Source organism: Lontra canadensis, unplaced genomic scaffold (genome assembly GCF_010015895.1).
Source record: "Lontra canadensis isolate GAN:19392208 unplaced genomic scaffold, GSC_riverotter_1.0 scaffold1, whole genome shotgun sequence".
Lineage (NCBI taxonomy): Eukaryota > Metazoa > Chordata > Mammalia > Carnivora > Mustelidae > Lontra > Lontra canadensis.
In genome coordinates this window covers 7,119,304-7,263,482 of record NW_022630995.1, presented here as the reverse complement: position 1 = coordinate 7,263,482, position 144,179 = coordinate 7,119,304, and the positions used below count along the sequence as shown (strand labels likewise).

Here is a 144,179-nt window from a genome sequence, read left to right as displayed (position 1 = left end):
ACCAACTTCTTACCAATTCCTGTTTTAGAATCTTTAATTTTCATCTTTACAGTCATATTCCATCCCTTCATCGTGTTTACCCTTATTTTTGTATATATATGTTTTTCTTTCTTTAATATTTTAGGAGATAGTTTCTTCTAACAGACCAAAATACACCAAAAATCAAGTGTGTGGCTCTGCTCTATTCGCCAGTTGAATATATATACATTTTTTTTTCCTTTTTTTGCCCCCTTCTTCTCTCCCTGGTTTCAGGTCTCTTCTGATTTGGTTAATGTATATTTTTCTGGGGTCACTGCTACCCTTTTAGTATTTTGTCCTCTTATTCATCTATTCTTACCTGGATAAAATGATAAGGTGGAAAAACTCACCACAAAAAAAAGAACAAGAGGGAGTACTGACAGCTAAGGACCTAATCAATACTGACATTAGGGAACTAGAGTTCAGAATGACAATAATCAAGATGCTACCTGGGCTCAAAAAAGCATAGAAGATGTTAGAGAATCCCTTTCTGGAGAAATAAAAGAACTAAAATCTAAACAAGTTGAAATCAAAAAACCATTAATGAGGTACAATAAAAAATGGAGGCTCTTACTGCTAGGATAAATGAGGCAGAAGAGAGAAGTAGTGATACAGAAGAACAAATGATAGAGAATAAAGAAGCTGAGCAAAAGAGAGACAAACCACTACTTGACCGTGAGGGGAGAATTTGAGAGATAAATGATACCATAAGACAAAACAATATTAGAATAATTGGGATCTCAGAAGAAGAGGAAAGAGTGGGGCAGAGAGTATATTAAATTATAGCAGAGAATTTCCCTAACTTGGCAAAGGGAACAAGCATCAAAATCCAGGAGGCACAGAGAACCCCCTCAAAAACCAATAAAAACAGGTCCACACCCCATCATCTAAGAGTAAAACTTACTAGTCTCAGTGGCAAAAAGAAAATCCTGAAAGCAGCTCGGAACAAGAGGTCTGTAACATACAACAGTAAAAATATGAGATTGGCAACAGACCTATCCACAGAGACCTGGCAGGCCACAAAGGACTGGCATGATATATTCAGAGCACTAAATGAGAAAAATATGCAGCCAAGAATACTATATCCAGTAGGCTGTCATTGAAAACAGAAGGACAGATAAAAAGCTTCAAGGACGGGGCGCCTGGATGGCTCAGTTGTTAGGCGTCTGCCTCAGCTTGGGTCATGATCCTGCGGTCCTGGGATCGAGCCCCACATTTGGCTCTCTGTTCAGCAGGAAGCCTGCTTCTCTCTCTCCCACTCCCCCTGCTTGTGTTCCCTCTCTAGCTCGCTCTCTCTCTCTCTCTCTCTCTCTGTCAAATAAATAAATAAATAAATAAATAATCTTTAAAAAAAAAAAAAAAGGCTTCAAGGACAAACAAAAATTAAAAGAATCTGCAAACACCAAACCAACCCTACAGGAAATTTTGAAAGGGGTCCTCTAAGCAAAGAGAAAGCCTCAAAGTAACAGACCAGAAAGGAACAGAAAAAATATACAGCAACAGCCACTTTACAGGCAATACAATGGCACTAAATTCATATCTCTCAATAGTTACCCTGAATGTAAATGCGCTAAATGCCCCAATCAAAAGACACAGGGTAGCAGAATGAATAAAAAACAAGACCCATCGATAGGCTGTCAACAAGAAACTCATTTTAGACCCAAAGACACCTCCAGATTTAAAGTGAGGGTGTGGAAAACAATTTACCATACTAATGGACATCAAAAGAAAGCTGGGGTGGCAATCCTTATATCAGATAAATTAGATTTTAAGCCAAAGACTCTAAGAAGAGATGAGGAAGGACACTATATCATACTTAAAGTGTCTGTCCAACAAGAAGATCTAACAATTGTAATTATCTATGTCCCTAACATGGGAGCAGCCAATTATATAAGCCAAGTAATAACAAAATCAAAGAAACATATCAACAATAACACAATAATAGTAGGGGACTTTGACACCCCCCTCACTGAAATGGACAGAGCATCTAAGCAAAAGACCAACAAGGAAATAAAGGCTTTCAATGACACACTGGACCAAAGGACATCACAGATATATTCAGAATATTCCATCCCAAAGCAACAGAATGCACATTCTTCTCTAGTACACATGGAACATTCTCGAGAATAGATCACAACCAGGGTAACAAATCAGTTCTCAACCGATACCTAAAGATTGGGATCATTCCCTGCATATTTCTAGACCACAACGCTTTGAAACTAGAACTCAATAACAAGAGGAAAGTTGGAAAGAACTCAAATACATAGAGGCTAAAGAGAATCCTAGTAAAAAATGAATGGGTCAACCATTAAAAAAATTAATGGAAACAAATGAAAATGAAAACACAACAGCTCTAAATCTTTGTGACACAGTGAAGGCGATCCTGAGAGGAACATATATAGCAAGACAAACCATTCTCAAGAAACAAGAAAGGCTTCAAGTACACAGCCTAACCCTACACCTAAAGGAGCTGGAGAAAGAACAGAAAGGAAGGCTAAACTCGGCAGGAGAAGAGAAATCATAAAGATCAGAGCAGGAAATCAATGAAATAGAAACCAAAAGAACAGTAGAACAAATCAACAAAACTAGGAGCTAGTGCTTTGAAAGAATTAATAGATTGATAAAACCCTGGCCAGACTTATCAAAAAGAAAAGAGAAAGGACCCAAATAAATAAAATCATGAATGAAAGAGGAGAAACCACAACCAACACCAAAGAAATACAAACAATTATAAGAACATATTATGAACAACTGTACACCAGCAATTTGACAATCTGGAAAAAAATGGATGCATTCCTAGAGACATATAAACTACCAAAACTGAAGGAGGAAGAAATAGAAAACCTGAACAGACCCATAACCAGTAAAGAGATTGAAGCAGTAATTGAAAATCTCCCAACAAACAAGAGCCCAAGGCCAGACACCTTCCCAGGGGAATTACACCAAACTTTTTGTTTTGTCCTTTATTTTTTTTAAATCATTTTTTAATTTATTTTCAGCATAACAGTATTGTTTTTGTACCACACCCAGTGCTCCATGTAATCCGTGCCCTCTCTAATACCCACCACCTGGTTCCCCCAACCTTCCACCCCACCCCCACCTCTTCAAACCCTTCAGATTGTTTTTCAGAGTCCATCGTCTCTCATTGTTCACCTCCCCTTCCAATTTCCCCCAACTCCCTTCTCCTAACTCCCCATGTCCTCCATGCTATTTGTTATGCTCCACAAATAAGTGAAACCATATGATAATTGACTCTCTCTGCTTGACTTATTTCACTCAGCATAATCTCTTCCAGTCCCGTCCATGTTGCTACAAAAGTTGGGTATTCATCCTTTCTGATGGAGGCATAAGATTCCATAGTGTATATGAACCACATCTTCCTTATCCATTTGTCCGTTGAAGGGCATCTTGGTTCTTCCCACAGTTTGGCGACCGTGGCCATTGCTGCTATAAACATTGGGGTACAGATGGCCCTTCTTTTCACTACATCTGTATCTTTGGGGTAAACTTTTAAAGAAGACTTAATACCATTCTCCTGAAACTGTTCCAAAAAATAGAAATGGAAGGAAAACTTCCAAACTCATTTTATGAGGCCAGCATTACCTTGATCCCAAAACCATACAAAGACCCCATGAAAAAGATGAATTATAGACCAATATCCCTGATGAACACAGATGCAAAAATTCTTACCAAAATACTAGCCAATAGGATCCAACAGTACATTAAAAGGATTATTCACCACAAGCAAGTGGGATTTATTCCTGGGCTGCAAAGTTGGTTCAACACCTGCAAATCAATGTGATACAATACATTAATAAAAGAAAGAACAAGAATGATATGATACTCTCAACCGATACTGAAAAAACATTTGACAAATTACAGCATCCTTTTTTGATCAAAACTCTTCACAGTGTAGGGATAGAGGGTACATACCTCAATATCATCAAAGCCATCTATGAAAAACCCACAGTGAGTATCATTCTCAATGGGGAAAAACTGAGAGCTTTTCCCCTAAGGTCAGGAACACGGTAGGGATGTCCATTATCACCACTGCTATTCAACATAGTACTAGAAGTCCTAGCCTGGGCAATTAGACAACAAAAAGAAATAAAAGGCATCCAAATCAGAAAAGAAGTCAAGCTCTCACTATTTCAGATGATATTGATACTTTATGTGGAAAACCCAAAAGACCCCACTCAAAAATGCTAGGAATTCAGTAAAGTGTCGGGATATAAAATCAATGCACAGAAATCAGTTGCATTTCTATATACCAAGAGCAAGACAGAAGAATGAGAAATTAAGGAGTCTATCCCATTTACAACTGCACCCAAAACCTTAAGATACCTAGGAATAAACCTAACCAAAAAGGCAAAGAATCTATACTCAAAAAACTACAGAATACTCATGAAAGAAATTAAGAAAGACACAAAGAAATGGAAAAACGTTCCATGCTCACGGATTGGAAGAACAAATATTGTGAAAATGTCTACGCTACCTAAAGCAATCTACATATTTAATGCAATCCCTATCAAAATGCCATCAATTTTTTTAAAAGAAATGGAACAAATAATCCTAAAATGTATATAGAACCAGAAAAGACCTAGAATAGCCACAGCAATGTTGAAAAAGATAACCAAAGTTGATGGCATCATAATTTCAGACTTCAGGCTCTATTACAAAGCTGTAATCAACAAGACAGTATGGTATTGGCACAAAATCAGAGACATAGATCAATGGAACAGAATAGAGAGCCCAGAAATGGACCCTTAACTCTACGGTCAACAATTCTTCAACAAAGCAGGAAAGAATGTCCAATGGAAAAAAAGACAGTCTCTTCAACAAATGGTGTTGGGAAAATTGGACAGCCACATGCAGAAGAATGAAACTCCTCATATCACACACAAGAATAGACTCAAAATGGATGAAAGACCTCAAAGTGAGACAGGAATCCATCAAAATCCTTGAGGAGAACACAGGCAGCAACCTCTTTGACCTCACCCGCAGCAACTTCTTCCTGGGAACATCGCCAAAGGCAATGGAAGCAAGGGCAAAAATGAACTATTGGGACTTCATCAAGATCAAAAGCTTTTGCACAGCAAAGGAAACAGTTAACAAAACCAAAGACAACTGACAGAATGGGAGAAGATATTTGCAAATGACATATCAGATAAAGGGTTAGTACCCAAAATCTATAAAGAACTTATCAAACTCAACACCCAAAGAATAATCCAATCAAGAAATGGGCAGAAGGCATGAACAGACATTTCTGCAATGAAGACATCCAAATGGCCAACAGACACATGTAAAAAAGCTTAACATCACTCGCATCAGGGAAATACAAATCAAAACCACAATGAGATACCATCCCACAACAGTCAGAATGGCTAAAATTAACCAGTCAGGAAACAACAAGGTCTTAGTGAGGAGAGAAAGGGGAGAAAGGGGAACCCTCCTATACTGTTGGTGGGAATGCAAACTGGTGCAGCCACACTGCAAAACAGTATGGAGGTTCCTCAGAAAGTTGAAAATACAGCTGCCTTCGACCCAGCAATCATACTACTGGGTATTTTTTTTTTTTAAGATTTTATTTATTTATTTGACAGAGAGAAATCACAAGTAGTAGGCAGAGAGGCAGGCAGAGAGAGAGGAAGGGAAGCAGGCTCCCTGCTGAGCAGAGAGCCCGATGCGGGACTCGATCCCAGGACCCTGAGATCATGACCTGAGCCGAAGGCAGTGGCCTAACCCACTGAGCCACCCAGGCGCCCCATACTACTGGGTATTTATCCTAAAGATAAAAATGTATTTATCTGAAGAGGCACATGCACCTGAATGTTTATAGCAGCAATGTCAAACAAGAGCCAAACTATAGAAAGAAACTTGATATCCATCAACAGATGAATGGATAAAGAAGATGTAGTAAATATATACAATGGAATACTATGCAGCCATCAAAAAATGAAACCTTGCCATTTGCAACAAGGTGGATGGAACTAAAAGTATTATGCTAAGTGAAAGTCAGTCAGAGAAAGACAATTATCATATGATCTCTCTGATATGAGGAATTTGAGAGGCAGGGCGGGGAGCTGTGGGGGGGTAGGAAGAGAAAAAAATGGAACAAGATGGGACCAAGGAGGGAGACAAACCATAAGAGACTCTTAATCTCACGAAACAAACTGAAGGTTACTGGGGGGTGCGGGGGGGCGGGGTATGTGCTATGGCAAGTGCTGTGAAATGTGTAAGCCTGATTATTCACAGACCTGTACACTATAATACATTATATGTTAATACATTATATGTTAATACAATACAAATAATACATTATATGTTAATAAAGAAATAATACATTATATGTTAATAAAGAAAAAAGAAACAAGCCCACTTAGTAAGAAATAAATTCAGTGAATATAAGGCAAATAGCAAAAAGTTTTAAGGGAATTTAAGCAGAGATGATTAAAGAAATGGAATAAAGAATGAACATCCAGGCACCTGGGTGGCTCAGTGGGTTAAGCCTCTGCCTTCGGCTCAGGTCGTGATCTCAGGGTCCTGGGATCAAGTCCCACATCGGGCTCTCTGCTTGGCAGGGAGCCTGATTCCTCCTCTCTCTCTGCCTGCCTCTCTGCCTACTTGTGATCTCTCTGTCAAATAAATAAATAAATAAAATCTTTTAAAAAAAGAATGAACAACCATTATTTCAAATTAATTAATTGATTTCAATTTAATTTATTCACTGTTGACCATCTATTAAGTGCCAGGCACTTAAAAAACAGGATCTTGGCTCCACAGTACTCACATTCATTTTTATTCATGACTAAAACTTGAAAGAAATTAAAACTAAACATGTATACATTATAAAAAATGTTTTAGTGGAAAAAAGTTTGGTTTTAAAATCTATGATGCCATAAACATACTTCAAATATGCCCTCATTAGTACCATACAGAGCCCCCCGTACTAGTTAAGACGACTCTAAAAGCTACAAGAGATAAAAACAACTTCATATACACTCTTGAAAGATAAAAGGAACCAAATGAGTTTCTGTACACCAAGAAATTCATAAACATATTGAATTATGGCTTTTAAAATAAGTACACACTAGATACAAATTCTGTGGCAGGGCAACCTTATTTCAGAGACAAGTCTGCTATACCTTATTTCACGGATAATTCTACCATACTTCAAATCAGAGTAAGGGTTTAACATTTCTCTATGCTTTTCTAAAGTCTCTAAATAGAAAAAGAAAAAACAATGAAGTTAAACGTTAAAATGTTAACAGTATTTACCTCTGGAAGATGAGATTGTGAGGTTTTTCACCTTTTTTAACGTACTTCCTACAATAGATATTTCTGAAATCAGAAAAAGCCAAAAAATATTAAGATTACCCATCTGAAAACTGCTCCAAGCGCATGACTGGATGTAAACAAGCAATTACATATAAATTCTCCATTATTTTAGACCAACTTGGATCCTGAGTTGAAGAGCTAAGTAATTAGATTTCAAATTAAAGTATCTAAAAATGGACAGTCTATCAAATCATGAGCTCCTCTATGTAGAGGACTTAGTTATTACACAGGTAGTTGAACAAAATGGTAGTCTGAGTGAAAGGTGGTGTGCTACAGTGTTCAGGGTCACAGACCTAATGTGATTCCCAGCTCCCAACATTTAATAACTATCACTTACTCAAGCAGGTCATGTAACCTGTGAACCTCAGTTTTCTCATCTATAAACTGAAGACAACACTTACCCTACAAAATTATCATGATGCTCAATACTAATGCATAAGCCTGGCACACAGTAGATTCTCAAAACATGAAGCTTTGTTACTTTTATACACTCACTCCTACTCAAGATCCAGTGATTCTGTGATTAAAAGTAACAGGATTTAAAATAGTTTAACATGGTGAGATAATGGAAATAAGAAGTCGTACAACTAGAAAATTAGTCTTTCCTTAACTGTATACAGATTGGTACCACCTGGCAAGATAAGAACATTCCTTCCCCAAATCAAGATCAGCACTGCTGCTCTGCTTAGGCCGAGGAAACCAACACAGGGAGAGAACACAAGAAGAGGAGAAGACAGAATACAGGAAGGCAGAAGAGAATAAACATCTGGGCCCAAAACTGTAAATCAATACTATTGCCTTTATCCAGGTAAAGAGACTTCAAAAGAAGAAATAAATGTACCAGAAATGTTAGGATTTCTAGTTCTAAGACTAACTTTCTTCCTAGCAGGAAAATCAACTAGCTCAAAATTAGAAAAATGGTATTCAGTAAATACCCATCAACTGGTATCTACACATTTTACTTCCTTACCTAAAGCTCTTTATAAAACAGGCTTAGTTGGATGCTGGATTACTACTGTAAAAGCTGTAGCACCATCCAAGTATTTTTGTGTATTTAGTTCCTGAATTAAGAGGTGTATTTAACTCCATTACATGAACCCCAAAAAAGTGTTACAAAATCAGAGATCTTACCAGGAATATTCCATGCCCCTTCCACTCACCCATGCCTACTCTCAAGCACTTTGGAAAAAGAATCCACCCACTTACACCAAAGACAACCACTTCGTGCATACAAAAGGCAAGGAAAAGGCTAGTCATGAGGCATATGAGGAATGAGGCAAGCCCATGAGGGCAGGGACTTTTATCTATACTGTTCACTGTTGTCTCCACAGCTATCTAGAACCTTACCCAGCACATAGTAGTTACTCACTAAATACTTGCTGACTGAATGAATTATTCCTTCAAGGAATAATTTTGGGAATAACTTTGGGAAACCAAAACAAAATTATTTTCAGTGTTGATGGTTTTTCCTAAGGCTTGGAAAAGTTCTATTATTTTATTTCCCAACTACTCTAATGGAAGAATACCTCAAAAGAAAAAAAAAAAAAAAGAGATTTCTCCATAGAAATATACACACATATCTATGTATGCGTATTTGTATTTACAGAGAGAAATAGGTATATGACTATATTGCCCAGGTTGAGCCAAAAATAGATAACCTTGGAAAAAACTTTCCATAAAACAGTTTCAATATAATTTTATTAGCAGTTATTACATCAAAATTCACATTTACAGGATCCAAAGGACTGCCTTAGAAAATTCTAAAGTATATGTAATAAGATTTCAACAGTAAGACAGAACATCTTCTCATTATAGCACAGCCCTTAAAAAGTCAAGAATAATACTGAGAAATAAGTGCAGTTCTATGAAGAACTAGAAATGAACTCTTCGTGCATAGTGTCACTTAAAGCAAAGTTCCATGGAAGTATGATATACTTCTATGGATGTAAATTTCAGTGGCAAACATCACTGGCTTGCAAACAACTGACACTAAAGGAATCTCCAATCAAAAGACAAGCACAGTGGCTTTCATCCAATATAAAGCTATGATAATTCTATAAAGAGACCCTGAATCCTTAAGTACATGTAATATGATTTTATGCTGTGACACTGGTACAAAACACATCAACTCTAATGCATAGATCCTGACACATTATGACAACAGAATACTAAAGATAGCCTTTTTCTAATCAGAAAATGCTGAGTTTTCCAATGCAGCATACACCGGTCATTGCTGATCTAGTGAAATTCTACATCCTCCCGCTTGAGCAGTATTGTAGGATTCACAAATATTACATTTCATGCCTAATATATGGAACTGGACTGTAGATCTCCCATTGCAATCATTGCAGAGAATCTGAAAAGTGAAGAAATGAATTCAAATTAAGCGTATTAAACCTTACAGATAGAAAATGGCCCTGTCTGCTCAAAACAATTCCTCAAAAATCATACCAAAGAACTGAAACATATATAGCTAAGTCTAAACATTTCCCTAAATAGAAATGCCTTTTATTTGTTTTCTGAAAACTCTAAGAGGCTATTAAGGTAGCTCTGAATTCAGAAATGGAAGTGTAGGTTTGAGTCAAGAAGCCTTATTTTGAAACTGTTCCCAAACAGTCTAAATTTGGGAACAGTTAGTCTAAAAAATCTAACATAGGAATCATCTGACTGACACCTACACTTAGAATTCAAAATAACATACATGATTTATTTTTCCTTGACACTGTAAAATTACCTTTGTTAATAAAACAAATCTTTAAAAAATTTGAGTATTTTTGCTTATTCTTTAGGTTTAATATACTAAGTTCTTAATGCCTCAAGAATGAATTAAAGTCCAAAAAAATCGTTCCTAATTTAATAAAAAGAAGCTTTTGACATATCCCTAAAATGACAATAAGATGTCACCTGGGAATTAATCTCTTCTACTACTGAGATCCCAAAAAGTAAAAAAGGTGTTAACCTGAGAATACATCACTGCATTACTCTGTGAGAAAAGCATTAGCTTTAGAATAGTCATACCACAGTAAATAGAAAACTTCCAAATTTGCTCAAAATTGTAACCTGGAAAATAATTAAGAATACAATCTGAATGTAGAAAGATTAGTGATGCCTTAGAACTAGGGGACTGGGGACTGGCTGCTAATGGGTATGGGATTTCTTCTGGGGGTAATAAAAAGATCCTAAAACTGATGATGATGATGCTTGCACAACTCCAAGAATATACTAAATAGTGCTAAATTGTAGGGCGCCTGGGTGGCTCAGTGGGTTAAAGCCTCTGCCTTCGGCTCAGATCATGATCCCAGGATCCTGGGATCGAGCCCCGCATCGGGCTCCCTGCTTAGCAGGGAGCCTGCTTCCTCCTCTCTCTCTACCTGCTTCTCTGCCTACTTGTGATCTCTGTCAAATAAATAAATAAAATCTTTAAAAAAAAAATAGTGCTAAATTGCACACTTTAAATGGATGAGTTATATGGCACGTATATCTCAATAAAGCTGTTATTTGAAAAAATGATCTACATGGAACATAGCACTCTGAAACCTGCATAAAACATCACATAATTTATTAGTATTTTAAATGATCCTTCACTGACTTTACTAGCAATTCAATTATCCACATGAATAAAAAGGGTAATGAACATTAAAAAACAAAAGTAATCTTCAAAAATCAACAGATATGTATGCCTGAAATAAAATTTAAAATAATTACAAATAAAACATCATTAAAATAAAACCTAAGACCAGTAATTCACCTCTACTCAGTTACATTACTGACTGGTTCTGACGAGTAAGATGTAAATAATTCAGAATAAAGTTTTTGTCTGCCATCTAGTGTCGGGAAGAATTGCATAAAGGTATTCTTAGTATTTTTTTGGTCTGGTCTTTTGAATTCAAAGGAACTAAAATCTATTATTTGGTCCTTTCATCACATTGGTGTCTATGCCAAAGCAGTATTTTTGAGACAGATTTGAGCAAAACGGCAAAAAAAAACAAGAACATCAACCAGGAATCTCAAAAGTTCTAAGCACTGATTCGACTCACATCCACAGTCATGTTCTGGTATTCTGCTGGCATGGGAGTCTGTGCCACCTCATCATCCAGCTGTCTCCAATACCGAGTCATATCTAAAGCAGAGTGCATACATAATGGACATCTGTAGCCTCTAGAAGAGACAGAAAGGTTATTTTCCAAACATTAAACAAGGACTGTATCAACTCGGCTATACAAGTAGACGCATGCTAACCGGTACACAAACCAACCAGACAGAGCATTATTCTGTATTTCAAGATCACCTGTTACAAACCTGGGAACTTTTCACTGTAGTTTTTAATTAAATCCTGTAACCTATGGCATTTTTTAGACCTTCTTTATCCTCAGTTCTCTAAAGTGGGAAGGAATTAGTCCGTATTCTCTGTAGAATATATTTAATACATTTTTTATATAAAGCTTTTTATTTAAGTAATCTCTGCACTCAACATGGGGCTCGATCTCACAACCCAAGACCAAGAGTCATATGCTCTTCCAAATGAGTGAACCAGGCACTCCTATATTTAACACATTTTAAAAAACCTGTTCAGCTGCTTTTTTTGGCTAAATAACCTCCATTTCTTAATATATTCAGACTGTATCATATTCTTTCTAAAAATTCCAAAGAATTCACTTCCACCTGGCTCTTAAATTATAAGTTCTGCTTATGAATTTGCAGGACCAAAATACATTCACACAGTCTCTTCTCTCCTAACTGTTCTCACTTCATTTTAACATCCTTCCCCCACAATAAAGTCTCTGCTTTAGATAATCTTGTTACCAGCTTTCTTTGCAGATGATTATCCTGGGCCAATATAATGACTTAATAGAATTTTGAACGACATGCCTCAGCATTTTTACAGTTCTATGGATTGCCTTTGGCAGAGCCTGTGCCCCCTCAGAAAAGAGTAAGTAGCTCTTGCAAGTTGCAGGATGAGGTAAGACATAACACAAGCATGGGGACAAAGATGTACTCCGATATCCACAAGATGCTTTGTCCAATTTAACACTATTGATTTACCCTGTCCGTCTCAAGATATCTCCCACGCCAATAAGGCGTAAGTATCAGCAACATTTGCCTACTTCCACATCCCAGCACAAGTTAAAAAAAAAAAAAAAAAATCAGACATCTTACAATTACAACTTCTAAAAATTCCATCAAACACTCACTCTTTCAACATTTCTTCATAACACGTTCTGAAAAAAAAATGACACTATTTTAGTAAAGCAAAAAGCATCTCCACTATTTTCAAACATTTTCTGAGGGAAAAAAAATGATTTTACCTATGTAAAAGATGTCCACATGGCAAGACATGAGCAACAACACGGGATGTGTGAATGTCCTATAAAGGAAATAAATGTTAGTGTTTGCATGAAGACAGCATAAACATCCCACTACTTTAAATTCAAGAGGGACTATTTCCAAAAAAATAAAACCTTGCCATGTGCAATGATGTGGATGGAATTAGAGGGTATTATACTAAGCGAAGTAAGTCAACCAGAAGAAGACAACTATCATATGATCTCATTGATATGTGAAATTTAAGAAACAAGGCAGAGGATCATAGGGGAAAAGATGAAAAAAATGAAACAAGATGAAACCAGAGAGGGATAAGAAATTCAATCATAGGAAACAAACTGAGGGTTGGTGGAGGGCAGAAGGGTGGAGAGACAGGTAACTGGGTGATGGACACTGTGGAGGGTATGTGATGTAACGAGCACCAGGTATTATATAAGACTGGGTATTATATAAGATGAATCACAGACCTGTACCCCAAAACAAATAATACACTATATGTTAATTAACTGAATTTAAATTTTTAAAAATTTAATCTTAAAAGATGGAGTATCTTTTAAAGTTAATAACACCTCACAAATTTGCTACTCCTGAATTTACTATAATTTTTTTATGTAGGCTCCACGCCCAACATGGGGCTTAAACTCGTGACCCTGATATCAAGACTTGCATCTCCACAGACTGAGCCAGCCAGGCACCCCTTTATTACAAATTCAACGTGACATTTGTTAAGAGAATATTATTTCTCTCTCTTTAGATGTCCTCAGGTTTTCTGGAGAGTAAATTGAATGTAATTAAAAAAAAAAAAAAGAAAAGAGGGAATATTTCCAAAGCAAGTAATATTTTAAGCTTACCTCCAAACATATTGGACAATTCTGCCTGGAAACATTTTCAATACACTGTTTAAAAGAGAAACTCAAATTACTAAAAGCTTAACTAGATGGAAATAACAAGTGTACATATTAATAAAAACTAATGATAAAGAAAACAATGATACTAACTTACTCAAGCTAATAATTAATATTAACGCGTGTCTCTTCTATGTCAGACAAGAACTGAACAGTTAACTCATACAGCTAATTCAGGCTTTGCATATTACCTAAAACAATGAAACTACTCAATACATCTTAATTGTTCAAATTATCTTCATTTTACAAATAAGGAAAATCAGTGAATCAAGATTTACCAAAAATACAGAGATAATGTTTGGAATCTACATGTATATCCAAAGCTACTTAAGGGTACTGACAATGATAACAGTTCACATTACTGAAATTTACTACACGCCATATATTAAGTGCACTAACTGTATTAGCTCAACCATGTCTCACAGTGTACCTGCTATAAATGCAGGCACAATTATTACCCTCACATACCAATTATTATGAGGTATGTGAGGCGTAGAGAAGGCTCAGTAACTTCCAAAGTCACATACTAATAAGAGGTAGAACTGCATTTGAGCTCCAATAGGCTTGGCCAGTACCAGAACTCTTCACTTGGTAAGACAGGATAAATAAAGGCGAGAAGGTAAGGGGAAGAACCACACGATGGAAGATGCCCAGGTTTTTTAAGTGAGCACTTGAGTACATGATAGGACCATTTACTAAAATACAGACACTAAAAAAATAACTGACAAATAAAGATACCATAAGAGAAAACATACATATAGTTTTGGAAGACCACACAGCTACCATCCCCCAACTCAAGTCTATAAAACCAAACTAAATCTTTTAATTCCAGCAAATTCAGTCTATTAATCAAATACATTAAAACAAGGGCTTAAAAACCTTACGAGTCATCTTTACTCAGCCCCATTCTTTTTCCCTTATACCTTGTCACCATATCTCAAATACTCATTATTCATTTCAATTTCTCTTAACACCTGACAATTTGAGGCCTGCATCTATTTAAAAATCCTCATTAATGTTAACTATATCGCATTAAAATCAAAACCTTCATTGAAAAAAATCCTCATTAGTCTCTCTAATCTCTGATTTTTTTAAGATTTTTTCTAAATAATGAAAAATAATTTTCTGGTATCATGGTATAATTAATAGATCCAAAGTTAAAAATATTTCTAACTACAAAAGGAAATATAAAAATATTTTCTGAATTTTCTTGAAATGCTGTTACATTGTTATTGCTTCTTTACTGTGCAATTTTAGTTATTCTTTTTTTTTTTTAAGATTTCTTATTTATTTATTTGACAGAGAGCAAAAGAGCACAAGCAGGGGGAGTGGCAGAAGGAGAGGGAGAAGCCGTCTCCCGGCTGAGCAAGGAGCCCAATGCAGTGCTCGATCACAGGACCCTGGGATGATGACCTGAGCTGAAGGCGGATGCTTAACCAAATGAGCCACCCAGGCGCCTCTCATTTTTAGTTATTCTTAACACCAGTACGAATGTATGAGTATGAGATGAATCCATAAACTTACTTAGAAGTAAGTGATAAAAGTATCCTTACACACTATAGGGAGCCTGGGTGGCTCACTTAAGCATCCAACTCCTGATTTTGGTTCAGGTCATGCTCTCAGGGTTCTGGGATCAAGCCTGGAATTGAGCCCCATGTCGAGCCCTGTGCTTAGCACAGTCTACTTGAGATTCTTCCCCCTCCCTCTACCCCTCCCTCTGCTCGTGTGCTCTCTTAAAATAAATAAATATATCTTAAATACACACACACACACACACACACACAATACAGAAGAAAAAGAATTGTAGATCAGATATTCTGAGGCACAGGTCTTAGAACACCTACTTCATAGTGCTCAAAAATAAAAAGCAACATAGTTGTACTTGGTAATATCTGAAAATTAGCATGCTTCCAAACATACCAGGATTTAAGCTGGTTTTCAAACACAATATAATGCTTTTTAAATTATGCAAACTTAAGTATATACCTTGTGCTTTCCTTGGAGATTCATAGCTAGGCATAAGTTACATTTCAAACAGTGGAAAAAGTCTTCCTTTGGACCAATCCTAAAAATTATGCAAAAGCCAAAAAAATTAGGTTCATTTTTACTACAGTAGTAATTTACTCATTTTTTCGTAAGTTTAATTTCACTATAAAGTTAGTTCAATTCACAATGAAGGACATGGGGTAAACCCCCACCTCCCCAACACCTGTAATGTTAACTCCCCAACTCCCCAAATGTAAGCACTATAAACAGAATGGTATCTACCCAGGTTTTTTCTATAAAAGTGTATACACAACACACACACAGACACACACACCCTTTGGGTTTTATTTTTTATATAAATGGATTCTTTCTATACATTCTGTTCTGCGACTTTTTTTCCACTGAACATATCCTAAAGATTATTCTGTCTAGACCACTTCATTCCTCTTCAGAATTACATAGTATTACATGGTATGGATAAATCATAATTTGTGAAAGTATTCCCATATATGATTTACTACCTTGAATTAATATAATGACATAAAATAAATGTGCTTATACAGGGATGCCTGGGTGGCTCACTCAGTTAAGTCTGCCTTCAGCTCAGGTCAAGATCCCAGCGTTCTGGGATTGAGTCCCACATCGGGCTCCCTGCCCAGTAGGGAGCCTGCTTCTCCCTCTCCCTCTGCCCCTGCTTGTGCTCTCTCTCTGACAAATAAAAATAAAACCAAGCAAGCAAGCAATATGCTTACACAGACATCACTTAGTCATCTGTTGAAAATTTGTGTAAGATTTCTAAAACTGAAACTATGGGATCAGAGGGTATTACACATCACTGGTTTTGATACTGACAAACTGACCTCCAAAAAGAATACTAAAGTGTGCTCCCACTAACAATGTGTGACAACACCTGTGCTCCCCACACCCTAGTGAACACTGCTTACCTAGATGATAGACAAATAAAAGACATCATTTTAATTTGCACTTCTTAGGTTATGAGACAGGAAATACATTTTATTTTTTTTAAGATTTTATTTATTTATTTGACAGAGATACAGTGAGAGAGAGAAATCACAGGCAGGGGGAGTGAGAGAAGGAGAGGCAAGCTCCCTGCATTCATTATTTTAAGTGCGTAAAACCAGGGCCCCTGGGTGACTCAGTTAAGTGCCTTCAGCATAGCCATGATCCCAGGGTCCTGGGATCAAGCTCCACATGGAGCTCCCTGCTCAGAAGAGAATCTCCTTCTCCTTCTCACCACTCGTACATGCACGCACGCACTCTCTCTCTCTCAAATAAAATCTTAAAAAAAAAAAAATGTGTAAAACCCAGAAGAACATGAACCAACAAATATACCAAAAAATAACAAACATCAATTATGATACCGCCACTCATGGGTAACTACAGCTAATATTTTGGTATGTATGATATCCTGACAGACATTTTGTACAAATCATTCTCCCAATCCCTAAATATTATTCAAGAACTTACTTTTAATATGAGCTTGCAAATTTTACAATCTTCCAACATACAGGTTGGTTCTCAATTTTCATTATTATATTTTTGTTATATATTTATCGGTACAAGACATATTCTACACATAATTCTTGGTACATAACTCTATTTCCTTGGGATAATCTAAAAATGGAATTATACAGTCAAAGGGCTGAAACATTTTTTAAGAGCAGAAATCAGAACACCAAAACCACATTTGCCATATCATACTCTCATGGTAAGTATCCTGGCGCTTATTTAATAACAATAAGAAATTATTATTTCCCCATTTAAAAAAAAAAAAAAAAAAAAAAAAAAAAACAAGCTCATTCTAGCACACTTCAGTAAGGATATATGCACCCATTGCCAAAAAATTCAGTGTTGGATATCCGCCTCTAATTAAGGAAAAAGTGAAACCCTGTTTTTAGGGCATGTCACTCTTTGAGAGAATAACTGCCACAGTCAAAAGATTATCTAACTATCATGGAGCTATTTTAAAATATAAAATCAGGATTAATATTCTTACTAAACTCTGTAAGAAACACTGATTTCCTTACAGTGATTATTGCATTAAGACAATAATTTTCAAGCCCAGAGACCAGAGTCAAGCTTAGCAGTATTGTAAGTACCAAGCACCAGCAGGAGAAATCTGATCACCTTTACTTTGCAGATTTCTTAAATGGACTAAAAGCAATAACTAAGTTTCATAATATACTTAAGACAAAAAAGTTGTCGTTAATATCCAAAAGGGGACTCGTTGTAAAAGAATATCAAAGAAGGTTCAACTACAAAATAAAAAGACTGATATTTAAGCAAAAATTTAATGATTCATACACTCAAATGACATTTTTTTAAATGTCATCATGAAAGGGTAAAGAGTTTCCTATGACACTGCTATTGCAGAAACATTTTTGAATTGTCTTTTGATATTTTATTGTTTAAAAAATTAACATTTTCTAATGGCTATGGCATTTCTGACTAAACAGTGTTTGCCAATCTTATTTAACAGATTTTGCTCCCAATATCTTTTTCACAGAGAGGGAGAAGGAACGGGGGAGTGGCAGAAGGAGAAAGAGAATTTTAAGCAGGTTCCACACCCAGCAGGGAGTCTGACACAGGGCTTGATCTCATAGCTCTGACAGCACGACCTGAGCTGAAATCGAGAGGTGGATGCTTAACCGACTGAGCCACCCAGGCACCCCTACCCCCAGTATCTTTTAGCAAGCTTTAAAAAAATAATAATAAATGAATACCTCTGAAAACCCCCAAGGGGAGTGAATTTTCAGTGTGCCATAGGCACTCTGAAAGAACTGTAAAAAGACGTTCCAAGGATTTCTGAACAATGACAACAGACACAATGCCACCTAAAATACCTACCTGAAGTGATCATAATCATCTGTCTGCAACACACACTAGATGAACGGCCTCACAAGAAAATGAATGAACAATGTTTGTTGGTTTGTTTTTAAGATTTATTTTCATTCTAGAGAGAGAGTGGGAAGTGACTGAGTATGGGGGGAGAGGCAAAGGAAGAGGGAGAGAAAGACTCTCCAGCAGACTCCTGCTGAGCATGGAGCCTGACGGAGGACTCAATCTCACGACCCCGAAATCATGACCTGAGCCAAAATCAAGAGTTGGATGTTCAACCAACTGAGCCAACCAGGTGCCCCTGAACAATGTACTTCTAAGGGGAAAAAAAAAAAAAAATGGATTCCTCACCTGGTCATTCACTAGGAGGGACTTCAATTCACAGTATTTTGTTACATGAAACTAGACCATCCCATTTTGCTAAAAGGTTGTAACAGCACTCTTCCATCTTTTATAAAGTTTATATACCAAAATTTACGTGGTATGGCTCCTAAATGGAGAAATGTTGAAAGGGAAGGATGTGTATAAAGTATGTGGAAGGGAGGTGCCTGGGTGGCTCAGTCCTTTAAGCTCCTGCCTTCAGCTCAGGTCATGGTCCTAGGATCCTTCGATCAAGCCCCTCAGTGGGCTCTGGGCTCATCTAGGAATCAGCTTCTCCCTCTCCCGTTGCCCCTCCCCCCATGTGTGCACGCACTCTCTCTCTCTCTTGCTCACTCTCCCTCTCAAATAAAAATCTTAAAAAAAAAAAAGTATCTTGAAGAAAACAGATGATGTAAAAAGTGAAAAAATTTACAAGATTGATCATCCTAAATAAGGTGTTTATAAATCTAAAAGTAAATAAAATTTTGTTATATTGAAATTAAAAAGATAGTCACCTTTTTTTTTTAAATTCAGGAGCATTTTATTTAATGTGATGAGTATGCTATCTTTATGAGTTCATTCCAGTCTGGATAGTAACCTTTAGATACAATTATGAGCTCTCAAAGGCTTCAAAAACACTGAATTTGACAATGCATAAACAGAAGTAATGATAAGCCAGAACCTATTAGTAGTGTACTTGAGATCTGCAATCAATATCTTTTGATGGTATGAGTGCAGGACGTGAAAAAATTTATAGGCCTATAAATTAAAGTAATTACAAACTAGAGCCTACTAGAATTGTATCTAAAACCTAGAATCAGTTATTAGGAGAAGGACATTGTGTCAGATTTATGCATGACAAATGACCAGGAAATAGCTACATTCAAAGGATATTGCCAAATTTAGTACATATCCCTTCAGAACTAGAAAAATATGGAATCAAAATTTAGATTTGCAACATTTAAATTCTTACTAAAATTTCTAATGAAGCTGTTTTTCACTACCTTCATTGTCATTCATAATAAATATATAAATTATACAAACAATAAAAAATATTCTGTTATTTGTAAAAAGGATTTAAAAATATACTTAGATGCTAAATGTTGATGACAAATTTTCCTCATAAACAGACTGAAATCGTAACACTAAAAATATTTTGCCGAAGATACACAACCTACACATTACTAAGCACCTACTATATACATGGCACTCCCAGGTATACAAATTTAAAATCTGAAAATACCTTGATCTCATGAATCTCAATATTTACCAGGTATAAGAATTTAGAATTTGAAAACATCTTAATTTCATAAAGCTTAATATATATAGGGTAAGAAGAGATGTCTACCTATTCTGCAGTCTCAACTACTTGAAGGTCAATAAATTAACCATAAAATGTGTTGATTCCTTTGTTTTAATAGTGGTAATTAAAAACTGTGCAGATCTGACATACAAAATAACTCAATATAACAGCAAAAATGAACTGGAGCTCATGAATCAAACAGGATGAACCCTAGAAACAAGGTTTTGTTAAAAAAAAAAAAAAAAAAGCCACAGAAGAATAAATAGAATGTGAGTTTAAAAATAAGCAAACCTAAACATATATTGTAAACTTCCACTCCACAAAGATAAAAGTAGCCTGTATAGGACCAAAGCTCCCACTGACAACTACAGAGGCTAGATGCAAAGAAAACAAACAAGCCCTTTAATAGCGGTAAAGAACAACTAAGGGCTTAAAGAGTCAACATACCAGAGAGAAGGGAAATACCCTGAGGCAAAGCCTGCTTCTTCCTTGGGGAACTTGGGAGTCCACACTAGTTTATTAGAAGCTAAGGAGCCAAGCAGCAAGCAGTAGGTAAAGGGGTAGGAAACCAAGTAAACCCTCTGGCAATCACTCTCCTAGGGAGGCAAAAAACTGGAGACCAGGTCCCACCCACCACCAGAGAAGCCTTGGTAACCAACCCTGGCTTTAAGTCAAGTCCTGTGAGGAACCATGTGCTAGGAGCCTGAGTGTTAGGGAAAACAAAATAGAACAGGACTAATCATCTCAATCTTTAATTGGATAAATGGAATCTGTCTCTAATTAACTGCTTGCCAAAAGAAAATTCTCTTTGGAAAAAAAGCATACGGAGCTTATACAATTTTGTCCAACAACCAACTAAAAAAAGTGTCAAGCATGCCAAAAGGCAGGACTAAAGAACCAAACACCAGAGGAAGAAAAACAGAAATCAGAACTGACCCACAGGTAATCAAGACAGTGGATTTCTCAGACAACTGCCATTCAATTACCAGTGAGTAATATGTTGAAGGGAAAAAAAGGTGAAGAATTTCATCTGAAAAATGGAAGGTACAGAGGATGGGGGAGAATTAAATGTAAATTCTATAATTTTAAGAAGAAAAATAAAGCCTAAAATGAAAAACTCAAGAGGTTCCATATTAGATTCAACACAATACAACAGAGACCTGGAATATAAATTAGTAGGAACTATGCAATTTAAGCATGAAAGGAAAGAAAAGGATAAATACAGGAAAAGAATTTTAAGAGACGTATGGGACATAGTGAAAAGGTCTAAACCTAGAGTCTCAGGAGAGGCAAGAGCAGGGGGCAGAAATATTATCTGAAGAGACACTGGCCAAGAATATTTCAAAACTGACAGAAGACATCAAGCCACAGATTCAAGAAACTACAAACTGCAAGCCGGATAAATATTTTACAAACCTGGACACATCATGGAAAAACTGCTAAAAACCAATGACTTGAAAACATCGAGAGAGGGATAAAGGACAGATTATCCTCAAAGAAGCAATAATAATCCTGTTAGGTGACTCTAAAACAGAAACCATGGCACCCGAGTATCTTTAACAGGCTGAAAGAAAGTAATTCTACAACCCCCCCAAAAATCTTACAAATGAAGGCAAAACAAAGACAAAAAACTGACAGTATGTCACCACCATAGCCTCACTAAAAGTAATAATGAAAACAATTCTTGAAACTGAAGGAAAATAATCCTGAAGACAAAGGAGATGCAGGAAGGCAAGAAGAGCAAAAGTAATGGTAAATATGTAGGTAAACCTAAGAAAATATCAGCTGTTCAAAACAATGTCTATAGAGTTTTAAATATACACACTAAAAACATGACAACTGCATGTAAATCCTCTTAGTTAAGGTTCTTGCACTGCCCAGAAATGATAAATGCATTTCGCTAGTAAAACACGGATGTAACTTAAAATTTCTAAAAAAACTGCTAAGAGAATAATAGAAGAATGTATCTCTAACAAATTTACATTGCTGATTAATCCAAGAGAAGGCAAACAAGGAGGGAAAAAAAGGACAAACAAATACTAAGGGAATAAAAAAATACTAAAATTGTAGACTGAATTGGAAAATTGTACATTGTAGATTTATATGTACATTTAAACAATTATATTAATAAGTAGAATCAATGTCCTAATTAAAAGAGTTTTCATCAAACTCCATAAAAAAATAAAATTCAACTATATTCTGCTTACAAGATACATGCCTTAAATATAAGTATACAGAATGTTTGGAATAAAAAAAGAAAAGGAATGGATACACATGTAAAAACCAATCAATGAAAGGTGATCTAGATATAGTAGCTCTTAAGGCACGAAATATTGCTAAAGATAAAAAGAGACACTATATAAGGGCAAATGGGTCAATCATAAAGGAAAATAGAACAAATCTATGTAAACACTGAATGATATTGCCTTAAAATATATAAAAATGCAAAAAAGCAAATACCACATGATTCCATTTACAAAATTCAGTAGAGTGGTTACCTTTGGACGAGTATATTGACTTGAAGGGGGCATAAGAGAGGCTGCTACATTGCTATGAACATACCACTTTTTGATCTGGGTGGTGATTAAAAAAACGTTTTCCTAAATAAACTCCTAAGGTTGCTTGTTTATGATTTCTGCATCTTTTGGTATGTTTGTTATACATCCTTAAAAACAAACTACATAAAAGCTAGAAAGTGATTTAAAATATTCAAGACAGTGGTTATCTCCAATGGGAAAGAGGAGAAAAGACTAACGTGGAACACTTGGAGCTTCAACAGTATTGGTAACATTCCATTTCTTAAAATGAGTGACTTACTGTATCAGTATACTTTATAACATATGTTATGTATGTGCTTTTGTATGTATCTAATATTTCAGGGTTTTTAGAAAGAAAAACTCCTACATACGGCATGTCAATAGTAGCTTATCAGTGAGAGACTGGACTCTAGGTTTCTTTTGTTCTTTCCACTTTTTCATGTTTTCCAAATTTTATAAAATCAGCCTATACTTTGAAAATGCTTTTAAAACCTGATTTTTAAAAAAGTCCACCCTAATTTTCTACTTCAGTTGCCTACAAAACACTTCATATAAAAGCATGTTTTATATCCAAAAGTTAAATTTTTAAATAGCCACACAATAACTGGTGGGCTAATTAAATTATTACTACACAAGAGGCATGAAAAATTTTTTTAGAATACCAGAAATGTTTTTAATGTTCACCGTGTTGGTAGTAACATGGTTATATATATTTGTCATACTTACTGAACTGAAAACTTAAAATGAATGCATTTTATTAGATGCAAATTATACACCAACAAAACAGATTTTAAAAACTATTATTGCTCAGGTACATTAAAAATAATCAGAGAAGAACATTTTACATACAGTACCTACAAATTCCACAGTTTTCACAATGATACTGTTTCTTGTCTTTATCAAAGAGATGGCATATACTGCAATAATATTCCCCAAACAATGTGCTACATTCTTCGCAATTCTGTTGGGCCTAAAACAGACACATGTAATTAAAAATTAAATTAAATTTACAAAAACATTTTCTATTATTATTTGAATATCCACAATTTGTTACAATATACACAGATTCTTACAAGGTCTTAAACATTTAAACCAACGATACTGCTTAGAGTTAAAGAAGTCTTATTTGCATACTCTTGATCAATTTTGTAAATCACCTTAACATTTTTTAAAAAGAAAACAAATATGATAAAATCTTACGTGCTGAATTTTTTCACAGTTTATGCACTGCACTTCCTTTACTTTAAAGCGATCTAGCTGATGATCTTCATTGCTATCATGACACAACCGACAAGTATAAAGTTTGTCACAGCAAGGTGCCTAATGCCCAGGGGGAAAAAGAGGTATAAGAAAAGATAAGTTTACAATGCAAAAAAAATTTTTCTTCCTCCTCCTGGAATAAAGTCAAAGAATACAACCAATCAATCGGTTTGTAAACTGATCCTAAACATAACTTTTCATTATTTCTTAGCTTCTTTTAACTATTCCCCCTCAACATCTATGTCTATCTACCTCAAGTTTAACATAATCTGGTCCTTAAATACTAAAGAATTATGAAGAATGGACACCCACAGATAGAACTAATCACATAACACCCTAAACTCATCCTCAGCCTAAACGGCAGGCAGGCAACTTCTTCTGAGACATTTCCAGATAAAGTCATTTACCTACTTCAACCTTTAAACATTAACTATAATAAAGATTATATTTTAATTCACTTGTGTTTATTAATCATCAACTATATCCTTGATATTTTAGAAGGCAGAATAAATTTAAGAGATAGGCCTTGTTTTCAAGAGTGGCAGACTGCCAAAATCTTTTCTCTCCTTCTTCCTGGACACATGATTGCCCAGCTATACTACAGCTCCCAGACTTCTTTGATTTCAGCTGTGGCCAAATGACTAAGTTCTTACCAAAAGGAAATGAGCAGAAGAAATCAGTGCCACTCCTGGGCCTGAGTATTAAGAAACTGGGCATGCCTCCTCCTCCATGCTCCCTTTCCCTTTTCCATCAGATGAAACATGGACATGACAGCAACCCAGCTGATGACTGTATGCCCTAAAACATGGCAAAATAATACAATGGGAAAAACTTGTCCCTGGAGTGATGATGTGGATCAGTCTCATCGCCAAACTGGATAATTCACCTTGAAACTGTTAGGTTACCCTTAGTAGCTTAGCTTTATTCTAACTAGTACCTCAAGAAGTTTCTAAGCCAGTAAGTTAACCCAGTACTTTCCAGTATACTGTGACCTTCCAAATTCACTCATTTCTGAAGATTTCTTATGATGATTTACCACAACAGAGTTCATTCCTTAAAGATTTTAACACTCAACTGGTACCCTTTCTCTACCAACACTACTCTCATCCTAAATCTTAATGATCTGCACAACCACCCTCAATTCCTTGACTTTCTCACTTCCAATGGCCTCGTCCTTCAACCCTACTCAGCCAAATATTCTCACAGTCATACCACAGAATAGGGGTTCCCAAATGTTTTGGTCTCAGGACCCTTTTACACTCTTAAACATTGTTGAGGAGGTGGCCTGGGTGGCTCAGTGGGTTAAGCCTCTGCCTTCAGCTCAGGTCATGATCTCAGGGTCCTGGGATAGAGCCCCGTGTCGGGCTCTCTGCTCAGTAGGGAGCCTGCTTCCTCCTCTCTCTCTCTGCCTGCCTCTCTGCCTACTTGTGATCTCTGTCTGTCAAATAAATTTAAAAAAAAAAATTGTTGAGGATCTCAAAGAGCTTCTGATTATGTGAATTATCTCTGACACCATAATATAAAATAAAACTGAAAAGGTTTTTAAAATATTACTTCTTTTAAAAATAGTAACAAACCGGGGCACCTGGGTGGCTCAGTGGGTTGAAGCCTCTGCCTTCGGCTCAGGTCGTGATCCCAGGGTCCTGGGATCAAGCCCCGCATCGGGCTCTCTGCTCAGTGCGGAGCCTGTTTCCCCCTCTCTCTCTGCCTGCCTCTCTGCCTACTTGTGATCTGTCTGTCAAATAAATAAATATTAAAAAAAAAAAATAATAACAAACCCATTACATGTTAATGTAAATGACATATTTTAATGAAAAATAGCTAGTTTCCCCCAAAATAGCTGGATTCTCATTTCTGCTTCAACTTCCGTATTCAATAGGTTTAGATGAAGTATATGAAGAAACTTTGGACTCCCACAAATATATAGTTGGAAAAGGGAGGAGTATTTTAATAGACTTTACAGAGAATTATGGATACTCTTCTCTGATACTACACCAAAACTTGACAAGTCTTATAAATGATCAGTTGTAACATGGGCTCTGAAATTGTATCGATGAACTTTTCTCCCTCTGTTGCATCAAAATCCTCTGATCTATCCTGCACTTTGAATCAACCTTTTACCCACCCATTAGTCATTCGGAAAATATCAGTGCACTGAGTTCTACAGCTCTTCCAAATGTTCACACATTTTCCATGCAATATAAAAAAAATCATTATTTATTAACATCACTACCAATCTCATCAGCAAAGTCTTTAGGTATTGGGACACTTTTAAGCTCACAGAAACTCATACAAGTGTTTCAAAATTCTAATTTTTATGTGAAAGGTTGAATTTTACCACCGTCAATTGTTTTCCTTGTAATGACAGTTTCTTTTCAATGGTTCACTTTTCAAGAATGTGCCCACCAAATACTCAAGTCTAAATAACAAGATTTCAAGTAAAAACTGTTACATGAGAAACTAGTTCAGTTCACAATCCAACTGCATAAGAACTTTCCTCACAACAACCATCTAATTTTAGTACGCAGAAGTGCTTGATGAAATGCTTTACATTTCATCAAACATGTAAAAAGACGTATTTGAGAGCTGGGATTTTTACAAAATTAGTAAATTTATTGCTTTAGTTTTATCAATGACAGCCTTAAGTGAAACTTCTTTTTTAAACTATAGGTATAGTACAGGTCAGATGCCAGCAGTTTTAATAACTGCTTTTGCACACACTGAAAAAGACAAAATCTTAGTATTAGAAAGTAGTTTTGACCCCAAGGATCCCCTGAAAGTGCCTCAGGAATCACCGGGGGGGGGCGGGGGTGTCCATTCACCACACTTTGAGAACCATGCTCTAAAACAAGAACTAAATCTTGTTTATATTGTAAGTTCAAGTATGAAATCCTCTAACCACTACCCCCTCTCTTTCCAACTCACTTCAATGCTTCCCTTGCACATATTCTAATTCTTTCCTTCTCTCTTCCTCTACATACTCTCCTAACCAAAACCCCAAGTCTGGTTAAATCCAATTCTCTCCTATACAGGAATAGTCAGACATAGCTGAATAAGAATTTTCATACTTGTCTCATTTTTAATTCATGATCACTAATTAAAAAGTGAGTTTTGGGGTGCCTGGGTGGCTCAGTGGGTTAAAACCTCTGCCTTCGGCTCAGGTCATGATCCCAGGGTCCTGGCATCGAGCCCCGCATCAGGCTCTCCGTTCGGCGAGGAGTCTGCTTCCCCCTCTCTTTCTGCCTATCTCTCGGCCTACTTGTGATCTCTGTCAAATAAATAAATAAAAATCTTAAAAAAAAAAAAAAGTGGGTTATTATATTGCCCTAGTCGATTCCCTCATTTTTCTACAGTCTAGGACCTAAAATCTAAATGATTATTTCACATCTCCTCTCTTTAAACCTTTTCCTCCACCCTTATACTCTGGTCATTATCTTATTAAACAGAAATAATCAAAGAAAACATTTTCTCACAAACTCTATCAAGCTACTTGCAAATGTACCTAATACTCTATCTTCCTTTCTGTTATATATTTTTCTCTAAGGCCAACTCCTCCACTTCTACACCGGATCCCATCTTTTCTTCGATTACTTAAGAGCAGTAAATGCTTCTACAGTTTTTTCTTTCCCTCCTGCATTATAAAATGTTCTCACTTCATGGGACACCTGAGTGGCTCAGTCAGTTAAGTGCCTGTCTTCGGCTCAGACAATGATCCCAGGGTCCTCCAATGGAGTGCTGCAGAAGGCTCCTTGCTCAGCGGGAAGCTTCTTCCTCTGCCTGCACCTCCTCCTGCTTGTGCACTCGCACTCTCTCTTACAAATAAACAAAATCTTAAAAAAAAAAAAAAAAAAGTTCTCACTGGGTTATTTCCAATATGCGAACATGCTGTAATACCTCCAATTTTAAAGGGAAAAAAATCTCATGATCCCACATCTCTCAGCAACTAGACTTTTTTTTTTTTTTTTTTTTTTTTTTTCTCTCTTTTACAGCAGAACTCCACGAATTGTCTATGAAGGCTACTTCCAGTTCCACTACTCTAAATCTCTCTCAAATCCACTCCCATCAGGCTTTGTCCCAATCTCTCCACTGAAATGTCTCTTGTCAAGATCACCAGCGACCTCCTTGCCAAATTTAAAGGTCAATTTTCACTTCTTATCTTACTCAAACAGCAGCATTTGATTTAGTTGATTACTTCCTCCTTAAAACTCTTCATTTGGCTTCTGGTATTCAAGGAAGAAGGAGGGGGAAGGCAAAAAAGTATTTGATACTCGGGGTCAAATATCTCAGCACTATGAAACACAGACACATTTATGTGGTTTCCTGGGGGAAAGGGCCAACATGTTGAATTCAGCTCCTGTTATCGAGTTTCAAAGAGTAACAAAACGCATCAGTGGAAATGGAATCGTAAGGATAGCATTCAGCTTGCTTACACAACACCTGGGGAACCCCTAACTTTGAAAGAGCTTCACCCAGTGCAGCGGAGGAATGTTCACCAAGGCTGGCCTAAAAAGAAGGCTCTAAGTTGTCCTTACAGGCCTCATCCTTTTTTTTTTGTTTTTCTTTCTTTCTTTCTTTTTAAATGAAACAGGAACTTCTGTCACCCCTACTTCACAAATGGAGCACTTGCTCAAAAGCACTGACCTATCAAGGGTCAGAGCTAGATGTGGGGTAGGGCTGTGGGACTCCAAAGCTCAAACCCTCTAAGTAAAATCGTTAAATTGCTTCTTGCAGCAACAACAAAATCAGGAAACTTTAACTGAACGGGTGCCAAGTTACAATGCTCTAGATTGACTAGCAATTTTCCTCAAAGTGAACAGCAAAAATAACAATATATGCATGCTGGGCACTTTGCTACACATAATCTATCTAGTGGCAATTCCATGGCTGTCTTCCTAGTCCACAGAAACATTCTCCTGGCGGGCTTCGACATACTCACTGACTCTAAAATGCAGCTGGCGAGCTGTACAACTTACTCACTAAGGAGCTGAAATCCTATTCCGATTCTCCACTCACTTCTCCGTCGTTCCATTACTTCATCACACACCTGAAAGTCACCCTGGCCGAAAGCCAGCCCAGGCCCGGGGCTGCCTCAGTCTACTTACAGTAGCAAAACACTACAGAAACGCACTGATGAAGTGAGCGATGTGCAAGCCCACGTTCTTCCCCGAGCAGAAAGCTTTGCTCACGAAGTGTAAAGCAGGGGAAAAGGTGGGGGCCTGCGGTCGCCTTGCCAAAACATTCTCCACAGCAAGAACCCAACTCGAGGTGGAGAAGGTAGACGGACAAACAGCTTAGCCTCTAACTTAAGCCCAAGCCTAACCGCCTTGCCCATTCCGCTCCCTCCCCACCCGGTCCCGCGGAAGCTTGTAAGGGAAGAGCCCACTGAAGTCGTCACCTTCAGGAGACATCCTCTGTCATAGTGCTCGCAGCCCCGTCGCCCTTGCTTTGGGCCGCGGGCGCCATCTTCCCGCGCCGAGGCCGCCATCTCTGCCACCTCCCCTCAAACTCCGCGAACCCTTCCCGCAGGACGAAAACCACGCCCAGAGAAGTAGCGTCACTAGCACACCGCCCCCTACCGACCGCAGCGGCCAGCCGAGCCAATATGGCGGCCGAGCACGTGACGCGGGGCAGCCGGATTTCCGGTTCCCGGGACCACGGGGCGGAAGTGAAGGGAGGCGCAATCTTTGTCGTCGACGTTAGTCGCTGACTTCGCCGCTAACGGTAATAACTCTTAGGTTGCTTCTTTTCCCCCTCCCACCCTCCATCGCCACTCGCCCAAACCTTGGGCGTGGTTCGGGGCGAGGTGGACCGTAGCGGCGCGGAGACGCCCGGTGGCCCCCTGAAAAAGGGACGCTCTCCGGCCGCCTCCGCACCTGTGACAGGGCGGCCCCTCCCTTTCTCCCTGCGGCGGCCCGGAGCCTCGAGAAAGGGGCGGAGCTCCGCAGGCCCCTGGGCTCTGGGCGGGCACCTGCGCCGGCTGGCCCTGCTCGCTGGCCCTGCTCGCCGGCCCTCGACCTGTTGCTGCTTTTACTCGTCCTTCATTCCTTCAAACTATGCGTTGACGTTTACTGCTCACCAGTTACCAGTTAAGCATGGGGCCAAAAAGTGAGAAAAAACAAACGCCCCACCATGCCCTCCTGGAACTCACGGGCTGGTGAAGGAGAGAGACATCAATCAGAGAATCACTGTAGCAAGATTGCGACTTTAAGAAGTGCCGGGAAGAAGGGTTTGTTCGAGGAGAGCTAGTGCTAGATGGGCTCTGATTTCATCTGAGCGTCAAGGAAGGCTTCCCTGGGGAAGCAACACGAAGCCAAAAGATGAGGAGGAGTGAGTGAGTGTGCAAAGGCCTTGTGACCTGGTGCCTGCAAGAAGCCGCGAAAGGGAAATGTACAAGACCGCAGGATAGAGTTAGACCCCTCGGAGGGCGGAGTGCGATACGCTTTGCCTTATAAAGAGCCAAGCCCCTGGAAAATTTTTAAAGCTGCCAGAAAGTATTTGGCTTTGGCTTTCTAGCGAGATTTCACAGTACCTAACACATGCTGGGAAAAGTAAATATGTTGCCCTTAGCTTTGAAGTTACTAACTCTTACCGTTTTAATTTTCTTTCAGTTCTGTTATGAGTTGCTAAAATCATGGTGAAATGTTGCTCGGCCATTGGATGTGCTTCGCGCTGTTTGCCCAATTCCAAGTTAAAAGGACTGACATTTCACGTGTAAGATTTTGCTGTAGTTAAGCCAAGTACTTTGGACGGTTATAAAAAGCCAGTGACAGTTCCACTTAAATCTTCAGCTTTGATCTTTAGTTCCCAAATCTGTAAATCGCTTTTTTAGCTAAATTTGAAGTGACAGGGATCTGTTTACATTTTTATAATTTAGTTGAAAAGTTTAAGATACCTGCCAGGGTATCAGAGGCTAGTAAACAAAAATATCAAGCTCATTCTTGCTAATGTTATTACTTTGCATTTTAACATACCTTCAAAGAAATTCAGTTTTGTTTACATGGAGTTTACAGTCTGTAGGAAGAAAGGATCTTTGCCCAAATATGTCCTGTCCTTTCTGTTTAGAAATAGATCTAAAATATAAATTACAAGCTCAGACCAAGGGTTCTTTAGCAGTACTACAGATAAATCAAGATGATCCAGATTTTCTATTTTAAGCCATTCTTCTGACAGCAAAGGAAAGGAATAATAAGGTTTAACAATTATTCATTTGCTAAAGGTTTATTTTGCTGCTTTTGTGTGAGGCACTGTGCTACGTACTAGAGAAAGATCTGTTAACTACTATGCAAGGTATGAAGAAACAAAAAATGAGTATGTGTACCCTACGTTTTCTAAAAAAGATTTGAATCGGCCTGGAAAACTGAAAAGATACGGTTATTGATTTCCAGATCTCTCAAAATAGTTCTTATTTTTGGAATTCCAAACAGCAGCAGTTCGTTGCCTCGTTCACTAAGCGTTGATAGACCTGTTGTGTATTAAATGCTATACTAAACAACTTTCTGATGCTAACAGAAGAATGAAAATACAAGGTACTGTATTCATCTGGGATAAATTCTGGATATCACTTCACATGGGAAAAGGCACAAGTGATATTATCATGTATAGATAAAGAAAAACTTCCAGTCGTGGGTCTTCCCATATAAGACTGAAATATTCATTGAAACTTTTCTTCTTTATAATATGAAGAAAATTGAAATAGGGGCCATATGTCTGCAGCATGATTAATAGAAAAATCTATTAAAACTGAAAGTTCTGAAAGCATGATTCATAAGGGCTTCCTGAATATTCCATTTCTCAAGAATAATAACAAACTCTTCAATGAGCCAATTTAGTCACAGCCTTAATTCAAGTATCTATCAATAGTGTTCAATTTTAAAATCCTTGCTGTATTTTTTTTCTAGATTCCCCACAGATGAAAACGTCAAAAGAAAATGGGTATTAGCAATGAAAAGGTTTGATGTAAATGCTGCAGGCATTTGGGAGCCTAAAAAAGGAGATGTGTTGTGTTCAAGGCACTTTAAGAAGACAGATTTTGACAGAAGTGCTCCAAATATTAAACTGAAACCTGGAGTCATACCTTCTATCTTTGATTCCCCATCTCACTTACAGGTTTGTTTATGAGACACTGCTTACCATCATTACTCATTTTTTATGGTATTATTGAAGAACCTTTACCACTGAGGCTAAGATTTTTAATTGTTTGCTTGTTCATCTGAAGTCCATTTTTGAGTTTTTACTGCTTCAGCTTTTATAACATATAGCAGGAATATTTTACCAGTAGCCACTCAGAAATATTTGTATGTTCCTAAGATCTGGTGAAGGAGACTGACTTAGGAGTTAACATAATTCAGGATTTGTATCTAAACAATGGAGGAAAATAAGAGGGTTGAACTGAAATTCCAAGTTGCCAGTCCTCCTCACACTGGAGCAAAAGTCAAGAGCAGAGCCACTAACAGGACCAAAGTATACTTTTAGAGCGACATACATTCAAGCTTAAAGCCTAGGTAGAACTAAAAAGAAGAAGAGCAAAAGAGATGAGAACAGGAGAATGAAAGGAGAGAAAAGGTAAGAAAAAGAAAATAAAAGGATTGTATAAGTAAAATCTAGTTGAATTTTGTGTTTTTTCTCAGTGGTATTAGTGTTATAGATTGACTGCCTTGCCTTCAGTATCTCTCTTAATATGTGGTAAAGTGGTTCTAGAAACCATAGAGTAACTGATTCCAGCATAGAAAATTCAGGGAGAGCCTGTGGGTCCTGGAACAACAGTAATGAACTTCTATTGAAATTACCTCCTTCCCAACACATGGAAACAGGAAGTACAGATGGTCTTTGTCTACAATTTTTCCACTTTATGATGATGCAAAAGCAGTATCCATTCAGTAGAAACCATACTTTGAATTTTTAATTTTCATCTTTTTCCGGGCTAATGATATGCAGTATACACTACCATACTCCTATGATGCTGGGCAGGGGGAATGAGCTGCAGCCATGTGGCCACAAGGGTAAACAACCAATACACTAACAACTGTTCTGTACCCATACAACCAGTCTGTTTTCCAGTTTCAGTACAGTATTCAGTAATCACATGAGATATCAACACTTCATTATAAAATAGGCTTGGGACACCTAGGGGCTCAGTTGGTTAAGTGTCCAACTCTTCTGCTTGGGTCATGATCTCAGGGTCTTGAGATCGAGCCGTGTGTTAGACTCCATGCTGGGCGTGGAGCCTGCTTAAGAGTCTCCTCCTCCCTCTCCCCTTCCTCTCTGCTCTCACTCTTGCTCTCTCTCTCTAAAAAAAACATAAAATAAAAAAAGTCTTTTTGTTAGATCACTTTGCTCAACTGAAGGCTACTGTAAGTGTTGTGAGCATATGTTTATGGTAAGTGAGGCTAACTATTATATTCAGTAGGTTAGGTGTATCAAATGCCTTTTCAATTTACAATATTTTAAATTTCCATAACCCCATCATAAGCTAAGGAAGATCTGTAATGCACAAGTGTGCCTGCTCCTATATGGTGTTGACCACTATACCCGTCTTTACTGGGTCATCTTCCAGTGCCTGCATGATCAAGTAGAGACTGCCTCACTCTCTCCCGTGTTGACACCTGTACAATATCATGTGTACAATTTGTTGGCAAGGTTTTTCTTGCTTTTCTAGCTTTAATGTTGAGAATCTTAAGAAATGCATAATCAAATAAACCATAATACTAACTTCCAAAAACTATATCCTTATAACAAAGTTTTTCATTATGGGAAATTAAATTATGCAAGCAAAAAGACAATAGAAATTAACAATCATCGGGCACCCAACTGGCTTAGTTGGTAGAGCATGTGACTCTTAATCTCAGGGTCCTGAGTTCAAGGCCCATATTGGGCGTGGAACCTACTGTTTAAAAAAAAAAGTATAAAAAAATTAACAGTAGTCATATAATCCAGAGGGAATACTTTTAACACTTCAATGTGTATCTTTCCAGTCATTTGTTTATGTATGTTTGTATATAAATTCATCTATAGATATTCTTACAAAAATATAATTACACTATAGATTTGAACCTGGAACAACAGAGTTTGAATGCATGGGTCCCCTTATACACAGATTTTTTTTTCAATAAATACAGTACTATAAATGTATTTTTTTCTTCCTTAGGATTTTAATAACATTTTCTCTAGTTTACTTTATGGTAAGAATACAGGATAGAAGACATATGCAAAATATGTGTTAGGTATTTGTGTTGTCAGTAAGGCTTCCAGTCTACAAACTAGTAGGTAGTTAAGTTTTGGGAGAGTCAAAAGTTATACACGGATTTTCAACTATGCGGGGGAGTTGGTGCCCTTAACCCTGCATTGTTCGAGAATCAACTGTATATCCTTTTCTTAATTTGCTTCCATCTGTCTGTCTGTCTCTCTCTCTCTTTTTCTTCCCAGCATTTATATAGTGTTTACTATGTGCCAAGCACTATTCTAAGGACCTTATATGTAAACTCATTTAGTCCTCTTAACAACCATGTGAAATAAATACTATTATTATTCTCATTGTACTACTTGAAGAAACATAGGTCCAGAGAGCTGAAATACTTTACCCAGGGTTACACAGCTCAGCTATTAAATGGCAGAGGCTGGATTAGAACCAAGTCATTTTGGCTCCAGAGTCCACTGTGAACTACTGCTTTCCATGATACTAAATATTTTTCCATAACAGTGGCTTTCAAACTTTAGTCTACGTAAGAATTATCCAAGGAGCCTGTTTACAATGGGGAACCGGGGCATCTGCATGGCTCAGTCTACTGAGCAACCTACTCCTGGTTTTGGCTCAGGTCATGATCTCTGGGTCATGAGATCGGGCCCTGCGTAGGGCTCCATGCTCAGCAAAGAGTCTACTTGAAGATTCTCTCCCTCTGCCACTCCCCCTGCTCACACTCTCTCCCTCTAAAATACATAAATCTTTAAAAAATAAAGTGGACAATCCTGTTCCCCAGAGAATTTGATTCACTAAGTTTGGGCTAGAGTCCAGAAAGCTGCACATTTTAACAAGCATCCCACTCAATTGTGTTGCACATCTTCAGATGATAACTTTTAACAGAAACATATAGACCTCAGTTTTTTGTTTTGTTTTGTTTTGTTTTAAGATTTTATTTGTTTATTTAACAGAGATCACAAGTAGGCTGAGAGGCAGGCAGAGAGAAAGGGGGAAGCAGGCTCCCCAGGTGGGACTCGATCCCAGGACCCTGGGATCATGACCTGAGCTGAAGTCAGAGGCTTTAACCCACTGAGTCACCCAGGCACCCCTAGACATCAGTTTCTTAAACTGAACTTTATACTAAAATAGACATATGGAAAGTGCACCCATCATAAGTGTACCTAGCAATAAGTTGTCATAAAGTGAATTAAATCCCTTTAAACCAAGATACAGTAACCATCACCCCAGAAGCCTCCTTCGTGCTCTTTTCCAGTCACTATACCTCCAAAGGTAAATAGTATCCTGACTTTCATCACTGTCTGTTATATAAATAGAGTCAATATGTCCTCTGACTTCTTTAGCTCAACATTTTGTATGTATGATTCATCCATGTTTAGTATGTGATAGTAGTCCATTTATTTTTTTGCCATATAGTATTCTATTATCTAAATAAACTATAATTATGTCTTTCTACTGTTGATAAACATTTAGGTTGTTCTCACTTTAGGTCTGTTATGAATGATGCAGCTATGAGTGTTTTTGTCCATGCCCTTGGGTACATGTAGGTTCACATTTCTGCAAAGTGTACATACAATTTTCTTAGAAGTGCAACTGCTGGGTCCTAGGGATGTGTATGTTCAGCTCGAGCATATACTGCCATCGTTTTCCAAAGTGGTTTTGCCAATTTGTAGTCTCACCATCTGCATATAAATGTTCTCTGGTTCTATATCCCTGTCAGTACCTGGTGGTATCAGTTTTACGAAACATATTTAGTGACCATGTAGCAATTGATTTATGTGTGAACAATAGTTTACGGAACCAATTACTATTGTATATAGGTTATCATCACTTACTATTCTAAACAGTGCTGTGATAAACATTATTCTAGCCAAATCTTTGTACATATCCTTATTGTCTCAAACTAAATTCCCAGAAATAAAATTTTGCATCAAAGATTACACACATTTTTAAACACTTTGCTTTTGATACAGATCCCCACAGGCCCACCAGAAAGCTTGTACCAATCTATTCCCTAATTACCTTTGCATGAAAGTATCCATCCACCCTAGTCCTCAGAGTAAGTTGTGTTTTTAACCTTTGCTAAAATTGATTGGCAAAAATGACATTTTGTTGTAATTTATTTTTGGATATTGGTCTCTGCATTTATTAGACATTTCTATTTTTTATTTTGTGAGTTACTTATTGAGGACCTTTTCTATTTTCATCTTTTTCTAAATTACATGTAAAAAACTACATATTGAAGATATAGATTATTTAACTGACCTCTGAGTTGCAGTTACTTTTTGTTGTTTTTAGTACAATTATCAGGTTGGTTTGGGTTTTTTATTTTGTTTGAAATTCAGATGTCTCTTTTAAATAGTCAATTCTATATTTTCTATTGAATTATCAGCCTCTAGCCTTCCCCACCTTAAGATAATATAAATATTCCCTATTTTTTTCTACTGCCTAAGGATTTTCATTTTTACATAAATTTTCAGTGCTAGAATTTCAACATGACTTATTTTATATAAAGGATATAACTTTTTATTAATTAGTTCATTTTTACATGATTTAGAGCTTTTTTTTAGGTTTTTTTAAAGATTTTATTTATTTATTTGAGAGAGAAAGAGGGAGAACACAGAGAGTGAGAGGGAGAAGCAGACTCCCTGCCAAGCACAGAGCCCAATGTAGGGCTTGATCCCAGGATCCCGAGATCATGACGTGAACCAAAGGCAGATGCTTAAGCAATTGAGCCACCCAGGCACCCCGATAGCCTTTCTAAGCTTTTTTTTTTTTTTTTTTGAAGATTTTATTTGAGAAGAGAAAGAGAATGGGTGCACATGCACACGCATGAGAGGTGGGGGGAAGGGCAGAGAGAGAGAGAAGCAGACTCCCTGCTGAGCACAGAGCCAGAGGCTCTCAACCTCACAACCTCTGAGATCATGACCTGAGCTAAAACCAAAAGTTGGATGCTTAACCAACTGAGCCACCCAGGTGCCCCAGGTTTTCTCCACTTATTTAGACTGCCTTCTTTTTCCTAAAACCTTTTACCCACCTGATCTATTTCTAGATTTTTCTGTCTCATCTTTGAGAGAGTAGCACACTATATTAACTGTTATTAATGAGTAATATATCTTTAAGAAGTGATAGGACATATTCTTTCTCAACAGCACTCTTATTTTTTTAGGAAAATTTGTTTCTAGATGAACTTTAGGGTTATTTTCAGGAAGTTCCTTTGAACTAATCCCAGAGATTAAACTCATACTTTGTTGCTGTGTTATATGTAGACCAGTATTGCCTGTAAAAAGATTTTATATATATTTTTAAAAGGCAGTATTGGTCTATGCACTACAGAATACCATATAATACATCCTAGTTCATATGCTAGAATACCAGCTCTAATCTCCTAGTGGCCTATAAGAAGAATAGAATACATTGGGTCACCGGGATTGCACTGTCAATATGTTTTCTTAAAATTCATGCTCTCTGTTAAGGAGAAGCAAAACTTTTTTCAGCAATAGCTATGAAAAGAATGTTTCTCTTGAGACCTCTTAAAGGAGACATTGCCTGACTTAGTGGACAAGACTTCAGTAACATCCTTAAAGCAAACATGAGAGCCATTTCATATTAAAAATGCTGTCTTTTTTATAAGCTGAGTGCATACTATCAGAAAACAATTTAAAATAAAATTTGAGAGTGAACTTAAACACTTAAGACCAAATCTGCCTCTCCGTGACCTGCCTCTCTCTTGACCTGGGGCTGGGGATGGGGAGAGGGGTTATCTAGGTTATTTGGAGGATTGTATGAATGGCAAATTATTTTTTAATAAACAGTAGTTTGTATTTTTGAAAAAAACTAATCTCAAAGGAATTTAAAATTTACTGAGTTTTCCAAGCAGTTTCCATGAAAAGAAATATTGTATTCCACTACACAAAGTTAAGAAGGAATAAAAATTTTAAAAAGGACAGAAGTATCTACAATGATTTTTATTAACTCTACTTAACAGGAGAAAAGAGAAAAACTTCATTGTAGAAAAAACTTCACCCTCAAAACCCTTCCAGTCACAAACCACAATCACCAGCTTGTTGGTGCTTCCTCATGTACTGAAGAATTCCAATCCCAGTTCATTTTTGTAAGTAAAATTACTTACTGACCTAATGCTGATATTTTTAATATGTCTTCTCCATTAGGATTAGAGTAGAAATGTAGGTGTTTGAGATATAGATATAAATACAGATATTATGTCCAAAAATAATGCTTCCCAGGGCCATTATAATTTTTATATATGTAGTAATAATATAGAAGTAGTTAATCCTTTGGTTACACGTTAGTTGAAAGAATGCCTTCACAGAGCTTTATTTACCAAGAAAAACGCAATAATTAATTTCTCCCTTTAGGTACTCTACCTTCTAAATGGAAATATCTAATGACCTCTTTAGGTTTTCTTAGAACAGTCATACATATACAGAGTTTTCAGGCTTGCATTACTATTCATCTCATTGAGTATTCATGTTAGAGCCAGACCTAGAGCCCATATCTGTAACTTTATAATTCTTGAAATCAGGCAGTGTTTGTCTTCCAACTTTGTTATTTTTTCAAAGTTGTTTTGAATATTCTGGATCTTTTGCATTTTCATGTGAATTTTAAAATCGTTTTGTAACGAGTGCTACAAAAATTTCTGCTGGAATTTTAACTGGGATTCCATTTGGAAAGAATTGACATCTTAATGAAACTATTTTAAGTCCTTGAATCTGTGAACTCATTGTATCTCTACAGTTATTTAGGTCTTTAACTTCTCTCTGCAATATTTTATAGTTTTCTACATACCCATCTTTCACTTTATCAGATTTATCCCTAATGTTGTATGCAGTTGGATGCTATTATAAATGGTGTTTTGTTTTGTTTTTACTGATAGTATATGGTAGTTGATTTTTGCATGTGGATCTTCTATTTGGCAAACTTGCTAAACTCATATATTAATTATAAAAGCTTTTTTATAGAGGCTGTTAGATTTTCTACATAATCATCTTGTCTGTCATTGAAGTTTTAATTCTTCCTTTCCAAAACAGTGGTCTTTTCTTTTTCTTGCTTTATTGCACTGCTTTGAACTTCCAGAGCTATGCCGAATAGAAGTATTGAGAGCTATTCTCCAGGCTTTGCCCCTGATTTTAGAAGGCAGGCATTCAGTCTTTTGCCACTAAATATGATGTTAACTGTAGGTTTTTTATAAATGCCTTTTATCAGGCTGAGGAAGTGCCTTTCTATTCCTAGTTTGGTGAGAATTTTTATCAGAAGTGAATATTAGTTTTGTCAAATGCTTTTTCTATATCTATTTAGATTATGTAGCTTTCTTTTGTAGTTTTTTAATATGATTAGTTATATCAATTCATGTTTGAATATCAAACCAGCCTCAGAATAAACCTTACCTCATGGTGTGTTACTACTGGTATATATTGTTGGATTAGATTTATTAAAATTTTGTTCAGAATCTTTCCGTGTATGTATAGTCGGGATATTGGCCTGTAGTTTTCTTTCTATGTAATGTCTTTGTCTAGTTTTAGAATCATAATAATGCTGACCTCAGTGAATAAGTTAGAAAATAGTGCCTGCTTTTTTTATTTTTCTAGATGATTTGGTATAGATTTGTTATTATTTCTTCCATAAGTATTTGATAGAATACCCTAGTAAAACTATCTGGGCCTGAAGTGGGAAAAATTTTTTGGTAGCTTGTGTCTTCCAAGGGCTTTGTCCATTTTATCTCAGTTGTCGTTTATTATTTTAAAATTGTTCATAATATTTGCTTATTATCCTTTTATCATATGTAGAATCTGTAGTGATATTATCTGTCCCATTTCTGATATTGGCAATTTGTTTCTGTTCTCTTTTATTGCTGATCAGTCTGCCTAGAGATTTATCAGTTTTATTGTCCTGGGGCACCTGGGTGACTCAGTCAGTTAAGCATCTGCCTTTGGTTCAGGTCATGATCCCAGGGTCCTGGGATCAAAGCCCACATCCATCAGGCTCCCTGCTTAGCGGGAAACCTGCTTCTTCCTCTCCCACTCCCACTGCTTGTATTCCCTCTCTCAATGTCTCTCTCTCTGTCAAATAAATAAATAAAAATCTTTAAAAATAAAATCTTTTTTATTGATCTTATCAAAGAACTAGGTTTCATTAATATTCTTGCTTTTTTGTTTTTGTTTTTTACTTCACTGATTTCCATTCATCTTTATTATTTTCTTTTTTCTACTTCCATAAAATTTGTTCATCTTTTTCTAGTTTCTTAAAATGAAAGTTAAGGTCATTGACTTGAGGCTTGTTTCTTTGTAATATAGGCATTTAGTGATATTAATTTCTTCCTAAGTATTGCTTTAGAAACCCTCCAGAAATTAAATGTGTTCATTTTCATTTAGTTCAGAATACTTCTAAATTCCATTTTGATTTGTTCTTTGACCCATGAATTATTTAGAGGTGTGTGCCATATGGTTTCCAAAAATTGGGGAATTTTCCACATATCTTTCTATTAATTTCTAATTTAATTCTATTCTAGTTAGAGAATATATGTTGTATGGCTTGAAATACTTTTGAATTTATTGAGACTTATATTCTAGAATATGGTCTAATGTTCTGTGTGCATTTGCAAAGAATGTACATTCTGCTGATGTTGGCCAAAATGTTTTAGAAATGTCCATTAAGTCAAACTGTTTATAGTGTTATTCAGAGTTTTCATCCCTACTAAACTTCTGTTTGTTCTGTTTTTGAGAGAGGAATGTAATCTTCTGGTAATGTTCTAATTCTCCTTGAAGTTGTCAGTTTTTACTTGTTATGTTTTATAGCACTGTTATTGGGTACTAAATATTTAGGATTATGATGTCTGGATAATTTAACCCCTTTGTTATTAGGAAATAACTTTCTTTATCCCTGATAATGTTCTTTTGCTCTGAAGTCTATTTTCTTTGATAGCAGTATACCCACTTTAGTTTTCTTTATCATCAGTGTTATATATTGGTATACAGATCGTTCCCAACTTTTGATGGTTCAACGCATGATTTTTCAACTTTACAATGATGCAAAATCAATAGACATTCAATAGAAACCATATTTCAAGGTTTTTTTTTTTCAATTTAACTAGATTGTATTTTAAAATGTCAGACAAGAAATATTCATAAACAATGAAAAGACAACTACTTGCCTCTTACAAAGCATACATTGATTCATATTATATCTTTAATAAACTATAAGCATTTTGATGTTAGGAATCATTTCATATGCAAATAAATAATTAAGTTCTTTTTAACTTAACTTGAATATTATTACCAGAAAAGGATTGTAAATAACTGTATTCTTTAGAAAATATATGTGAAAGATTATCTTATTTATTTCAAAATATAAATCTAAATTATGCAACAATTGAAACAAATTACACCATGATCCATTGTTGTAGTTAGTGAAATGACATTCTCTAGTGAATATGGGTCTCTCATATTGACAGTACACTTAATATTTCAAGTTTTTAATATTCATCTTTTTCTGGGCCAGCAATATGTGGTATATACTCATATGATGTTGGGCAATGGCAGCAAGTCACAGCTTCCGATCAGCTACATGATCACAGGGGTGAACAATCAATACACTTAGAACCATTCTGTGCCCATACAACCATTGTTTTTCACTTCCAATAACAGTATTCAGTAAGTTACATGAGATATTCAACACTTTATTATAAAATAGGCCTTGTGAAACCCATCATAAGTGGAGGTAGATCTGTATCTTTTTCTGCTCTTTTACTTTGAACCTATTTGGTGTGTTTGGACTGCATATTTTTTTAGGTAAGTTATATTTTTGGGTCTTGATTTTTTTTTTTTACTCTGATAACTTCAGCCTTTTACTTGGGTTATTTAGACCATTTACACCTAATGTGTTTATTGATATTATTTGGTTTAATTAAATCTGTTGTCTTATTTGTCTCTTACTTGTTCCATTTGCTCTTTGTTCCCATTTTCTTCTTTTTCAGCCTTTTTTTGGGTTAATTGAATTTTTTTGGTTCCATTTTATATTCTTTTTTTTTTTTTTTTTTCTCATTAGCTGTAACTTTTTGTTTTGTTTTAGTGGTTGCTTTTGAGTCTATAGCATTCATCTTTAAAATATCAAAGGCTATATCCAACTGATATTTCACTTAACACATATAATAAGAATCTTAAAATAGTCTACTTTCATTTCCCTTCTCCCAATTTTTGTGTTACTGCTATCATACATTTCACTTTTATATAGACTATAAACCCCACACTGCATTGTTCTAATTTTTGTCTTAACAATAAATTATCTTTTAAAGAGATATAAAATAATAAGAAAAAAATCTTATACCTTACCCATGTAGCAGCCATTGCCAGGGCTTTTCATTTCTATATTTCCCTGTGGTTCCATTCTGTCTGAAGGACTTTAACATTTGGTGATGAATTCTTTCAGCTTTTATATTTCTGAAAAAAAAAATCATTATTTAGTCTCTGTTTTTGAAAGATCTTTTCATTAGGTATAACTAGGTTGATAGTTTTGGAGATTCTTTTGTTTGTTTTTAGTTCTTCAGAGATGTTGCTCCACTGTATCCTCACAAGCTTTGTTTTTAATGCAAAATCTGTCATCTTTATCCTCTATATATCTAATGTTTCTTATTTTCTTTGCTTTTAAGGTTTTTTCTTTCCCAGTGGTTTGAATAATTTGATTATGATGTACCTTAGTTTAGTTTTCTTCATATTTCTCATGCTTGGGATGAGAAATGTGCTTGAGCTTCTTTATCTGTGGGTTTATAGTTTTCATCAAACTTGGAGAAATTTTGGCCAAGATTTCTTCAGATATTTCATTCTACCTCAACCTTTCTTTTTTCATTCCTTCAGGGATTCTGACTGCATGTATATTAGGCTATATGAGTCACACTACCACTTACTAATGCTGTCCTAATTTTTTTTTTTTTTTCTGGTTCTGTTTTTCAGTATTCCCTTTTCTCTCTGCAGTCTGTTCTGGATAGTTCATATTGCTGAATCCTCACCTTCACTAATCTGCCCTTTATTCCCTCCAATGTATTTTTCACCTCACACATTGTTGATTTTATCTCTAGATGTTCTATTTCATTCCTTTTTATATCTTTTGTGTCTCAAAAATAACTTTTTGAATATACAGAATACAATTTTAATAACTTTCTTAATTCCCTTATCTGCTAATTCCAACATTGTGGCAATTCTGGGTTAGTTTCCATTGACTGGTTTATTTCTTATTATGGCTCATGTTCTCCTATTTCTATGCATACCTGATAAATGTTGTGTGCTGCACATTGTGGATTTTACTTTGCTGGATGCTGGATATTTTTGTACCCTGTGTTCTTGAGCTTTGTTCTGGGATACCACAAAGTTACTTGTAAACAGTTTGATCTTCTCAGGTTTTGTTTGTTAGGCAGGACTAGAAGAGTGTTCCATCTAGGGCTATTTGTTCTCCACCACTGCGGCAAGACCCTTCTGTATACTCTACTCAGTGCCTCATGAATCCTGAAATTTTCTAATCTGGTAGGAGTGGGAATAGCGGCAATGCCCTCTGAACACAGGGTCCTTTTTGGTCATTTTTTCCTCATCCTTGAGCGGTTTTCTACCTGTGTGCACTGAATACTAGAAGGGGAGCCTGTAAGGATCTTCAGAGTTCCCTATCCTCACTAGCACTTTGTCCTGTGAATGGTAACCACTGTGGTCTTTCTGGATGCTTTGCAAATCTTCTCAGTCTACTGAGCTCCACAGCATTAACGCTCTCCCAAGGCAGTAAGCTTGGGCAGTCAGCCAGAGGGCTCACCTCTTAGTTTCCCATCCCTCCAGGATTGCTGCCTTCCTTGCCTGATGTCAGTTATTTTTGTAACATTTTTTATGCCTTTTAGCCATATGTGGGGTTTTTTAGATAGGAGTCAATCCAGTCTGTTATTTCATCTTGGCTAAAAGCAAAAGTCCTCTTTACTAATTTTAATATTAAATAAAAACTTTTCAAAATTATTTTATAGTGCCTTTTTAAGATATGTTAGTGTTACTTTCCCTATTTTCAAATGAAAAAAAAAGTATACCCAGCAAACATAAGCATAGCCATAATAAATATTGAGAGAGCCTAAATTCTCTCAAAACCCCAAACCAGAGTTCTCTCTAAATATATAACCCTCAGCCCGAGGACCTGCTCCAATGCTCCTTTTCTGTCATTTCCTTTAACATGAATATCAATATAAAATAAAATAGTTAAAAGTGTAAGAGTTGAAGATTTGTTGGTAGGTAAAACATAAACATAGCAGCACCACAGCTAGGGAACAAAAGCTGGGTAGTCATTACAAGTGTCATGTTCATAGCAGATACTTACCCCCAATGAGCAGTGCTTCCCCTCCATAGATTCTGTACCCCCATGTTACACCTAGCCTTAGATAAAGGAGGGCAGCTCTGGGCACCCAAAATACCGCTTCTACCCGCATCATCTTCTAGTGTTCTTTAAACCGCTAAGTATCACCAACTTAAAGATATCTAAGCATTGTAAATGGAAAACAGCTGAGACCTAGCTAAGCTTTTACGTAACTACTTGTCTCTCTGGTTTAATAACTTGGTGTTTATGTTTTTAGGAACATAGCTACAGTGTAATGGACAGTCCAAAGAAACTTAAGCATAAATTAGATCATGTGATCAGCGAGCTAGAGGATACCAAGAAAAGTCTGCGGAATGTTTTAGACCGAGAAAAACGTTTCCAAAAATCATTGAGGAAGACAATCAGGGAATTAAAAGATGAATGTCTCATCAGCCAAGAAACAGCAAATAGACTGGAAGCTTTCTGTTGGGAGTGTTGTCAGGAGAGCATAGAAAGAGACTATATTTCATGAAATAATTCCATGTTCTGTTCTAACTAAAATTAATATTGGTACAGCATTTTAGAAAATAGTTCTCATTTACCATCATTAAATATTATCCATTATTTAGAGTGCTTCTTTGGCTCTCCCATAGCATAATGCATTTAGTTGTTATCCAAAGGGTTTTTTTGAAGACGTACAGAAATGTGCACTAGTTATCATGTTTTTGTATGATTTGTGACAATTATGTTTTTATAGACCTAAACTAGTGCCAGGTCACTATCGTAAGATGTTAAGAGATCCACAAGTTTCCACAGGACTTAGGAAATTATATCAGATTAGCCACATTAAGCCATGGTTTTAGGAACTGGACTCTGCTTCAACAGCATCAGATTTTGGGCTTCAAAGGAGTACCTTGACTTATATATGCTTTATGGTAAGTACGTTGAATTACACTTTAAATGTATTTTACTATAAAGCAGAATTCATTTATAACACAAAGCTATCTTGGATCCAATCCAAGTTGCTTTTGTTATTAGTAATGCCAAAAGTTTTGTTTTGTTTTGTTTTGTTTTGTTTTGTTTTGTTTACATAGCATCCCATAATCCTGACCCTGAGAATAGCAATGGTACAGATCTGTTGGCTTTTAAAAAGTTGTTCAGAGACAGGTTGAGAAGACCTCTGACAAGGTCTCAGTTTTTCAGTATGGTACATCATTCCTCCCCTCTAAGGAGAACTTGATACAAATGTGCATAGGTTTAAAAAGAAAAAAAAAAAAGGTCCTAAATCTGATTTTTAAAGTTTGGTCGTGGACAGTTGTTCTGAACATTTTGTTTCATTATAAAGGAGTGTCTTCAAACTCTAGATGCTAGTACTACCTAGATATTTTTAATGCTCCTTTGTATTTTACAGAAAGTAACATTGCTGACATTTCTAAAATACAAAATATAGATGAAATCATTAAAAAATAATGACTGTGGCTCTTCCAGTTGCAACAGGATTTGGAGAAAGGGTTAGAATATTTTCCTGTAATTAGGCGAGTCTACTGTCCAAAGACTTTTATTGAAAGAAAGAAAGTAAAGCAGCAGCTATACTTTCTTTACTTTACTCTACTTTAGCAGTAGCTTCTTACTGACTATACAAAAGAAGAACCCTTAGCTATTTTTTTTTTTTTGATCCAAGTATCAGAAATTTAGCTTTCCTCCTAATTTCTTATTAAGAACAACTGAAATTAAGAGTCATAAATACTGTGGATTAGATTAAAAATTACCAGCCCAAAGCCAAATTCTACTTTGAAACACATGTACATATTCAAACCTCATTCAGATGTCTATGCTGTAGTAGTTAGAATTTGAGTATCATTTGTTTCATTGTGTTAACTAGAAATGAATTGCATTTTGTGCTGAAATGTTCATGGAAATTTTATTTGTGTTATATTAATATCAGTAAGGATATGGTCACTTGAATTTTCTCTGTAGTCAAGAATTTTCTGTGTGTTAATGCATGTTATATTTTTATGTAGGATTCCATCTAAATGGGAACCTTCCCACATTTCAGAGGTCAGCATTATGCTAAGAAGAAACACCAAGGTCTTATCTTTTTACTACCTAGAAAAAAATCTCATTAGCTCCCCATTATTTATTTTAGTTACTTAATTTTGAAGTCATAATGGACATTTGAAGGGGAAGTTTGGATATGATCTTAGATTTTATAGAGATACTGTGATAGAAATGGAGACTATTTTTGAGTATGAAAATTAAAGTCAGTGGACAGTGGAGAAAAGTAGGATCAATCCAAACGCATATGTCCAAATTTGGCTCTCTACCGGCTGCTCAGAATGACTCCAGCCTGGGAGACCTCTCCAAGAGTCAAAGCCCAATTTGTGCCTCAGTCACAGTCAATCACCACAGTCACTTTTACCACTTGTGTTCACAGTGAACTTGGCCCTTTTCTTCCTTGTCATTGGGCTTAGTATTTTACTGAGAGATAGGTAACTGAGAACAAAATCTCAGTATCATTAAGGACCCAGAGCTACCCATTTTTGCTCTTTATTCTTATGGAGAGATGATTACCAATAGAAATCTGACATAAGAAGTAGGGTTCTCCTCACCTGCCACCCCAAACAAATAGACACAGTAAATACCTCAGTCCTCTGTTCCAGATATTCCAGCCCAGATCAGGGAGAAACTGTCCCGTACAGAGCCAACCAGTCACCCCCATCCAGAGGGGCCTCAAGCAGCCAAGGCCAGCCCAAGGTTTCACTTCGCTTTAAAGCTTGGAGTAGCCTCTGGATCCTGGAACAAACCAATACACCAATTCAACCTCAGCACCAAACCAGGTACAAAGGACTTGACATGGCATTTTTCTCCATATCAAGTTCAAATCGCTGGAAATAGACTTTGGTTGCTAAAGATAATCAAAATTATACCACAGTCTTTGAGAAAAGATGAAATGTATTAAAATATATATTTAGTTTTTAAAAAGGGTAAAATATTACAGAAATAATTGAAGAGTGAAGAATCCATTATTCATTTGAAAAATAAAATATTTTCTCTGGTAATGTATCTGGTTTTTATACAGTTACTCAATAAAATGAGCAGAGAAAAATAAAGAGTATATGTACTGTGGTTTTGCTTTCATTTCTTCTGCATTTTTCCCTTCACCAATAACTCTGATATCATAGGGTCTGCTACATTAGATGACCCAAGTGGCAGACTGGCTTTTGCCAAAATTTGGATGTTTTCCTGCTTGGGTGTCACTCAAAACTGGCAGCCTTTCATGTCATTCAGTGTAACAGCTGAGAGGAGGAGTATTAAGTGTGAAATGGGCTTCCTTCTTCATAGTGGGAGATGCAGGTTGTAATAATTTGTCTTTTACTTCAGAGGGGATGTGCTAGCATGCCCCTGCTCCCTGGACACTCCTCCCCCCAAATTTTACTGATACGGTAGGCTCTGAGGGGCATGGGTTTTCTCCCACCCTCTAGAGCACATGTACAAATCACATCTTGCTCATGCCATTGGATTAACATAATCCATCAGTCTGGTGACCTAAGTGACTTTCTGTAGAATGTCTACCTGGTTTATGTCTCTTTTGATTATATTAATGGAAGCCAGAGAGTTACATGGCCTGTTGTTTCTTCCATGTGAGGGTGAACTGTTTGTGATCCTGTTTTAATAGGGATGGAAAAACATTGCCCACCGGACAGGTAGCCACATACCATGTACCCATAGCCATGTTAACCTGCTCCAGCAGAGATATCACATCTGGCACAGCATCTGTAGTCAGGGCTCCTCCTTCATTGAATTTGCCTTAGTCTGCTATCATCCTGCAGACTCTGTCTAAATTTTGTGGAATAAATAGAGCTCTCATGAAGACTACCACTGCTCCATCTGGTATGTAGGGCTGTGAAGGCGGCACCTTAGCCAACCCCACAGAAAAATCTGAAGCTGTGCTGGTGTGGAGAAGGAGTTGACACAGCAGATCTGAGACCGCTGTCCTTATAAAGGCCTGCCTACGGGGTTGGCTTTTGGCTGGCATTTGGTGACTTTGACTTTGAGAGGATTCCCACTCTTCAAACCTGAGACCACGACCTGATTCACGTGACCTCATTCACAGTGTGACTAAATTGTTGGTAGAAACACTATGGTTATACTGAACACCTGCTTTCCTTCAGGGAGTCTGGAATTTGGGAATGTGTCAAGCAAGGCCCTGCCTGTATGACCAGCCACCATTAAAACCTTAGACACTGAATCTTTAAGAGCTTCCCTGGTGGACCACATGTCATACCTGTTGTCCAATTCAGTGCTTGCTGAGGGCCTGATTCTGTGCCCAAAGAAAGAACTGCTCTATCCGTAGGAAGAGCAAAGGTATAATTGGCTCCTGCATAGGCGTAATGGGAATGTGATATACAGTAGTCTGAGAGGAGCCAGGTTCCAGCTCTGGGTGGGCATGAGCTGTCGGTACCCATTGCCTGCCTTCTGCATAAGCCTCATGGTCTTTCTTTCATATCACTGCCTCGTATTTCACCACAGTTCTAATAATTGTCACATCTCTCACCTTCCTCCCTGCTGTGCTGCTTCTGGTCATAGAATTGGGCCTGGCCCAAAGCCAGAGTGGGCAGAGACAGAAAAAGAAGAAAAGGTGTTAGATCAAGACCAGGAAATCCGGGAGCAGAAGAAATTACACTCTGTAATGGGAGAACCACGTGGGAACAAATAGCACCAGCACTAGCAGTTTAAGAGCCAGTGCTGAGAACTGAGCACATTCAGTAATTCTAGAGACTTTTCAAGTGCCACGAACTGTGTGTCAGGGACTGTGCTGGGCACTGGAGAATCAACAAAAGACCCAGTTCCCGTTCTAAAAAGGGTTACAGATAGTAACAAGTTCCAAACACCATAATTCAGGGACAGCAAGGAGTACATCCCAGGAGAAGAATGAGCTGTCTGATGCCTTTCCTACCCACTGTCTACTGCTTTTGGGCGCCACGCACATGCTCAGCTTCACAACATCTTACAGCGTCAGTCTAGGGGTCTCATTCATTCTCAGTCATCTAATATTTGTCTTTGGCACATAGAGAAGTTTATGGACTGATTCAAAGCAACAACCCATCGTATGCATGGCTTTTAAAGCCCCATACCCTATTGTGAAGGATACAAAAATGATAAGATGAAGATATTTACAGCCTACACACAAGTATCTAACAAATGCCAATGTGAAGTGGCAAAGAGAAGTAGCCAATGTGGCAGGACCGTGGCAATTAAACAAGATGGCAGGACTGGGAGACTAATGGAACCTCAAAGTTCCAAAATGGAACATCAGTGTGTCAGTGTGGGCATTTTTCAAGTTGTGTCCCAGGACCTGGATTCCTTTATTACTTTTTTTTCCTTAGATTTTATTTATTGTCAGAGACCAAGAGCACAAGCAGGGGGAGCAGCAGGCAGAGGGAGAATCAGGCTCCCCATTGAGCAGGGAGCCTGATGCTGGGCTCAATCCCAGGACCCCAGGATCATGATCTGAGCCAAAGGCAGATGCTTAACTGACTAAGACACCCAGACGTCCTGGACCTGGATTCCCTTCATACCTCCTCGGATATGAGAGCAGAAGACCAAACCATCTGGGAGAGAAGCAAACAGACCTAGGTTCAAGCCTACCGTTTTATTATGTGTAGGACCAAGTTACTGAGCCTCTCTGAGCATTTACAAAGTAGGAATACACCCAGTTGTGAGAATTGTATTTAATTGTGCGTAAAACATAAAACATACAATGAACTCTCATATATTGTTTTTCTTTCTTTAAACCCCATGCCAAAAGCATGGAAAAAGGAGATTTGAACAAGAAGAAGGGCTGAAGAAAGAGGGGAAATGCATTTCATAGTGAACAGAGGGTGGTGCAGGCAACGGTGGCCTTCAGGAAGCTTCACTCTTCCGGGTAGTTCCAAAGCAGCATGGAACGCTATCCCTCTGACAGAGAACACTGTCGTCATCATTCTCCTCTCCAACCTCCCACCTCAGCCCTGAAAAAGCTATTCAGTCCAGATTAGATACGTCTCATTTGTTCATTTGTTCATTCGTTTTCATAAAGCACCTTACGGCTGCTCGGCATGTGGTTCACAGACCAGTGTACCAAGTAAGGAGCTCACACCAGAATGGAGCCCAGCCATGACACGAAGCACAGTTTAGTTCAGTTAACGTTTCTTTTAAAGACTTTCATATATTTATTTGAGAGGAAGAGAGAGTACAGAGGGAGAAGCAGGCTCCCCACTGAACAGAGAGCCTGACGTGGGGCTCCATCCCAGGACCCTGAGACCATGACCTGAGCTGAAGGCAGAGTCTTAACCAAGGGAGCTGCCCAGACGCCCCTTCAGTTAACTTTTTTTCGCAGCAGGACGTTTTTCCATGAATGGAACAGCATTATGGTTTACATTCTGGTACAAGTACGTTATCTCATTCTAGACCAGTAAAAAAAGAGTTTGCACGTAGCTACTTTGAGCAGCACTGTCTCAGAGAAACAAGTCACCAGTCTTTGAACTGATCTTAGCTCCTTTGTGGTAGTCAGCAGCAGAGGAGTCCCGACAGATTTGGGTCAGAGAATAAAAACTTCCCAAATCCCTGTGGTGGAGCTTGTGCAGTTGAAAGCTATCACATCTGACGCAGCACATCTGGCCTCGTGTTGTCTCCAACAGAAGCGTTTCATTAAGCAAAGCTAGTCAAGTGTCCAGGCGGTGCACAATACTAACCACAAAGACCGATGATGAGCACCTTGTGGAGACGGGCATTCAGCTACAGACTTGCCGGCAGAGTGTGCTCACCAGACAACTTAAAATGAATGGTCCCAGTGCTTACAAAAGAGGTTGATTTTCTAATGGCCCAAAATGTTGCCAGGCTACACACAGTTGAAGGAAATTACTTCTGAAATCCTGAGGATTTCAACAAACGTTTTGGTTGCCGCTCTCACTATCACGCACTTGTAGGTGGGTCTTAAGAGTAGAGAACGTCTTACTGACAGGTACATTTCATCTTTCTCTGTCCATCAACATGATCTGGCCATATTTAGTCAAAAAGATGGGCAACAGTTTTAACTGGCAATAAAATAAGGCTATCCAAAGGTTCAAACTCACCAAGGCCCCACCGGGACTGGGAAATTTTAGAGTGAAATGAAAATGCGTTCTACAGTTTAAATCTAAAAATGGTTTCAGCCAGTCATTGTTCAATTGTGCCTTTTGGCAAAAAAGTTCCGCATGAGTCCAAACAGGGCTATGGAAAGACTGCAAGACCAAAAAAATGGAAAGCAATTCAAATTCTATCAAGTGATGATAAACTATGATGTACCCAGATAATGCAATAATAAGCAACAACTGAAAAGAAAGAGATCGATCTATATGTATTGGCATGGAAAGAAAAGGCATTTGATGTGATAAGAAATAATTAGGGGCACCTGAGCGGCTCAGTCAGTTAAGCATCCAGCTCTTGGTTTCACTTGAGGTCATGGTCTCAGGGTCCTGGGATGGAGCCCCTCGTGGGACTCTATGCTCAGCGTGGAGCCTGCTTGTCCCTCTTCCTCTCCCTCTGCTCCTCCTTGCACACACTCTCTTTCTATCTCTCTCAAATAAATATAAATAATCTTTTAAAAATATTTTAAAAATCTTTTTAAAAATATAAATAATCTTTTAAAAATAATCTTTAAAAATAAATAAATAAATGGTCTTTAAAATAAATAAAGAAATTTGGTAGCAACTCAAAATATCCCATTTATATAAAATTTTTAAAAATGCTTCAACAAGGGGTACCTGGGTGGCTCAGTGGGTTAAGCCTCTGCCTTGGGCTCAGGTCATGATCCTAGGGTCTTGAGATCAAGCCCCGCACTGGGCTCTCTGCTCAACAGGGAGGCTGATTCCCCCCACCCCCCACCTGCCTCTCTGCCTACTTGCGATCTCTCTCTCTCTCTCTCTCTGTGTGTGTGTTTAATAAATAAAATCTTTTAAAAAACAATGCTTCTACAAAACAGTTTCTAAGTGTGTGTGCAAACATACAGAAAAAGGAATGAAAGGATATAGTCAAACTGGTAAAAGTGGTTATTTCTGGAGAGGGTAGCATATACTTCCTGTGAAACAGAGAGAAAAGGAGAAGAGGAAGGAAAAAAGGGAGGGAAAAAATAATAATAGCATTCTACAAATATAAATCAAAACCATTTCATCTCTGAAAACCTAGGGGTTGCTTGCTATCAGACCTCATCATCTCCTTGAGACATTGGCTAAAGTTGGACCCAAGTCTAGAATTACTACCACTTCCTGTGCCACCTGGATATTTCAAAGCACTCTCTCAAACCCCTACCAGCTTAACTCTTGAGATGTACAGAAACCACCGTCTGGGTAGGTGTGGTTACAAGATTGTAGTTAGTTTGCCTGTGATTGGTCATCTAGCAGAACCCCAGGAAAGAAAAAAAAAAAAAACAATGCCTTCATCCCCTGTTAAGAAACTTCCAGACAAGAGGCGCCTGGGTGGCTCAGTTGGTTAAGTCGCTGCCTTTGGCTCAGGTCATAATCTTAGGATCAAGCCCCACATCAGGCTCTCTGCTCAGTGGGGAATCTGCTCTCTCTCTCTCTCTCTCTCTCAAATAAATAAAATATTAAAAAAGAAAGAAAGAGAGAAACTTCCAGCCAAGCTTTCCAACTGATTCAATACCTCAGAAAACACATGACCTCAAAGTCTTATACCTGAGAAGTGCTGCAAACTCTCACAGAGAATTTCACAATTTTCATAAATCCCCATATTTTTGCCTTTTCTTTGTCTTGTTTCAGGTTCAAGAGAAAATATCCATCTGAGGCAAAAAAAAAAGTATTATTTTTCAGGAATAATGATATTTAACATTTACAAGGTGCCAATTTCTTTTTTTTTTAATTAACATATAATGTATTATTAGCCCCAGGGGTACAGGTCTGTGAATCGCCAGGTTAAACACTTCACAGCACTCACCATAGCACATACCTTCCCCAATGTCCATCACCCCACCCCCCTTCTCCCAACCCCCGTACCCCTGGCAACCCTCAGTTTGTTTTGTGAGATTAAGAGTCTCTTATGGTTTGTCTCCCTCCCTATCCCATCTTGTTTCATTTTTTCAAAGTGCCAATTTCTATTCAAAGTTCTTAAAAGTTATTAACTTATTCAACCTCACAACAACCCTATGAGGTAGGTACTATTATTATTCTCATTTTATGAAAGGGTGAGGAAATTAAACAGAAGTTAAGTTTGGTAACTTGCCCAAGGTCTCACAGCTGGCATAATGATACATATTCTCATCATTATACAAAGAGACACATTGTCAACCCTAATCTGTAACACCAAGCCCTGAGGTTTGGATTTACTAAATGTTGAATTACTATTGAACATTCACAGAACCCACACCCTAGGCTTCAGTCATTCCGTTTAGATGCTCCAATTGGAGAATTTAGAGGCTGAAGGATAAAATGTGACCTCATCCTGTGTCTGAAGCTGGGGAAAGCTCAAAGTTACTCATCACCACAATCTGGATCTGTCTGATGCCACCACCAAGCATAAATCAGGCAGCTGAGCTGGGGATGAGGTCACCTCACCACATACAGCAGCAAGACATTCAAGTATCCACGGGTTTCACCTGCTCAGGAGTCTGTCCGGTCACCTGGTCGCCCTCAGAACTCGGGAAGAATGCATGGAATGATAAATACATTGATCCTCATCTCTGGCAGTGCCTTACCCAACCACTGGTACAGAGACAATTTTCTATTCTGTCCACATCTATAGTTTGTAAATAAATATAAGATGATAAAAGTTAACACTTCTTCTTTCCTAGCATCACTAGGCCTAAATAGAATCTTCATTCCATATGTGCTTTGCTACCATGAGATTGTGTTGGTTATATTTCAGAGTTTTAGCAAAGCTCAAGCAGTCCACTGTATGGCTTCAGGGTACAGCTGGACCCAGGGGTTCAAACTGATATTGTCATAATCTGATATCTCTCGACTCTGCTTAATCAGAAAGGCCCTCCCTTCAGGAAGGCATATCTCTTTTTCCAATTTCAAATTCAAAGGCAAGATGTGTGCCTCTTTTCCAGTCACTCATTTGAAAGCTCCAGGATTCATTTTTACTGGGGCTGGTTGACCTGGCGTCAGTCAAATGCCCATCCTGAAACAATTGCTGTGCCCGTAAGAATGCTACGTTAGGATTGGCAGGCACAGGTTACAGATAATCCCGGAGCCAGGAGAGTAATAACGTCGGCTCCTCAGAGGGAACTCAGGGTTGGATACTCAGAAGAACTGGGATGATTCTGGGATGAGCAAGCAAAACATGGCACCAGAGCTCAGAGCGGAGCATGGGCTCTGACAGGTGTGGTGATGGGGACGTCGATTCACGTTAAGACTTTTGTGTTAATAAATCTCTCCATGTGCATTCGTCTACCAGGATAAAGGGGGTTGGTGGAGGAGTATTTTTAGTCCTGATTATGATTATGGTAGATAAAGCTGCCCTTAAATACACAATTTCATTAAATAGGAAACATACAGAATCTTTTTTTTTTTCAAAGATTTTATTTATTTATTTATTTGACAGAGAGAGATCACAAGTAGACGGAGAGGCAGGCAGAGAGAGAGAGGGGGAAGCAGGCTCCCCGCTGAGCAGAGAGCCCGATGTGGGACTCGATCCCAGGACCCTGAGATCATGACCTGAGCCGAAGGCAGTGGCTTAACCCACTGAGCCACCCAGGCGCCCCCATACAGAATCATTTTATCATTATATTTGGCCCCGAAACTAGATTCTCTTCCTGATCTCAGGACAGAATCGTCCTCTAACTCACTGGACACCAGTCATTCACATTCATTCATAAGCTCATGCATTCATACAGTCCAGAAGAATTTACCAAGTATCTGCCACGTGGACAGCATTGAGGGTCATCCTCAAATAAAGGACATTCTTCTAAAGCAGGTTCCACCCCTTCTTTCCCTAGGGACCGTTGTTCTTCCCACTAGTCCTGTGAAGTAGGTCCACGGCGGTTTCAACACTTCTGAGAGAATACAACAAAAACTCAAACAGGGTGATTGTTTGAATTTTCTATAATGGAAAGTTCCATTATAGAAGTAGAAGAGTAGAAGTAGAGAGTGTAATGAATTCAAATGTACTCGTCCTCCAGCTGCAACTATTATCAAACATGGGTGATTTTGTTCTATCTATATCCCCACTCACTTCCCATCCTCTTGATTATTTTGAAGCAAATCTCAGATGACATATAATCAGTAAATATATCAACATCTATCTCTCTAAAAGGTAAGCATTCTATTTTTTTCTCTTTTGGACAAAGCCATGTATCATTATTACACCTACAATAACCCTTTAATATCATCAACAATGCAGTTCACGGGGCACCTGGGTGGCTCAGTGGGTTGAAGGCTCTACCTTCAGCTCAGGTCGTGATCCCAGGGTCCTGAGATGGAGCCCCGCATTGAGCTCTCTGCTCAGCGCGGAGCCTGCTTCCCCCTCTCTCTCTGCCTGCCTCTCTGCCAACTTGTGATCTCTGTCTGTCAAATAAATAAATAAAATGTTTTTTTAAAAATGCAGTCCGCATTTCCCTAATTGTGTTTTTTTAATTTATTTATGTGAAACAGGACTCAAATAAAATCCAAAGATTGTAATTGACTTAAATCTTTTAACCTGTAGGTTCTCCTCTTCCTCTTTATTTATTTATGTTATAAAGAGGGGTGAACCAGAAATCAGACTCATAACTACAGAGAACGAACCGTGGTTACCAAGGGGGCGGTGGGTTAAATGGGTGATGGGGATGAAGGAGGACACTTGTGATCAGCGCCAGGTGTTGTATGGAAGTGATGAATCGCTATATTGTACACCTGAAACTAAGATTACTCTAGATGTCAACTAACTGGAGTTTAAATAAAAACTTGAAAAAGATAAAACAATTGTTTTATCAAGTCTTTAGTCCTACACTACCTGGGTGAATTTTAAGGATCCCGCCACAGAGCTTTCCCATCAGTAAGCTGACAACCAGGGTCTCAGGGCACACCCGGCCCAGTGATCAAGAACAAGAGTTCTGGGGCTGAACTGCCTGGGTTTCCATCTCAGCTCTGTCACTTCTTAGCCACAAGACCATCTCTCTGAGCCTCGGTTTTCTCATCTTTAAAATGGGGGTGAGGGGTGTCTGGGTGTCTCAGTCAGTTAAGTGTCCGACTCTTGATTTCAGCTCAGGTCATGATCTCAGGGTCATGAGATCAAGCCCTGCGTTAGGCTCCATGCTGGGCATGGAATCTGTTAGGATTCTCTCTCTGCCTCTCCGTCTGCCCCTCCTCCAGCAGCGTAGATGAGCCTCCGGGGACGCAACCGCCGCTTGCCTTCGCTTCTCTGATCTGTGTCCCAAAGCACGGCCTTCAGCCCAACGGGACCGCAAAGACCAGGAAGAGCAGAGGCCACTGACCCGCTCCTCAGGCGGACATCCCGCTGGGCTCCTGGCGGTGTGAACGGTGGTTCCACAGAGTGGCCCGGAGAGCCACACGCAGATGGACTAGACCAGTCCAGCCTTCTGGCCATCGCTGGCCCCCACTGCTGCTGAGGGGGTTGCGTGTGCTCGTGCGTGTTCCCCTCGGGCTTCCATCCCAGTGAACAGAGAAGGCCAGTTTAGAGTGTCTCCATCCGAACTCTAAAACCAACAAACTTTTTCATTGTATCCAAACCCAGTATCTGCAGAGTTGGAGCTCCTTGAAATTCTGAACACGTTTTTAAAGCACCAAGTAGGAGAGCAAAGGGGACCGCAGAAGGGGAGCAAAAAAGGGAGGTCCCCCCTGTGAGATTCTCCCCCAAAATAAAGAGGTTCCACCGCAGGTAAAAGACAGGCGGCCCTGAGCCAGGGAGAGGCTGCTCTGCTCACGGGCACCTTTCTGAAGGACATGTGGTAAAAGTCATACGATGCTCACAGACCAGCCCGAAATTCCTCACGTCCTCCCCACATCTCTGGTCACGGAGCACTTGGCTGTGCTCTTCATTGTCCTCCAACACCAACGTCCTTCTTTAGAAGCATTTGATTTAAGTCTCTTCACCTGTACGTGTGCCCTCAACCTTCAGGGCAGCAGGAATACACGTGAACGTGAGACAGAGAGACAGACAGACAGACAGACTACAGGTGTGTATTCATCAGGGTTCTCTGAAGAAACAGAGGAGGACTTGTTTTGAGGAACCGGCTCACGAAATTCCAGAGGTAAGACCAGAATCTGCCGCTGGCAGATGGAGTGGGGGGGCAGGCCAGACCTCCCCAGGGAGGAGCTGATGCTCTTGGCGCTCACGTCCCCAGGCCACATGCCGCAGGATTCCCTCTTGCTCCAGTTCAGGGGACGTCAGTCTCTTGTGCTATTCCAGGGTTCAGCTGATAGGACGAGGCCCCCTCCCAGTAGGCCCGGCAACCCGCTTTACTCAACACCCACCAACTTAAATGTTAATCTCAGCTGAAAACATCCTCACAGAATCATTATTTGACTAAACCTCTGAGTACCAGGTCCCCGACAGGTTGATACACAAAAGTAAGTCTTACAGGGTGCAAGTGGGAAGAAAAACAAGATTAACCCCTCTGAGCCCCTGGGCAAAGCCACCTTTCTGCCCTCAAGCCCTTCCCTGACCTGAGCTTGCCAGACAGCCAGGTGCCCAAACACCTGTAAACCAGCAGAGACCCTTGTCCTGCTCTCTCCGCATGGCATCTGTCTGTCATTTACTCCAAAACGGTTTACGGAGTACTCACTGTGTGCCAGGCACTGTGGCTCCAAGTGCAATCACAGCTCAGGTCTTCTGTATCCTTAAAAATAGTTAAAATGGTCTTTTTTATGTTATCTATTGTATCATAATTAAAAAAAAAAAAATCCCGAGTCCTTGCCATCAAGAGTCTCAAAGTCCAGAGAGAGAGAGGAGAGACACAAAGCAGAGTTTCAGTGTGGGGGTTACCCATGGTGAGAGAGGGCATCAGAGAACCCAGACCCACATGGGTGCAGACACTGCCCCTTCCCCATCTGCTCATCCTGTCCCTTCCCTCCCCTTGGGGCAGAGCTGCCTTGGACCTAATTACCTCCTGGCACACCACCTGTCCGGCTCCAAGCAGATCCTACTTACCACCTAAATATGAAAATCTCACTTCTCCAGTCCTGCAGCTTCGAGGTAGCACTTCACAGACTAATGACTTGATACTCATGTATTTTTGCTGCCCCAATTTTTCTTTATGGAAGAAGCAGTATTATAATAACTTTTTAAAATTCAACGACATTCTCACCACCTGATCATACCCAATCTCAGCAGTCAACCACTCGGACCAAAAGTGTGATGTTGTCTAGGACTCCCATGTCGCTCGTAACCTCCTTCCAATTCACCAGGAATTCCTATCAGGTCTACCTTCAAAATACGTCCAGAATCTCCCTGTTTCGTTCAACTCCACTGCTGCCACCCCAGCCTGTGTCACCATTATCTCCCCCCTACACTACTGCTATTTTAAGTTCTGCCCTGGCCCCCAGTCTATTTTCTACAGAGTGGCCAGAGTCATCTTTTAACAATGTACATATGATCATGTCATGCCTCTCTGTACAATCTTCCAATGGCTTCCCATTTCTCCCAGGGTAATGATCTAGCCTCCATTATTCTTTGACCCCATCTCCTACTCTGCCCCAGTGACAATGCCCTCCTTGCTGTTGTAGGTTACACGCCATGCCTACTTCTGTCTCAGGGCCTTTGCACTGGCTGTACCCTCTGCCTGATACACTCTTCTGCAGATAGCTACATAGGTAACTTCTTTAAGTCCCTCAAGCCCTTGGTCAAACATCATCTTCTACTTAAAAATGCAACACCCTCCAACATTTCTTACTGTATCTTTTTATTTTTCTGTACCACATATTACAGAATCTTCTAACATTCTAACGTATTCCAACATGTTATTTAATTGACTCCTTTGTTTTGTTTGCTGTTTACATCTGTCTCCATCCTAGTAGAATGTTAACTCAAGCAGGGCAGGTATTTTTGTCTGTTCTGCTCACAGATGTACCCAAGCCCCTGGAATGGTGTCTGACACATACCGGACACCCAATAAATAGTTATTGAGTGAATGATGAGAGCAAAGTGCGCCTCCCAAAGCAACACTCCCCAGTCCCAAATGCCCAGCTTCTCTGGGCTCCAAACCAGGAAGGGGGAAGTCATGAACAACTTTCCTCTAAAAGTGTCACAAAGCCTTCTTAGACCAGTGCTCCTTCTGTGACAATCCCTGTCACAACAGCATAATGAAAACTTTTTATCAGGGCAAACTGGACACAGATGGTGGACAGAATGAAACATGCAAGTAATTCCATCTTGGTTGACTTGTGGTTGGGACAAGTTCACATGCCAAGATGTGCTGAACCACATGACCCTTCAGGCATCAACAACCATTTCCTGACCCCCCCCCCCAAAAAAAGCATTATAAATATTACTATCTTTGTCCTAGTCTCAGGCATTTACTAATAGAAAGTTGTTCTCTTATTTTTCACAGGAACATTGATTAGCCTCTATCTATTGACAGACATTCTGTTTAAGTGACACCTATGGGATATTGTGGGGTGAAAAGGTCATGTGGCACACAGGGGTAATAGGCACAAATGAAGATAGTAACATCTCCAGTGGCCCAGGCCCCTTGACCCCCACCTCTCTTCTTCTACTAATTGTGCCCACCTTCTCCTCCCCAGCCACCTGACCCCCAGGCTGGGCCACCCAGAGTTCTTCCCTGGGTTGTTTCTTAGTGGTGATACCAGGGAAGAGTCTCTTTCCTCACAGACTGTTAAACCAAAAGGATATAAATTAGAAGTATCCATTAAAAGAAGATAAATCCACTAACGAGTCAGTGAGTAAGCAAATGAATGAATTTTTGAAGCAACATAAGTATACTAAATTAGAAGAAAGAATATGAATTTTGAAGTTGGGAAAGTCCCAGTTCTGAATCTCAACCTTACCACTCAAAATTTTTGAGTCAATGAGAAAAAAATGTGACTCCTCCTGAGTCCTACATCACCTCCTCATAAAATTACCGGAGAAAAAACAACATCAATACCACCACCTAACACAAACCAGCTACATGAGCCCTTCCCCTCAACTCAGTGTGTTACGGAATGCTGAAATCAGACTCATGTTCCCAAAACGCAGTGAGCCAATCTCTGAGTCAGCAGGTTTGATCCACAGAAAGCTTTATTACCAGAAGGGCAGCCCAACGGAGAGGCAGGAAATCAGTCCCAAGTCTGTCGTGCCCTGCTGGGCCTGGGAACAGTTTATGTATGATTAGCCAAGTATGTGGTGGTTAGGGCAGGAACTGAATGGGCCTCCAAACTTCTTGAGGAGATCTTGAAACTTCTCCAGGTTACATGCCATCCCCAGCATCCTGGCCCCACCCAGGGGTCCTAGTTCCTTACCTGTTAACCTCCTGCCCGCTATTGGATGTGCAAGATGGACCTTATCAACCCACATCCCATCCCTAGTCCCTGTAATTTACTTCCAAAAAAAGAACAAAAGGATGAGGTTAATAATTCTTGCAAGGTGGCCAAGGAATGCGTCTATGTGCAGCGCGTGAACTTGCCGTGGAGGGAGAAACTAGTACAGGCGTCAGGGAAAAAACACACCTGAGTGCAAGTGGTGGGCCAACAGCAGTGACCCGGAGCCCTTGATGCTGAAGATATGCACATTAGAATCTCACGGATTAGCCTTCAACCAAATGAGAAAGTGGCAATTTAAGGATTTTTAAAGTATATGACTGAAAAGATTTTTACCAAAATACCTGCATTTGAAATAAGCTTTCAGAAATAATTCCTTTTTTAAAGGAAATACTTTTTGCAAATTAATCTAACCTCACCACAGTTTCACTGACTTGATGTGTTGTTGAACACTTGGGTCCACTCAATACATAGCACCAAATAAATAAGATAGCAAGACTTAGTAACCTATACATCACCAATAAAGAAGTAAATTAGATGGGACGCCTGGGTGGCTCAGTGGGTTACGGCCTCTGCCTTCAGCTCTGGTCATGATTCCAGGGTCCTAAGATCGAGCCCCGCATCAAGGCCCACATGGGGGGGGAGGAGGTGGTCCCTGCTCAGCGGGGCGTCTGCTCCTCCCTCTCCCCTTCCCCCTACCCCTTCCTCTGCTCACAGTCAGATAAAGAAATAAAATCTTTTAAAAAATTTTTTTCTGTCAAATAAGAGTTTTGATGAAATTTTAAAATTTCTCTTCCTTTTGATCTACCAGCTGTTGGGCACTACCAGAGATCTCCTTAAGGATCTTCTCTCCTGACCTTGTAGTTTTGGTCTGGAAGCAAGAGGACTGGAGGCTGGACCCAGTCTCTGTGGAAGCATTTCTATTTCGCACTGGCTTCAGGGAAGTTTGGAAAATTAAACTGGTGAGACTTTTCAACCCCACGTCAGCTACCTGTGCTTTAGACGAGAGCAGTCTTACTTGTGTTGAGCGGAGAGGGTGACCTGGCTACTTGTGAATATGTTCGTTCCTACCTCTCGAACTCACTTTGATCCAAGGGAGAGAATTGGCTTTGCAGGTTGCAAGGGTACCCCGGACTTCACAACTGATCTGATCACACCAGGTGCACAAAAAGTCTTTCTCTTAATAAATCTGTTTCCATTGTGGTGTTCTCTTTAAACTGAAACTTGGTTCTCCTTCGTAGCAATTTTCTAAAGGCTCAAAAAAATGACCAACTGCCTTCGGATGACGTTACCCTATACATTAATTTTTTTTTAACAGCAGCACCTGGCACTTGGGGCCAGAGATGACTTTGTCGTGGGGGACCGTGACAACAAAAAATGTCTCTAAATATTGCCAAATGTCCTCTGTGAGAAGAGGGAGCAAAATCCCCTCCAGCTGAGAACCAATGACCTATCTTCATTCATTCCTTGGAAGAGCAAGACAAGGTGGAGAATTAGAAGCAGAAGATACAGTTGTAGTTGGGATCTAAGTTAGAGATTGATGGGAGATAGAGTAAAGCCATTGATTAAAAAAAAACAAAACAATAATACAATTTCGGATATTCACCTAAGGAATTTGGATTTTGTTTTTTGGCAACAGAGTATCATTAGAGGATTTTTAGAAAGAGAGTAGTGTCTGGGCACCTGTGTGGCTCAGTCGTTCATCATCTACCTTTGGCCCAGGTCATGATTCCAGGGTCCTGGGATGGAGCCCGGCATCAGGTTCTCTGCTCAGAGGAGGCTTGCTTCTCCCTCTCCCACTCCGCTTGCTTGTGTTCCTCTTCTCCCCTTGTCTCTGTCAAATAAAATCTTAAAAAGAAAAAGTCTTTAGAAAGAGAGTGATATCATCGGATCTTCACATAAAGAACATTCTCTTGATCTTGGGGTGAGAGATTGAAAAGACAATCGCTATCACAAAACTCTGAGACGGTAACCATGTGAAATCAAGCCTTGGAGATGGAAAGGAAGTGACAGCCCCGCCCGACATCGAGGCTCTAAGGACACGTCATGCCCACCTCTTCCGTGTGCTTTGAACTGGTCTTCGGTTTCCGTATCCACATCATCGTGTGCGGCTTCCCTAGCAGGTTAATTACCTTTTCACAGTATTTTCACTTTGTACATCTTGAGTGTGTTTGGTTTTTAGTCTTATTTACCACAGGTTCTAGCACACCCCACGCCCTTCTGTGCCTGTTGCCTCTTCACAAGTGTTTACACGTTCAAAGGAATCTGCTCGGCCAGCCCCAGGGCAGACCTGGTGGGGGAGTTTAGCCTCATGGGCAGGAGTATCTTTTAAGTCTCCCAGAAACGTAATAGAACAAATTTGGAGTCTGGTGGTTAGATGCCACGCATTCAAAATTAATATTTTCTCAAAGAGAAGATGGCAGAGTCAAGAGCCTAGGTCCTCCTCTCCACAGCGTGCTCCTGATGGGCAGGAAACTCATCCAAAGAGAAATCTAGAGTGTAGGGCACTACCTGAGACTCTCGTTGATCACGTGATGGACTAATTTACCCGTCGGCATCTTCTCTCACACCACTTCTCTCTCATTTCTTTTTATATTATCAACAGAACAAGGGTTTTGTTTGTTATATACTTGGAAAAAAATTGTTCCTTTTAAAGCTTCATTACTTTAAAAATTTCAGGACAATAGATCCAAACAGGGAGAAAAAATCACACCATTTTGTTTTTGTTATTTATTTTCATGAACATTTAAATTGAAAGCTCACCAGATATCCAATACAGAAAAGAAAGAGGATCCGAAGAAATAACACAAATCTCCAACAACTAAAAGTTTGATCAGGGGCGCCTGGGTGGCTCAGTCAGTTAAATGTCTGCCTTGGGCTCAGGTCAGGGTCCCAGGGTCCTGGGATCGAGCCCTGGGTCAAGCTCCCTGATCAGTGGGGAGCCTGCTTCTCCCTCTCCCTCAGCCCCCCAACCCCTGCTCATGCTCTCTCACTCTGACTCTCTCTCTGAAATAAATATTTTTTCAAAAATAAATAAAAGTTTAATTATAATTTACAATAAATCCATAAAATGGAACACTGGGCAGTAGGCGAGGAGATTACATGGACCTAATTTGGTTGGCTAGGCAATGTGTTTCCAACGCAGGGTCCAAAGTAGTGTATGACGTGGGACTACCAGCAAATGGTCAAGAAAGATTTCTTGAGAAGTTTCTGGTGCAAAAAGTGGTTTTATTATAGCACAGAGACAGGCCCCGTTGGCAGGAAGAGGTATACTTCTGCTGTGTGAAGCTGGTGGTTACATGCTTCATGCTCAAGGGCGAGAGGACATGCAGGGAGTATTAGATCATAGATGTCTTCTTCGAGTTTCTACTCCTGAAACTACTTCCGCAAGATTTCTCTGGAGCTTATTGTTCAGCTGGGTGGAAACTATTGGTGGGACGTACTAGCCGTCATGAGACCCTTTAAGAATGTAACAGTCAGCACATATTTGATCCTTATCAGAACGATGCAGGCTGTAGGTCAGCCTTCTGGGCCAAAGATGAACATCTTTCTGCTTCTGTCCCTCGTCGGTGTATGTAATACTCACCCACTGATGGAAAATTATAGACATTTCTCTGCTTCATCTCCTCCATCTGCTCTACTTCCTCTCCCTTAACCCTCGAAGCCCTTTACTGTTATTCCCTAGTTAATATTTGATGTCCCCGCCAGGCCATAAGCTTCAGGAGAGCAGAACCCCATCTTCGAGCCGTGGCACCGAGGCCGGTGTCTGGCTCATGACACGTGGCCAGCAGAGAGCTACCCCGTCAGTGGGTAACGAGTGCCTTGGCCTACGGAGCTGAGCTCGTTCTCCATGACCCCTGCTTCCTTTCCAAACTGCCGAAGAACAGTCCTTCCATCCTAGAATTTTGCCTGGGATCATCATCAGGCCTGTGGGATTTGCCACTTTCTAGTTTGTGACTCTTTGCTTCCTTTCTCGTTTTGGTCCTCGGTTCTCATAGTCTTCCCCCGTTAGAGCGTTAGCCCTTCGAAGCCGGGGACTGGGTTCTGTTTTGCTTTTCCGGCAATGCCCAGGAAAACGTTCTGTTCAACGTGAGGCCTTTTGAGACACTGAACGACTGGACAAGTATAACCTCCTCAGAGAACGAATTAAGAACTGGAGTCACTGTAAGTTTATTACAACCATCACCTCTCCCTTCCATGGGCCAGGCACTGTGGTAGGAGCTGAAGGTCAATTACTTCTTTTATTCAGCACAACAATCCTCTGCAGGAAATACCCATTTTACAGATGAGGAACCTTCACGTCTCAGGGACTCATCTCAGGGACTCACTCTTGGTCACCCACAGGGGAAGATAAGGCATCAGAATTGGAACCAGTGTTTCCAACTCCTAGATCCATGCTCTGACTCAACCGTGGCCACCCCCTCCCCTTCCCTCTAGACAGAGTTCTTCTCTCAAGAAGCAAACCAGGCACAGGTGTATCACGTCCATCCTATGGGCCATATGATGAATCAGAAGGAGCCCCAGAAGGACAACTCGCTCCGTTACTCTCCCAAACTATTCCTGTTCATGTAGACCGTGACCATGACAGCTACTCAACAACATAGCTTTCTGATGCTGCTGCCCTTGGTTCCTCCACAAAAGCAACAAGAAGAAAAAGTTGTAGACTCTGATCCGAGGCCTGTGGACAGCGTCTTCAAACTACCCGGGTCAGGAAGCCTTTGGATAACGTCTTCCCCATCCTGTTCGGCTTTTTTTTTTTTAAGTAAACCACACAGAGAGAAACACTGTTGAGTACTTCCTAGAGAGATTCTTTCTCTCATAGAGGGAGACCCATAGGGCAAGTAAAGAGAAGACGTTAACAGGAGAGAAGATTTGAGGGGATTTAAAGGATAGTGAGGGCGCGGTTGTCCACAATCTGACCCTCAGGACAGAGGAATGATGTTTGACTGTCCTGACAAGAAGCTTCTGGTTGACAAATGCTGTCTGGAATTTCCTTGCTGATTTCTTACCCTCACACCGCAGGCCCTGATCCCTGTGGTCCATTATGCAAATGCAAATTACCTGAATCTGGCTGTGTGACTCACCCAGTCCCCTTTAAAGCAACGTTGGCTTCAAGGCCACAACTGCTCAGGGTGGACTACCATGGCTCACAGGCTCCGCTTCTCCTACTGGCTGTTGCTCTGCTGGGCGGCGCGAACTGTGGCGGCAGGTAAGGGTTTTGTGTTTATTCTCCTATGGGTCCCTAATTAATAAGTTCTGTGAAAAGACAAGATTTGGTTCCATGACTATAGATATCCATCAATTGCAAGTGATTTTGTCAGCTTCCACCAGCTTGTGCGCATAAAGGAGAAAAAAGCTAAAATTTATCATCTGAAGACCTTGGTCCTACTCTCAGCCCTCTAACTGCATGATGTTAGATGTACTTAACCTTTCTGGTACCAGTGACAGAAGTGGTAGTGACAGAAAGTGACAGAAAGAGTAGTGATGATGGGGTTTATGAAGACCGAATGAGCTATTGTGCGAGAAAAGCTCTTCCAGCTTCTAACACTGTACCAGTCATTACTGTCGTAGAGCTAACAATTTCCGCCCTTACAGCAATGTCCACCTCTCACTATCCCCAACAGCACAGTAATTTTGAGGCTGTTTATTCTCTCTTTGTTAATAGATTTAATTAATCGCAACTAGTTATTTCACAGTTCACCTTAGTTCCAGAACCAGATACTGTTCAGGGAGACGAGACCCAGGATCAAACCAAGTCCCTGCGGGCTCTGCAGGGGCTCGGCCAAACCCTACTCATCCCCCAACACATTCTTTGCTCCCCTCCCAAGGCTCACATAGAGTGGAGAGGGACAGAGACCTCATGGCTGGGGATGACCACCAGAGGTCACCTTGCCCAACCTCTGCCCGAACCCTCTTGATCAGAGGGGGAAGAGATGTTACAAACAACACCAGCCCCGTTCCCAAGACCAGACTCCCAAGCCTCACCTGTGGAAGGGGATAATCTAAATGAGGTATTGTAGGGGCACCTGGGTGGCTCAGTTGTTAAGCACCTGCCTTTGGCTCAGGTCATGATCCCAGGGTCCTGGTGATCGAGTCCTGCATCGGGCTCTCTGCTCAGTGGGGAGCCTGCTTCTCCCTCTCCCAGTCCTCCTGCTTGTGTTCCCTCTCTCTCTCTGTGTCTCTCTGTCAAATAAATAAATAAATAAAAATCTTTTTAAAATGACAGATAGATAGATAGAGAACTAAGGCGTTGTAAACCAGAACTAGCCACCCGACATCTTTCCAGAAGTGAAGCGTCTTCAGAGAACCATTGTAAATATGCGACTGAACGAGTTATAATGAGATTGCAGGTTCATTCACATCTAAAAACCACTAATTAAATGGTCAGATTTGACTTCTGCATTTGGCTCACGCTTCGCCGCCGTCCCTCAGACAGCTTGGAAATCCAGTGCAGCTTTGCTCTGTCCGGGCAGCCTGGGCTCCAGCTGGTGGCTCGAGGACCCAGGGGCTAGATGGGAGCACGGAATGGAAACAGGCCTTGGTGACACTTGCTGGCCTCCAAGCTCTTTCTCTGTAAAATTAGGGATTTGCCAAAATAGCCGGTCATGCTGGGGTCTGCAAAATAAACTCAGTTGCCCGTTATTGTGCGAGAACTCATCACAGGACCCGTGTTCCTTTCTGGCTCACCTCCGGAAGCGCCCACGATTCCACGAGCCGCGTAAAGGAAGAACGGCGCACTTGAACTCCATGCATAAAGCTTACCTCTCTTAAAAATCAGTACTGCTCATCACAAACCGGCTGTTGTCTGCCCAAATAACCACAGACTGCAGGTAATTGTGTGTTTGTTTTTTGTTTTGAAGAAAAGGAACTTCTCATCCTTTAAAAAAAAGAAAGTCATAGTTGTTGGTATGCTATGCATTTCATGTCTAGACTAAAATAAATCCACTTAAAGTTGATATCCAAACTTCAGGCAATATTTTGGCTTGATGTTTTATTATGCTCTAAATTCAAATGTAAGCTATTATTGAACATTTTCTGGGACTGGAATTAAATCCTGAGCTTCACAAAAACCTACAGAGAGCCTTCAGCATCTCTCTGCCTTTCATCCAACTTCTTGACTATGTCCTGGGGGGTTCAGTGGGTTCATCCTCTGCCTTTGGCTCAGGTCATGGTCTCAGGGTCCTGGGATCGAGCCCCACATCGGGCTCTCTGCTCAGCAGGGAGCCTGATTCCCCCCACCTGCCTGCCTCTCTGTCTGCTTGTGATCTCTGCCTGTCAAATAAATAAATAAATAAATCTGTAAAGTATGATCACATGGGCCCAAGAAAATGGGGTTTGTGTTGATAGAATCTTTCCATAATGTTCAAGATGAATAATAACAGTAGAAAACACCTAGTAAATGCATACTGTGGCTCAGATATGTTCTGAGCTCTTTACATATCTTATTTCAGATAATACAACAAGGCAGTGAGTATTCTCTCCTTTTTAGAAATAAAGAAAAGAGACTTAGAAAAGTTAAGGAACCTGTCAATGGTCAAGGTTCCTAAATGAGAGAATGCCGGGAGCCTGGTTCTAGAGTCTGTGCTTTTACACGCTATGCTCTTCTGCTCAAAGCGTTTTCAATCTGCTTTGAAATATTTGGCTTACTTTGGTCTGATTAAGGTCGCAGAAGGGCTCTCATGTGTGACCTTTGGTGGCAGTGCCTTTGGTGGCATGTCAGTATGTTACATATTAAAAAACATTTATTTATAATGATCACATTATCCCTGAGAGGTGGAAAGAGGGTGACTTTTGCAATTACAGAACAGAGATTTCTCTCAATCAGTTCCATTCCACTGCAGGCCCTGAGCGAGGGGTGAGGAGACACTGGTCTACAAGATGGCCATGTGAGTATTTCAGGGGACGAAGAATATAACCACTGAATAGTCATAACCTGGCTGATGAGTATTCCAAAAGTGGACCCCCAAGGTGGTGTGGAAATATACTGCCAAGGGCCTTAAGCCAGCCTCAGGGTAGGAAAGGCCTCCCCGAGGGAATGAGGCATGAACTCTGCTTAAGAGTGAGCCGGGCAAAAAGGACAGGAAATGGTGCCTAGACCTCTGGAACCAACATGGTAAAAGCTTGGGACCAATGATGCTTTTGCCAAAATAGCTTTTGTGGAGTAGAAAAAACACAGTTCTATTCTAGTAGATTAAATATGAGGGGAGGGGTAGGAATTGAGCTGGAACTATGTAGACTTCTCTCTGAAGTGAGAGAAATAGGAACCAAAGAAGTTCATGGCAGATCGCTGACGTTTCCCTTCTGAAATACGAAGCGAGGTAGTCTACTTAGAAAGACAGAGAGACTTTTGAAGAGAATTCTTCAAAGGAATGAAGAAGAATGAGAATTTTGAAGAGGCTTTGAGAAGAATGTCAACGGTTTAGAAGACAATGGGAATGGAGTAGAACAAGGAGAAACAAAAGAATGGATGAGCAGTGTCAGTGTCAACTCAGCCAGAGCTGGAGACCATGAATGGCATCAACCTCCTCACTCAGATGTGTGGCCTTACCCTGGGACAGTTTCCCAAATCAATCCCTGTGGTTCCCACATTTCAGAACACTTGTGCCGGCCAACCAGTGACCTGAAGTAGTCATCATGTATCTAGTTTGCCGGAAGAATGTAGTTTTATGTGGTCCTGCCTCATTCTTGGGTTGGTTACTGGGACAAGCTTGTATCTTGATCCGGAAACCTTGGAAATACCCAGAAAAGAGCCCTGAACACTGCTGGATCTCCCAGAATTAGAGAAAAGCTACCTAGCTGGCTGTAATACCCCACAGTCAGCAGGAGGATTTCCTGAGTAGTCTCCGATTTAAGAAATGAGATGAGTACAAGAGGCAGGTGGTTGATTGTTTTTAACAGTTGGAATACAAGCATACTGAGTAGCAGAGCTCGGGCTTAGCTAAGTCTGATCTGATAACAAAAATGTCAAGATGGAACTTAAGAACAAAGCCAGCTTCTCCACTAGGGACTGGATTCTCATCTTACAGAAAGTTTTCATGTTACAAAGGTTCAGAACTGTTCTAACTGTGTAGGAGAAAAGAATGAGTGATGTGGGATTTAATCATCTTCTGTGGTTTGAAACAACTTAATCTAGTTTTAGTCATAGGATTTCAATACTCAGTAGCCTGGGTGGGTATGCAAGAAAGGGTCAGTATTTCATTCAAGGAATAGACGCCCATTCAAATTAGCTTAAGAAAAGAGTAGAAGTGGAGGTGGAGTGATTACTAACGGCTATGTCCATGAACCTTGAGCACAGCCAGGCTTCAGAAGGATCAGCCCTGGAAAGTCAAGAACTAAGGCCACTCTCATCACCAAACTGTTACCACGTAGTCTCTTCTCTCTTTTTTTGGGTCTTCCCATGCTATAGTTTCTATGGAAAGACTGGCTTCCCTACTTCCCTACTTACAACTGGCCAAAACCTAACACTCCCATCCTTGCCCTACACTTTCTACTACCATCTTCCACCAACTGAGTCTCTTTGTTGAAATTCTCAAATGAGAAACTGATTGGTCATTGGTCAGCCAATGAATGAGCTGAGTGTCCCTCAGCCAAGGATGTGTAGGGGTTCCCGGGGGTTGTGGGTAAAACAGAATCTCCAGAAGGAGCTATGAACACGGGCAGGCGATAGGCATATCCTGTCCGACCAAGAAATCTGATCTAGGTTGTTCTAAAGGTAAGGGGAATCCAGCTCTTTGTCAGCACTCAGCACTCTCAGCCTCCTGTGGGGACTTTTTTTTTCCATCATGCACACTCAGCCCATTCCAGGACTGTATCGTAAGCCTCCAAGAAAGGGAAGGAATGATTTTCTGAAGGGAAGCTCACTACTTCATAGCCAGTTCAGTGGGATGATACAGAGAAGTAGAGAAGACCTGGACACCTGAGTCTGATCCAAATTTCTTCTCAGAAACTAATTTCATCCTGGTTCTCAGTGCTTGTTCCCCTTCCTCGCTGCTGGGAAGTGAAGCGGACCTCTTGGATTAACAGCTTTTGGGAGGGGCGGTTTTTCTTTTCTTTTTTTTTTTTTTTTAAGATTTTACTTATTTATTTGACAGACAGAGACCACAAGTAGGCAGAGAGGCAGGCAGAAATAGAGAGGGGGAAGCAGGCTCCCCGCTGAGCAGAGAACCCGATGCGGGGCTTGATCCCAGGACCCTGAGATCATGACCTGAGCTTAAGACAGAGGCTTAATCCACTGAGCCACCCAGCCACCCCTATTTTTATTTTCTTAATGTTAATTCTTTTTCTCCACTGAACTTCCTTTATTCGGTTATAATTTACAAGCAATAACATAGACAAATCTTAAAGGCACAGACTGATCACATTTTATATATACACGTATATGTATGTTATATGTGTAAACATGTGTGTAAATGTGTGTGTGTGTGTGTGTGTACCTCCACATCCATGTGACAACCTCCTGGATCAATCTCAAGAATTCCACTTTTTCCACAAAATAACACATATCCTAAGTGTAAATTAGTTACTTTTTGAAAATTTTTTAATCATAGATCAGTTATATAAGTATGTACACTTTTATGTCCAACTCCTTTTGTCCAACATAACACCCATGGGAGGCCTCCACGCTGTTGTGGTAGTATCTCTTCCTTCTCGTGGCTTCCTTTCATCGTGCACACACAGCTTGGTTAGCCATTCTCCTATTGGTGGACACTTGCCCTGTTTCCAAGCTTAAGCTGATATGAATGAGGCTGCTACGAACATTCCCGAGGTAGTCTTTTGGAGATGCACGCACTCATTTCTCTTGGATACATTCTCCAGTGTGGGACTGCTGGGTCATGAGGTGTGTTCATGACTCATTCTGTCGGACCTTTGCAGTTTTTTCAAACACCTTTTAAGACTTCTCTCGTTCTCTCTCCCAATCTTTCCACCCTGCTACCACCTAAAGTATCTCCTTCCTGCTTCTGTGATCAAGCCTGTTTCCTGACTTGCCTACTTCTCTCCACAGGACAGAAAGAGGGAGCCACCCCTCCTGCAGACTTGCAAGATAACGGAGGCCCTACGGACTGCCAGGTCTTCACACTCACCCCTCCGCCCCCCAGGAGGAACCCGGTGACAAGGATCCAGCCCGTCACAAGGACACCAAAGTGTCCCTTTCATTTTTTTCCATGGCAAGGACCTAGAGTCCCCATTAGGTTTCCACATAGACCTTTCCTTCCTTGGAGGTGCAACCCCCAGTTTCCGTTTCGTCCATTTTTTTGGCCACACGGTCGCCTTACTCCTCATTATAGGTATTTTCCCAGGGGAAGGCTCTGGAGAGGAAGCTCATCTGAGGAAAGCAGATGGAAAAGAGAAGTCCCAAATACGCGGAAGCAAAAGAAGCCACTGGCGCAGAGAAGACTCTAAACCGATTTCTGCTTTCTTCTTCCAAACGAAACCAAATGGACTTGAAGTATCTTAAACACCACAGACTAGAAATTGTTCTTCTTGTCAGCAGGGAAGATACTGGTTTATAGGTTATTGAGGTTTGCTAATGGGAGCAGTAACTGCATTACTTTACTTTATCCCCGACTGCTAAGATCACAGGATATTGATGCAAATAAAATCCTACAACAGGTGGTTCTGGGAATTCCTATACATACTGAGGTGACAGAAGAATCAGCTCTCTCTTCTCAATCAAAGTGAAAAACATTTAAATAAACTGAGGGGTTCCTGGGTGACTAAGTGGGTTAAAGCCTCTGCCTTCAGCTCAGATCATGATCCCAGGGTCCTGGGATCCAGCCCCACATTGGGCTCTCTGCTCGCCAGGGAGCCTGCTTCCTCCTCTCTCTCTGCCTGCTTCTCTGCCTACTTCTGATCTCTGTCAAATAAATAAATAAAATATTTTAAATAAATAATTAAATAAACAAACTGATATAAACCAATGAAAACATTAATGACACCTTTTCTACTCACTGGAAAATTTACAGAGCAGGGTGTATTTACAAAGTGAACGTTAAAGCAAATTGCAGAAAACTGAGAGTTTTATTTTATTCTCTGTTTGGCAGTGGTGTAGATAGGGGTTATTCATTTATTTTTTTATTGAGGTGTAATTGACATAACATTCATATTAGTTTTAGACATGCAATGTGATGATTCCATATTTGTATATATTGCAAAATAATCACCACCGTAAGTCCTGTTAGCAACCATTACCGTACACAGTAACAATTTTTTTTCTTGTGAGAACTTTCAAGATCCACTCAGTTTCCTATCAACAACAACAACAAAAGAATTATAAAAATTAAAACAAAATAAATTACAGGGGGTCTAAGATAATACCTTGAAGATATCATAAACTAAACTACCTAACTTAAAAAACCATTTTTAGCTGTAATAGCTAATGCTGACTGTTTAAGCAACCCCCTCCTCTCTCACTGTTTCTCACATTACCTTGTCCGGATACTAGCTTAAATTGTATATTTCCCCTAAAATTTTCGACATGGATCTAGGCCCAACCGTCTGAGTAAAAGTTTACGTGGATATTCTGGTGACTCTAGAGCTTCACGGACATTAAGTTCACTCAACTCTAGGAACCTGAGAGTGCCAGAGAAGTAAGTCCCGCTGACTGCCTTCACTGGGTATCGCTCCAGCCATTCCATAAAACACTGCCTCCTGATTGTGCCACTCACCTTGCCTGGAACATGGAAACTTGGCTTTTGCATGTGAGGTCAGTGGTTTACACCTGTTCCTCCCAAGAACTATGTGCAAAAGTTGCTGCTGCTGCCACTGTTTCGACAGAGGGAAAAAAGGAACATAAAGACCTGAGGACGCTGGGAGTGTTGCCTGGGAAATGGAGAGACCAAGAAAACCACCACGCTGTTCTGTCATATGAAAAGATAAAAAGGAAAAAAAATAATTTCCTTCATTTACTTCATAGCCAATTTTCTTATAACAGATATTTGCTTCAAAATTACGGGCTTAAATAAAACCTATATTTGAAATCTTCGCTAAGAAACTCTGTGTTTTGTAATATATTTGCTCTCTCTTTTGCTTTCTTTCTGACTAGAGGGGCATAACCAGAAAAGGGCCAACACAGCGACACCTGGGTAGCTCAGTCGGTTAAGCATCTAACTCGATTTTGGCTCAGGTCATGCTCTCAGGGTTGTGGGATCGAGCCCCAGGTCAGGCTCCACACTCGGCATGGAGTCTGCCTAAGATTCTTTCCCTCACCCTCTGCCCCTCCTCCCACTCGTGTGCACATGTGCTCGCTCTCACTCTCTCAAATGAATAAAATCTTTAAAAAAGAAAGAAAGGGAGAGAGGGAGGGAGGGAGGAAGGAAGAAAGGAAGGAAGGAAAAAAGAAAGAAAAGGGCCAACCTTGGGCAAACTTGAAGACAGGGAAAAGGTTTGTGTTGGACTCTCACCTCCCTTTCTGGACCCCCTCTATTCCAGCATGTGCTCACAGGGCCACAAGCTGCCCAAATGAACTTGCTCGGACTGGGCTTTCTCTCCCCAAACATGAGAATTTTGCAATCCCAAACTCAACTGTTCTGAAACCTAGTCCATGAAGACCTGGCTGGTTTGATAGATAAACCTCAGGAAACTGAGACAAACTCACCAGTTTCAGGGCTTCTCTCACTGCATCTGTTAGAGAGGGCAGCCTGCACCTATAGTGTTTCACAGCAACACTGTAGTGTTTTCAGAATAAGTCCGGGCATGGCTGCATCATTCCCCACCCTCGTCGACCATGCGTCCGGTTGCCTATATGAGAAGTAGCCTACATCTGTAATTGAAAACACATGCTTTCATGAATAAAAAAAAAACTGCATCCTTTTGCCTAATAAATTGTTCTTTAAAAATACAGTGATGGGGCACCTGAGTGGCTCAGTGGGTTAAGCCTCTGCCTTCAGCTCAGATCGTGATCCCAGAGTCATGGGACTGGGCCCCACATCGGGCTCCCTGCTCAGCGGGGAGTCTGCTTCTCTCACTCCTCTGACCCTCCCCCCTGATCTTGCTCTCTCACTCTTTCTCTCTCTCAAATAAATAAATAAAATATTTTTTTAAAAAATACAGTAATGCTGGGCTGTGGGCTCTGCCCTCCATGCAGAGTCCGTTTAGGATTTTCTCTTCTCCCTCTGCCCCTCCCCCTACTCTCGCAATCCTTCCCCCTTCCAGTAAATAAACAAATCTTAAAAAAAAAAAATACAGGGAAGCCTAGCAGGTGTGTTGACTCAGGAGAAGAACAGTCTTCATCACTAATACTTCAAAGTGAATTTATTTATCAAATATGTTCCTCTTAGGGGCACCTGGGGTGGCTCAGTTGGTTAAGCCTCTGCCTTCAGCTCAGGTTATGATCTCAGGGTCCTGGGATCAAGTCCCACGTTGGGCTCCCTACTCAGCGGGAGCCAGCTTCTCCCTCTCCCTCTGCTGCTCCCCCTGCTTAGGCATGCTTGCACTCTCTCTCTCTCTCTCTGTGTCAAATAAATAAAAGAACTTTGAAAAATATATGTTCCTCTTAGTATACAGGTGATTCTTGTGGCTTTTGAAGCAATGGCAGGGTGTGATAATTCTTGCCTGCATCTTTGCTTTGTGGTGTGAACAGGCTGTACAAGTCTAAAGTTCCAGTCACGCTAAAGAGGCGTGACCTGAACCTAATCATCAGACAAGCCCAGACTGAGGAACTTTGACAAAACACCTGCTGCGTACTCTTTAAAAGTGTAGGTGTCATGGTAGACAAAGTCTAAAGGAGATTAAAGAGACATAAGGGGCACCTGGCTGGCTCAACTGGAAGACGTGTAACTCTGGATCTCATGGTAGTGAGTTCAAGCCCCACGCCGGGTGTAGACGTTACTTACTTACTTGCCTACATACATACATACATACATACATACATAAAACTAAAGAGACAAGATAACTAAATGTAACATGTAGTCCTAGAAGTGGGAAAGAGAGGAGAGATTGCCAGAAAAGATATTACTGGGACAGCTGGCAAAATTTTAATGTGGACCATGTGCCAGGTCTTAATGTCTTAATGTCAGTGTTAAATTTTCTGAATTTGATTATTATGTAAGAGGACATTCTTACATAAAAATATGAAGTATGAAAATATAAAGTATTTGAAGTATTTGACTATGATTTCTGCAACTAAATCTCAAATTATTCAGGAGGCAGCCAAACCAGGAGAGGAAGGACATGCAGGTTGTATGGGGTTTGCTACTAAATAATTGGTTTGTGGTGCATTAAAACACCAGGGATTGCTAAGCTCCTGATTAAAAATGAAAAATTCAGAAAGAGTGGAATGATTTTATAAGTGTTACCTTATGGCATCTGGAAACTTACTTTAGGAGGTGTGTAAATTTGCTGGCACTTCTATCACCAGATGTCACATACTGGGTGGCTTAAACAATCTGAATTTACACTCTCACAGTTCTGGAGGCTGAAAGTCAAGAATCAAGATGTCAAGAGGATAGTTTTCCTCTGAGGCCTCTCTCCTCCGCTTGCAGATGGCTGCCCTCTTCCTGTCTCTTTACATGGTCTTTCCCCTGGGCATGTGTGCCCAGTGTCTTTCCTGCATATGCAAATTTTTTCTTCTCTATTTTTTTAAGATTTTTTTTTTTATTCTTCAGAGAGAGAGAAAGAACGTAAGCAGGGGGAGCGGCAGAGGTAAAGGGAGAAGCAGACTCCCCACTGAGCAGGGAGCCTGATGTGGGACTGGATCCCAGGACCCTGGGATCATGACCTGAGCTGAAGGCAGAGCTTAACTGACTGAGCCACCCAGGTGCCCCCAAATTTTCCCTTCTTAATAAGGATACCAATCAGATTGGCTTAGAGACCACTCTAAAATCCTCATCTCAACTTAAATCACCTCTCTAAAGGTCCTATCTCCAAATATAGTCACATTCTGAGGTCCTGGGGGTTAGCACTTCCACATATGAATGTTGGGGGATAAATTTGGCCCCTAACAGGAGGTATCCAATTTTGATAACAGTTAGCAACTAAACTCCCAGAAATGATCTAGAGAAAGCTGGCTTTGATTCTAAAGAAAAGAGTATTACAACCCTCAGGTACTTTCATACATAAAGAGATAAAGAGAGAATCAGCACTTTCCTGCTTTAAGCACAGAGCATATTTGACTTGTTTTTATAATAAAATTTAAGTAACTATCAGGTTCCCAGTAGAACCTCCAGGCTTGTTCTAAAGAGACACAAAGAAAACAAGGATGGAAGATCCAAGAAAGAGTAGACACAACTGAAACAATGTGCTTGCACCATTGGTTCCATATACCGCAGCAACTCCTAGGATCAGTGCCAAGTAAAACCGCTGAGTCATCATGAAACAGCTCTAAACTGGAGACACCAAGTCCATCCACAGTAGAATCGGTGAATGAATCATTACTGTATCATATACCCAAATACCGCACAGCAAGGCAGAACCATGGATTACAGCTTCACACAACAGCATAAATCAATCCCACGAGTTCATGTTGACGAAAATAATTCAAATGCAAAAGAATAAGATTTCATTTATATGAAATTCAGGAACAAGCAAAACTAATCTATAGTGACAGAGGTCAGAAGAATGATGACTTTTAATGGGTAGTTGGCTGAGGAAAGGTAAGAGAGCCTGCTGGGAGCTGGAAATATCCCAGGTCTGTACATTTATAAAGACTCATCAAGCTGTATGCTTAGGGTTTATATAGCTTACTATATGAAATTATCTATTAAAAATCTTTAGTGCTGCAGTGTATGGGGAAATCTGTAAATACATGCTAACTATAATTGTAGGTTTATCAAGCAAGCACTCAAATATTCTATGACCAGTAGTTGGCAAGCTTGTGTAAAGTAATACTTCACTGATAAGTCAGACAAAGAAGGACAAATACTGGGACACCTGAGTGGCTCAGTAAGTTAAGCGGCTGCCTTCTGCTCAGGTCACAATCCCGGGGTTCTGGGATCGAGTCCCGTATTGGGCTCCCTGCTCAGTGGAAAGCCTGCTTCTTCTTCTCCCTCTGCTGCTCCTGTTTGTGCTCTCTGTCAAATAAATAAATAAAAGCCTTTAAAAAAACAAAAAGACAAACTGTATAATATATATACTGTATATTATCACATATATGTGGAATCTAAAAAAGCTAAACTCCAAGACACGGAAAGTAGAATGGTGGTTACCAGGGGCTGACAGGCAACCCAGGAAATGGGGAAATACTGGTCAAAGAGCATAAACTCCCTATCGTAAGATTAACACGTTCTGGGGCTCCTGGGTGGCTCAGTGGGTTGAGCCTCTGCCTTCGGCTCAGGTCATGATCCCAGGGTTCTTGGATCGAGCCCCGCATTGGGCTCTCTGTTCGGCGGGGAGCCTGCTTCCACCCCCCCACCCCCGCCTACCTTTCTGCCTACTTGTGGTCTCTGTCAAATAAATTAAATGATTAATTAAATTTTTTAAAAAAGATTAACACGTTCTGAGCATCTAACATGCAGTTTGGTGATTACACCTAATGATACTGTACCAGAGAATTGAAAGTTGCTAAGAGAGTAGATCTTAAATATTCTCACCATGAAAACAGAACTGGTATTTATGTGATAGGATGGAAAGTTTAGCTAACACCTTTGTGGTAATCATACCGCAATATAGAAGTATGTCTAAGCACCATGTGGGACACCTTAAACCTACACAATGGTAGATGTCACCTGTATCTCAATAAATTGCAAGGAGCAATATTTCACTGGATCATCATGTCGTAAGAGTAAGCAGAAGACTGCATGTTTTTTAGTATGTACCAACAAGCGTTTGTCTTTCCCAGCTAAGGCAAATTTAAAACAGAGCAGTTTGAACAACCTTAAATATAACCCTGTATGCTTCATACAGTTGGTGAGCCAAAGAACCACACAAAGAGATTAACACACCTTCCAAACAGAAACTCTCTCACAATTTTGACATTGGAAATGTATGATAAGCGTTCTTATTACGACAGTAGCAGTTCAGTGATTTGTACAGAAGGGGCCATGGCAAAGTGTGACATCTGAAACCTCCTGACACAGATGACAGGTCCTTAAAGTGGCCTGCGTGACGTGGCCTCTCCCCTCCCCATCCCCAGCGTCTCTCTCTCTGACCTCATCTCCTACTACTCTCTTCCTTTCTCACTGCACTCAGACACACTGCATTCCTGGCTGTTCCTCAAACAAACCAGGCACACACCCTCCCCAGGACCCCCGGCACCCTTGCCGGTCCCTCCTCCTGCAGGGCCCCAGAAACCCACATTCTCCACGTGGGTCCTTCCCTCACTTCTCTCGGGACATTCATAAAATGCCACCTCTCCACTCCCTGGCGAGCCTAGCGAAATGCGCAGCCACAGATGCTTTCCCTCACCCCCGTTCCCAGCTGTGTTTCTATCCCTAGCATGTATCACATTCATTACTCTTAATGCCTTCCTAGTTATCTTTTTTATTTTTTGTCTTTCATCAGAAAATAAGTTCCTTGGGTGCCTGGGTGGCTCAGTGGGTTCAAGCCTCTGCCTTCAGTTCAGGTCATGATCTCAGGCTCCTGGGATCGAGCCCCGAATCGGGCTCTCTGCTCGGGAGGGAGCCTGCTTCCTCCTCTCTCTCTGCCTGCCTCTCTGCCTACTTGTGATCTGTCAAATAAATAAATAAAATCTTTTTAAAAAGAGAGAGAGAAAAAAAATAAGTTCCTTAAAGGCAGTGTTTTGTACCTATTGTGTTCACTCCTTTATGTCCAACTCTGACAATAATACCTGCATATACTAGGCACTCAGTAAATACTTGTTAATGAGCTTTTAAACTTCCTGATAGTCAACCATAGCTGCTCCCAAATCAGTTTCCACATATCAGGGGAAACCTGAGGATTTTTAAATCTCCCGAAAAAAAGGAACTTCTATTGAGAAGAAAATAAGGCACATACATTCCTCTCAAAAAAAAAAAAAAAAAAAAAAAAGCTGCTGCTACCCATGCGTATTTTTGGCCTTCTTTTAGGAATTTTAACATGAATCTTCCTATTTCACTGCTGATAACATGTCTCCCTTTTAGGAGTTTGTTAGAGAACAAGTTGGAATGACAACCGGAGATAGAGAACCCACCAATTTAACTGCTCACTCATTTTGTAAAATTTTTTCAGGTTTTTACTAGCAACACCTGTCACTTAAAAAAAAGAAAAATCTGAGTCCAGTCCTCCTCATAAAGTTTTCCTCCATGCTCAGGCAAGACATATAGATTTGCTGGGAGGGCTAATTACCTGAGGTGTCTCTTCAAACTGCTATTCTTTAAATATCTGTTCGCCAGGGAGGAGAAACTGATTTTCTGGCAACAAAATTAATAACACATCTTGGTTCATGTCCTAAACAGAAGGTGTATTATATGTTCTGTACATAGTAAATACTTTAATTTCTTTAGAACTTTCGAAATTTCCTTCACCTGGAGACTCAGATGCCCACCTTCATTCAGAATAGAGGTAGAGTTCATAGAGTAATTGTAATAAAGTGTTCAAGATGTGTTTTAAAGTTCTGCTCCTGTGTTGGCAAAGTATTTCTCGTTTTCCATAGCTCCTTTTCAGTTTTGTTTGGTGAACTTTTCTCAAATCAACACGTGGAGGAGGACATTAAGGGCTTAAATTTTAGACACAAAATGGATCGCTTATTCCCCCTCAGCAGCATGCTCTACACTTCCCCAAACGCAGAGTCCCGGCGGACTGACGGATGACGTCCTCCCACCCGCCCGCTGACGTCACGGCTGGAGCGTGTCTGGGGCCGCAGCCTGCAGACCCCCGGCCGCACGCCCACGGCATAGGCGGTGTCAGGGCGCACCTGCCAATTTCCATTCACCGCGAGCATCAGCCCACATCTTGGGGCTTGTACAGAAACCGCACTGGAAAATCGTGCTTCCCCCGGATCCTCCGAACCCGCTCTGGATCAGCGCCCTTGGAAGTGCCGGATCGGAACCTCCTGCCGCTCTGCCTCGGCCCTTCTGCTCACATTTCATCGCTAGGAGGCAAATTTCCTTCCATAATTCTCCAGCTACCTTCTCTCTTAGGACTTTTGGTGAAGTCCACGTGCTTCCCCACCCGCTCCACGCTCCCATCGGCCTCGCCCTCCAGCCATGGCTTCTGCCTTCCGACCTGAGTCACCAGCCCCCTGCTGACGTCAAGGGAGCACTGACGTCACGCCGGGACGGACGCCCGGCGCGTGTAACGACCCATGTCCACGAGAGGGCGCCACTGCGCCGGCCGTACAGTGTGACGCACCGCGGATCGCGGTTCTCCTTCGCCGCCCCTCGGTTCAGATAGATTAGGAACTCATCAACATTGAGCCCTTAAAGTGGAAAAATACCGCTTATTGCATGGGCAAAAGGAACGGATGACACCCCTCGGGTGAAGTTCATCACGGCTCTTAGTCCCTTGTCCTGTGGGTTGAGCGCCGTGAGCCGGGCTGCGCTGCCGCCTCCTGGATGGCGCCGGCAGCACTGGACAGCCCCTGCGGAGCCAAAGGAGTGGGCGTCACCGTGGGGGAATGGATTTAGAGCCAAGTGTAGCAAGCCCCCAAGCTCAGAACTTTCATAATTCTCCTTAAATAATCCCTATCCGCCCAGACATAACTGACTTCTTCAACCTCTTCTCAGACCCAACAGAAGAATGGGAAACTGACCACCTTACTTAAAGACAAGTGTATTTGAGAATACTTTCTGTTGGGGCGCCTGGGTGGCTCAGTGGGTTAAAGCCCCTGCCTTCGTCTGGGGTCATGATCCCAGGGTCCTGGGATCGAGCCCCACATCGGGCTCTCTGATCTGCAGGGAGCCTGCTTCCTCCTCTCTCTCTCTCTCTGCCTGCCTCTCTGCCTACTTGTGATCTCTGTCTGTCAAATAAATAAATAAAATCTTAAAAAAAAAGAAAAGAGTGCACTTACCTTGATGAACACTGAGTAATATAGAGAAATGCTGAATCACTATATTATACACCTGAAATGAGTATAACACTGTATGTCAGCTGCATGGAATTAAAAGAACATTTTTAAAATAAACAAGTAAATACATTCTGTTGGCTGAGCTGCATTTCCCAATACAAAATAATTTTGGTCTAAAATACAGCTTAAGGGACACCTGGGTGGCCCAGTCCGTTGAGCATCTGACTTTTGATTTCAGCTCAGGTTGTGATCTTGGGGTCCTGGGGATCAAGCTCTGTGTCAGGCTCCCTGCTCAGTGCAGAGTTGCTCATCTCTCTCCCTCTGCTCCTATCCCCGCTCTCTCTCAAATAAATAAATAAAATCTTTAAAATATAGCTTAGGCCAAATTGTATTATCTAAATCTGATGTTTACCTTTGTTTTCAGTAGGAAGGAAAAACATTTACAAAGGAAAATCTCCAAAACTCAAGCTACAATCTACTTTACCTTTTTAAAAAGACCTTTAATATTTTTTATTCACAGGAGGAAACCAAATGACTGATACACAAAAAGAAAAAAGTATGTAAAAATACATGTAACCTCAGTAGTAAACAAGAAAATATAAAGCAAGATAATTTTTGCCCACCAGACTGGTCAAAATGGAAATTATTAATAATATCTAACATGGTCTGGGTGTGGAGAAATAAACTTCCTCATACACTGTGGGTAGAAATATAAAATTGGTGCAGCATTTTTGGAGTGCAGTTTGGCAGAATCAGTCAAAATCTACAATGAAACGTACCTGGAGCGCCTGGGGGGCTCAGTGGGTTAAACGTCTGACTCTTGGTTTCAGCTCAGGTCTTGATCTCATCAGTCATGAGATCGAGCCCTGTGTTGGGCTCCGTGCTTAACGGGAGTCTGCTAGGATAGTCTCTCCCTCTGCCCCTTCCCCTATTTGTGTGCCCTCTTTCGCTCTCTCTAAAATAAATAAATAAATAAATAAACAAATATTTTAAAAATAAAAATAAAGGACACCTGTGTGGTTCAGTCAGTTGAGTGTGTGCCTTTGGCTCAGGTTGCGATCCTGGGGTCCTGGGATGGATTTCCATGTTGGGCTCCGTGCCCAGCAGGGTGTCTGCTTCTCCCTCTACCTTCCCCCCTGGTTGGGATCCCTCCCCTCTCACACTCAAATAAGTGAATAAAATCTTAAAAAATAATTAAAATAAAATGAAGCAGGGGCGCCTGGGTGGCTCAGTGGGTTAAAGCCTCTGCCTTCGGGCTCAGATCATGATCTCAGGGTCCTGGGATCAAGCCCTGCATTGGGCTCTCTGCTCAGCAGGGATCCTGCTTTCTCCTCTCTCTCTGCCTGCCTCTCTGCCTACTTGTGATCTCTGTCTGTCAAATAAATAAATAAATAAAATATTTTTTAAATAAATAAATAAAATGAAGCATAGTTTTGCAGCTTCAACTGTCCATCTCTGGTGAATTTTTTCTCCAGCGTCCATTCTACATATATTTTCCCAGCATTGGAGAAGCCAGGTGGTTCCACAGGTAAACTGTCATTGTCCTAAACCAATCAGCACCATCCTATTTCCTTCTGCTCCTTAATTCAGGCAAAGGAATTTAAGAGCGATCCAAGCCAATAAGTACATACCGTTTCCTTGGCTACAGTGCTTGACTCACAGTGAGCAATATCCACATTCAGTCTAGAATGAAGTGAAGTTTGGTCTGATGGCTAGAGAAACACACTTCCTCCCCCATACATGAATGAAGCATGTGGCTCCAGGAGTCAAATTTCCCAAAGTGTATATTATCTAAACTAAAATTTTATTTATTTTTTAAAAGATTTTATTTACTTACTTGAGAGAGAGAGAGAGAATGAGAGAGAGAGAGAGAGAGAGCATGAGGGGAGAGAGGTTAGCGGGAGAAGCAGACTCCCTCCTGAGCAGGGAGCCTGAGGTGAGACTTGAACCCAGGGACTCCAGGATCATGACCTGAGCCGAAGGCAGTCGCTTAACCAACTGAGCCACCCAGGTGCCCTAAACAAAAATTTTAAAATTCATTCATCTAAATAATCATACTTGTATATTTATTTTAACAAACACCATGGGCTCTACCATTTATTGAGTGACTCTGTATGTGTCCCTTAAACCTTCTAAGCCTAGTACCTTGCCTATAAAATAAAACTTACATTCCTGGGTGCCTGGGTGGCTCAGTGGGTTAAAGCCTCTGGTTTCGGGTCAGGTCATGGTCTTAGCGTCCTGGGATCAAGCCCCGCATCGGGCTTTATGCTTGGCAGGAAGCCTGCTTCCTCCTCTCTCTCTGCCTGCCTCTCTGCCTACTTGCGATCTCTCTCTGTCAAATAAATAAATAAAATCTTTAAAAAAAAAACCAAAATCAAAAAAACCTTACATTCCTCCTTTGTAGGATTATTACTACTATTGTCACATAAAAATCACTGGTTAGGGGCTGTCACATAAAAATCACTGGCTGGCTCAGTCAGAAGAGCATGTGACTCCCGATCTTGGGGTTGTGAGTTCGAGACCTATGTTGAGTGCAGGGATGAAGAAGGAGGGGGAGGGGAGGAGCAAGAGTGAAGGGGAAGGGAATTAAGAAGACAGGAGGAGGAGGAGGAGAAGGAGAAGGAGAAAAAGAAGTTGGAGAAGGAGAAGAAGTAGAAAGAAAAGGAGGAGGAGGAGGGGGGAGGAGAAGAACAGAAAGAAGGAGGGGAATGGGAGGAAGAGGAGGAGAAGGAAGAAGAAGAAGAAAGAAGGGGAGAAAGAAGAAATCACTGTGTGAGATGGTGTGGAACAGAAACAGATAAATAAAGTATGGCTCCCAATCTTTGGAGAGACAGAAAAATTAGCGGGGTTGGTGACAATGGATTGTTGAACTTGCCCATCTGACTTCAGAACCAGGCCCTGACTCTTCTGCAGGGTCCAGGAACATCTTAATAAACAGATTTTCTACTAAAAATATATATATGTAGTGGGGGCATGGGGAGTACAGATAGTAGGTATACATGAAAGCAAAAGGAATGATGGTCTAAGGAAGAGGCTAAAAACAAGTTGGGAAGGGAAGTAGCCAATTAGAACACTGTTATTGTGGGATGGAGGGAGAGTTTTCAATTCTAGCAGCTACATTAATGAATATCATTTTCCATATCTACAGACATGGAGACAGCCTAATGGAAATAAACTGACCAAAAAAAAAAAAAAAAAAAGCCTATTCTCTTGACTGATAGGAGATCCTCCAATGGACTAGGGACAGAAAAACATGCTGAACTGAGATATTTTGGTTTCATTTCCCTTATTCTTTCTTATTTTAATACATGTTAACCAATAATACATTTTCTAAAATTTTGCTACAACCTTCCTCACTTCTATAGGAGATGACTCTGCTGCCAAAGTGGGACATAAAGGATTGAATGAGGCCATGCAATGGGGGAGGGGGGAGAGTAAATTTTCACTGAAAGCAAAGAAAAATGACATTTTCTGGATGGTTTGGTACAGAAAACTTTCTCAGTGTATATACATTCAACATCAGATATCCACAAACATCTATAAATACAAAGCCCCAAATTACAAGTTACTTAAAGTGATGACAAATGATGTCAAGGTTTGTGGTAAGGTACTTCTCCGAAGGACATGTTACGAAACAAACTGTATGTTAATTATAGCTTCAGGTTTTTTCGTGTCTGAATCTATCAAGAGGAAACATAAGGCCCTCTAAAAGCAGTGAATAAAAAACAATTTTTCATTCACATAGAGGAGTGTTAGGAGTCCATTACCAATGTAAAGACACAGCACAAAACAATAAAGAAAAATCCATGTAGTCCAATTCATGAGAACCAGCCTTAAAGCCTTAGGAGAAATGACCCTGCTGTTTCTAATTCCCTGCCCGCGGTTCAGTTATATAGAGGAAGGCTTAGAAAACAAGTCAGTCACATCTTTCAGTCCAGTTTGACTCAGAGTTTACTACAGATCGAGATTTCTATTGGAGCACAACTCAGATAAAAGAACCGATAATGAGGGAGTCACATAAGGAAACCTATCTTCTTTGTTCCCATTTCAATAGGAAGTCAGCTATTCCAAACAAGCAAGGGATTCTCAATCAGCAGACACAAGTTCTAAACTTCCATCTGTCACAACTTTGACCAGGTCTTCACAAAACATGTTTCTTTCTAGCCAGGCTGCTCGTATCATGTGCTGTACAAGAAAACTAATTCAGCAACGTCTCCAAAACAAATAATCTGATTAACATGAGCAGAAGACATGGACAGACGTTCCTCCAAATAAGACATACACTTGGCCAACAGACACATGAAAAGATGTTCAACATGCCTCATCATCGGGGAAAGACAAATTGAAACTATAAGGAGATATCACCACAAAACTATCAGAACGGTTAAAATAAAAAATTTTAGAAACAACAGGTGTTGGCAAGGATATGGAGAAGGAACGTCCATGCACTGTTGGTGGGAAGGCAAACTGATGTAGCCACTGTGGAAAACAGTATGCAGGTTCCTCAAAAAATTAAAAACAGAACCACCATATGATCTAGTAATTCTACTACTGGGTAGTGGCATACAAAACTACTAATTGTATTGAATACAATACAAAGAATACAAAAAGACTAATTCAAAAAGATACATGCGCCCCATATTTACTGCAGCATCAGTTACAATAGCCAAATTATGGAAGCAGCACGAGTGTCCATCTATAGAGGGATGGATAAAGAAGTGGAATGCAATATTTTTCAGCCATGAAAAAAGAATGAAATCTTGCCACTTGCAACAACATGGATGGCTCTAGAGAGCAGCATTAGCTACGTGAAATAAACCAGTCAGAGAAAGACAAATATCGTATGATTTCCCTCACGGGGAATTTGAGAAACAAAACAAACAAACAAAAGGGGAAAAAAGACAAACCAAAAAACAGACCCTTAAATAGGGAAGAAATAGAGGGTTACCAGAGCGGGGGTAGGTGGCGGGATGGGTGAAACAGGTGACCGGGATTAAGAGTGCACTTACCTTGATGAGCACTGAGTAATGTACAGAATTGCTGAATCACTATAGTGTACACCTGAAACTAACATAGCTCTATGTTAACTATGCCGGAATTAAAATAAAAACCCAATTAAAAAAAAGACAACTTGCCCCCCCTGTATCCAAGTTTCAAAAAAAGAATTAACAGATTATTTCAAATTTATTTGTTAAATTCCATACAATGTTGTATACATTATCTGTATTCTCTTAAATAAATGCAAATAAAATCATCTATGGAGCTCAGTAAGATATAATATTTATTAATTGTAAAACATACATCCAACAGCAAGCCCATTTCCCCCGCCAGGACATACACATATTTCCGATTATGTTTAGTCATATCCTTGTAAGGAGAACAGAGTAATCTTAAAGAATTATTTTTGGTTCAGAATCTATAGCCCCAGTTTGCAAAAATCTTCTTTTTCAAGTTGTTCCGCCCAGGTTCTAACCAGATATGACCCTTAGAGTAAATTAGAGTAAATTATATTTAGTCCCTTAATTCTAAAGTTCACACAGTGTTTTAATAGGCGAAAGATACCAAAAGCAAATACAGATAACTGATCCTAGATCCTCAGACATTGAGGTGATATGTACACACTGTCTTTAAATAAAAATTACATCAAAATAAGTTGGAAAGCCACTTGGCTTTTAAGTATTGTCTGCTTCCCACACTGTACAGTCTGTTGGCAATACTTTTTAAAGTAAAAATAAAACAATATCTCGATGTGAAGGTTATTAATTCCTACACATTAATTTTGTCTAGCATGTTAGTCATACCAATTTAGTCAAACACCTGGTCAGAGTTTAAAAATAGAGCTTCAAAATCAAGACAGAATTTTAACTGAACCACCTATAGACTTCTACATAGGAACCCCTCAATTTGTCTCTTCCTGAATGTCCTGCTTTTTTGAGGACCAAGTATCTAAATTCAGAATTTCAATATTAAGCTCCACAGAGTAATAAAGAAAAGTGCTAGTTAAATTCTTGGGCCAAGTTCTAGTCAGTGTGTTTTGGAAAAAAAAACATGTTGTTAACCGGTTAAGGCCAAGAAAAACACACAAGTTCTGGTCCCCCTAATGATTCTCTAAAACAATAAATGCAGAGTATGACCAGCAAACTGGAAACCAAAAACCTAGAGTCAAACTGGCTTCAGCTTCCCACCTGGAAGCCATGGGCTGGGGCACGAGGAAAGATGTGAGGTCTGTAGGTAGATAGTTTTGCCTATTGGTGAAGAACTTTTGGGAAGGTCTAAGTGTTTGAGGAAATGAGAAGACAGGAACATCTCGGGGTTCTGTCTGCTATCACCTTCAAACTATCAGTGGACAGGAGAGAGGTCCATAATAATGGATGTTCCTTCCCAAAGCCTCTATGCTGGGGGTGGGGGGTAGATCAACAGTAACTGGCCAAGAGAGAAGTGGCCCATCTCCTAATTTTGCACGCATATACTTCCTTTCTCAATGACGTGCACAGTCCTCAACTTGAAGGTATACCTACAAAATTCTCCTTCACCGTTCTTTCTTCAGTCCTGTTCCTGCACACAGGAACCCTGGCACCACAGTCTTAAAATACAGAGGATTATCTAAAGTCAGGTCATACTAAATCATTAGACATAAAAAGTTTCCTTGAGACATTTGCAGTAGTGTTGTTCTTAAAAGATCAGCAGAGAGGCCAGATTCCCATAACATAATGATCAAACATCAACAATAATCACAGAAACCAAAGACAGACGCCTATCCACAGAGAGCAATTACATATCTCCTTAAAGCCTAGAAACAAGCAAGCTTTTTAAATGTGTATTTACAGTTAAATTAGGGTAAAGGAAACATTTTCTTTTACGGATCCTAATTTTTTCATTTCTTCAACTGATCCTAGTTTTTAATCACTTACCTCCACCAAACCCATTCCTAAATAAATGTACACATTTATATAGATAACACAGAAAGTTCATATAACATGACCATTATAATGATTCTTTCTCTCTTTTTAAACTTTTTTTTTTTTTTTACTCTTGGGTAATTTTAAATGCACAATTTACTAACAGTAAATACACATTCATGTAACAAGAACCATATCACTATTCTTCCATTGGATATATCCTGAAATAGCAACAGAGACCTTGAAAGGTGACAGGATAGCAGTCAGGGAGGCACACTTATTCAATCTTCCTTGGAAACACTTGGAAGTCTTTTTTCTTTTCTTCTGCAAGGCCTTTCTCAGAAAATGCAGGCAGTTTAGAAGTAAAGGACAAAACCACGAATCTCTCTTTGTAGGATATCAGCACTTCTGTTGCAAGAGGATGTCATCTCAAGGGCTAGAGCAGCATCTAAAATCACAGGGGAACATATGCCCAATGGTTTACATAAGATCCTTCTAGAAATACATTTCTATCTCACTTGCTTTCTTACATTGAAGATATTTATAATATTGTATTACACACTCTAAGAAAACTTTAGACTAAACCATATATATCAAAAACAAGATTTTAAAGACATTCCTTAGGATAATTAGCAATCAAAACTGTCATGTATAGCATATCATCTCCTTGTCTGTAAATAATGACTGGTTTTGACGAAACAGATCCAAGTTTCATAGAGGCTACAGTTCATACAGTATGTGTAATGAGTGCATTGCCAAGACTTCTCCCAGAGCCTTGGAAGGGACCCATATCAGTGAGGAATTAAGACTTGTTCACTTCGTAGTAAATTCACATATGATGGCACAGACATTCAAAATGCTTTGTGGAGGTTAATAGATTAATGACAACAACATATTTATAAGAAGGTGGGATTTTATTATCATCACATTTTATAGCTAATAAGATACTAAACATTGGATGACTTGTCGCATAGTGAATTAGCACTCAAAAGGTCTGATTTTGGGGCACCTGGGTGGCTCAGTGGGTTAACGCCTCTGGCCTTTGGCCCAGGTCGTGATCCTGGAGTCCCGGGATCTCCCCGCATCGGGCTCTCTGCTCAGCAGGGAGCCTGCTTCCCCCCCACTCTCTGCCTGCCTCTCTGCCTACTTGTGATCTCTGTCTGTCAAATAAATAAATAAAATCTTTAAAAAAAAAAAGATCTGATTTTTGTTTTTCATTTTTTTAGTACTAAACAGTTATACTTAAAGGAGGGAAATCCTGTTACCATTTAAAATTGACTTTTGATTTTCCAAGTCATTGTTGATGCCTAATCACTTATTATTAATCTATCCTGCTTTCTTATAAAAAAAAATGTGTGACATGTATTTATCCTGTGAATAGGTCCACAGTGAGGTAGGAAGAAGGTGCTCCAGGGGCCCTGTTTTCTCTGCAGTGACACGTGGTTCAGGCCTGGAGCTTGCAAGGCTCTTTTTCCTGTGGTATAGTAGCAGGACAATGTAAAGTCCAGTAGAAGCAAAAAATAAAAATAAGTAAATAAATACATAAATGGGAAGCAATCATCTGGTATAGTGCTGACCCTTCTTTATAGGGAAGAAGATTACCAAGCAATCATTTTGTCTTTCTTGCTTTAAAAAGCCCAAAGGGACAAATGACTGAGAAGGGAGATAAGTATATATCCTTCCACAGCACTCGTCATCGTAAATTCGCATTACTGGAGCCAATAAAATACAGGAGATTAGTTTCAGAGCAAGAGATGTAAGCTCTATGAAAAGGGATTTCACCCCAGAAACAAATGTCACTTCTGTATTTTTAAGTGACACAACCCTTTCTCCATCAGGAGTTCTCATGGTATCAATCACTGGAGATTACTTTAGCTGCAGTATCTGAACTTCAGCAAGCTACAGAATATTTCTCATGGGAGGACACTTTGCTTTAAGTATGAAACACCTGACATACCCAGTTCAGAACCAAAACAGCTCTCAGTGCTGGTGTTCCATTCGAGGCAAATCAGCCGCCAAGTCATCTGACGGGGGAGATCCTGATACCTATAAGTGAATAATCAAGCATTACAGTGTCTCAATAGTTGTAGAAGTCCCACTCCTCCCAAAATCCCAATTCTTGTTCCTCAAATACCAGATGCTTAGAATTAACTATTCATTGTTCCAGCTGCTGCCACAGAAAAGGCTGACAAAGTAAAGACATGTCATTCTTCGACCTCTTTGTTGATAAGTAAGTTAAAAGAGACTTCTGATGTGCGGAGGTAGTACAAACCCACTATAACCCATCTCTCCTACTTATTATCAAACCAATAAAACCCTTTAGGAAAAATATAAAAAAAACAACTGAAGATTAAGCAGAGGAGTCAAAAGTTGGCAATGTGGTCATTCACATGGACGTGGCTTCCCAATTTAGTTTTTTATTTCTGTGCCTCTGTCCAAAAGGCAGGCCCTAATCTCAGAGTAATGAAGTAGTACAAGAGGCCAAAAGTCTGAAAGAAACTCCCTTGTTGGGGTGCCTGGGTGGCTCAGTGGATTAAACCCTCTGCCTTCGGCTCAGGTCATGATCTCAGGGTCCTGGGATCAAGCCCCGCATTGGGCTCTCTGTTCAGCAGGGAGCCTGCTTCCCCCTCTCTCTCTACCTGCCTCTCTGCCTACTTGTGATCTCTCTGTCAAATAAATAAATAAAATCTTTTAAGAAAGAAAGAAAGAAAGAAACAAACAAACAAACAAACAAACTCCCTTGTTATCCCAGAAAAAACGGAAAAAGGGTCCCTGAAGGCCAGCAATTATGTGGGAAGAAGGATGGTCCTGGAGGAAAGAGGGTTAGAGGAGAGGACCGTCTCATTCTGTGTGTGCACCCCAGGAGTCTCAGCTCAGTTCCTGCAGCACACACGGCAGCGCTCCACCAGCACAGCAGAGGCTTGGGAGAACCGAACTGAGATTTGAATTGCCTGTACGAGTCTCTAGCTAACCCCAGAGCCCCGTAAGCACAAGACAGATGCAAACTAGGATATCAAAGACTTAGAGAACTGAGATTTGAAACACTTCTCACAGGGGATAAGGCAGAATGTACAGTGTGAACAAAAGCTGAATGACCGCCTGCTAAAACAAAAATTTCAACATTCTCCAGAGGATTATGAAGGATTAAAACGGGACCCAGAGGCTACACAACATAACATTCACAGTTTCCAAGATACAATCAAGATTTTGGCCATAAAAAGATCTATTGGGACGCCTGGGTGGCTCAGTTGGTTAAGCGTCTGCCCTCGGCTCAGGTCATGATCCCAGGGTCCAGGCCTGCCTCTCCCTTTCCCTCTGGTTGCCACTCCCCTTGCTTGTGCTCTCTCTCTGTCAAATAAATAAATAAAATCTTAAAAAAAAAGATCCAGGAAAGCGTAAGCAATTGTCAAGGGAAAAGAAAATCAACAGATACCAATCCTGAGATGGCCCAGATGTTGGGACTTTATAATCTTAGGGAAGTTATATATGAGGAGTTGTCACTCATCATACCTGCTCTGGAAGAAATGCTAAAGAAAGTTTTTCAAGCTGAAGAAAAATGGTACCAGAAAACAAAACTGTAATCTTTAAGAAAGAAGGTAGGAACAATAGAAATGGTAAGTGGTTAGGTAAATATAGAAGACTACTTTTTTTCCTAAATTGCTTAAAATATTTATGACTATTTAGAGCAAAATGTATGACCTAGTACAGTTTTCAATAAAAGACATACAATTCTAATATAAAGTCTAGGTTGAAGTAAAAGGAAATATGTCTGCAAGTTTTCTACATTTTATAAGTGGTACAATATTTACTCTAAGTACACTGTGAGAGACTAGTTATGTACATTGCAAAACCCAGAGCAATGACTAAAAAAATCATACCAAGAAATATCCCCAAAAAGCCAATATTAAAAATATTCAAATACAAAACAAGACTGGAAAGGGAAAACAAAGGAACAAACAAACAAATAATATAAAGAGCTAGATCTTATATCTATATGAGATATATATTATATATATTATATCTATATAGATCTTTATACCTATATAATATATAGAGCTATATCTAGATATATCAATCATCACATTAAATGTTAATGGCCTAACTATTCACTAGCAGGCAGAACTCTGAAGCTATCACCCTAAGTTTCCTGCCCCTGCTTAGTCAATCAAAGTAATTTAGCTCCACTATGAAGAAGCTTTGCATGTGTAATTAATGTTACTAATCAGCTGACCCTCAGATAGAAAGATTATCCCGGCAGGCTTAATGTAGACCTGGTAAACCATCATGTGCACTCTTAAAAGCAGAAGAGTAAGTCAGAGATGAGGCAGAAGGGGAGGTGAGAGAGGCTCAAAGAGTAAGAACAACTTGACCATTATTGTTAGCTTTGCAGATGGAGAAGTAGGCCGCAAGCCAAGGAATGTGGATAGCCTCCAGAAGCTGACAACAACCCCCAAGGGTCAGCCAGCAAAGAAACAGGGACCTCAGTCCCACAACCTCATGGAACTAAATTCCACCAACAGTCCGAGTGGGCCTAGAAATAGGTTCTCCCCTAGAGCCTCCAGAAAGAAATGCAGCCCTACTGAAATCCTGATTTCGACCTGTGAGACCCAAGGAGAGAAGCAGCTATGCCCAGGCTTCTGACCTATGGAAACTGTGAGATAATAATTATTTTAAGTTGGCAATAGTTTATTAGAATGCATAGAACATGAATACACATTTCAATTAAAAGAACTGAACTGATAGAATGGATACAAAAGAAAGACCCTACCTACAGGAATCACTGTAAATTTTAAAAACAGATTGTACAAAAGTAAAAAGATACACCATGGAAACAAGTAAGTATAAGTAAGCTGGAATGGCTGTCTTACTCTCATATAAAATGAACTTTGTGGCACAGAGCACTACAAGAGGTAAAGAAAGATATTTCATCATGATAAAAGGAACAGTGTATCAGGAAGACAAAAATAATTATAAGTGTGTATGTACCTATAATAGAGATGTAAAATACATGAAACAAAAATAAACAGATATAAGAGAAAAATAAATAATTCCAAAAGATTTTACTGGATTTTTCTATTTAATGTCAATTTGGGGACTATTTTCTACTAATTTAAATGTTATTAAAATAATATGTGATGTTAAGAAAAAAAAAAAAGATTTTGACAGCACTCTTTCAGGAACCGATAGGACCAAACAAACAAAACAATCATGAAGGACACAGAAGATCTGAAGAACACTATCAACTACCTTAATCTAATTTCACATTTAGGGTAGGCTATGTCCAACAACTGAAGAATATATATGTTGTTTTCAAGGAAACAGGTTCATTCACCAAGACAGACCCTATGCTGAGCCATAAAACATACCTCAATGAATCTAAAACAATCAGAATCATACACAGTATCTTCCTTGACCGCATGGAATTAAATGACAAATCAATAATAATAAGATACTAGGGAAACCCTAAGTATCTAACTATAAAACAACACATTTCTAATTGATTCCTGGGTTAAACAAGAAATTACAAGGGAACTAAGAAAATGTTTGGACTGAGTATAATGAAAATACAACATATCAGAATTGGTGGGATGAAGCTTAAACACTGCCTGGAGAAAGAACTGTGTCGCTACATACAGAGAAAAGTATGTAGTGGGTGTAAGGGTGTAGGAAGGGGGCGAGCGGAGACAGATTCCATGGATATGCCATACTTTACTTACAAAAATCTATCTTGCAGACGTTCCACAAGTCTATAAAGATAGGCTTTTATACATGTGAGAATGTTTGTGTTAGGCAAGAAACAAAATACAGTTCAACGTAATGATCCACATCATGAAGACGGCGAGTAGAGTCCCAGCTTCTGCCAGAAAGCCACTTGCTTTCAGACTCCTGTTGTTTCTCTTCCCATTCAGATTTTCCACACACAGATTCATCTTATTTTGGTATTAATTTGTGTTTTTCACTACACCTACTTTCTCGTTTAGTGTATTTTAAATACAACTGGGAAATGAACAAGTAAACGAAGAGTAAAAATGCAGAACCAATTTATAAATATAAGAGGATTGGTTCAAAGGAACAAATAAAAATCTGAAAAATGAAGGCCGCCAAAGCCTTTCTTCCATTTCATGAAACTAGATTTGGTTATGTGACTCCTGAAAAATGGTTTTGAACAATACTACTACTCACAGAGAGCAAGTGAAAAATTCTGCACCTTTAAAATCTACATTCAGGGGCACCTGGGTGGCTCAGTGGGTTAAAGCCTCTGCCTTCGGCTCAGTCATGATCCCAGGGTCCTGGGATGGAGCCCCTCATCGGGCTCTCTGCTCAGCGGGGAGCCTGCTTCCTCCTCTCTCTCTCTCTGCCTGCCTCTCTGCCTACTTGTGATCTCTGTCTGTCAAATAAATAAATAAAATCTTTAAAAAATAAATAAATAAAATCTACATTCAATTTAAGATTAGAAGTATACAAAGAATTTATTTAGACTCTCTAGTTCCTAAAAGTAAAATGTGTGATGGTAATTAATCTTCACACAACAGGAATTTGTTTAGTTTTGATTATCTTGCTGCAGAAATTGTTAGCAGGAGTTAAGGCAAAGTGATAGCAGTCAATAAACCCGTTTCTCGGTATCTGTGGGTAACTGCCACTGTAATTTGTTACCCGCAACAATATTATTCTCTTGTTTGTAGAGCTCTACAAAATCATTGAAGGAGTACTGTTAGAAAAAAGCACCCACACAGATTCAGAGGCAACATACGGGTGCAATCCAGGAAACAGAAATGCTTCAATAATGAGGACGGAGAAATAAATCCCAAAACAAAAGTTGTCCAGCACCAAGGAGAAGTGAGAAATCCTTAAGTGCAATGATACATATCCAAAGTTTATAACTAGTTAGGGTTGGCTCAGGAAATTTAAAAGTTTGCCAGTGTTCTTAATGTGAAAATGAGTGATATGACTGTTGCTGAAGCAGCAGAAATATAACTGTTCTGAAGAATTAAGAGAAATTATAGAAAAATGATTACATATGGAAGAACCAGTCTTTAACATACATGGAGTGGGTTGTCTTGGGCGAAAATGTCAAATAGATGATACATTAAAAAAAAATAAAAACAGGGGTGCCTGGGTGGCTCAGTGGGTTAAAGCCTCTGCCTTCAGCTCAGGTCATGATTCCCAGGGTCCTGGGATCGAGCCCCGCATCAGGCTCTCTGCTCCATGGGGAACCTGCTTCCTCCTCTCTCTCTGCCTGCCTCTCTGCCTACTTGTGATCTCTATCAAATAAATAAACAAAATTAAAAAATAAATAAAAATAAAAATAAAAAAATAAAAATAATTCAAGGAGTGAAATATGGGTTATAACATTTGGGTTAATGCAGTGAAATACTATAAATTACCACAAAAGTTTTATAAAAGCCATAGCTAGGTTGCATACATGGTGTGTGCATTTTTAATCTATAAAAAATTGATGACTGTAAGCTGGAAAATGTCTATAAAAACATATGTGTGATAAAGGTACTGAGAGCAATGAATAGTAAGAAAAAATTTAACAAATAAAATCATACAGATCCCACTAATAAACACACCTAATCCTTAAAAGCGAACTTTTCCTAAGCTACTTTAATAAGGAAGTATGAGACCCAAGTTCTATCCAACCTAGAGGGGATTCCTGTACCTGATGTAATGCGGCACTGGGTGTATGTAAGTCAATAGTGGCCAGAGAAGGAATTCGAGATTCTGAGAGATTCTTGTTCTCTTTCCTTATTAATCTGGAATTTCGAGCTAAATAAAAATAACCATAAACACAGTGAACAAATTAGACATTTTTGTTAGTTATTCCACATTCTGTATCTGTCCCTCAGTATGTACTCAGTGTACATATTTACTTACATAAATCTGTACATATTTACATAAATATGTAAAGTTACTACATTTTTTATTTTTAATATTTTGTTAGTTTATTTAACATATATTTTTAATAATGTATACAAAAAAGGCTGCAAAAGTAAGAGCATTATAAACAAACCTATGCCTTCCAAGGCTCTTAGTTCAGGGAGATGACTGTAGTTTAGTTCAGGCAAACGGACATCTGTCTTGGAGTACTCCCTTCTTTTCTTATTTGCCTGAAGTAGGCTCTTTTCACTAGTGACCTAATATCAGAATGATTAACACAAGTGAATTAGCTTCCAGGTAAGCCTGGCTTGCCCCTTTTGTAACTAATATATTGATATCCTAAACTTTAGGAATTAAAGAATAACACAAAATTTCAGAAGTCCTGCAATGAGCTTTTGAGGTTTTTTATTTGGATGTTTCTGCTCATTCTTTGAGTAAAGTAAGTACTAAGGTCTTGGTTCAAATCAGTTATAAAATAAATATTTAGTTCAAAAAAACTGTAAGTACAAAAAATGAGTTCAGACTACTAGATATACATATTCCAAGAGTGACAAATAAAACACATGGGATGTTTATAATAATACGTTATTCACATCTCAGAATTAGAGCATGAGGCAGGAGAGCAGGATGTGGGTTCTAAACCCAGATGTTGATGAAAGTTAAGGCTTAATTCTGCCTCAATTAATTTTCATCATGAAAAGACTCAAGTGTGTCTTCTCCCCACTGATCTCTACCTCCTCTCTTGAATGCCTCTTAAAAATAAGAATAAACAGAAATAAGATCTAAAATTAACAGCCAGGCCTGATTACGCAACGCCTGAAAGGCGGTGCGATCAATTCCAGCAACATGGGATGGAGCCAGTGACTCTGAAAAGTCCTGCTGATCAAAGTAATCTTCCAAAGCAGACCAAGAATGTAAAACACAAAAATGTCTACAAAGAAATCAGAAGGGTGTGAAAAAGAGAAGTACTATGGTTCTAGAAATCGTGGGCCAAGAATAATGAAAAGAAAAGCAGATGTAATGCCCAAATCATGAGAGATATGAAAAGAAGATTATATTTTTCAGCCTGAGGATAATGAGAAGGGTAGAAGAGGGAAATCTGGGAGAAAAACACTCCTTTGGGAAATCCACATCTCCCATTACCTGGCAGAAAAATTCACTCACATTCCTTAAGCATCTTCTATGTACTAGAGTAGATAAGGGTAGTGGAGTAGAGCTGTAAGGAAATAAACAAAGCACATATTCCTGCCTTGGAAACTTACATACTAGTTGGGGGAGACAGACGATATATAGATAAATGCATATAGAGGCTGTTAGGTGTATGCAATGGAAAAAAAATTAAGCAAGGAGAGAGGATAGAGAGCAACGGGTGACAAAAGGAGTTAGGATATTAGGGAAGCTCTCACAATGAGGCTTCATGTAAGCCAAGGAGGAGAAAAGGCAAATTCTTTGGGTTATCTGGGTAATAATGTTCTAAAGCAGAGGAAATAACAATGTTCTAAAGCAGAGGAAATAACAAGCTCCCAAATGTAGGAGCAGGTCTGGTCATGTTCAAGGAATACAAGGAAATCAGTGGGTTGGAACAGTTTGATCAAGAATGAGAATATCCCGGGGCACCTGGGTGGCTCAGTGGGTTAAAGCCTCTGCCTTTGGCTCAGGTCATGGTCTCAGGGTCCTGGGATCGAGCCCGCATCAGGCTCTCTGCTCAGCGGGGAGCCTGCTTCCTCCTCTCTCTCTGCCTGCCTCTCTGCCTACTTGTGATCTCTGTTTGTCAAATAAATAAATAAAATCTTTATAAAAAAAAAAAAAAGAGGGGGGTGGTTAAAAAAAAAGAATGAGAATAGCCCAGGTAGAATAGAGGGATGGGGAAGTGGGTTGACCAGGGACTTGCAGGCCCTGTCAAGGACTTGGTCTTTACTTAGAGATGACAAGCCAATGGAGGGTTTTGAGTGGAAGAATAATGATGATTTAAGTTAATTTTAAAAAGAGGCATGCTAGCAGTTATGTGAGCATAATAACCCTCCCCTGAATCTTCAGAAGACCTGTGAACCTTGTGCATGCTTCCACTATTATAATCCAACACTGTTTGAATTTGTTGACCCTATACTAGACCATGAGCTCCTCGAAGAGAGGGATTTGATTTCTTCATCTCCAGGGTCTCATACAGGATACATAATCAATAAATATTTATAAACAAGTCAATAGAATACTTTCACCAAAAACCTGGCATGAGCGAGGTACCACGATTTAACTTGTCACCTACTCTACAAAAGAACTGATCACCAAGTATTAAGAAAATTTACTATTACCAAAAAAAATTAAAGCAGATGTCATTTAAATAATATCTTATAGTTAAACTTCTAGACTCACAAAACTTACTTAAACTTTAACAGTTTCACATTGTTTATTATGACAGGTTGGGATGATATACATAAAACTAAGGTTCCACTTTATGATATGTCTCCAAATAAAAGTCTCAGTTCTTCACTATTATATTTAACACGAGTGGAAGTCTAGAAATGACTAATACTTGCTCTTCTACCACTGGGAATAGTTCACTTACGGATGTGGTCACATTAATATTATAAATGCCTGACGGAGAATGTTTATTTGGTTTAACAAATGGGATACAATACTTCTTGGTTTTTTCATCCACTCTGTAACAACAACAAAAAATTTAAGTTAGAACCAGCGGTAATTGTGTTTCAAGCACAAAAGCAAAACCAAATGACACAAAACCAAGTGACCTGCAGTTTAATCAGCATTTAATGCCTGTTCTTAAATACACAATGAACATAGATCTGGCGAAACATTCAGTCCTTTGCCACTACCTTCACAGCCCCCACCTACCTCCCAACTCCAACCAAATGAACTACTTTCCTTCCAGCAAAATTTCCAAAGTGAGCATCTTTGGACCACCAAATGCCCACAGCCATTCCATGTAGGTAAACCCTTAAAACCAATTATTTCCTTTATTATGATAACCTCCTTTCACGTTTTTAGACTAAATAGTTGTAGACCACCTTCACCTTAAATAATACAATCCTTCTTTCTTAATACTCAGGTGAATTTTTTTTTTTTTTTTATCAAGTGTTAGTAAGTTTCATCACGTAGGCCAAAAAGGCTTTTGAAACAGAACCTGACAGGAATGAAGAGGACCCAGAAGCCTGAAAGCAACCCAATTGGCTGAAATGACAAACACTTGCAATTCGTAAACATACCTTTAAATGACACTTTGTTCTTATTTTCCTAATTCATACCTGTAACTCTGAACTCCCGGGATCGTCACCATTCCAGAATTAATACCCGGAGCCACTGCAGAAGGATTGTGGGCAATGGGAGGGATTGCCACGCCCGGATTTCTAGTGTGATCCCCACCGCCGTTGCTGCAGTCTCGGAGGCTTGTTGAAGGCACGGTTCTGACGTGGCTCATCCCATTGTCGGGGAGACAGCTGACATTGGAAGTTCGACTGACTTTTTCAACTTTTTCTCCATCCATTTTTGACCCTTTTATTTTAAATACCTTAGAATCTTTGATTTTGGGATCAGCATTGGTATCCTGACCATTAAAAAAAGTTAATAACATTAATGATCAGAAGAGATTGAAAAAGCACCTCTTCTTATAAAGAATTTGTCAACGAAAGTGGAATTCCATAAATATCACCTTACTGCACCCCTGTTTTCTTCATTCTATCTATAGAATTAAAATTAAATCCAGGATTCTTGGTCAGACATTTATTTTGAATAAAAATGCAACTCACGGGCTACCTGGCCAGCTCAGTCAGTAGAGCATGCAACTCTTGATCTTAGAGTTGTAAGTTCGAGCCCCAATTTGGGTACAGAAATCACTTAAAAATAAAAAAATCTCAAAAAAAAAAAAAGAAGAAATGCAGTTCACACTAGCTCTGAGATATATATATATACATATATATATGATTAACATGACACATACATATATTAATTTTATATATATATTTTAGTAGAAAACAATGCGAAAGAGGAATTAAGTATGTTCCTTTTTGTTCTTATAAATCTAAAGTACAAAAATTGAAATACAAAATTGAGAATTCCTTTCAACTCACTTGAGAAAATGGGAGTGGGTTGGCAGGGATTGAATTACCTCACCAAGAACAGATTCTGGATAACCTAACTTGCAAAAATAAACTTTAAATAAATATCCAAATCTCAATTTTAAAATGCTCCATACAAAATTTTTTATATGATATTTTTCACTCTTATCACTTAAGGGAAAAAATGATATGTGCATGTGTTTGCGTCCATGTGACTATACGTGAGTACATGTGTCTAAATGTTCTAGGATAAATGTGGTTTCCTGACAAGGCCTATTGCACAGTCTGATATACAGCAGGCACTCAATACATGATATCTTGAGAGAGTTTTTTAAAAGGTAATGTCTAAAGAGAAGATAACATTTTTATAACTAATCTAAACGTTAACGTGTTCAGCACCCAGAAAACTTTTTTTCATCTTCATTTTTTAACTCCAAAAATTTAAAGATAAATTAAATCTAAAACTTAACATTGGAGCACCTGGGTGGCTCAGTCGGTTAAGCCTCTGCCTTTGGCTCAGGTCATGATCCCAGGGTCTTAATATCAAGTCCCTCATTGGGCTGCCTGCTCGGTGGGGAGCCCGCTTCTCCCTCTGCTCCTCCCGAACCCCCCACCTTCTGTGCTCTCTCTCTCTCGCACATACAAAAATAAATAAATAATCTTAAAAACAACTTGATGCACATTAACACATGGTGACTTACCTGTACCACAAGTGTTTTTCTCTCTTCACCGAAGAAATCATCCTTTTCCTTTTCCTTCTTTCTGTTCTGAGATTTTTTAGATAAAGAAATATTTCTGGCATCTTTCTGTACTTTTAACTGTAGCTCTTGAGAAAATCTACATAAAAATACATTTGTCAATTCAATAAAATTGTATAAGACAGACAAATCTAGAAAAAAATTCATTTCGAGGTATTTATTTTTAAAAATTGAGTATTAAGGAGCAGCTGGGTGGCGCCATCGGTTAAGCATCTGCTTTCTGCTAAGGTCATGATCCTGGAGTCCCAGGGTCGAGCTGTGTCTAGCTCCCTGCTCAGCGGGAGTTTTTCTTCCTCTCCCCCTGCCCAACCCCTTGCTCCTTCGCTCACTCTCACTCACTCACCCTGTCTTTCAAATAAATAAATAAAATCTTTTTTAAAAATTGAGTATTAAACTAGACTATAGGGTCGCCTGGGTGGCTCAGTCAGTTAAAGCATCTGCCTTCAGCTCAGGTCATGACCCCAAGGGGCCTGGGATGGGGCCCCACATTGGGTCCCCTGCTCAGCGGGGAGTCTGTTCTCCTTCTCTCCCCTGCATGTGCACTTTCTCAAATAAATAAATAAAATCTTTAAAAATTAAAAGAAAAGAAGAGGAATGGTGTGATTATTAGAAATACAAACTCAACTAGCCACTTTTTTCAGGGAACATTTTTAGTTGAAGAAAGACTGACAGAAAACTACTACCATTATTCAGACTTGGTGTATCCTGCAGACATTTTTTTTTTTAATAAACAAAAGAAAACAACAGATATTTGTGTTAATGATAAAATTCTAATTTTTTAGAATTATTTTTTAGATTGTATTATTTAGAATTAGAATTATTCTGCAAAATTAGAATTCTGTTAAATCTGTGTCCACTACTGTGCCCTTAACAGAGTCCCAATACTTAAAAAGACATTCAGAGAATGTGGCTTTTTGATACCACATAATGAACTATGTTATCATTTTAAAGAGCTACATTATTTAACAAAATAGTATTTTCCAAATGACTCATAATGATGTTACAAAAGCATGCATGGTTAACAAAGATCTACTCAAAGTGCAAGATAGACAAATGGATTTTAATGTAATAGGATAAGAAAAGCTCACTGATATGTTTCAGATTCCATAATACAACCAGCCTTTAAGAAACTACCACTGTCAAGTTTGGGTATAGTATCAGAGTTTGGGGTATGGAATCAATAAAGAATACTCACAATTATCTGAAAGGGCTATTAAAGGGGCGCCTGGGTGGCTCAGTGGGCTAAATTAAAGCCTCTGCCTTCGGCTCAGGTCATGATCCCAGGGTCCTGGGATCGAGCCCCGCATTGGGCTCTCTGCTCAGCAGGGAGCCTGCTTCCCCCTCTCTCTCTACCTGCCTCTCTGCCTACTTGTGATCTGTCTGTCAAATAAATAAATAAAATCTTAAAAAAAATAAAAGGGCTATTAAAATACTCTTCCATTTTACAACTATACATCTGGTGAGGCCAAAGTATCTTCATATATCTCAATCAAAACAACATATCACAATTAGTTGAATGCGAATGCAAATATGAGAACCAGAGTATCTTTCATTAAGCTCAAGATTAAATAGATTTGCAAAAATATAAAGCACTGTCATTGCCACTCATCTCACTATTTTTTGTTTCGTCAACTACATTGATGCCAGCAGCTGGGACAGCACAAGAGAGCATGCCAACGGGTCTGGTGCCCCCAAGTTTGGCCCAGCAAGGTCCCAGCACAGCAGTGGCAACCGTGTCATAGGACTGGGTGTGGTGTGAGGTCAGTGGCAACGGGAGATGGCATGTTTGCAAATGCATCAGTACTCAAGATGATGGCATCACACAGCTGGTAGCAACATACAAATCAGTAACCCGAGTGGTAGATGTCACCCGCAGGAGCCAGAAAGAAAAGCATGAAGTGACTGTTTCATGAAAACCAAGATCCTTAACTTAGTGAATTCAGGGGACCATTCCTAGGAACTGCATAATTGCTAAGGGTGAGTAGTGGTAAGGTGGCAAATACTTGAGATCCTATAAAAACAGGTGGCTAAAGAAACAAGAGAATGCCCTTACTTTAACTCTAGGTTCGGGTACCCAGAAAACGTGAGTCAGTACTATACCTCTCGGCAAATCCATCCTTATGAAAGAAATCATGATGGAGGAGTTCAGCACAGAAGGGTCTTTTGTCTGGGTCAATATGTAAGCATTTCTGGAAAAACAAGGAATATACACAGCTCATATCAATGAAAAACTGCCTACACTTAGATTCCTAAATATAGAAAAATGGAAAACTGGGGCTTCTGTGTAGCTCAGTCATTAAGCCTTTGCCTTCAGCTCAGGTCATGATCCCAGGGTCTTGGAATCTAGGACCACATCAGGCTCCCTGCTTAGTGGGGAGTCTGCTTCTCCCTATCCCTCTGCATCTCCTGTCCCCCTCCCCCACTTTTGCTCCCTCTCTCTCTCAAATAAATAAAATCTTTGAAAGAAAAAAAAGAAAGAAAAATAGAAAATTGCTCTTTATAGTCAGCAAATTTGAAAAGCATATAATAAATGATAAAGAATAAACAACATATCTAGACAATGACCACCAATGGTTGCTAAATCACAAAAAGAAAGACTACCAGACATTTTATGTCTCTAGATGGAAACATACAAACTTCTGATGTAGTCTTGCCAAAAGCCAATCTGATTCTGATCAAGCTCTAGTTCTATTATGAGTTTATAAGAAATACAGGACACAGAGGAACATATTAAACTATACTCTATATAAAATCCTAAGGGTCGGGGCGCCTGGGTGGCTCAGTGGGTTAAGCCTCTGCCTTTGGCTCAGGTCATGATCCCAGGGTCCTGGGATCGAGCCCCACATCGGGTTCTCTGCTCAGCGGGGAGCCTGCTTCCCCCCCACCTCTCTCTCTCTGCCTGCCTCTCTGCCTACTTGTGATCTCTGTCAAATAAATAAATTTTTTTAAAAAATCTTAAAAAAAAATTCTGGGGTACCTGGGTGGCTCAGTGGGTTAAGCCTCTGCCTTTGGCTCAGGTCATGATCCCAGGGTCCTGGAATCGAACCCCGCATCGGGCTCTCCGCTCGTCGGGGAGACCGCTTACTCCTCTGTCTCTACCTGCCTCTGTCTATTTGTGTTCTGTCTGTCGTATAAATAAATAAAATCTTTTAAAAAAAAAATTCTAAGGGTCAAACAACCTACTTTCTTTATCAAATAAGTGGCAAGATTTAAATAAAAAAGAAAGGCATGAATATGAGCTTCTAAACTAAGATTTATCAACCAGTTGTGATCTACAGACATCATGTAGACCCTAATTCAAACTATAAAAAGAAATTATGAGAAAATCAATGAAACTTTGAGCATTGGCAAGATGTTTTATAATATTGGGGAATTATCATAAATTTTTAAAATTTAAAGCCCTTGCAGAATGGAAAGGAAAAGGCCTGTTCTATGTATATTATTGTGTTGGATTCTTTATGCAGATTATTTTATTTTAATGCAGGTATTGTTCTGATTTATTGGAAACACTTAATGCCAGAAAAATGGAAGGAACTCCATAATTTAAGCAAACAAGAAGAGTTCTACAAATATTTAAGGTATTTAGGGGCGCCTGGGTGGCTCAGTGGGTTAAAGCCTCTGCTTTCAGCTCAGGTCATGATCCTAGGGTCCTGGGATCAAGCCCTGCATCGGGCTCTCTGCTCAGCAGGGATCCTGCTTTCTCCTCTCTCTCTGCCTGCCTCTCTGCCTACTTGTGATCTCTGTCAAATAAATAAATAAAATATTGAAAAAAATAATTAAGGTATTTATAAGTGAAATAATATAGTATCTGGGGTTTGGTTCAAAATACTACAGAAAACGAAGTTGAGGAAGGTGAAGATAGATAAAAGATTGTCAAAAGGTTGTTAATTGCTGCAGCTAGAAGATAAGCACAGGAAGATTCATTATACTCCTATATTCTCTCTACTTTCTTTACTATATTTGAAATTTTCCATAACAAAATGTTTAAAAGTTATATAATTCTACCATAAGGGATATAAATTGGATAAAAGTTTTACTTTAATTCCCTTTAAATCTCTATAGACATCATAAAGTTGGTCTCAATAAGAAATATTTGAATCTCTGTTGGTGGGAATGCAAGCTGGTGCAACCACTCTGGAAAACAGCATGGAGGTTCCTCAAAATGCTGAAAATAGAACTACCCTATGACCCAGCAATTGCACTGCTGGGTATTTACCCTAAAGATACAAACGTAGTGATCCGAAGGGGGACGTGCACCCGAATGTTTATAGCAGCAATGTCTACAATAGCCAAACTATGGAAAGAACCTAGATGTCCATCAACAGACGAATGGATAAAGAAGAGGTGGTATATATACACAATGGAATACTATGCAGCCGTCAAAAGAAATGAAATCTTGCCATTTGAGACGACGTGGATGGAACTAGAGGGTATCATGCTTAGCGAAGTAAGTCAATCGGAGAAAGACAACTATCATATGATCTCCCTGATATGAGGGAGAGGAGATGCAACATGGGGGTTAAGGGGGTAGGAGAAGAGTAAATGAAGAAAGATGGGATTGGGAGGGAGACAAACCATAAGTGACTCTTAATCTCACAAAACAAACTGAGGGTTGGTGGGGGGAGGGGGGTTGGGGGAGGGGGGGTGGGGTTATGGACATTGGGGAGGGTATGTGCTATGGTGAGTGCTGTGAAGTGTGTAAACCTGGCGATTCACAGACCTGTACCCCTGGGGATAAAAATATATGTTTATAAAAAATAAAATTAAAAAAAAAAAAAGAAATATTTGAATCTGCTTTAAGATTATCTAGAGAAGTAGAAATTCTTCTAAGAACTTGTAATAATTTTATAAGCTTACCAAACTTTTTTTATGAGTTATTTAAAAAATTTAAGAAGCAAAAAAATCTTGAGAAAATATCATATGATCCTGGTGTTTCAGATAAACTGTACTTACTTTATCAATACTTCAGGACAGTCCTAATAAACAAGAATTTTTTGAGCTAGCAATTCCAAAGTTCCAGTGAGAATTTCCCTAACATCTTTCTCAAAGACAAGGCAAAGGTGATGATCTTTTATTTTTAAGTTCGCTTCATTGAGCTTCCCAGGGAAGGGGGCTTGGGAATACGACACATATGGGCAAAAGTCTCTTTAACAAGGCAGTACAGGTCATGATCCTATGCCTTATATTTTAATATTTTGCTACTTCTTTAACTTTCTTTTTATTTCCTTATCTTACTTTTCTTCTCTTTTCCATTTGCATAGGCTTACATTTTAAGTGTCAAACATACTGTTGTGAGGATGTTTTCACACTTAAAACATGCTAGATAGCAACACTAAATGGTTTCTTAAGCAAGTTTTTCAGGCCTTTCTCTCTGAAGATCACCCTGCCAAATTATTTAAACTCTTTCTTTACATACAAAGATAAAAATCAGGGGCGCCGGGATGCCTGGGTGGCTCAGTTGGTTAAGCAGCTGCCTTCGGCTCAGGTCATGATCCCAGCGTCCTGGGATCGAGTCCCGCATCGGGCTCCTTGCTCTGCAGGGAGCCTGCTTCTCCCTCTGCCTCTGCCTGCCTGTGCTCGCTCTCTCTCCCTCTCTCTCTGACAAATAAATAAAATCTTTAAAAAAAAAAAAAAAATCAGGGGTGCCTGGGTGGCTTGGTCAGTTAAGCGTCTGCCTTTAGCTCAGGTTGTGATCCCAGGGTCCTGGGATCAAGTCCCAAACCAGGCTTCCTGCTCAGATTTCTTCTCCCTCTGCTACTACTTCTGTTTGTGCTCTCACTCTCAAATAAACAAATAAAATCTCTTTAAAAAAAATAAAATCAATAGAAGGGCACTCGGCTGGCTCAGTCAATGCAGCATGCGACTGTGAGTTCAAGCTCCAAGTTGGGCTTAGAGCTCATTGGCCCCCCCAAAAAAAAAAAAAAAAAAGGCGGGGATGCTGACCTCCTGGCTGGTTCAGTTGGTAGAGCATGTCTCTCTTGATCTCAGGGTTGTGAGTTTCAGCCCCATGTCAGGGGTAGAGTTTACTTAAAATAAATAAATTAATTTAATTTAATTAAATCAATATTGAAATTGTTGACCTAAAACATCAACTAGACAAGAAAAAGAGAAAACCAAGTCTCTATGATATAAATTCACTGTAAGAAAGTAAACAGTACGATTACCTTTGCTAAATCTATCACAACTTCAGAGAGTTTGGGATAACGTCTTTCAAGAGGTTCTGTTTCCTTGATTTCTGGCAACCTTACTCCTGCAAACACGGGATTTTTATAAAACAGCTCCTGATGTCTTGGAATGAGATTACCTGAAAGTGGGAACAGCACACATCTCTGTCATTACATGTCATGATAAAAAGAACAAAGAAACAGGTAATGTGGAGTGGATAAGAGTAGAACATGGCTTATGGACTTGGGGTGCTTTCAATACCCAAATCAACTGAAAACTGTGTTCTTATGGTGGTAGCACCTAGCAGTCTTCACAGTGGTGTTGACACAAGTTAACTCAAGAAAATTAACATTCTTATCTCAACCTACTGATTTAGAAAATTCACAAGCCACTATATATAGAACTGAAATCATGAGGGAACAGAGAAGAAGCACAAGGACATTTTATAATTTTTTAGCTATAAGTACCAACACTTCATTCCTAACAACAAAGCATGAAGTGCTGTCCAAAACAAGGAAATTTTATTAATCATATGATCAGAATCTAATGTAGATAAATCAGTTCCACCCTTTAAGTATTTAATTCTAAAATTCAGATTAAATTGTTTTAATTTTTTAAATTAAAACTGTTTTAAAATTTTAAAAATCTGATTTTATAACTGTGTCTAAGGTCTGATTTGAGCACTTTTTTGTTTTCTTCCATTTTGGTACCTAATCTAATACAAAATATGAAAGTTCTGCTATGAGAACCTTACTGTATTGTTTATTGAATTTCTACCTGGGAAACTTGAAGTCCAGTCGTCAAATAACTCAAGTATTTTCCCATTATCTCCATTTTCCAAGTTCCATTTCCCAACATAAAGCTGGTATTTCAACAAATGTAAGAAGAATTTGATAGTCTAGCTTTAAAATTCTGTCCAAAGCACTAAGATTAAACTACCTAGGAAGTCTTTGCGTCTCTTAATTTGAAGGTGAGGATGACGGTACTAGTCATATTACACTGACTGCTTGCTAACCCAAAGAAAATAAATGATCATTTGCATCCCCTACATGTGATATATTGAGTGCAAAAGTACAAAGAAAATTCAGTCTTTGCACTTTCCTTTGTAGGGAGTGCAAGAAGAGGGTGGAGGAGAGCATGAATAAGATTGTATGTCAGATAACCAAAGCCACACTGAGAATGAATTAATACAGCTAGGGGAGATTTCCCCATTTGCTCCCTCCTGCCACCTAAAACACATATCATCTTGAATATACCAAAAACTTGTAAAACCAATATGAGCAAAAACATAAGGGAAAAGCCTTTAAAATTTAAAAGGCAGATGTATAATCTTACCTAAACACACCATAATATGATATAGCTGGTCAATATCAGAATCTCCAGGAAAAAGGGGTTCGCCCATGAGCATTTCTGTTACCAGACAACCAATGGCCCATACATCAACAGCCCTGGAATAAAAGCAATGTGGTATAAAATCCGGCATCCCACTACGTTTATGTGACTGAATCTGTCCTGCATATTACTATTTGGTATTTTTGGTATTGAGAATAGTAGTAGTAAGCTTTATATTACTCTTAAAAATACATTTCCCTATAAACTTAAAGTACTAATTCCCAATTTTACCCAAGTCAGATCTCCAGGAACTTCAGTTATTTGACTTAAGAGGGAAATAGCTTCTGGAAAGTCAAAGTTGTTGTTACGTGTACTTGATTCTGGAATTAGCCTTCTGGGTTTTCATTCAGAGCCTATTTGTTCTTTGTTTACACGTAACTGTAGCAAGGTTGATCAGTCTATCCCACCATACCCTGAAAACAGCATATCAGAGGTTGTTGGAGACACATTCAGTAACAACAAAGACAACCGATAGCTAACTGGGGAAAAAATTAAAAAAACAGTCTTAAAAATCAGTCACAAGAATTTCAAGAAGAATATGCTGGTGTCATTAGAGTAGGGACAACTACCTTGAAATTTAATTTTTTTTTAAGATTTTATTTATTTATTTGACAGAAAGCGCACAAGCAGGCAGAGCATCAGGCAGAAGGAAAGAGAAAAGCAGACTCTCCACTGAGCAGGGAGCCCGACATGCTGTCCCAAGACCCCAGGATCACGACCTGAGCCGAAGGCAGAGGCTTAACCAACTGAGCCACCCAGGCACCACTACCTTGAAATTTCTTAGGGTCAGAGCTGAATTATAAAATGGTACAGGGGCGTCTGAGTGGCGCAGTCAGTTGGGCGTCTAACTCTTGATTTTGGCTCAGGTCATGATCTCAGGGTTACGAGATCCAGCCCTGCACTGGACTCCATGCTCTGCACAGAATCTGCTTAAGACTCTCTCTCCCTCTGTCCCCGCCTTCTCTAAAGTGAATAACTTCTAAAAAATAAAATAAAATGGTACAAAACTACAGTATAAAAATAAAATGAGAACTCCGAGTAATCAAGAAAATATTAAATAATGTGTGCACTGAAAACACAGAAAGTACAGAAAACATTTTAGGAAGCTTTCTACCCAAAGCAGTAAAAGTCACCATCCCTTCTTCTCTGAAGAACTCATTTGTGCAGGTATTTCATGTTTCAGAAACATTTCACTCAATTATGTTTCTACCCCCATCTTTGCCAACTTCAACTTGTCTCATTCCAACAGTGTCAGACTTACTCAATGTTCTAAATATATCTATTTCCAACCCGCTGTACAAAACAGATGAGGCACTCACCTTTATTTCCTTACCTTTAAAGTAAGTATGCTTTCTCCAACTCATTGCACAAAAGACATTTAAAGGGGAAGCACCAAAAAGAACAAGTCACCTTATAAAGCTCCCTAAATGCAAAAATTCCTTTCATGTTAGAGGGATCCTTTATTATATTAGAAACATATTCCATTTTATCAAGAAAAACAGTGTTAAATCGGCCCTCCCTGCTCCCCCACCCCCTTGTTGATGTCTTACTTGCCATACTTGACATCACCGACCAATAGTTCTGGAGCTCTGTACCATCGGGTCGCCACATAATCAGTATAAACTTCCCCAGGGGCTGCCAATGTTCGCGCAAATCCAAAATCACATAATTTGACAACGCCAGACTGTGAGACTAATATATTCTCTGGCTTTATATCTCTGTGTATGATCTAAGACAAAAAACAGAATATGACACATATGGGCACTTCAAGTTAAGCAAATCATTTTTTGAACACCTGCCATGTGTACTGTACTGTTTTTGTCCCTATCATGAATACAAATAAAAGCATATGAAATTGTTCCCAGCTTTAAAGTAACTGGGACCTGGCTAGGCAAGAAAGGACACTTATGCTTGAAATTTCACTTAAACAATCAAACATATTAGATGAAACATTTATTACTAGATACCAAATCAATTGTTCTATTAATGACTAACAGAGTAAGGCTATCATTGAAGACTAGAGTGATCATGGAAAATTTTTATGAAAGGGGTCGCTTCTAAGATAGGTCTCTAATTCTGAGTGAGGGAGAGTAAAAGAGTGAAGACCAAGGGTGCCTGGGTATCTCAGGTGGTTGAGCATCAGGCTTGATTTCAGTTCAGGTCATGATCTCAGGGTTGTGGGATCCAGCCCTATGTCACATTCCCCACTCAGCGGGGACTCTCCCTTTTCCTCTACCTCACCTCCCCTTTCTCTCTCTCTCTTTCTCTCTCTCTCAAATAAATAAATAGGGGTGTCTGGGTGGCTCAGTCATTCAGTGGCTACCTTTAGCTCAGGTCATGATCCTAGGGTCCTGGGATGGACCCCACCATCTGGCTCCCTGCTCAGCGGAGAGCCGGCTTCTCCCTCTCCCTCACCCCCTGCCCCTGCTTGTGTTCTCTCTCTTGCTGTCTCTCTGTGTCAAATAAAGAAATAAAAAATCCTTAAAATCAATCAATCAATCTTTTTTTTTTTTTTAAGAAAAATACTGAAGACAAAAATAGATCAGGGAAATGTTTTCCTAGAGTAGAGGTGAGGTACTAGGGAGGAAGACTGCCTCAACTGCCAGCCTGGGAAGTCTGAGTTTGTGCTAAGACTTCCCAGGGAAGGGGCGCCTGGGTGGCTCGGTTGTTGGGTTGTCTGCCTTCGGCTTGGGTAGTGGTCCCAGGGTCCTGGGATCAGCGTCGGGCTCCCTGCTCAGGGAGAGGCTTGTTTCTCCCTCTTCCACTCCTCCTGCTTGTGTTCCCTCTCTCACTGCCTCTCTATCTCTCTGTCAAATAAATAAATAAAATCTTAAAAAAAAAAAAAAAAAAAGACTTCCCAGAGAAGTGGGAACCCATGTAAGTGACAACCAATGTGGTGTTTAAAGATGCTGGCCATAAACAAACTAAATCAGAAAGAGGGACCAGAGGCCAGGAGAAGAGCAATGGGACAACTATAAGATGATAAGGGCCTAAACTAGGCTGGTGTTCAGAGAAATGGAATGGGAGAGATACAATTTAGAAATATTCTCAATTAGAATCAAGAGAATTTAGGAAGTAATCTTAGACATTTTTCTTAAACCTGGGAATCTAAAATAACAGTGGCTCCATCAAAAAAAGAAAAGTCTAGAAAAACTCAGCTTCATGGAGTAATCAGTAGTTTAGTTTTAGCCATATGGGCTTTTAGGTAGACTGCTGAGCACCCAACTGGAGGCATTCATCAGGCAGTTAGAAATGTAAAAAGGGTACAACAAGGTCAGTAGTTAGGATTTCTAAAGGAGAGACTATGGAAGTAGAAAACAGGATGCTGGGAGACAATACTAAAAATTCTACAGCTAGGCAAAATAAATTATTAAGTCTCCCTCTCTAACATAAGTAAGCTTCATTTTGAACATTTAAAAAATATATTTATTTTTTAAAGGATTTTATTTAGGGGCGCCTGGGTGGTTCAGTGGGTTAAAGCCTCTGCCTTTGGCTCAGGTCATGCTCTCAGGGTCCTGGGATCGAGCCCCACATCGGGCTCTCTGCTCGGTAGTGAGCCTGCTTCCCCCTCTCTCTCTGCCTGCCTCTCTGCCTACTTGTGATCTCTGTCTGTCAAATAAATTAAAAACATCTTAAAAAAAAAAAGATTTTATTTATTTATTTTCTAGAGAGAAAGAGCAGGAGAGAGAGAGTGAGAGAGCAAGAGCGCAAGCAGGGAGAGCAGCAGAGGGAGAAGGAGAAGCAGGCTGCCTACTGAGCAGGGAGCTCTATGTGGGATTCAGTCCTAGGACTCTGGGATCATGACCTGAGCCAAAGGCAGCTGCTGAACCGACTAAGTCACCCAGGCATCCTTAAAAATATATTTATTTTAAACTCTTTCAGAGGACAAAAGCAACCTGCTATTGCTGAGCATTTTGCATAAGCTACCAACTTCTCTTACATCCTAGACATTCGTGGTGAGGTCACAGGATCAGCCCCACAGCTACTACTAGCATTTGTTACTTATCTAATCACACACACATTTAAAAATATGGCAGAATCATTGTGTTATTTATTTTATACTATATTTATAAGTGTCATTTCACCTACAGGGGCTTTTATATGATTCTCAAAGGATATAAAATTAGGGGTGCCTGGGTGGCTCAGTCGTTAAGCATCTGCCTTCGGCTCAGGTCATGATCCCAGGATCCTGTGATGGAGCCCAGTGTCAGGTTCCCTGCTTGGCTGGAAGCCTGCTTCTCCCCCGCCCCCTGTTTGTATTCCCTCTCTTGCTGTTTCTTTCTCTCTGTCAAATAAATAAATAAAATCTTTTTTGAAAATGGATATAAAAATTATTATGATAGATTATAGGGTAAGAGCAGGAATTTTCATACTTTACAACTAGGATAAGAGAATCTGAACTTAAAATTTGTGCATTTCACCCAGCAAATGTTACCTAGGGGGAAAAAAATAGCAAAACTCCAGTGTAATATTCATACCTGAAGTATTCAAAGTTGAAGTGTACTGATGTCTGTAACTTACTTTCAAATGCATAAATAAATAAGACAGGTTAATGGGTAAACGGATGACTAATGCAAATATAGCAAAATGTTAACAAGTATAGAATCCTTGTGGTAATTATATGGGTGTTCATATACACGCTTTCAACTTTCAGTACAGCCTAAAATTTTTATAGTAAAATGTTGGAGGAAAGACTCCATGTTATTATGAAACATGAAAATTGGCAGTATCAAAGTAACATGTTCATTTCAATTACTTTATTGGTCCAAACTTCAGGCTAGGCAAGTATCTCACGAAGTGATGGTATCTGGTAGGTTAACCATTGGCAAAGTAATTATTTAAACTAAATACTTACATTGTGACTGTGACAAAATCCAATTCCATTAATAATCTGAAACAAATACTTTTGAACCAGTTGGTAGTCTAGACCATTAGGAAAGAGCTCCAAGTCATCAAGAATTGTATGGTCAACAAATTCAAAGACGAGGTACCATCGTTTTTTTTTCTTACACACTTCCAACAAATTCACCAGATTTTCATGCCTCAGTTGCTGTTGTAAAAAAAAATCCAAAATTGTTTTTACAACATTGAATTATTCAGCAGTCACTAAAATCTTTGCATAAGAAAAACATATAAATAAAATTTATAAACAGTATAAATTGTTAAAAGCATACTCTGTTTTTTTAATTATAGTCAAAAGACCATACTTCCCCATTCTCCTCTCAAATAATACAATTAAACTGATGAGAAAAAAATGTAGCTCCATCTCTGATGAAACTAAGCAGGATCTATGACCCCTATCCACATCAAACAAGGTGGGACTGCCAAATGTAGTCAAGGTCAAACAGAAGTTTATGAAGATACCAAGAGATCGCCTATAGCTAAAAAGCTGGGGAGAGCACAGTAATCCAAAATTGGTGACATATCCGGAAAAGGAAAAAAAAAAGAAAACTCCTTATTTGATAAAATAGGAACAAGATTCATGGGCCGTCAGTGAAAGCAACCCTAGAACTGAATGGTACCAAAGAGCAGCAAGGAAGGGAGGCCTGAATAATCACACAAAAACTCATTTGCTGGAAGCAAATCTCTTGGTGAGGCCAAATGGAAGGCAAAACAACTCATTATGAACAAACCAGCAAATGCAAGTATAAGTCAATCCCACAAACCAGGATTGCATTGTAAGGAACATCATTGTGAACCATGGTGGATTCCTGCTAGCCTAGAACAAGATCACAGCTTCTCCCCCAAATGAAATAGTCCAGAAAGGGCTCACTTTGTTACAAAATAAGAAACAATAAAAAAGAAACCAATCCAGGATCTATTCAAAGATACTCTAAGAAAGAAATGGTGGATGAATACTCATCAGAAAATGCTGCCCCCATTAAAGGGAAAGAAACTACTAGCACACAGCCCTGAAAACCCTCAACCAAATAATGATCCAGGAAATTTATACCCAACAAAATTTTCATTCACGTAAACGATGACAATGAAAAATTTTGAACATTAACAGTGAATCCATTAGTGCAGGACTAAGTCTTAGACAAAGGTGGGCATCAGGGTCACAAAACAGAAAGTGAATATTTAAAACTTAATAAGGCACAAATGATATTACTAACAAATTTTGAAGAAAGAAGAAAAGATGCAAACAAGAGTGTATGTATGCTGATTTCCTTGTCAATGGGTCAAAATTATTTTCAAACTGAAATTTTAAATTACAAGGCCTAATTACAGGTTTCATGGTAAACACTAAGATGAATAAGATGTCCTTGAAAATCAAATGAGTGAGTGGGAGAGAAAAGGAAACAGAAATATAATAATTAGTTTATAAAGGATTACATATATTAAATAATGCTATAGTTATGAAAGTAACATAGTAAAAAAAAAAGTAAAAATAAAAATAAAAAACAGTAACAAATAATTACAAAAAGTAATTTCCAAGTTATCAAAGGAAACATATCCAGTATTTTAAAAATAATTCAGAGTATATAGAAAAATATTCTTAAAGGTGTACTAAAACATCATAATATTATAAATAATAATAACCAACATTTACATACTCCTTACTATGTTCCAGACACTATTCCCGCACAAAAACCCTATGAAATAGATACCATTATTATTTTATTTTACAGATGAGGAAACTAAAGCACGTAGAAGTTAAATAACCTATCCAAAGTCACATGGCAATAACTGCTAGAGGCCTCTGTCTTTTCCTTAAAAAAAATTTTTTTTTGTTTAGTTCCTCCTTCATTTCCAGAATGTCTGCAAAGGAAGCACACCCAGACCTGCAGCTGACTTGAATGCAGAATATTTAGATTTCTTATTCTTAACCACTAAGCCATACTGACTCCTCTTTTTTTTTAAAGATATTATTTATTTATTTGAGTGAGAGAGAGAGAGAGTAGGAGAAGGGAAAGGGAGAAGCAGACTTCCCACTGAGCAGAGAGCCCAATGCAGGGCTTGATCCTGGGACTCTGGGATCATGACCTGAGCTGAAGGCAGATGCTTAACCAACTGAGCCACACAGGCGCCCCCATATTGACTCTTAAAGGGGAAAAAAAAGAAAACTAAGACTGTGCTTATCTGTTACATCATAACTATAAATGGGCTAAACTCACCTATTAAAAGATTCCAGATTGAACCACAAAGCACTTTCCAATATATCACTGGTTAAGTGAATTAAGGAGTATCCATACAATGAAATAAACTGCAGCAATTAAAAAGAAAAATGTAGGGGCACTTGGATGTTTTAGTTGGTTAAGAAACAGGGGAAATGTGGGGCGCCTGGGTGGCTCAGTGGGTTAAAACCTCTGCCTTCAGCTCGGGTCATGATCTCAGGGTCCTGCGATTGAGCCCCACGTTGGGCTCTCTGTTCAGTGGGGAGCCTGCCTCCCCCTCTCTCTGCCTGCCTCTCTGCCTACTTGTGATCTCTGTCTGTCAAATAAATTAAAAATATTAAAAGAAAAAAAAAAGAAATTGGGGAAATGTGTTGCCAGTGGACTTGCCTTGCAAGAAATGTTAAAAGAAATACTTTAGAGAGAAGGAAAATAATAAAGGCCAGAAAATCTGGTCTACATAAAGAAAGGAAGAGAATCAAAGGAGTAAGTGAATATTTTTCTTATTCTTAATTGATATAACAGATAACAGTTTGTTCAAAATAGTAATATGAATAATGTATTTGATCACATGCTTATGAATATATCTTCTGTATATAAATGCTTAGGTATATTTATATATAAGTGAGATGAATGGTAACAATGGTACAAGAGACAGGATGAAGGAATTAGGATTACTTTATTATTAAAAATCACTCATATGCATGTGAAGTGGTATAGTGTTATCCAAAAGTGGATTTGGATTAGTTGTAAATGTATGTTGCAAGTTGTAGGGCAAGTTCCAAAAAAAAAAAAAAAAAAGTTTAAAAGGAACTATAACTGATAGGCTAAGAAAGAAAAAAAATGGAATCATATTAAATTTTCAATTACAACCACAAAAGGCAGGAAAAGAGTGGAAGACAAAAGCAGAAACCAAAACAAGGGCAACAAATAGGAAATAGTAATAAATATGATAGGGAGGGTATGTGCTATGGTGAGTTCTGTGAAATGTGTAATGATTTGTGGACTTGTACCCCTGGGGCAAATAATACACTATATGTTAATAAAAATAATTTAAATAAATAAATACATAAGGTAGATATTAAAACTATATCACAAAATAGTCAATTTGAACATCAAGGATCTAAATATTCCAATTAAATGATGCAGAATGTCAGAGTGGATCAAAACACACAACCTTACTATATGCTATCTATTAGAAATACACATTAAGGGGCGCCTGAGTGGCTCAGTTGTTAGGCGTCTGCCTTTGGCTCAGGTCATGATCCCCGGGTCCTGAGATAGAGCCCCACTTTGGGCTCCCTGCTCACCGGGAAGCCTGCTTCTCCCTCTCCCACTCCCCCTGCTTGTGTTTCCTCTCTTGCTGTGACTCTCTCTGTCAAATAAATAAATAAAATCTTAAAAAAAAAAAAAAGAAATACACATTAAGTATAAAAACACATATAAATGAAAAGTAAATGGAGGGAGGGGCACCTGGCTGGCTCAGTCAGTAGAGCGTGCAACTCTTGATATCAGGGTTATGAGTTCAAGCTCAGGGTTGGATTTAGAGATTACTTAAAAATAAAATCTTTAAATAAATAAATAAATAAGGTAAATTAAATGGATGAAGAAAATATACCACACTAAGCCAAAGAAAGCAGGAGCAGTTATATTCCAGACTAAACCAAACTGCGACGTAAGAAAAGTTATCAAGGATAAAGAGAGCATTTCCTAATGAAAAGGTGTTAATTCTCCAAGGAGACATAATAATTCTTAACATGTATGTGTCTAACAACAGAACATTAAACTATATGGGATAAAAATTGATAGAACTGCAGGGAGAAATAAACAAATCCACTATCATAGTTGAAACTGTCAACCATTCCTCTCAGAAATAGATAGGCCCAACAGGTAAAAAATCAGTAAGGACACACAGTTAAATTCAACAACACCATCAACCAACTTGATATAATTGACATCTACAGACTACCCAAAAACAGAATTCACATTTTTCTCAAGTTCAAATGGAACACTCACCAAGAAAGACCACATTGTAGGCCACAAAACATACCTTAACAAATTTAAAATAATAGAAATCACACGATGTCTGCTCTTGTTCCATAGTGGAATTAAACTAGAAATCAACAAAGATAACTAGAAAATTCCAAAATATGTGGAGATTAAACAACATACTTCTAAAATGAAAACATAGACTAACAGTTCTACCTTCCTCTTTCTCTCACTCTTTCTCTGTGCTTTTATTTTTAAAAGCTGATGATTACCACATTTGGTAGGGGTAGGTAACTCAAAACAACTGTCCTATTGAGAATTCTTACAAAGTTAAACAAAATATTTTAAAATCTTCTTAAACAGGGGCACCTGGGTGGCTCAGTGGGTTAAAGCCTCTGCCTTTGGCTCGGGTCATGATCCCAGGATCCTGGGATTGAGCCCCACATCAGGCTCTCTGCTGGACAGGGAGCCTGCTCCCTCCTCTCTCTCTCTCTGCTTGCCTCTCTGCCTACTTGTGATCTTTACCTGTCAAATAAATAAATAAAATCTTCTTAAACATATAAAAGAGCCAAGAAGACAGTAAGGAATTACTGGGCCAAAATCAAGAACAAGAGAACTCAGAGAGTTAATTTCAATACTTAAGCTGATTTTGCCATTGACCAACAGGTGTGTAACTGAGCTTGGATTTTTGTGGCCTATTGGGTCTAAGAGGGAAGGAAAAGTCAAAGTTCAAATGCCTTCCAAAGGTGGGGTCTCTGAAGCCCAGTGTAAGCTGGGACCCTAAGAACTACATCTTCCCCAGTAAAAAATGGACAGAAATGAACCAGTCCCCAGTAGGCTTCACTTTAGCCTCAAATTATTCCTAAAAAATGTTTCAAATAATTTCCAGTGAAAAATCAGACAACCAGGTATAAAAAGAAATGTGATACCACAAATAAAAACTATTGGGACATAAAGAAAACCAAAGCAGATACAGCATGAGTTCAGATATTAGAATTATCAGATAAAGCTACTATGCTTAAAAAGAAAAAAGTCAACCTCAAAAAATTGAGAGAACTTGAGGTACCTGCCTCATTCAGTTGGTAGAACACGTGGCTCTTGATCTCTGGATGGTGGGTTCAAGCCCCATGTTGGGGGTGGAGTTTAAGTAAATAAGTAAATAAATAAATAGTAAAACAAAAAAGCAGCACTTAAAAAAAAATGGGGTACCTGGCTGACTCAGTCAACAGAGCATGTGACTCTTGATCTCTGAGTTGAATATAGAGCTTACACAAAAACTTTTTGAAAGAACTTGAAATCAGGGGCGCCTGGGTGGCTCAGTGGGTTAAAGCTTCTGCCTTCGGCTCAGGTCATGGTCTCAGGGTACTGGGATCGAGAGCCAGGGATTGGGCTCTCTGCCCAGCGGGGAGCCTGCTTCCTCCTCTCTCTCTGCCTGCCTCTCTGACTACTTGTGATCTCTATCTATCAAATAAATAAATAAAAAATGTTAAAAAAAAAAAACCTTGAAATCAGAAAAAGTGATATAGAAGATTTAGAACCAAATAAAAATTTTAGAACAGAAAAGTATAATAATTTCTGTTTACAATAACAGTAGACTAGGTAATTTATAATAACTCTCATACTGAGTACACGTAGAAAAGCTGGACAAAAATATAAAACCACTGTTGTAAGGAATAAGGGAGATAAGATAATAAAGAATATCTAGACTAGGATCTTGAAGACAGAGATCCAGGGAAGTGAGCCAAGCAATTAGTTATTTTTTTAAAACCCTGGAAACATACAAATCAGAGAGAAGATTAAGAGTCTGAGTGACACTTTTGACAGTCTTGTGGCCTAAGGTAATAGCAATGGTCTGGGGGCCATCAAGGTAGAAAGAAGGGGTACAGCCTGATGAGACCCCTTCCTACTTTGGGTTGGCCCTAAAAGTCCACAAACTATAAGGCTGAATAATAAATAAGCATTCTCATGGACCACAATTCAAATTCAAATAATGTAAATTCCTCAAACTGGACTAAGAGATGGTACAATGTTAGGTTTCCTGGAGTACGCTCAAGAGCCACATAAAAGCAAGTGTAATTCCTCTCAGGGGAAAGATATCATGCATAGACTCAAGCTATGTATACAATTTTTAAAAATTGATACAGGCATATCAAAAGTTAATTTAATAAAAAACCAAGAGAAAAAAACAAACAATAGAAATAAACATATGGGAGATCCAGATAATAGGTACTTAGATGAAGACTTTAGAAAAGACAAAATAGTCAAAAAGAACACAATAAAGAGTTTTGGCAGCAAAATGGAAACTATAAAAAAAAATCCAATAGAAATACCAGAATTGAAAAATACATCTTTAATTAAGAAGTCAATGCTTAAGTATAAAAGTATACAGTAGGTTGAAAAAGAATTACTGATTTTGAGGATAGGTTGGAAGAAAATATCTAGAATGAACCAGGGAAAAATGAAAGGCTGGAAAACACAGAAAATATAAGAGACACATGGGGAAAGTCTAATATATGAAACTAAGTTCTTAAACGGAGAAGAGAGAATAAGAGAGTAGCAATACATGAAATAATAATAGCTAGGTATTTTCTAAAAGTGACAAATGACATTATTTTATAGATGCAAGAGACATAAATTCAAGGTAAAAAATAGGAAAAAAAAAACCCCACATCGAGACCATTATTATTAAATTGCTGAAAATCTAAGTCAAAAAGAAAATCTTAATGCATCCAAAAGAAAAAAAGACATACTAAGAAATATCTGACATTTCAATAGAAGCAATAAAAACCAGAGGAACAGTGGAATGATATCTCGAACACAATGAATGTAATGAACTGCCAACTTAGAATTCTCTATCCTTTGCCAATAGTCTTTAAACAAAAAGTAAAATAAAGGTTGTTTTTTTTTTTTAGACAAACAAAAGTGGACAGAATTTCCTACTAGTGGATCTGCTTTAAAGAAAATAAAGGATACATTTTATTTATTTATTCATTCATTCATTCATTTGGCAGACATTCATTCATTCATTTATTTGACAGAGAGAGACAGCAAGAGAGGGGACACAAGCAGGGGGAGTGGGAGAGGGAGAAGCAGACTCCCTGCTGAGCAGGGAGCCCAATGAAGGGCTTGATCCCAGAACTCTGGAATCATGACCTGAGCCAAAGGCAGACGCTTAATGACTAAGCCACCGAGGTGCCCCAAGGGTATGTTTTTTAAATACAAGGGAAATGACCCTAGATGGAAGCTCAGAAATGTAAGAATGATTGGTGAGTAATGGGAAGGATAAATATGAGATATGTCCTAATAAATACTGACTGAACAATTTGGGAGGAATTTAATTATATATAGAATAAAATACATAGCAGGGACAGCACATGTATCTGAAGTGATTCACTAGAGTGAATATGGAATGTGAGATACTGGCACAAACTTAGACAAATATACCAACGGAATGGAATAAAGAGCAGAAAAGCCACCCCTACATATAAAGACATATGGCAAATGAGGAATTCAGAGCCATGGAGAAAAGATGCTATTTTCAGGAAATGTTTCTGGGACAATTGGACATCAATAAAGAACAAATAAGACTTGACTGCGTCATACACCATAATTAAGATCAAGTCTAGGTGTACTAAAATATAAATATGAGAACCAAAGCTATTAAGTTTCTGAATAATAGAAGGATACCCTAATCTCTAAGTAGAAAAAGACTTTTTGAGCAGACATAAATGGTACCAACCATAAAAGAAAATATTAAAAATTATGCTAAGTGAAATAAGTCAAATAGAGAAAGTCAGTTATCGTATGGTTTCACTTATTTGTGGAACATATGGAATAGCATGGAGGACATTAGGAGAAGGAAGGGGAAAATGAAGGGGGAGAAATCGGAGTGGGAGACAAACCATGAGAGACTGTGGACTCCGGGAAACAAATTGAGGGTTTTAGAAAGGAGGGGGGTGGGGGGATGGGTTGGCCTACTGATGGGAATTAAGGAGGGCACAGAGTGCATGGAGCACTGGGTGTTATAAGCAAACAATGAATCATAGAACACTACATCAAAAAAGCAATTGCACTACTGGGCATTTACCCTAAAGATACAAATGTAGTCGGGCGCCTGCGTGGCTCAGTGGGTTAAAGCCTCTGCCTTCGGCTCAGGTCATGATCCCAGGGTCCTGGGATCGAGCCCCACATTGGGTTCTCTGCTCAGGAGGGAGCCTGCTTCCTCCTCTCTCTCTGCCTGCCTCTCTGCCTACTTATGATTTCTGTCTGTCAAATAAATAAACAAATCTTAAAAAAAAAAAAAAGATACAAATGTAGTGATCTGAAGGGGCACGTGCACCTGAATGTTTATTGCAGCAATGTCCACAATAGTCAAACTACAGAAAGATCCTAGATGTCCATCAACAGACGAATGGATAAAGAAGATGTGGTGTATATATACAAGGGAATACTATGCAGCCATCAAAAAATGAAATCTTGCCATTTGCAAAAACATGGATGGAACCAGAGGGTATTATGCTAAGCAAAATAAGTCCATCAGAGAGACAAATATCATATGATCTCACTGATATGAGGAATTTGAGAAACAAGGCAGAGGATCATAGGTGAAATGAGGGAAAAATGAAATAAGATGAAACCAGAGAGGGATACAAACCATAAAAAATTCTTAATCTCAGGAAACTAACTGAGGGTTGCTGGAGGGGAGGAGTGTGGGAGGGATGGGGTGGCTGGGTGATGGACATCAGGGATAGTATAGGCTATGGTGAGAAAAAATAAATTAATTTTAAAAACTAATCATGTACTGTATATGGTGACTAACATAATTTAAAAAATATTAAAAATTTGACTACAGGGGCGCCTGGGTGGCTCAGTGGGTTAAAGCCTCTGCCTTCAGCTCAAGTCATGATCCCAGGATCCTGGGATGGAGCCCGGCCTTGGGCTCTCTGCTCAGCAGGGAGCCTGCTTCCTCCTCTCTCTCTGCCCGCTTCTCTGCCTACTTGTGATCTCCGTCTGTCAAATAAATAAATAAAATCTTTAAAAAAAATTTTGACTACATTGAAATTAACTACTGTTGAGTAAAGGATAACATTAAGAGAGCAAAAAGAAAGTTTTTTATGAGGATAATAAGTAAAATTAGACTATAGTAGTTAGGAATGCATGTTTATTTGGTAAATGTAGGGGGAAAATCATGGCAGTGATTAACATGCAAGTCAGGATAGTGTTTACCTTAAAGAAGAAGGAAGGGGCTAAGATGACTGGGAAAGTACAAGAAAAGTGTTGTTGGCAATGTTTGATTTCTTGACCTGGTGGTTCAATGAATGTTTGCTTTCCAATAATTCACTGAGCTATAATTATATTTTTGTACACCATCTAATACAATACTCAAAATTAACAATTCAGTGATGGAGATTAACCATACTGAGGAGAAATTATTTAACTGAATGATGAATCATAATAAATTATGCAGAAGGGGCATAGAGAGACAAATAGATGAAAAGAAAAACAGGTAAAAAGATAATTCAATAAGATTCATGTTAACTGAAGTCCCAAAAATAGAGGAGAAAGGGAATGAGTTGAAATAATATTTGAAGAAATAATAAATGAGAATTTTGTGGAATTAATAAAAGAAATGATATCATAGATTCATAAAGACCCCAATGAAGCAAGATAAAAGTTATCCAAACTAGACACATTGTGAAATTTCAGAAAAACAAGATCAAAGAGAAAATTCCAAGTAACAAAAAAACAAAACTAACTTATGCTGATAAGAATTAAGATAGCTGTGGAGCACCTGGATGGCCCAGTCAGTTGAGTGTCTCACTCTGGTTTTTGGCTCAGGTCATGATTTCTGGGTTGTGGGACTCAGCACTCAGCATGGACTCTACTTGAAATTCTCTCCCTCTGCCCATCCCCTCAAATAAATAAATAAAAACTTTAAAAAAAAAAAAAAGAATTAGGATATTTGTGACCTGGATAGAGGAGGAAGGCAGTAGTGGCTACAGAAGACGTAAGGGAAGCTTATGGAGTGATTTTAATGTTCTCTCTCTTGACTTACACAGTGGTAACATGGAGTTGTTTAATTTTTTAAAAATATACAGAGATGTATTCTTATGAGATACATACTTTTCTATATGTCCATTTAATGTTAATAAAAAGCTGAATGAAATAATAAAGATGCAGACATAAAAAAATAAACTTATAAAAGAGCAGCAATTGGCTTGACACCTGACTTCCCAGAAGCAGAATGGAAGCCAGAAGTCAAAACAATGTTATCCTCATTTTATTGAAAGAAAACAACTGCCAACCTCAAATTCCATAGAGAGCAAAAATATCCTTTAAGGATGACAGCAAAAAGACACTTTCAGGGGTGCCTGGGTGGCTCAGTGGGTTAAAGCCTCCACCTTCGGCTCAGGTCATGATCCCAGGGTCCTGGGATCAAGCCCCGCCTCGGGCTCTCTGTTCAGTGGAGAGAACTTCCCCCTCTCTCTCTGCCTGCCTCTCTGCCTTCTTATGATCTCTGTCTGTCAAATAAATAAAAACAAAATCTTAAAAAAAAATTTTTTTACATTTTAAAAAAAGACACATCCATGCAAACTAACAATGAAATGTTTCATCACAAAAGGAAATCCTAAATAATACACTCCAAGAAAAGAAGAGATCCCAGATAAAGGGCTAGGGATGCAAAAGGAAAAACAAAGAAAGCTATAAGTAAATATACACTTAAATGAACAGTGAACAATAACTATGTCTTGTGATGTTTAAAAAATATATAAGAGTTAATATACAACAATGTTAGCATATGATGGAAGGGAATAACCAGAGATAAGTATTGTAAGGATGTGTATTACCTAGAAGAAGAATACAAGTATCAGATAATGTTAGACTTGAACAAATGTCTATGATAACCACTAAAAAGTGAGAAATATGATGTATAATTTTCAAATTATTAGAAGGAAATAAAGAAATTATAAATGTAATTAATCCAAAGAAATAAAAAGAAATACAAAAGTAGACAAATGACACATAGTAAGATGGTAGACTTATGGTGAAATATACTAGAAATTACATTATGTATAAATAGACTAAATATTCCAATTAAAAGGCAAAGGTTGCCAAAGAATATAAAAAGCTAAATGTGACCATATGATGTTTACAAGACACATATCTAAATAAGAATTGAAAAACTTCCAAGTAAAAATGTATAAAAAGATACACTATGCAAACAGTAACCAAAATTAAACTAGTGTAGCTTTATTAGCTTCACACAGACTTTAAGACAAAACATTAATAAGTTATTTCATGATAAAATATTTGATTCAACATGAATATATAATTCTAAATTTAATGTACTAACATAGCTTTTCTGTTTATAAACATTAAATGAACTACAATGAAAAACAGACAAATCAATTAACTCAGAGGAAGAGTTTAACATATTTCTTCTCAGTACCAGCTGGAAAAAGCTACAAAAAATCAGTAATAATTTAGAAAAATTAGAAGATTTAAATAACATAATTAAATAAACTTGACTTAATGGAATACTTTTTCAAGCACACAAGGAATTTTTTTTTTCAATGACTTACACTCTGAACCAAAAAAGAAAGTATCAAAAAATTTGAAAGGGGGGGCACCTGGGTGGCTCAGTCAGTTAAACATCTGCCTTCAGCTCAGGTCATGATCCCAGGGTCCTGGGATTAAGCCCCACATCAGGTTCCCTGCTCAGCGGGAAGCCTGCTTCTCCCTCTCCCTCTGTCTACTGCTATCCCTGCTTGTGCACATGCTCACTCTCTCTCTCTGTCAAATAAATAAATAAAATCTTTAAAAATTTTTTCAGGGGTGCCTGGGTGGCTCAGTGGGTTAAGCTGCTGCCTTCGGCTCAGGTCATGATCTTAGAATCCTGGGATCGAGCCCCGCATCGGGCTCTCTGCTCAGCAGGGAGCCTGCTTCCTCCTCTCTCTCTCTGCCTGCCTCTCTGCCTGCTTGTGATTTCTCCATCAAATAAATAAATAAAATCTTTAAAAAAAAAATTTTTTTTCAAAAGTAATAAAATGTTACATAGTATATATTCAGATTACAAGAAAATTGTGGCAAAAGTAAAAAACGAGGAGAGGGAAATCTAGAAAGCTTCAGAAATTAAGGAAATAGTCAGAAATTAAGGAAAATGAGAAAATATTTTAAACTCCTAATGAAAATTTCTGAGATACATACCAAGCTGCTCATAGCAAGAAAGATAGCCTTAAATGTATATATGAGGCGGGGGAAAGGCTTGAAGTTAAAATAAGCATCTATATCAACAGGTCAGGAAGAACTGCAAAATAAACCCACCCAAACTAAGTAGAAGGAATGAAATACCAGAGACAAAAAATGAAATAGAGAGACGTACAGGTGCATTTGGCTGACTCTGTCAGTAGAGCATGCAACTCTTGATCTTAGGGTTGTGGGTTCAAGTCCCACATTGGGGGTAGAGTTTACTGAAAGAAGGAAAGATAGAAAGACAGGAAGGAAGGGAAGGAGGAAAGGAGAGGGGAGGGGAGGGGAGGGGAAGGGAAGGGAAGGGAAGGAAAGGGAAGGGAAGGGAAGAGAAGGGAAGGAAAAGAAAGAAAAAAGACCTTGAGAACTTGTTTGGAAGTTCTAGGAGAAAAGCACAACTATTCATACACCTTTGACCAAAGAATGGTCCTTCTCTATCAGGGAAGGTCATCCTCAGTAGACTGAATGTGCAGCTTTGGGAGAGACGCACATGGAGCACTGAGGTGATGAAGGGGACACCAAATTTGGCAGCCAGCCAAATCAGCCAAATCAACCCTCATGATCAATGGGGTGACGGATGTCACAGCCAGATCACTCTCAAATCCAATCCCTATCAAAATACCATCAACAATTTTCAGAGAGCTGGAATAAATAATCCTAAAATATGTATGGAATCAGAAAAGACCTCAAATAGCCAAAGCAATCTTGAAAAAGAAAACCAAAGCTGGAGGCATCACAATCCTGGACTTCAAGATATATTACAAAGATGTAATCATCAAGACAGTATGATACCGGCACAAAAACAGACACATAGATCAATGGAACAGAATAGGGAACCCAGAAATGGACCCTCAATTCTATGGTCAACTAATCTTTGACAAAGTGAGAAAGAATGTCCAATGGAAATAAGACAGCCTCTTCAACACATGGTTTTGGGAAAATCTGACAGTCACGTGCAGAAGAATGAAACTGGGCCACTTTCTTAGACCCTATACTAAAATGAACTCATAATGGATAAAAGACCTAAATGTAAGACAGGAATCCATCAGAATTCTAGGGGAGGGGAGGGGCACTTCAGTGGCTCAGTCACTAAGCACCTGCCTTTGGCTCAGGTCATGATCCCAGGGTCGTGGAATCGAGTCCCATGTTGGGCTCCCTGCTCAGCGGGAAGCCTGCTTCTCTCTCTCCCACTCCTCCTGCTTGTGTTCCCTCTCTTGCTGTCTCTCTCTATCAAATAAATAAAATCTTAAAAAAAAAATTCTAGAGTGGAACATAGGCAGAAACCTCTTTGACCTCAGCCACAGTAACTTCTTGATAGACATGTCTTCAAAGGCAAGGGAAAGAAAGGCAAAAATGAACTACTGGGACTTAATCAAGATAAAAAGCTTTTGCACAGCAACGGAAACAGTCAACAAAACTAAAAGGCAACCTATGGAATGGGAAAAGATATTTGTAAATGTCTTATCAGATAAAGGGCTACATCCAAAATCTATAAAGAACTTATCAAACTTAACACCCAAAGAACGAATAATCCAGTCAAGAAATGGGCAGAGGACATGAACAGACATTTCTCCAAAGAAGACATACAAACGGCCAACAGACACATGAAAAGATGTTCAACACCACTCAACATCAGGGAAATACAAATCAAAACCACAATGAGATACCACCTCATACCAGTTAGAAAGACTAAAATTGACTCAGGAAACAACAGATATTGGCAAGGATGCAGAGAAAGGGAAACACTCTTACAAGGTTGATGGGAGTGCAAACTGGTGCAGCCACTCTGGAAGACATTATAGAGGTTCCTCAAAAAGTTAAAAATATCTGCCTTCAGGGGACGCCTGGGTGGCTCCAGTTGGTTAAGTGGCTGCCTTCGGCTCAGGTCATGATCCCAGCGTCCTGGGATCAAGTCCCACATCAGGCTCCTTGCTCGGCAGGGAGCCTGCTTCTCCCTCTGCCTCTAGCCTGCCACTCTGTCTGCCTGTGCTTGCGCTCTCTCTCTCTCTCTCTCTAACAAATAAATAAAATTTAAAAAAAAATCTGCCTTCAGGATCGAGCCCCGCATCAGGCTCCCAGCTCAGCAGGAAGCCTGCTTCTCCCTTTCCCACTCCACCTGCTTGTGTTCCCTCTCTTGCTGTCTCTCTCTGTGTGTCAAATAAATAAATAAAAATCTTTAAAAAAAAAAATAAAAGAAGAGCTACCCTACGGCCCAACAATTGTACTATTTGGTGTTTATCCAAATGATACAAACATAATGATTCAAAGGGACACCCCAATGTTTATAGCAGCAATGTCCACAATAGCCAAACTACGGAAAGAGCCCAGATGTCCATCGACAGATGAGTTGACAAAGAAGATGTGGTATCTATCTTTAATGGAATATTAGTCAACCATCAAAAAGAATGAAATCTTGCCATTTGCAATGACATGGATGGAACTAGAGGGTATTATGTGAACTAAAATAAGTCAGTCAGAAAAAGATAAATATCATATGATTTCACTTGTATGTGGAGTTTAAGGAACAAAATAGATGAACATAAGGGAAGGGAAGGAAAAATAAGACAAAACCAGAGAGGGAAAGAAAGCATAAAAGTTTAGGAAAAACTGAGGGTTGCTGGAGAGGAGGTGGTGCATGGCAGGGGAGCGGGGAGGGATGGAGTAACTGTATGATGGGCATTCAGGAGGGCACATGATGTAATGAGCACTGGATGTTATACGCAACTGATGAATCACTAAATTCTACTTCTGAAACTAATAATACGCTATAGGTTAATTGAATTTAAGTTAAAAAAGAAATACAAAATAGAGAAGATCAAACATTGGTTCTTCCTAAAGATAAATAAAATTGGTAAACTTTTGGTGAGACTGATTAGAGAAAGAAAAAGAAAAAGATCCCCTGAGACCTGAGACTTAGAAAGGTCTGCTTGCAGGGCGCCTGGGTGGCTCAGTCCTTAAGCGTCTGCCTTCAGCTTGGTTCGTGATCCCAGAGTCCTGGGATCGAGCCCCACATCGGGCTCTCTGCTCAGCGGGAAGCCTGCTTCTCCCTCTCCTACTCCCTAGCTTGTGTTCCCTCTCTCGCTGTTTCTCTGTCAAAAAAATAAATAAAAATCTTTAAAAAAATAAAGGTCTGGGGCTCCTGGGTGGCTCAGTGGGTTAGGCCTCTGCCTTCGGCTCAGGTCCTGGTCTCAGGGTCCTGGGATCGAGCCCCGTGCCTGCTTCCCCTTCTCTCTCTGCCTGCCTGTCTGCCTACTTGTGATATCTCTGTCAAAAAAATATATAAAAATCTTGAAAAAAAGAAAGGTCTGCTTGCGAAGTGAGCCCTTGGTTGGCACTTGGGAACTTGGATGTCATGAGGGGTCTCGTCATTTCCAGAACTGATAAAGTGGCTCAATGTGTGAAAAAAATGTTTACGCTGAATCTCTGTGTTCCTTCTGGGACTCTGAAATTTTGGTATGAGTCAGGCAGAGGGTGTCTTACATGAACATCCTCCAGTAAAAACCCTGGACACCAAATGTACGGAATCTCCTTAGTAGACGGTATTTCACACGTGCCGTCACAGATCATTTTTGGAAAACGCAAGTGCATCCTATGTGACTCCACTGGAAGAGGATTCTTGGAAACCTGTGACAGGTTTCCTCTGGAATTCCCCGCATGTGCCTTTTCCTTTGCTGGTTTTGCTTTATATCCTGTCACTATAATAAATCACAGCCATGAGTACAACCAACCGCATGCTGAGTGCTCTGAGCCCTCCTATTGAATCATAGCATGGGGAGTGGTCTTTAGGACCCCCACAGAGTTGACTGATAGACAGATAGATAGGCAGATGGATACAGAAAGAAGCAACTAATATTTCAAAATCATGTTTATATTCATAGGACAAATGAATTTGAATATATAATCATGTTATTTATTTAATGTGAAAAAAGAAACTTATGTCTTAAATTTTGGCATGGAAATTAATATAAAAACAGTAATTTTTTTCTAAAAATGTAATCTTGATCAAGAAACAACTTTTTTTTAACTCAGTATTTACTCACCTTTAGTAATTTGATTTCTCGCATAGCAATTTTTTTAACCATTTTGTCATCATCACTTTCTAAGAACTTCTTGATGGCCACAATTCTTCCACTGTCTTTATTCCTACACTTCATCACCATTCCATAGCTCCCTTCTCCAACCAATCCTAGGTTCTCATATTTTTCCATTTTAATTCAAAACCGGTAGGAATTCTTCTTGCTGTGGAAACCAAAACATAGAGTTCATAATGCTGACCATATTCATTTCCTCCACCTTTCCAGTAAATTAATTCTTTTTTTTTTTTAAGGTTTTATTTATTTACTTATTTGACAGACAGAGATCACAAGTAGGCAGAGAGGCAGGCAGAGAGAGAGGGAGAAGCAGGCTCCCCGCTGAGCGGGCCTGATGTGGGGCTCGATCCCAGGACCTGGGATCATGACCTGAGCCGAAGGCAGAGGCTTTAACCCACTGAGACACCCAGGCACCCCTCCAGTAAATTAATTCTTCCCCACTTGTTTTCCATATTAGAGCAGTCGCTGTGTTAATGGGTCTTCTGTTCTGACTCACAATTTCTTACTGCTTCTACATCTAAGCTATGTTTTTCAAATTATTGCATTAGACAAGACATTTCATAATAGACAAGAATTAAAGTTTAAGTTAAAGTTTAATTTATTAAATGCCATGTTAATGAAATTCAATATATTTTTAATTCAGATAAAGCAATATTTGAACTATCATGGAAAACAAGTATAGCTTACTTTAGAAAAAAACACAACTCCTTTTCACTCAGAGGTGAAAAAACGCAAGTGAGTTTTGTTTTGTGTTTTAAGATTTTACTGTTAAGTAATCTCCACACCCAAGTGGGACTCGGACTTATAGCCCTGAGATCAAGAGTCATTCACCCTACCGACTAAGCCGGACAGGCGTCCCAATGAGTTTGGTTCTAGTGAAGATCATATTTATTATTTTTACATCAGGTTTAAAAAAGCAAAGTTGAGGGGCAAGTAGATGGCTCAGTTAGTTAAGCAACCGACTCTTAGTTTCGGCTCAGGTCATGATCTCCTGGATGGTAGGATCGAGCCCCAAGTCGGGCTCCAGCCTCGGGTTGGGGGTAGGGGAGGGAGAGTCTACTTAAGGATTCTCTCCCTCTGTCCTTCCCCCCAATCATGCTCTCTATCTCTCTCTCTTTCTCAAATAAAGAAATCTTTTAAAAAAGCAAAATTGAAAATCTTTATGCACTTTCTACTCAGTTGGGAAAAATATTTGTTCACAAATGATCACGTACCAAGTTAACATTAAGAAATTTTCACAAAGCTGTTTTTCTTTACCTTTCTTAATGTCGTAATTAAATTCCCATATTGAACTTACAAAATAACGACATCACAGTATATAAGCAAATTGTTTAAAAATTAAATTTTAATAGGACCAAGTACAATATTTCAAAAATCCTTTTAATGATTACTCACTTTGAGTATGATCATTTGAGTTTTGTGTTTAGAATTCTTTTACATCTCATTATATGACATTTTTGGATAATGGCTATCCTAATAATGACTGATGAAGGACCAATGATCATTCTTCTACGTATTTTGGTATAGAAAAAAACTTTTCAGTTCAAATACAGATAGATTTTAATTCACAAGACTTGACTGCCATGAAATATAAAAGCCAGTTAAATTTATTTATTTATTTATTTATTTATAAAATATTTTATTTATTTATTTGACAGAGAGAAACACAACGAGAGGGAACACAAGCAGGGGGAGTGGGAGAGGGAGAAGCAGGCTTCCTGCCAAACAGGACGCCCAATGCAGAGCTGGATCCCAGGACCCCGGGATCATGACCTCACCAGAAGGCAGACACTTAACAACTGAGCCACCCAGGCGCCCCTAAGTTTATTTTTTAAATCTGATTTTGAAGTTAAATTCCAAAAGCAAAGAATAAAAAATATTTCTCCTAATCCCAATATGGTTCTAAGAGTTTTGTGAAGAATAATCTTTCAGTAACTGTACATTCAAATGATGATTTATAACTGATTTTTTTTAAAGATTTTATTGATTGATTGATAGAGACACAGTGACAGAGGGGAATGGGAGAGGAAGAAGCAGGCTCAGGGAGCTCATTGAGGGGCTGGATCCCACCAGGACCCTGGGATCATGACCTGAGCTGAAGGTAGACCCTTAACAACTGAGCCACCCAGGTACCTCTATAACTGGTTTTTTTAACCTAACAGTACAAGAATACTCATTCATAAAACGTTGAAAGAAAAAAAAAAAAACTCTCACCTATTTCATTAATTGTGTCCTATGGCAATCTAAAACTAATTTACCCAGATTGTGAATTGTGATGTTTCATTTGCTTCCATATTATCAGTTATCAGCACCCTGACAACAAAAACAAAATAAATACCCTCTTTGTTCTAGCAAACGGTGATAATCCAGCGTGTATACATTTTCATCAGTTTACCTTAATAATCTAAGGATAGATAGATAGATAGATAGGCAGACAGACATGGAAAACCAGAAGACTGAGCCGAAGTGGGAAGAGATGAAAATAAATTCCCGTCAACACCAACTCCAACTATTTCATATTTTACCACTAGCTTTGATAGTAGTTTCTATAAGCTGTTTACAGAGCAGTGTCCACAATACTAACTTTCCATATTTGACATATTAACTTCCATTTAATCTCTACTATTTTTTTTAAATGTCTGTCTGAGAAAAATTATCAATGTAATTCTCTCTCCTTTCCTGAAATTTTTTCCCCTTCCATTAAGACAGCATGCTTTCTTAATGACTAGACCTTTAGGTTTCTCATGCCAAGAGCAAAAATAGGGGGACACTATAATCTGAATCATTTTTAAACACTTTGCAATTGGTGTCCTCAATGCCTGAAAATGCAAAGTGAACAAAATTAAGATTACCTTAAGCAGGTCTAAGATGTGATGAAGCGTATGGCAAGCTAACAGTAAGCAAGTCTTATTCTGGAAACCAACCAGGCATGTAGGCACAGCACGTTGAATACACCTGCTTTTTGCTTTTTACTGCCCACAAATACCTTAGAAGTATCACAGCTTAAAAAGCCTCTGGTTTCCTGAAACAGTTACTCATAAACTACAGTTTTTCATGCCTTCTACTCCTGTGCACAGACTGAAAGGATGCCTGGCCAAATTGGCAATGCCGTATTCCTGGACACGTGCCATGTAAGCATATGGTTCTAATGCCAACAGTCAGGGACTAAAAACAATGCTTTTTGTTGTTGTTGTTGTTGTTAAAGACAGACTGAAATCTATCATAGATCAATGAACGAGATAATAAAAGTTTTTTAAAGTATTGTACAAATAAAATAAAAATTTAAAAAAATAAATTAATAAAAAATAACAGTACTGTACTTGGGGCGCCTGGGTGGCTCCGCTGGTTAAGTGACTGCCTGTGGCTCCAGTCGTGATCTTGGAGAGACGGGATCAAAGCCCGCATCAGGCTCTCTGCTCAGCAGGGAGTCTGCTTCTCCCTCTGACCCTCCCCTTCTCATTCTCTCTCTCAAATAAAATCTTTTTATAAAAAGATAATAAATGTATTATGCTTACCGTTTCTTTAAAATCCTTTCACATGGAAAGACCCAGAGGTTTCCAACTTGGAAACAAATTTGGGGTGAAATGCATCTCGCTCCCAGGTCTACAAGATGCTGACTAGCAAACCGGCAGTTCCGGAGCTGGTTGGGGTTCTTCTGGGGACACAGTCGCGGGTCGGAGGCGAAGCGGGCGGGGAGGCAGAGCGGCCTCGGCCTGCCGCAGGCGCGCACTCGGGAGGACCGCGGGCCGCATGCTGCCGTCGTCAAGGCAACGACCTCACTCTGCCCCAACCATTGGAACAGTCTCCCGAGAGAGATACAGCCCGGGTCAGAATGCGCCCACGGCAGGCGCCAACCCGCCTGTCAAGGCCCAGGCCCGTAAAGAAATGAGCTGGACGGGAGGGCGCCGTCTCCCCGCTCTCAAGGCGCCCAGTCCCGGGAGTCTGTGAACCTGCGCGGCTCCCGCAAGCCCCGGGCGAAGGCGTTGGCCGCCGAGCTGCAAGGGGGCGGGCTCTCACCCGCCCGGCCCCGCCCCGAGTGCGCCAAGCTTTCCGTGCTCTGATTGGCTGGGCCCTGTCGTCACGAGCTACGATTGGCTCAGCGCCAGCCACCCCCGCCCCTGCACCTGGGGCTTGGCCGGGTTCTGCTCACCGAGGCGCAGACGCCAGCGCCCACTGATGCTTCAGTTCTGGAGCCGAGCGGCTCCGTCTGCGTTCGCCGCGAGGCCTCTCCTCGCCGCTGAGGGCTAGAGGCGACTCCGGTGCTTACGGAGAGAATTAAGGGGTGGTGGCGCTGAGGGACTGGGAGAAAACAGAAGAGGGACACAGGCAGAGGGCGACGAAGCACTCCTCCCCGAGGCCCTGCAGGGGCGGGGAGCCGGGCCTGCCCTGGGCGCCCCCACCCGGGAAGGTGCCGGCCTGACCGCGATTCGATGCCTCCCTTCTGGTCGGGGCAGTGGGGCCAGGCCGGGCCAGGTGGGTGACGAGGGTGACACCCTAGGAGGTGATGATTAGTAGGTGAGGCAAGGTGAAAGCAAGCAGGTGACAACGCAAGTGACGTAGGAGGGACCTCGAGGACAGCTTGGGCACTGAAAGCGAGGGACACACCTTGGCTGGAGATAATGGAAGAGGGAGAGAGGAGAAGGGCTAGGGCGTCCGCGAGGCTGGAAGAGAGGTGCAGTGCGGGCGTGTGGCCGCCGAAGAGGGTGCAGTTGCGGGTGACACGTTGAAGGCACAGACAATGCTCAGGGTTAGATCCAGGGCCAGGCAAGACTGGTGGTTAAGAATGACGCACAGGCTTGGGTCACATTAACAAACGGGGTTTTCCTCACCTTCAAGTAGTTTGGGGTTTAGGCCATGCCCCTCCAGTGAGAGGCCTTAAGCACTCGGATATTTTCGCATTATGTCATGAAGACTGGGACCCTGGCGGACTCAGTCCGCGTAACCCTTGATCTCAGGGATCCTGAGTTTGAGCCCCTCGTTGGGTGTAGAGATGATGTAAATCTTTATAAAAAGAAATCATGAAGACTAAATGTTTTATCATTGTATTTGGTCTCTAGAACACCTTGATCCAAGTAAGAGAATGTCCTGGAGCAGCAGATATCTACAACCGTAGTCAAAATTAGGTATTAATTCCTTCTTGTACACTGAGAGATAAATGTTCTGATTTATAAATTATCTTCTGTGAGCGTGGCTAGCATGAATTAATCTTCCAGTGCTTGGTCACCTTGGTCAAGCTGCTTAAAATCTAGTTCCTGAAGCTATAATTATGAGGAGCAGACCTAGGACCTGGGCATGGAAAGAATACAATTCTTTGGTCAATTTAAGATCTCATAACATAGAAGTTACCTCTATCCCTGGCTCTAACCAAGTTGGAGGGAGCCATGCCCCCTCTGTAGGCTATAACCTAATCTGATGAACTTTTTATATGAATTCAGGAGACCCCCTATTATAAAGTAGCAAATCCAGGTTTGTTAGGACTAAAGCTTGAAGAACAAGAATATAAAAGTATTTTACTTTTCCAACCTTATAAGTATATTCAAAAATGTAAACATTTAAAGGCCCCTCCAGGCAAGAGGCCCTGAAACTCAAATAACCTGTTTATACCCCACAGGGGAACCAAAAGGATAAAAATTAAAAATACTAGATTTGGTGAATAGACAATGCTTGAAAAAACAGTTTCAAAAAAAAAACTGAGTTTGAAAGCCAACTGTGAAGGAGACATAGGGTATTCAACAAATTGTACATCCTAGGTAAAGCTATCTACAGGTTTGCTAAGGAGGTAGTATTAGGTAGAAACAGGATTAGGTTATTGCTTATTTTTCTTTATCAACTGGGAAATCTTTGTAGGGAAGAAGAATGCAGGGGCGCCTGGGTGGCTCAGTGGGTTAAACCTCTGCCTTCGGCTCAGGTCATGGTCTCGGGGTCCTGGGATAGAGGCGCACGTCAGGCTCCCTGTTCAGCGGGGAGCCTGCTTCCCCCTCTCTCTCTGCCTGCCTTTCTGCCTACTTGTATTCTCTCTCTCTATCAAATAAATAAAAAGATAAAATCTTTAAAAAAAAAAAAAAAAAGAATGGAGAGAAGCTTTAAAGAGGCATGAAAAGCCCAGGACAGGTAGTGAAGGTGGTAAAGTATGAGATGGTCTTACCCTTGAAGAGGCTTAGAGGAAAAAGGGAAAACTGAGAAAAGTGTAGGACATACACATTAGCTTACCTGGATCTTCTCAGTAAAAGAACTTCATCTTTGCTGAAAAAGATAATGGTGAGATTGAGGCTCAAGGATTTAAGAGCAAAAATACCTTGAAATAGGTAGTTATGAAGAAGTCATTGTTATATGAAAAGAATACAAAATAGTAAAATGTGCCCATTTGAGCCTGGACACCATGAATTTGCAGTGAAACCAATGGACTCTGTTTTATAGGACTTGGCATCCCCAGGGTCAAGAATGGAGAAAACAGATGACACACAAGCTAACTCTTAGATGATTGGTACTGCAAGGAGAATAAATAAAGAAGTTAAAAAATTAAATATGATGGAGGAGTACCTAGCTGGCTCAGTCAGAAGAGCGAAGAAGAAAGAAGAAGAGAGGAGGAGGAGGCGGAGGAGGCCGCGGCGGAGGCGGAGGAGGCGGAGGCGGAGGAGGCGGAGGAGGCGGAGGCGGAGGAGGCGGAGGAGGAAGAGAGGAGGAGGAATCAAGTGTGATGGAGAAAGCACCACTGAAATGGCTCGCCATGGGTTCCATCTAGATAGGAAGTCAAATTTAGACAGAATTTAGCTAATAAACTGAAAATGCAGAGGCACCAAAGGAGTGGAGGTCACAAAGGCATGAAGTTTAATGGAGTGAAATAGGGGAAGAGTGACTGTTAAAGCAATTTGTGAATTTAAGACTTTGGAATTGGCACAAGATGATAATGATGGGTTCCAAAAGGTGGAATGTTTGGCTCTTCCTTTGCGTAGCTGAAGATTAGTGAAGAATGTCATTGGAATTGAATTCAATTCCATGAGATCAGAATAGGCAAAGTGTTGAATTTTTTATGAAAAATCATAACATGAACTACTCAAGTGGGACAATATAGAGAGAAGGTGAGAGGGACATTTTAATCACTAAAAAAAGTTAAAATAATTCTAAAAATCTAAAGAAAACAGTGTGGGAGTGCATGAGATTTGCAACAAGTGAGCAGAACTGGCGATATAGTAAAGAACAAAGGTTAAAGGAGACAAAGGACCGGGCGCCTGGGTGGCTCAGTGGGTTAAAGCCTCTGACTTCGGCTCAGGTCATGATCTCAGAGTCCTGGGATCGAGCCCCACATTGGGCTCTCTGCTCAGCAAGGAGCCTGCTTCCTCCTCTCTCTCTGCCTGCCTCTCTGCCTACTTGTGATCTCTGTCTGTCAAATAAATAAATAAAATCTAAAAAAAAAATAAAAATAAAAAAATAAAAGAGACAAAGGACCATTTGACCCAGCAATGTCATGCCTAGATATATACCCAAGAAAAATGAAAACATATGTTCACACAGAAAACTTTAAACAACCACAGTGAGATACCACCTCACACACCAGTCAGAATGGCTAAAATTTATAAGTCAGTAAACGACAGATGTTGGTGAGGATGCAGAGAAAGGGGAACCCTCCTACACCGTTGGTGGGAATGCAAACTGGTGCAGCCACTCTGGAAAACAGTCACATTACTGGGTATTTACCCTAAAGATACAAAGGAAGTGATCTGAATGGGCATGTGCACCTGAATGTTTATAGCAGCAATGTCCACAATAGCCAAACTATAGAGAGAACCTAGATGTCCATCAACAGATGGATGATCAAAGATGTGATATGTGTATGTATGTGTGTGTGTATATATATATGATGGAATATTATGCAGCCATCAAAAAAGAAAAACAAAATCTTGCCATTTGCAACAACATGGATGGGACTAGAGGATATTATGCTAAGAGAAATAAGTCAGTTACAGAAAGACAATTATCATATGATCTCTCTGATATGAGGAATTTGAGAAGCAGGGTGGGCGGTCATGGAGGGTAGGGAGGGGAAAAAATGAAACAAGATGGAACTGGGGAGGGAGACAAACCATAAGAGATGCTTAATCTCAGGAAACAAACAGGGTTGCTGGAGGGGTAAGCGGGGAGGAATAGGGTGGCTGGGTTATGGACATTGGGGAAGGTATGTGCTACGGTGAGTGCTGTGAAGTGTGTAAGACTGATGATTCAGAGACTTGTACCCCTGAAGCAAATAATACATTATATGTTAATAAAAAAATTATACGGGGAAAAAAACTTTAAACAAATGTTTATAGTAGCAATGATAGAATATCCAAAAAGTGAAACTCAAATGTCCATCAACTAATGAATGGATAATCGATGGTATATCCACACAATGGAATATAAAAAGAATGAAGTATTGATACATGCTACAATATGGATGAATCTTGAAAACCTTATGCTAAACGAAAGAAGCCTGACACAAAAAGCCATGTGTTTTCATTTCTTTTTTTTTTTTTAGATTTTATTTATTTATTTGATAAAGAGATCACAAGCAGGCAGAGAGGCAGGCAGAGAGAGAGGAGGAAGCAGGCTCCCTGCTGAGCAGAGAGCCCGATGCGGGGCTCGATCCCAGGGCTCCGAGATCATGACCTGAGCCGAAGGCAGCGGCTTAACCCACTGAGCCACCCAGGCGCCCCTGTTCTTTTCATTTCTGAAGTGTCCATCATAGGCAAATCCACAGAAGCAGAAAGATTAGTGGTCACCGGAGACTGAGTGGGAGATGGGAATGGATTTGGATTGGGATGGGTATGCATTTCCTTTTAGGGTGATGAAAATGTTCTGGAATTAGATAGTGGTCATGGTTATACAACCTTGTGAATATACTAAAAACCAATGATCTGTATTAAAAGTGTGGATTTTATGTATGTAAATTATATCTCAATACAAAAATAGACCACAGGACAAGAAATATATGACCTTCCCAGAAATCTTTTTCAATAAATTTACATATTTTAGCTTAGAGTAGCTCAGCTGTCTTCCTCACATTAGTGAGCATCCCTATTAAATGACCCTTGGCAACGATCATTTTCTACACATCTTGGCATCCCAGAACAGTGTGCTTGGGCCAGTTTCTTGACAAATAAAAAATACCTCTCCCTTAGATCCCACAAGATACTGATTTATCATAGGTTTTTGCCATCACTTCAAATGAGTCAGCAAGTGAAGGGCCATAAAACTTCAGACTACAAAAAGTAGTCTTTATCATGCAGCTATGAATACATCCCATCATTCTATGAAGAAAATGGACTTATGTTGAAATTCTGGTTCTTTGATGGAAGGACACTTGCCACAGAAGAGAGAATTCTGTTCTCAACCTAGTAGTTGATCTGATAACCTCATTACTACATATAACAATGACTAAGATGATAATCAGGTTTCAAAACCTAAAGTACAATATACCACTTTGCCAAATTCAACACACATCTAATCTATATCGTAACAGTGTGAACCTGGAAATCCATTCCTCACATGTTAAAAATACACATTGTTTGCACTGGTAACATGCCTCTTACAAAAACTCTCCCTTGACATTCCATCTCCCTCTAGCCTCTATCCCATTCCTGTTAATCTTTATAATAAAACTACAGAAAAAGTCTATTCATTTCTTACTTCTAGTTCTCTCTTGGACTTTCATCCTTATCACGTCACTGAAATAGTTTTTCCCAAAAGTCACTATGGCCTATATCCTGCCAAGGCCATCAGAGGTAGAGATTACTCACAATAAGCTGGTTCCTTTCTCCTGTGTGTATGGCTTGTTTTCTGCAATCTCCATTGAGGCTGGAGTCATATGACTTAATTCAAGCCAATGGAACATGAGATACCTACCACTCCCAGTCCTGTCCCATAAAAGTCCCTGCACAAGATCCTCCATATTCCTCTTCTCTTTCACCTGGCTATAATGAAGATGACTACAGCATGATCTTGAAGCCACACATGAAAGTTGGTAGAGCCTTCATTCATCTGTGTTCCTAAATGACCAAGTGGAGGAGGGCCAGACCACTGGACTCTTCACTATCACTCTCCTATTTTTTCTTTGAGGGGTAAAAAACTACTGTTTGTGCCAATGGACATTTTGGGGGTCTATTATAGCAGATCGCACAGCTTAATTAAATCACTACCTTATTTGACCTCTCCGCAGCATTTGACACAACTCTCCATTCTTTTCCTTTGAGATGAACTCTTGGAACTTAGCTTTCCATGACACAGTACTTGCTATCATTTATCTTCCTTTGCAGGCTTCTCCAGTACTAGAACCCTGGATTTTATGAGTATCTGAGGGCTCAGTCCTCGGCCTCTTCTCTTCTATACACTTACTTCCTAGGTGACCTCATCTCATCCAACGGCTGCAAAGACCTATACAGGCCACTCCTAGCACTGAATTCTCCTCAGAGAATCCCCAAATCAACCTCCTGACATTTCTTCCTGGCTATCCAACTGGCATATGAAACTTAACATTGCTAAGAGAACTGTTGATTTTTTCCCCTCCACAATCTACTCCTGCTTCTTCAATATCTCAACAGAGTACAGCTTTCCACCCAAGTTCTATAAAAATCCCAGGGATCATCCTGGAACATTATCTTTCCCTCACATTCAGAATCTAATACATAATTAAGTCTTCTAGTTCTATCTCCAAAATATATCTTATTAGCTGGCCACTTATCACCATCTTCACCATTGCAATCCTAACCTAAGCCACCATCAATCACCTGATATCCCTTCCTGACATGCTCCACACTAATTTAGATCACATCACCTCCCTGTTCAGATCCCTACAATCCCAGAACAAGGGTAAAATCCAAACTATAAGGCCACCCACAATTTAGCTCCTATCTCTTGACATCTGCTGTTATGAACCCACCGGCCCTCAGACACACGAAGCTTCCAAACACAGAGCCCGTGCATTTGTTCTATTTGGAATGTCTCCTACCGGTCTCATGGCTGCCTTCTCTTTATTTTGAACTTCAAATGCACCTCTTCAGAGAGGCCTTTCACCACCACCCTTGGTAATGATTACAGAACAGCCCATTTCCTGTCGCTATTACATTCTCCACTAGCTCTGCCCTGTTAGCCATGTGACCTTGGGAAAGTAGTTAAACACCGGGCCTGAATTAACTCTTCTGTAAAATAAACAGGACTCTTCCTCATAGGGTTATCGTTTGGACTAAATGAGTTGTTTTGTGCCCAGAACTTATCAGGACTGAAATTCCTTATTTCCATGTTTGTTGCTACCCTCCCTTGGAAGATACAAGTTTCCAGAGGGTAGGCTATATCTGCTGTATTACTAATCAGCACCTAGGATTTCTGGCACATACTGAGATTCTAATAAATATTCAGACTGCTGTGTAAATCCTTCTTACTTCTCTCACACGTGTTCCTTAAGCGCCTGCTTTGAAGTATCACTCTAAGTCATTTCTGGTAAGTCAGGAATTGGAAGGTCTCTCACGTCTATTTTCTAAGTCGCTATCCTCATCACCAATATGCAAGAATTTTTTCCCATTATGAGCTTCAGTTCACCTCTGTAAAAAGAAAAAAATTTAAATAGAATCTCAGATTTTAAAAAAGACATGTAAAATGACAGTCCCTCAGAAATTATTCCTTATCAGCTCAGAGACCTCAAGTATTTGACTGCTATTTGATTTCTCAAGGACTTTTTTTTTAAGATTTTATTTATTTATTTGACAAACAGAGATCACAAGCAGGCAGAGAGAGAGGAGGAAGCAGGCTCCCCACTGAGCAGAGCCCGATGCAGGGCCTGATGTGGGGACCGATCCCAGGACCCTGGGATCATAACCTGAGCCGAAGGCAGAGGCTTAACCCACTGAGCCACCCAGGCGCCCCAGGAATTTTTTCTTTTTTTTTTTTTAAGTAAACTCTACCCCTAACGTGATGCTGGAACTCAAGATCCAGATTTCAAGAGTCACATGCTCTACCAACGAAAAGCCCGACAGGTGCCCCTGCGATCTGACTTCTATCCCAGTGCTCTACTCTGCCTTGTTACTTAATCCTGTGCTTCCTGAATGCAGTTCCTGATGAAGGGAGCCTTAATTTTAGGATCCAACTAATGCTGGAGGCTGTGATTTTACAATTTGCTAAAACCACCTCAGGATAAAAATGCACCACATTTGAAGTTTAACTTTCTGGTATTTCAAACTCATTTTCTAAAATTAAATAAATCGCCCTTTAAAGCAGACCGACACTCTTGGCTAATGCAGTATTTCAAATCACGTCATACTAGTATGAGTGCAATATCCTTTCTGAGCTTCAGCCTCATTGGCTGTAAAATGAGTAACGACTTAGCTTGCCTAAATATGAAATCAGACGAGAAGCTACCAGAAGGGTGACTCATTTACCTTCAAATAGTATAGAAAACTAATTTTAGAGTTAAAAACGGGTGTAAAGATATTTTACTGGTTGAACTATTTTAAAGTGGAAGCATCTGCTTTTCATTGGTATCTGTATGCTATCCGGAACTCGTCATTGTCAATTCCTTTTATCAAAACACCTCCTAAATTCAAGCGCCAAAAAACAAGCTAAATCTATTTCCTTCCCTTGTAAGTCTTGAATTACAACAGCTTTAGTTTTCCTGCTTCCGTTCTTGTCCTCCTACCATGTATTTTCTTTTTAATATTTTAGTTATTATTTGAGACGTAGAGACTGGCAGAGAGCACAGGTGGGGAGGAGAGGGAGAAGCAGGCTCCCCGCTGAGCAGGGAGTTGGATGAGGGACTCAATCCCAGGACCCCGTGATCATGACTGGAAACGAAGGCACATTCAATCCACTGAGCCACCCAGGAGCCCCTCCTACCATGTATTCTTGACATGGCATTATTCTATCACTCCCGTGCTTAATTTTTTTTAACAGCTTCCTATAGCAATTAGAAAAAAAAATTGAAATAAATCCCTTACCCTGGTTGAGGTGATTTTTTTTTTAAGATTTTTTTTTTTTAATTTATTTGACCGAGATCACAAGTAGGCAGAGGCAGGCAGAGAGAGAGGATGAAGCGGGCTCCCCACAGAGCAGAGAGCCCGATGCGGGACTCGATCCCAGGACCCTGGGATCATGACCTGAGCCGAAGGCAGAGGCTTTAACCCACTGAGCCACCCAGGCACCCCGGTTGAGGTGATTTAATCCCCTTACGTCCCCTACCCCATCTCTTACCATTCTGCCACCTCTTGACCCTACTTCACCAATCCCAGCGTCTTCCCCTTACCTTCCCTGCTTTTCCAAGCTTTACATGAGCTGGTACCTATGGCTGGAGTGCCGGAATGGGTGATCAGGGACCACCACCCTAAAGCTGCCACACAGAGGCTATGTATTATTTTAATGCTTTGCACAGCTTTCACAACTACACTTCTGCATTATAAGCTCAAGGAGACCAATGACTTACTCACGCAACTTCAGAATCCACAAGTGTCCCGCATGCAGAGGTGGTTCAATTTACACCTTATCAAGCATTAAATGGTTTGTCATTAGAACAATAGTGTAGGGGTGCCTGGGTGGCTCAGTTGGTTAAGCAATTGCCTTCAGCTCAGGTCATGATCCTGGAATCCTAGGACTGAGTCCCACATAGGGCTCCCTGCTCAGCGGAAGTCTACTTCTCCCTCTGACACTCCCCCCTCTTGTACGCTCTCCCTCTCTCTCATATAAATAAATAAAATCTTAAAACAAGTGTAACAGTATGTAGAAAAACACATACACCCATGCCAAGGTATTTACAGAGACCATCTACAGATTAGACTATGGGAGTTCATTCTTTTGGATTATCTATTCTCTA

At 39.5% G+C, this 144,179-nt stretch overlaps 4 protein-coding genes across 8 annotated transcripts; 2 read left to right on the top strand and 2 right to left on the bottom strand.

Moving 5' to 3' along the window:
• Positions 1 to 9,035: 9,035 nt before the first annotated feature.
• On the bottom strand, positions 9,036 to 29,422 carry RCHY1 (ring finger and CHY zinc finger domain containing 1). Of its 3 annotated transcripts, XM_032839651.1 has the most exons (9): positions 29,284 to 29,422; positions 23,829 to 23,948; positions 23,483 to 23,598; positions 15,570 to 15,648; positions 13,530 to 13,574; positions 12,663 to 12,721; positions 12,549 to 12,575; positions 11,394 to 11,514; positions 9,036 to 9,712 (listed from the first exon to the last, which is right to left on the bottom strand). In XM_032839651.1, exons 1-9 carry the CDS (start codon positions 29,371 to 29,373, stop codon positions 9,584 to 9,586), a joined length of 786 nt encoding a protein of 261 aa, XP_032695542.1. In that variant the 5' UTR covers positions 29,374 to 29,422; the 3' UTR covers positions 9,036 to 9,583. The 3 variants fall into 3 exon arrangements, with proteins under 3 accessions (XP_032695542.1, XP_032695657.1, XP_032695601.1); XM_032839766.1 differs by lacking the exons at positions 23,483 to 23,598; positions 23,829 to 23,948 and having other exon boundaries at positions 29,284 to 29,379; XM_032839710.1 differs by lacking the exons at positions 23,829 to 23,948; positions 29,284 to 29,422 and having other exon boundaries at positions 23,487 to 23,594.
• A 113-nt stretch (positions 29,423 to 29,535) lies between these two features.
• Positions 29,536 to 47,447, top strand: THAP6 (THAP domain containing 6). 2 transcript variants are annotated; one of them, XR_004380587.1, is made up of 6 exons: positions 29,536 to 29,609; positions 30,497 to 30,599; positions 31,787 to 31,994; positions 38,069 to 38,194; positions 44,690 to 45,347; positions 46,434 to 47,447. XR_004380587.1 is itself a non-coding variant. In XM_032839885.1 (5 exons), the coding sequence occupies exons 2-5, from the start codon at positions 30,520 to 30,522 to the stop codon at positions 44,942 to 44,944; spliced, it is 669 nt and encodes a 222-aa protein (XP_032695776.1). In that variant the 5' UTR covers positions 29,536 to 29,609; positions 30,497 to 30,519; the 3' UTR covers positions 44,945 to 45,455. The 2 variants fall into 2 exon arrangements, 1 of the variants encoding a protein (XP_032695776.1); XM_032839885.1 differs by lacking the exon at positions 46,434 to 47,447 and having other exon boundaries at positions 44,690 to 45,455.
• An 18,558-nt stretch (positions 47,448 to 66,005) lies between these two features.
• Positions 66,006 to 72,524, top strand: ODAPH (odontogenesis associated phosphoprotein). Its single transcript, XM_032861982.1, has 3 exons — positions 66,006 to 66,072; positions 71,866 to 72,004; positions 72,149 to 72,524. The coding sequence occupies exons 1-3, from the start codon at positions 66,006 to 66,008 to the stop codon at positions 72,261 to 72,263; spliced, it is 321 nt and encodes a 106-aa protein (XP_032717873.1). The 3' UTR covers positions 72,264 to 72,524.
• Positions 72,525 to 88,196: 15,672 nt separating this feature from the next.
• Positions 88,197 to 141,271, bottom strand: CDKL2 (cyclin dependent kinase like 2). 2 transcript variants are annotated; one of them, XM_032839032.1, is made up of 14 exons: positions 141,236 to 141,271; positions 130,301 to 130,499; positions 113,762 to 113,956; positions 110,457 to 110,635; positions 108,850 to 108,962; positions 107,514 to 107,653; positions 103,450 to 103,538; positions 101,293 to 101,428; positions 99,782 to 100,080; positions 99,085 to 99,178; positions 96,655 to 96,778; positions 96,304 to 96,410; positions 90,598 to 90,686; positions 88,197 to 89,088 (listed from the first exon to the last, which is right to left on the bottom strand). In XM_032839032.1, the coding sequence occupies exons 2-13, from the start codon at positions 130,466 to 130,468 to the stop codon at positions 90,621 to 90,623; spliced, it is 1,710 nt and encodes a 569-aa protein (XP_032694923.1). In that variant the 5' UTR covers positions 130,469 to 130,499; positions 141,236 to 141,271; the 3' UTR covers positions 88,197 to 89,088; positions 90,598 to 90,620. The 2 variants fall into 2 exon arrangements, with proteins under 2 accessions (XP_032694923.1, XP_032694842.1); XM_032838951.1 differs by lacking the exon at positions 141,236 to 141,271 and adding an exon at positions 133,867 to 134,205.
• Positions 141,272 to 144,179: the final 2,908 nt, after the last annotated feature.

What these genes read in the sequence shown, in the direction of transcription:
- ODAPH (XM_032861982.1), top strand. Translation starts at nt 66,006, where the DNA reads ATGGCTCACAGGCTCCGCTTCTCCTACTGGCTGTTGCTCTGCTGGGCG. An exon ending in GGCGCGAACTGTGGCGGCAG is followed by an intron (nt 66,073 to 71,865) that starts GTAAGGGTTTTG and finishes TTCTCTCCACAG; the next exon opens with GACAGAAAGAGGGAGCCACC. An exon ending in CCCGTCACAAGGACACCAAA is followed by an intron (nt 72,005 to 72,148) that starts GTGTCCCTTTCA and finishes TCCTCATTATAG; the next exon opens with GTATTTTCCCAGGGGAAGGC.
- CDKL2 (XM_032839032.1), bottom strand. Translation starts at nt 130,468, where the DNA reads ATGGAAAAATATGAGAACCTAGGATTGGTTGGAGAAGGGAGCTATGGA. An exon ending in TTGTGATAGATTTAGCAAAG is followed by an intron (nt 103,539 to 107,513) that starts GTAATCGTACTG and finishes TTGTTTTTCCAG; the next exon opens with AAATGCTTACATATTGACCC. An exon ending in AAGAGCCTTGGAAGGCATAG is followed by an intron (nt 96,411 to 96,654) that starts GTTTGTTTATAA and finishes ATTTTTATTTAG; the next exon opens with CTCGAAATTCCAGATTAATA.
- RCHY1 (XM_032839651.1), bottom strand. Translation starts at nt 29,373, where the DNA reads ATGGCGGCCTCGGCGCGGGAAGATGGCGCCCGCGGCCCAAAGCAAGGG. An exon ending in ACAGAGGATGTCTCCTGAAG is followed by an intron (nt 23,949 to 29,283) that starts GTGACGACTTCA and finishes CCTGGGCATTAG; the next exon opens with GCACCTTGCTGTGACAAACT. An exon ending in ATTGTCCAATATGTTTGGAG is followed by an intron (nt 12,722 to 13,529) that starts GTAAGCTTAAAA and finishes TTTCCTTTATAG; the next exon opens with GACATTCACACATCCCGTGT.
- THAP6 (XM_032839885.1), top strand. Translation starts at nt 30,520, where the DNA reads ATGGTGAAATGTTGCTCGGCCATTGGATGTGCTTCGCGCTGTTTGCCC. An exon ending in ATTCCCCATCTCACTTACAG is followed by an intron (nt 31,995 to 38,068) that starts GTTTGTTTATGA and finishes TCTACTTAACAG; the next exon opens with GAGAAAAGAGAAAAACTTCA. An exon ending in TCCAATCCCAGTTCATTTTT is followed by an intron (nt 38,195 to 44,689) that starts GTAAGTAAAATT and finishes TTATGTTTTTAG; the next exon opens with GAACATAGCTACAGTGTAAT.